The 133467-nt window shown below is 58.3% G+C and overlaps 7 protein-coding genes and 1 long non-coding RNA gene across 31 annotated transcripts in view; 4 read left to right on the top strand and 4 right to left on the bottom strand.

Moving 5' to 3' along the window:
- The window catches only part of KLHL21 (kelch like family member 21), a 12289-nt gene extending 8141 nt beyond the window's left edge, over positions 1–4148 (top strand). The window contains exon 4 of the mRNA XM_027060543.2: positions 769–4148. Within this exon, the coding sequence (XP_026916344.1) occupies positions 769–1062 (294 nt within the window). The 3' untranslated portion in view covers positions 1063–4148. The remainder of the gene's footprint in view (positions 1–768) is intronic.
- Positions 4149–6063: 1915 nt separating this feature from the next.
- On the bottom strand, positions 6064–13477 carry ZBTB48 (zinc finger and BTB domain containing 48). Of its 3 annotated transcripts, none has more exons than XM_027060555.2 (11): positions 13332–13477; positions 12082–12778; positions 11363–11604; positions 9241–9352; positions 8545–8637; positions 8094–8180; positions 7787–7941; positions 7225–7361; positions 6989–7153; positions 6510–6598; positions 6064–6423 (listed from the first exon to the last, which is right to left on the bottom strand). In XM_027060555.2, the coding sequence occupies exons 2-11, from the start codon at positions 12769–12771 to the stop codon at positions 6127–6129; spliced, it is 2067 nt and encodes a 688-aa protein (XP_026916356.1). In that variant the 5' UTR covers positions 12772–12778; positions 13332–13477; the 3' UTR covers positions 6064–6126. The 3 variants fall into 3 exon arrangements, with proteins under 3 accessions (XP_026916356.1, XP_026916357.1, XP_026916358.1); XM_027060556.2 differs by having other exon boundaries at positions 12082–12774; XM_027060557.2 differs by having other exon boundaries at positions 13399–13474.
- A 476-nt stretch (positions 13478–13953) lies between these two features.
- Positions 13954–23110, bottom strand: TAS1R1 (taste 1 receptor member 1). Of its 2 annotated transcripts, XM_027060551.2 has the most exons (6): positions 22126–23110; positions 20031–20337; positions 16914–17675; positions 16289–16501; positions 15911–16031; positions 13954–14920 (listed from the first exon to the last, which is right to left on the bottom strand). In XM_027060551.2, the coding sequence occupies exons 1-6, from the start codon at positions 22314–22316 to the stop codon at positions 13989–13991; spliced, it is 2526 nt and encodes an 841-aa protein (XP_026916352.2). In that variant the 5' UTR covers positions 22317–23110; the 3' UTR covers positions 13954–13988. The 2 variants fall into 2 exon arrangements, with proteins under 2 accessions (XP_026916352.2, XP_026916353.2); XM_027060552.2 differs by lacking the exon at positions 16289–16501 and having other exon boundaries at positions 22126–23102.
- A 98-nt stretch (positions 23111–23208) lies between these two features.
- On the top strand, positions 23209–45438 carry NOL9 (nucleolar protein 9). 2 transcript variants are annotated; one of them, XM_027060554.2, is made up of 12 exons: positions 23209–23619; positions 25258–25477; positions 27502–27629; positions 30882–31017; positions 31143–31236; positions 31793–31890; positions 36476–36637; positions 36838–37135; positions 38123–38234; positions 39583–39760; positions 41250–41383; positions 42070–45438. In XM_027060554.2, the coding sequence occupies exons 1-12, from the start codon at positions 23263–23265 to the stop codon at positions 42217–42219; spliced, it is 2067 nt and encodes a 688-aa protein (XP_026916355.1). In that variant the 5' UTR covers positions 23209–23262; the 3' UTR covers positions 42220–45438. The 2 variants fall into 2 exon arrangements, with proteins under 2 accessions (XP_026916355.1, XP_026916354.1); XM_027060553.2 differs by having other exon boundaries at positions 23216–23619; positions 31140–31236.
- A 20811-nt stretch (positions 45439–66249) lies between these two features.
- PLEKHG5 (pleckstrin homology and RhoGEF domain containing G5) lies at positions 66250–94069 on the top strand. Of its 8 annotated transcripts, none has more exons than XM_027060572.2 (22): positions 66250–66340; positions 67210–67286; positions 82682–82811; positions 84000–84102; positions 84483–84540; positions 84907–84998; positions 85421–85557; positions 85839–85984; positions 86468–86662; positions 86740–86937; positions 87226–87321; positions 87936–87986; positions 88112–88261; positions 88583–88693; positions 88809–88958; positions 89049–89186; positions 89359–89478; positions 91128–91260; positions 91360–91475; positions 91558–91745; positions 92519–93295; positions 93581–94069. In XM_027060572.2, exons 1-22 carry the CDS (start codon positions 66337–66339, stop codon positions 93588–93590), a joined length of 3180 nt encoding a protein of 1059 aa, XP_026916373.2. In that variant the 5' UTR covers positions 66250–66336; the 3' UTR covers positions 93591–94069. The 8 variants fall into 8 exon arrangements, with proteins under 8 accessions (XP_026916373.2, XP_026916374.2, XP_026916369.2 ...); XM_027060573.2 differs by lacking the exon at positions 66250–66340 and adding an exon at positions 66493–66508; XM_027060576.2 differs by lacking the exons at positions 66250–66340; positions 67210–67286 and adding an exon at positions 71209–71581.
- LOC113599568 (uncharacterized) lies at positions 69354–77154 on the bottom strand. 3 transcript variants are annotated; one of them, XR_003420482.2, is made up of 4 exons: positions 77084–77154; positions 71528–74848; positions 70863–71040; positions 69354–69712 (listed from the first exon to the last, which is right to left on the bottom strand). It is a non-coding gene; the product is annotated as an uncharacterized LOC113599568 (long non-coding RNA). The 3 variants fall into 3 exon arrangements; XR_003420483.2 differs by having other exon boundaries at positions 72269–74848; XR_003420484.2 differs by having other exon boundaries at positions 74730–74848.
- A 66-nt stretch (positions 94070–94135) lies between the features above and the next one.
- TNFRSF25 (TNF receptor superfamily member 25) lies at positions 94136–99569 on the top strand. 3 transcript variants are annotated; one of them, XM_027060579.2, is made up of 10 exons: positions 94140–94868; positions 95411–95531; positions 95725–95859; positions 96227–96394; positions 96494–96572; positions 97321–97376; positions 97472–97579; positions 97789–97826; positions 98319–98493; positions 98685–99563. In XM_027060579.2, exons 1-10 carry the CDS (start codon positions 94827–94829, stop codon positions 99014–99016), a joined length of 1254 nt encoding a protein of 417 aa, XP_026916380.1. In that variant the 5' UTR covers positions 94140–94826; the 3' UTR covers positions 99017–99563. The 3 variants fall into 3 exon arrangements, with proteins under 3 accessions (XP_026916379.1, XP_026916378.1, XP_026916380.1); XM_027060578.2 differs by having other exon boundaries at positions 94136–95531; positions 97792–97826; positions 98685–99569; XM_027060577.2 differs by having other exon boundaries at positions 94139–95531; positions 98685–99565.
- On the bottom strand, positions 99534–131868 carry ESPN (espin). 9 transcript variants are annotated; one of them, XM_053206265.1, is made up of 15 exons: positions 131422–131843; positions 128309–128502; positions 116958–117144; positions 116640–116822; positions 116358–116489; positions 113650–113851; positions 112484–112752; positions 109700–109861; positions 109411–109609; positions 108043–108069; positions 106715–106860; positions 106376–106639; positions 101827–101906; positions 101718–101729; positions 99534–100444 (listed from the first exon to the last, which is right to left on the bottom strand). In XM_053206265.1, exons 1-15 carry the CDS (start codon positions 131713–131715, stop codon positions 100297–100299), a joined length of 2499 nt encoding a protein of 832 aa, XP_053062240.1. In that variant the 5' UTR covers positions 131716–131843; the 3' UTR covers positions 99534–100296. The 9 variants fall into 9 exon arrangements, with proteins under 9 accessions (XP_053062240.1, XP_053062234.1, XP_053062241.1 ...); XM_053206259.1 differs by having other exon boundaries at positions 109411–109861; positions 131422–131846; XM_053206266.1 differs by lacking the exon at positions 108043–108069 and having other exon boundaries at positions 131422–131840.
- Between the last annotated feature and the right edge of the window lie 1599 nt (positions 131869–133467).

Raw genomic sequence — 133467 nt, 5'->3', positions numbered from 1 at the left:
ATACAGTTATTTATTGAGTGCCTACTGTGTGCTCTGAACAAGGCACTGCTACCACTATCTGATCAGGGTGTCTCCCCTCTGCTTGTCGAGAAGAGAGGTGCTGAGTCTGACCCTGTGATGGAGCTGGGAAGGCTCGGTGGCATTTGGCCATGTGAGCAATCTCCTTAGTCCTAGTAGTTGTATATCTCCTCAACATCTTTTTTCTTCCTGAAAGTTCCCAAACCTGCTCCCATGATACCTCTGCATGGCAATTGTCACAACTTACAACATCCCAGTTTAACATTTGCACTTAGCAGGTGGGACTTCTCTTCTCCCCGTGATGACCTACACGTTACAGCAAACTTGGGCAAGAGGGGAAAGTCCAGGGGTGTGGTTCAGAGCCCGGATGTGAGGCAAGTCCTGGCTCGGCCACCGTCAGCCACGTGAGGCACTGCTTTCCCACCTGTACGATGGGAGGACAGCCTGGCCCGCCCCAGGGCTGGTGCTGCTCACGGGGAGAGTCACTGCTTCAGCAGTCTCCCGGCCACCGTAGGAACCAGGCACGGCGTGTGGCGCGCACCACACCCCCCCCCCCCCCCCCCCCGGCCCTGGTTCTGGAGCCGGGGTGGAGGAGGGCATTGGCCTGGCCTGGGGAGCGTGCAGAGGGCCGCTCTCATTTCTCCAGGAAGTGGCGAGGGTCCCAGGCACCTTCTCCATGGAGAGAGGCCGTAGGGTTTCTGAGCTGGCCTGGCTGCCGGCCTCCACTTGCCTGTCTCCCTTGACCCGCAGGTGCACGTGGGGGGCAGCCTGGCCGTCCTTGGAGGGAAGCTCTACGTCTCAGGTGGTTACGACAATACGTTTGAACTCTCTGACGTGGTGGAGGCCTATGACCCAGAGACTCGGGCATGGAGCATAGTGGGACGGCTCCCGGAGCCCACCTTCTGGCACGGCAGCGTCAGCATCTTCCGCCAGTTCATGCCCCAGATGCCCTCTGGTGGGCGCGGCTTCGAGCTGGACAGTGGCAGCAGTGACATGGATGTGGCCCGACCCCGGCGGCCGCAGAACCCTGACGAGCTGCACTAGCCCTGGCCTGGCCCGGGGAGGGCCTCGGTGCAGGTAACACAGCATGTCTGGGGGCGGGGCAGTGAGCCCCTCCTTCGTGCACAAGGACGGGTTGGGTTCACCAGGTGGAGTTGGGCTCTTGGGGCGCCGAGTGAGCCTCAGGATGTGACCCCAGGAGAGCCTCTGTGCATTTAGAGCCGGACTCACAGCTGCTGGGAGCTGCCTCCCTGCCAGCACAGGGCTCTGGCTCTAGCAGGTGAACCCTCATGCTGCCTCTGCCTATGCCTACTTGCTCCCATGTCAGAGAGGACGGCCTCTGGTCGGGGACAAGTCCTCCCACGAGAGTCTGAGAGTGGTCCAGGCCTGCTTTCCTAGGCCCGCGGGCTCTGCTGGCCTGGAGCATCGGGAATCTGGCAGACGATGGCTGCAGTGGGGTCCCCAACTCCACGTCTGGTGCTGGACATCCCAGGGGCCAGCTCCCTGGATGGAGGCGGTCTGCCTGCCTGGCTCCTCACACCTGCTGGGATGTCCCACCAAAACGTGCCTCACAGGCGCAGGGCAGTGTGACTGGACGGGAGTGTGGCCTTGAAGTGGGCCCCAAGGGACGTGCTGAGTAAATCCTGTCTCCAGTGAACCTGGGTTGAGGCAAATGCTAGGTGCTCCATCCGCCTACCCCACCAGCTGGTGTTGCCACCTGACTTGGAGGCCTCCAGGACCGTCGTCCCAGGTGGATGCACGAGAGGGCAAAAGCCTGCAGGTGCAAGGTCGTGGCTCCTCCCTGGGAGGCCCTAGGAGTTTCTCATTGAAGCCCAGCCAGGCCGATGGTTGCGGACGCCCTTCTCTCCCCTAGGGACAAAGGATCCTGCTGCTTCCCAAGGAAGCCCTGGACGGGGTGGCCCCCGTGATTGGCTGCAAGGTAAACGCAGTCTGGCTCTTCCTTAGAAGAAGGGTAGGGTGGCCAGGGACGCAGCCAGAAAAGAGTCTCTTACGGTGCCATTGCTGAAGGTCTCTGCAGGGCAGGGGGACAGCCACGCTCCTCCCAAGCCTGGGGCATCCCCGGGAGGGTGGCGGGAGGAGTTCCCAGGAAACTGCGGCTCAGGGGTCCCCGGTTCCCTGTTTTCTCTGGGGAGTGAGTGGTCTGGTCTCCTCAAGGTCCCCGAGGATCCCTTGGCTGGATGTGTCTTTCTTCCAAAGAGGAGGATGCTTGCATTTCCCTCACTAGAAAGCTGGAAAGCAAATGTTTGTTGAGTTGCTTTTCCCAGTGAACCGCCTTGGAGATGTGTTCTTAGCAGGAGAAGAAAAGTTCTAGCTGTCGCTTCACAAACAACACTTTTTTAAACACTTTCTTTGGCCAGATGGCAAGGGTTGTTCTGGGGGAGGAAGTCTTGCGGCCTAAAGAGCTGTTGGCTGGGGCCCCCACCTTCTCTGCCATATGCCGTCACTGACTGGTTAGACCTGTTGCAGGAGCGGCTCCGGTCCACAGCCAGCCCTTCCCATCCCCTCAACTGTCACTCACCGGGTCACTCCCGCAAACCCACTGCGCCAGGCGCTGCCAGACAACCGGCCGGGTGGTGGTCCTGCCTGGGGCTCCCCCGCCAGGCGGGCCTGGCCATGGAATCCCTTGGAACCCGGGGGACTCCTTCATGCCCCAGGTCCCACCTTCGCCCCTCCTGGCGTGCGTGTTCCCCCTCAGTCGGGACTTGCTGCCCCTGTCCCCCAGCGATGGTCTGACCTCACCTCCTCGGGGCTGGTGCTGCCTCCTCCTGGCTCTGGTGCCTTCCCAGCAGGCTCACTCCGCAGGGGTTTTCCAATGCCCTTTGGTCTCTGTAGGTAGAGGGTGTCCTGCCACAGTGGCTTGTCTCCTGTCAGTGGCAGTGGGGAGGGCAGGGCAGCGCTGCACAGGACCGAGGGAGCCCTGATGTGCACCAGGCACGGAGCTCTGCGCCAGCAGCTGCGGCCTGCCCGCTCGGTGTGGGGACAAGCCACGCAGATAGGTGTCACGATGCCTGCTGACAGGTCACCTGCAGCCACCCCCCCCCCCCCCCCCCCCCAGAGCAAGAGTGCAGGCCTTGATCTCGTGGGGAAGGCTTTGGCGCCCTTCCTGAGGGCCGCCTCCGTGGAGGGTCCCTTTGGCAGCCGGAGAAGGTGGGGTGAGGAGGTGCCAAGGCTGCTGGAGCTCTCCCCACCTCCCTCCAGTGGGGCTGGGCTCTGTCAGGGTCAAGGACTTCCCGTGGTCAGCGACTTCCAGGGAGAGGTATTGTGTAACGTTTTTTTGTCGGGACGGGGCGCTGCAAACACGTTTTTCTGACAAAACCAGCCTCTGTGGACCGTACAGCAGGCCTGGTCCGGGCTGAGGGCTAGCGACCGCTCTGGCCTTCACCTGGCCTTCCCTGCAGACACTCCCTTGTGGCAGGGGGCCCCGTGTCCTGGGTTCCTGCCCTTGGTTCTTCACCGTGACCAGCTGGCACACCACTGGCAGCTGTTGGTTGGCTGGTTCAGTGTGCACCTGTGACGTCCTCCTCCACGCTCGCTCTCTAGAACTACGCGGGTCTCCTCCACCCGGACCCCATCCTCTGTCGGGAGCACCAGGGTGGGGAAGGGGAAGCAGCAGCCTCAGCAGCAGCGGGTTCCTGCAGACCGCAGCCGGGGGTCCACGGTCAGGGACGGCCCTTCGGCAGCACCTGCTCCCCTGCCCAGCCCTCCCCGCTTCCCCCGGCGGGGGCTCTCGCCTGGGGACACCCCCCTCCCCGCCCCCACCTTAGGAATGTCTATACACTGACCAGGGTCAGAGATGGGCCAGCTGGAGGTGGGACTGTGTTTGGATATACGGAACTTTTTAGTCTACGAGACAGTTTAAGTTATGAAAATTCAGTGACTCATATTTAATGCTGATTTGCTATAAAGTATTCTATATTTATATGACTTCAGAGACTCTTATGTGCTAAAGGACACGCCCCTTTCAGTGTCCCAGCTATCTAGTTCCAACCCCAGACGGTGGGGCAGATTTGCCTATTTATTTGTCCTATGGGCCTAGGTGTCCAGAATCCTGTTAAGAGATTTTAGGATGCCTTCGATGTATACTTTTTGAAATAAAACTATTTCCTATACACTTGGTGTCCTGGTCTTCATCCTGCCACTGCTGTCTTGGAGACTTCAGGCAGAGGCGAGGCGGGGCAGCAGAGGGCTGCCCCCGTGCCCACAGAGGAAGAGGACAGACGGGGGTGCCCAGGGCTTGTGCGAACAGTCTTGGAGCAAAGCTTCTGAGGCCCTTTCTTGTCTCCGATCGTTACGAGGTGGCAAGTAGTGGGAAGCGGAGGCTGAGCCCAGGGCATGAGGAGCGCGGGAGTCCTAGCCCCACGTGCTGCCCCACGGCCAGTTTGGCCTCCCTGCCTCTACCCCTTCACCCGGTCCCCTGCCTCGCTCCCCCCCACCTCCTGAAGGTGGGCTCTCTGGTGGTGAGGAGACCCCCGTCTACAGGGGGTAAGCCTCGGACCTGGGGTGGGGAGTGGGCCCTTAAAGGAGGATCCTGGAAGAGGCCATGAAGTTCAGAAAGGTTCCTCGTGTATAACCCAAGGCATGGGCCGGTTTCTTTGTGGGGAACGGAGCATTTTGAGGCCATAGTTTATTTTTTAATAACCTCACTGAAATAGAGCTGAGGCAGTTCGTAGTCTGGGCATTGGCTGTTGTGCCTGAATATGGGCCTTACCTCTGAGCACCCCAGTGGTCGAGGAATACAAGGAAAGACGGTTAGATGGGTTCTGGGTGTAAAACAGATCGTTTCCTTCCTCAGACTCCAGGAGGAATTGGGCAGTGTGGAGCTCGTGTTTCAGGAGTCTTCCAGTGATAAGATTTAGGTGGTGCCCGACTTGAGCACTTGCTCGTGACTGTCACTGCCCCAATTCAGAGTTCACTCTGTGCCAGGCACTAAGCAGAGCACCTCTGCTGTGTGTCAGGCGGTTGTAGAATGTGTGTGCAGAGCTGGACACCCATCAGTGGGTGGGGCCTATATCCCCTGCCCTTGAACCTGGGCAGTGAGGTTCCGGTGTCTGCCTGGACCAGCACCACGTGGCAAAGAGGACACTGTGACTGGAGGGCTAGGTCATAAGGCCTCACAGCTCTGGCTGGAACATGGGTCCTTGGCACACAGCCACCATGCTGTGAGGAAGCCTGGGCGGCCCGTGGAGAGGGACCCAGGCCCACAGCCAGCACCGCCTTCCCAGGCACAGACACCCTCCCTCCCCCCAACCGCGCCCTCGCCAGCCTCCAGGGAAATCCTGGGGCGGCTTGCCATCTGGCGGGAGGTAACTGCGGGCCCTCTCACTGAATCCTTGTCTACAAAGCGGGTGCTATTACTAATTCCGTTGAAGAGGAGGACACGAAGGAGTCGCCTGCCTCGGGCAACAGGGCTGTCAGTGAAGCAGCTGAGGGGGAACGTGGGCGCCGCCACCCACACGCTTTTCCTGCAGGATGCGCACCCGGCCCTGCCGTCCCTGCAGAACCCGGGGACCAGCAAGGCCTCTTGTCATTCTAAACTTGGCCTTGCCGGCACCCCAGGCCACCTGCACCGGCAAAGCAAATGAGGACCCTCCCGAGGGAAGGATCCTGTCGGCCGTCATCTGCCAGCCAGGGTCCAGAGCCTGCTGACCACGAGCCCTACCTCAGGCTCCCCGCTGGGATCCGCAGCAGGCTGGCGGGGTAAGGTCATCGTCGGGGGCCCTGAATCCCATCCCCACTAGCTGGCAGCACCACAGCTGTGAAACAGCAATGCCATGGCTCCCAGTCCTAGAACCCTGACAGTGAGACAAGAGCACCCGGGCCAGGGCCTGGCCCCTAAAGACACTCGCCCAGAGTCTGCCTCTGCTGAGGTCTCCCAACAAGGTGGGGAAGCGGCTGGCCGAGCAGCACCCTGAGGCGCAGAGATGGCTGGGTGAGGCACCGTTTCTCCTAGAAGATTCGACGGGAAAGCAGCACACCCCGGACACCAGGTTACTGGGGAACAGACCGCCAGATAGGCTGAAACGATGGAGTCCCAAACCGTGTGATTTATTGGGGGCTGGGGCCAAGTGGGCTGTGGTGGCAGGGGTGCTACGTGTCACAGTCCTCAGGGATGGCTGCCGTGATGATGAGCGAGGGCTCCATGACCCCCGAGCTCACCAGGCTCTCCTCCGCACAGAGTCTCTGGCTGGGCAGCTGGGAGGTCAGGCCGCCCTGCGCCAGGGATGCCACGATGACCTCGGCCGAGCCCACCTCCAGCTCGGCGGGTGGCTGAAGTGCCACCACCACCATCTTCTCATCCTCAATGACCAGGTTCCGGAGTTTGCGCTGCCGCGGGTTATAGTTCTCCACCCGGTCGTGGATCTCCATGTGCCTCCGGAGGTGGGCCTGGGGGGCGAGGGGACTCAGGGCTGGGCAGGGAGGGGCCCGGGGTGGGGGGCAGGAGGAGGGACCCCGGCCGGCCCCAGGCCTACCTGCCGGGTGAACTTGTAGCCGCACTCGGTGCATTCGAACTTCCTGACGCCCTTGTGCCTTCGGACGTGCACGCGCAGCTGCTCCACGGCTGTGGGAGGGAGGGGACCCCGGTGTTGAGGGGAGGCAGGAAGTGGGCACCACGGTGCCCAGATGAGGGTGGTCCGGGATCTGCAGCTGCTCCGAGGGCCCTGCCAGGCTCCAATGCCACCCTGAGGGTGCCACTGCATGAGACCCTCCAGGGCTCCCGCCCTGCCCTGTCACCGCAGCTCCAAGCTCCAGTCTTTAACGCACAGGGAGAAGAGATTCTCTGGTAGGAAGACTGGCACCAAGAAGGAGCGTGCGACAGCCACCGCCACGCCTGACCTCTCCCCGCGGACGCTCTCTGGCCCCGGTCAGCGGGATATGGCCCACCCTCCACCCCACGCAGGGCGTGCCTGGGGAAGGGTGAGCGCCAGGGGCCTCCCGCAGGCCCAGGTACCTTTGAAGGTCTTCCCACAGATCTGGCAGAAGTGGGGCCGGCCTTCCTGGTGGCGGCTGGCCACGTGCCTCAGCAGGGGCCCCTTCTCGGTGAAGCGCTGCTCGCAGAACTCACAGCCGAAGGGCCTCTCGCCGGTGTGAGTACGGTTGTGCTTGTCCAGGCTGGCTGTGGGGACAAGGCAGGGGTTCAGCCGCTGCGCCGCGGCCTGGGACGGGGAGAGGACAGGCCTGCCTCACCTTGGGTGCGGAATGTCTTGCCGCAGAGGTGGCACTGGAAGGGCTTCTCGCCCGTGTGCGTACGCAGGTGCATGTTGAGATTAGCTTTCTGGGTGAAGGCGTGGCTGCAGAACTCACACACGTACGGCCTCTCATTCCTGTCCGGGGCAGGAGCATCACCACGGGAAGCAGCCCCCTTCACCCCGCGACAGCTGGGAGCACGGCTGGCCCCGGAGCCAGGGAAACCGGCCAGGCCGAGGCAAACCCGCCTGAGCCGTGGGACCGGGCGCAGGCCGAGACCACCCGTGCGGCACAAGGGCTCGGGCAGTGACAGGAGGGGCACCGGCGCCATCCCGGGAACCACAAAACTAAGAATCTGCCATCATGTTACCCTGAGATCCTCTCCCTCAGCCTTTCTGCCCGGCAAGCCTACTGCCCCCTCAGGCGCCCCCACCAAAGAGGCTACAGGCACCGGACTCGGGGTGGAGAACGCTCTGTCCCACGAGAGCAAAACCTAGCTGCCTTCTGGACCCTCCAGGCGGGCAGTAGGACCAGGCCCCGGGGAAGCCCGGCCAGCCCGCACCTGTGCTTGGCCTTGATGTGCATCTGCAGGCCGTTTCGGCTTGAGGCCCTGTGCCCACACTCCTCACACACGAACAGTTTCTCCCCTCGGTGCTTGAAGGCCTCGTGCAGCTGCAGTTCTGTTCGGGACAGGAAGCACTTGGCACAGGTGGGACACTGTGGGGCAGAGGGAGTGAGACCAGGCTGAGAACGGGGAGGGGTTCCCTGGCCCCCCGCACGACAGGAACCACACAGCCTGCCGGGTCTGACGCGGCTGTGGCCACCTCTCTACGGCCAGCTCCCAGTTCTCAGCACAGCCTGGCACTTACAGCGTGGGGCTTGGGGGCTCCGTGGAGTTTGATCAGGTGGCTCTGCAAGTCCTTCTTCTGCATGAACTGCTGGGAGCAGGAGGAGCACTGGAAAACAGGCCCAAGGTCACCTCGGAGGCCACCCCTAGGCTCTCAGGGCAGCAACCCACAGGCAGGGCCCAGCCCGAGACGACAGGAGGCTCCTTGGTGTGAAGGACGCTCCAGAGAGGAACCCCCGCCCCGTGCTGTGCCCACGGAGATGCCGAGCCTGCCCTCCACAGAAAGAGAAAGGACCCAGAGAGGGCCAGGGGCACTGCCTGAAGGGAGGGGACGCTGGATGGGTCCAGAAGGCTGGGCGTCTTGACAGCTGGCAAGAGGGAGGTGCCTAGCATCACCCCACGTACAGGGCTTGGCAAGAGGGATCTAGGGGCTGTCCCTCCACCCACGGCCCCGGGGACAGGCCGAGCCTGACCTTGTAGGGCATCTCCCCCGTGTGGGACACCATGTGCACCCGCAGCTCCATCCTCCGGCGGAAGGTCTCCTGGCACACGGAGCACGTGAAGACCTGGCAGTGTGAGGGGCAAGCAGGGCCGGCATCAGGGGGGGGCGTCTGCCTACGACGGCAGCCTCTGCCCGGGCTTCCACTCGCTGCTGGGAGGAGTCTGCCCGAGGGGGGGATCGCTAGGGTGGGAGAGGGCAACACGTGACCTGCCTGCCCTGACCCTGACCGTGGCTGAGCACTGCAAACCCACCCCACAAGCTGGGGACAGGAGCCGGGAGACCTCACCCGCAGACCCCACACTGGCGACAGGCCTCTAGGAGGAGAGGGTGGGGTTCAGCCGGCCACGTCACGTGGGCCGGCCAGCAGGGTGGGGGCAGCAGCCCGTCCCCACCAAGGCGCCCCTTCTCCAGAGTCGAGGGACCCAAGCAGGCAAACTCAAAATGCTTTCCAAAAAGTCCCTCTGGGGCCGGTCCCTTCCGCCCTCGGGACCAGTGTCCCCACCTGTAATACCAGGAAGCGGACTCGATGGCATCCGCTGGAGCGGACACGCCAGCTCTCTTGAGTTTACAGTCCTAAGACGGCTTCCTGAGGGCCCCTCTCAGATGGCAGGAAGACGAAGGCCAGCGTCCCCTGCCCACAGAGTCCTGGGCCAGTGCCCGCAAGTACCTGTTCCGAGCGGTTCATGCAGTTCCGGGCTTCGTGCTCCAGGAGGTTCTCCTTCCGAAAGTAGCACTTTCCACACTTGGGACATTCAAAGGGTTTCTCCCCAGTGTGTTTCCTGCCAGGAAAAGCCACGGCGGGCGCGGGAGACTGAGTAACTGCCCGCCTCCCCCTCACCCGGTGTCCCTCTGGCTCCCCCACCGACAGCGCCGTGCTCCACAGTGCAGCGCAAGAGCGGTCCTGAGGCCGGCCACGGCTCACCACGAGGCTTGTTCAGGCCTGGCCGATGCACCTGCACGGGGGAACCCAGAAACCCTCCTCTTGTGGGAGCCCGCACAGCTCCCTACAGCGGGGCCACCGCAGGGCCACACAGGCCCAGCTGGCTAGCATCTCTGCAAAGACAGAAATGATCCCTGGGTCCTGACTTCCTCGAGAAAGCACCCGATCTGCCTGGAAGTTCTGCGGGCTTTACCTTCAACACCGTAGCCAGAATCTGAGCATTTCACCTCACCTCCACTGCTATCACCGAGCGCAGCCATGCCACCCCTCAGGTCCCGCCAAGCCTGCCTCCCGACAGACGTGAAATGCAGCGGCCAGAGGCGCCCTCAGATATAGTCAGACCTCATCGCCTCTTTGCTCCCAACCCCGCGATGCTGCCTGTTTCACCGAGAGAAGGCTGGGGGCCTAGCCGGTCTGCCCCTGACCGCGGGGCTTCGCTCCCCAGGTCTGGTCTCCCTGACACTCACCGGCCCCTGGCTCACCCCAAGCTCTCTGCTCTGGCTCTCCTGGACCCACAACCCCCCTCCCCTTCGCCCCCACCCCCGCCATGCGCTTGGTGGAAGTCCTCATCTCCTTGGAGTCTGCTCAAAATTCCTTCCTTTAAAACTGCAACCCCACCCCACCCCTAGGTGGGACTCTCCTCCCTTCTTCCGTGGCACTTCCCACCTTCCAGCACCCTGTCAAGTTGCTGTCAGTTCCAGTCTGCTCTGCCCCGCTGAGAGGAAGGCCCCATGAGGCTCCTGCTCTATCTGCTAAGGTACACCAAGCGCCCAGAACAGTCTTGTCAGCCACGCAGCAGAAGACCGGAAGAGCTCTTACGACTTGGCAGAGGCCATCCTCCGCCACTCAATTAACTGTCCTTGTCCCCATCCCAATGACCTCACGAGAGCACTATCCCCTCGCAGTTCTCAAGGCCAGTCCAGCGGCCTGCACCGGAGTCTTCTGCTGGGGGAGCATCCAGGCTGATGTGGGTCACTCCAGGGTGCCTCCCACACGGGTCTTCCCCAGACCCCATTGGCCGCAGGTGCCTCACAGCAAGGCGAGCAAACAGGCATCCCCCAGCTCCCGTCACTACTAGCTTCCCAGAGCGTCGCACTGAGAACACGTGTGTGGCCCAACCTGGCCTGGCGAGAAATCAGACTGGTGACATCTTGGACTATGAAGTGGCAGGGCTGGAAGGCATGTCACCTGGCTGCCACCCCCGGAGGCCTTGCAGAGACCTGGAGCGGCACTGTTAAGAGAACTCTCTGTAACCAGGGAAGTGTCCTGTCTGTGCCGAGTCAGCTGCCGGGGCCCACGGGTGACTACCGAGCACTTACAACGTGACTACTAATCTGAAAAGCCAACTGTACTTTTATTTTAAGTTAACGTAGCTTCATACGGCACCTGGTTACCTTTCCGGACAACGCGGTTTTAAACAAATAGTCCTTTAGGCTCCACTGACACCATGGGGCTAACGTTTCCGCCAGAATCACAGGAGGCACCGACCCTAAAGACTGACACCTTGGCCCAAAGCCCACCTTGCTGGGCTTTAGAAATACCTAAGGTGGCGCCTCAGCCACAGCACAGAGCCATGGGTTTCTCTCATCCCCTTGGCAACAGGCAGCTAGCGGTCAAGGTCCACAGTGGGTGGAACTTATTGACAAGGTGTCTACAGACCCACTCCAGAAGCTCAGAGTAAGAGAGAGACGAAGAAAGAATCTGTTCCACCACTAGATCGGGCACTACGAGTGTGAGACAAAGCCCTCAGCCCCCACGTGGCCCAGAAGCAGGGAGTGCAGGCCCCCTCCCCCAACAAGGGAATAGCAGACAGGAAAAAAAAAAAAAAATAGAAAAACAGAACGTTTACCTGTTGTGGACTTTTAGATAATATTTGCTGAGGAACTTTTTATGACATGTGGGGCATTCAACCGGCACCGCTGTACCTTTTCTGCTCTCAGCCGGCTCGGCTGCCGGGGAACCTGTGCTCAGGGCTGGCTCTGCAGCACAGGGCTTTCTGATCATGTTTGATTTCCTCCTGGTTGGCAAGGCCTCACTCTCAGAAACATAATCACCATCCCCGTCGTCCTCAACTTGAACCACCACTTCCCACTAGAGCAGAAAAGGCAGCAGGAGGCAAGGTCACCAAATGAACCATTAGGAGTTCTGGGGGCAGATCTACAGGGCAGTCGGCTCATTCCAGTTCCATCCCAAGATGACTCCCTTTATCGGTGGCTGTTCCCATCAAGGTCCTAGGGCAGGCCTCCTCGGAATCTTGGATTTGGAGGGCAGTGACTCTGTGGTGAACTGGAAGTTTGGCTGGACTTCACTACCCTGCGGAAACACCTGTAACCCCGAAGCCAGCTACCCAACCCCAAGAAGCTGCCAACCCTGGACAGCTGTGACTCACAGGAAGGTTAGCCGGAGGCTGCAGGATGGAGCCGGATTCCTACGTTTGGAGGAAACCTATTCCAGCCCCACCTAACAAAGATTCTATCTTGGGGTCCAGACTATCCCAGAAAAGTGTCAGTGTCTCCACCACCACCCCCAACTCCTACCTCCCCATTCCCAGCACCCTGCGCACAGTACCTCATTATTCCCGCCCTGCAGCTGGACACCTTCAGCCTCAAAGGGTCTTGGAGGTGCTTTGCAATCCTCAGGCTCCTTGTCTTCTGGGGGACAAAGCTTCAAGGCTTGCTTGAGTTTCCCACGGTGGAAGGAGGGGCCCTCACTTGGGGCCGGGAGACCAAGCTGGGGCCTTTCGGGGCTGTGGCTGCCACTGATCTCCTGGTCTCTGGGGACTTGACCCAGTGTCTTCGAAACTTCCTCTTCCTCCAAGCCTGCCGGCTCCTTGAGGTGGCTGTTTACATTCCGGGGGGTAGGTTTCCCCAGCCCACTCTGGCCACTTGATGCCTGCCCCCCTGAGGTTTTGGGCTTGAAACTCTGGCAAAGCTCCACAGCCTCTGGCACTCGCAACTCCCTTGCTGCCAAAAGCACCTGGTCCCGGTTTCCGGAGGTGAGAGCAAGGTGACCAGTATAGAAAAAGTCCAACAGGAGACCAAAGATCTCAGCAAAGCCGGCAGGGAGGACAACACTGCCCCCTGAGCCATCCCCATAGAGGCTCTGGAAGAAGTGGCTGCAGCAGGCAAGGACACTCCAGTGTGCCTTGAACACCAGGCCTCCCACGTCCAGGGTGGCATCGCAGTACTGGCCCTTCTCTCGCTGCTTGTTGAGCTCCTGCAGAACCCTCACACTGTGCTGGATGAAGGAGCCGTCCATGGTCTGTCTGGAGGAGAGGAAGGTAGAAGTGACATCCTGGCAAGCCCAACCCAGGAGTAGCAAGGGGAAGCCCCTGGACTGGGGAGAACAAAAGGGGAGGTGGACGGTACTCGGTCATGTTTATCTCAACGAGGGCTTAGGTCAACGTTAGAGGAAGTCAGCTCAAGACAGGAATGGACTGAACACCTCCCTGGGAGTGGGAGCCAGGTGAGCAGGCCATACTGGGTGGGCCAGAGACAGTGTGTGGCGGGGGCACAGACGAACTAGGTTGGGGACGGAAGCATGGCTTGGCGGAGAACAGGACAGGGTCGTGAAGAGGTGCGGGTGGAAGGAATCAGTGTGGGGGAAAGAGACGGAGAATCAGAGCGAACTGATCGGCCTGGCAGAGCGAGGGGACCCGTGGCAGGGAAGCTGCGGGTGCGGACAGGTGAGCAGAACCCACGCCGTGCCCACACGTCCGGGGCGGCCGGGCGGAAGGCGGTCGCAGTCACACTCCAGTTGGCGGCCACGGCGGCCCGCAGCCCTTCCCTCCCACACCCTGCTGCCTCCGAACTCCTCACCCGGGCCTGTCCTCCCTGCGACGGCCCTACAGACCCCGGACCTCGTCGCCTCCAGAGCCCCACTGACCAACTGCCCGGGCGGTACGTGCCCGGCCGACCGTACGGAGACGCCGCCGTCGCCGCCGCCGCCGCCGCCGCCGCCGGACGTGACGTCAGGGAGCGCCGGACGCGCTGGGAAACCAGGAGGTACAGGGCTTCTAGCTCCGCCCCTGGGGCGGGACCAGGCAGAGAACGGCCAATGGTATGGGGAGAGGGGGCTTGGCCCAGATCGCTCTGCCAGGGCTGACGTCCCCGAGTTGCTTAGCAACGTCAAGCTGCGCCCTCGGGGCTGGGGCCGAGTGCCTGGGTTCCGGCTGCGGTCGGCTCCCGCGGCGACCGCAGTGGAGGAGGCAGCGCTCCACCCTCGCTTCAGACAGCTAGAGCAGCCAGGACGCATGTTTCACCGCTTTATTGGCAGCTCGGAGCCTGGACTGGACTCCCGTGAGCGTACACTACCCGAGCCAAGACAGGAGTCCAAAAGGCCTCCCGGAGGGCGCGGGGCCCGCTCGCCTCGCTCGACCTTCGACCCTCAGGGCAGGGGAAGCGCCCCTACCCCACCTTCTACCCCTTCACCCCCCACCCCCCACCTCCCCGGCTAGGCCCTGCCCGCCCCACTGGTCAGGTGGAGCCGCAGCGCCTCGTGTACTCCTGGATGGAGGCCTGGAAGTGCTCTGTGCTGTTGAGATCTGGGCGGCACAGGATCACGTAGCACTTGGGGAGGAAATAACCGCTGAAGCCGCCACTCAGGCTGCTCAGCGCCGCCAGCACGTTGACCGCGGGCAAGTACTTGCCCTGGTAGACGCTGGCCGTGGTGAAGAAGGCAATCCAGGACACGAAGTTGAGCAGCAGACTAAAAGTGACACATTTGGCCTCGTTGTAGTTCTCTGGCAGGTCCTTGCCCAGGTAGCTGCAGGCAAAGGCGCTGACGGACAGGAGGCCATTGTAGGCAAAAGCCAACATGAAGCCTGGTGAGTTGGCCTCTGTGCAATCAAGCACCACCAGCTGAGGGAAGCGCTGGTACTCCCTGGTGGGCAGTGGGGTCCACACCGCCAGCCAAGTTAGACAGATGAGCAGCTGGGCCATTGAGCTGATCACCACAAATAGGCCAGGACCGTGGTTTTGGACCCAGGCACGGTAGAAGGTGGGTACCTTGGCAGAAAACTTGAAGATGAAGACCAGTTGGAAGGAGCGGATGGTCAGGCAGGACAGGAAGATGGCAAAACCCAGGGCAAGGAGGCTTTGGCGCAACAAGCATGTGGGCAGCGTGGGCTCCCCAAAAAAGCCATAGAGCCCACAGCTGCCCCCTGCCAGGGAGCCCAGCATGAAGAAGCACAGTCGGCCCCCAGCAGACTTCACCACAGGGGTGTCTAAGTGCCAGGCAAACAGGCCAGCAGTCCCAGTCACCAGCAGCAGCAGCAACGTATTAGCTGCCAGCAGCACCCAAGAGATGGTCTCGTGCCAAGTCAAAAACACCACGGTGCGTGGAAAGCAGGTTTCACTTCCTGCAGGTGCCCACTCTTCTTTCCCACAAGGCTGGCAGCTGTGGAGGTCTGGAAGAAAAGGGGGAGGGGGCTCCTGAGAGCTAGATGAGCAGAGCAGTAATGAGGAAGGGAAGCCATGTAGGCCTGCAAGGTGCTGGGAGCGCTGTACCACAGAAGCCGGGCTCCTACTACACACAGTGAGATAGGGGGTAGCCCTGAGTGGGGCCCCGCGGCCAAGTGTTTCCTCCAGATGCCTGTGTTAATTGCAGATTCTGGAGACCCTTGGGTAGGTTCTGTATGGCTTATGATCCCAGAAAGGGCTTGCAAACCAAGAGATCCTTAGAGAGGGCCTTACTCTGGTAGCTCTGCCCACATGCCAGTGAGGCTATGATCCAATAGGAGCAACCAGCCCCAAAGGAAGGGCATTTTCATCTCCCCAGCACTTCCATTACCCAAAGCCACCTATCTGTGCTGCCATTCTGTGGTTTTTTCTCTGACTCTCTGAGAACAGAAGAGATGTGTTCTCACGCCCACAGAGATAGTAAAAGGAAAGAACGTGGCTCACAGAGTCCAGCTCTGGGCTGAGCCCTTAGCTACCTGAGTTTGCTCTCTGATCTTGACCTTGCATCATCACTGGGTGGAGTATGCTATGTTTCTTGTCTGCGGATACAATAGTATCTGCATCAAGGCCAAGCTGTCCAAGGTGCTGGCTGTCTTTGGCAGGGGCAATGGAAGGGACTTCACACAGACAGCATGGGAGGGGACAAGGGAACATAACTACATCTGTTCACATAAAAAGGTTGAATTTAGGATAAGATTGCATCTGCATCAGGAGCCCTCTAGTGAAAGACATAGGGGACCTGAGGATTTCAACTGGTTGTTGGTTTCTGCTTCATCAGAACTCAGTCTGGTGACAAATATTCTACAACCTGTACCTCAACTGGCAACAGAGGGAGCAAGGCTCTGGTTCTGCACATGCGTGGCCCAAGGGAGATCCCCTCATCTGCCATACAGACCCTGGGAGTGCCCAGTCATTCTCCCACTCATTTGGACACTCACCGCTCTTGTTGAGGAAGCTCCCGGCCTCACAGGGCACACACTGAAAGCAACAGTGGTAGAAACCCGAAATCACTCGCTGGTGCCCTTCGAGGCAGTCGCTGGAGCACACAGACTTTGGCACCTGCAAGAAGCCACAGGTGTTCTGGAACCACATGGAGTGGCCCAAGTCAAGGGATGCTCACATGGCGAATGGGAATCTCCGTGCATCTGCCCTCACAACTCACTCCCAGGACACAGCCCCTGGTTGTGTATACCAGCTGCAGCCGGCCATCTGTGTGCGGTCTGTGGGGCTTCCCTGGCAGGGCTGGATAGACAGTGACTTCAGGCTCCAGGCTGCCCGTAAGGCGGTGACTTGGTGAGTGACCATGGCTCCATTACCTGGTTGTCCTTCCCGTGCCACCGGATTTTGGTTTTATTTATGTCCAGCTGAACTGGAGGCCACGTGGAGGAGCCAATGACCCTGAAGTTCCACTTGGGGCCACTCCAGTCCCAGGCAATTATGTCGTAGCCACTGAGAGGGTCGCCGTTGTCATTAAACCTCACGGTGTCCTTGTGTAGGAGGAAATTCACCTTGCGGATCTGCTCCAGAAGCTGAGATAAACGGGGATCATGGAGCAGCCACAGATGACGCAGGCTGCTCCTCCTCAACTCTCCCAGACCCGGAAGGCTTAGGAAGCAAATGCTTCCATTTGGGTGGTTTCAGTCTGTCTGGAAATTCAGAGGCCCCTCCCTTCCAAGGAAGCCCCTCGACCCTCCCAACTGGCCTCCTGAGTGAGAGGAAGCTTCTAAAAAGGCCCCCTTTCCAGAGATTTTTAGCCCCGGGTCTGGAGCATGGTGGTGGGAGGGGCCGAGGTCAGAGAAGTGAAGCCCAAGAGAAGGAATTAGCCTTCTGATGGGTGGCCTTTGTCCCCCACCCCCGGCACTCAGTTGGCCAGAGAAGGATCACTCTGTTTGCCTTAGGAAAGCACCCCGTTTCAGGGTGCCGGGGTCTGGGCTACCTTACCTGCCAGGGGTAGACTCGGTCCCTAGAACAGGCTCCAGAGGCACAGCCCAGGAGCTGGTGGAGGCCATGGGCCACTGCGTAGACTGCCCGGTAGGCGTTATAAGCAGAGCTCATGGAGAATGCCCCGAGCGTGGGCATCTGCTCTGCCGTGAAAGCCCGACACTCTCTACAGAGCTGGTTGCTGCTGCACTCGGAAGTCCTGGAGCAAGGCCCAGGGGCCCCCTTATCTGCCTGGACATAGGCCTCTTCAAACTCCTTCAGGCCAGGGACAAGCCTCTGCTGGATGGCCACACCCAGCACCGTGCCAATGCCCTGGATCCCGGGCACATTGCTGATGTGTCTAGAGATGGCCCAGTCTTCTGAGGCGATCCACACCTTGGCAGTCAGGTTGGCCAGCACCACCGACTCAAAGAACACTCTGGCCAGCTGTCTGCTGGAGAAAATGACCACAACGGTGGTCCTCGCTCGGGCCAGGTGGTGCATGATGCCCTGCATCCTCTCGTCGCCCGGCCGGGCAGAGAAGGGGATGATGTCCTTGAAGGCAACGCAGATGCCCTGCTGGGTGGCCTGCTCCTCCAGCGCCTGCACCCCCAGCTGCCCGTAGTCGCCGTCGCTGCCGACCACCGAGATCCAGACCCACCCGAAGCTCTGCAGCAGCAGCACCATGGTCTCCACCTGGTGCTTGTCGCTGGGGATGGTGCGCAGAAATGAGGGGTAATGCCGCTTCACTCCGAGCGTCACGCTGCTGGCCTCGTAGCTGATCTGCGGAGGGGGGCCGGGGGGGGGGGTTCAGTTCAGCGACTTCAGTGGTCTTGGCCTCAACTCAGGGCCTCCAAGTGCTGGCCCTGTGCTGGGCGCGGGGACCCGAGGAGGAGGGAGACATGGTCCCAGCCCTGGCTCTCAAGGAGAGCTCTGGTGGACTAGGAGGCCGACCAGCTATATCTAAAGAAGAGGCAGAAACCCAGGGGGAGGTTTGTGGGAGAAGAAGGGGAAGAGAACAAAAGCTACACCCAGTGAGAGAACTGACCCAGGAGGTTGGAAGCCGGAAGAAGGAGCACAAAAGTAGGCGTGTCTGGTCAGGGCAGGAGGCCTTACTCCTGGCAGTAAGGTAGCTAAGATACTTGGTCTTTATCTGCAGGCCCTGGGGAGCCCTTTAAATGTCTAGGCAGAGAGGTAATCTGCCCAGACTTGTGTTTCAGGGGTGTATCTGATTTCAGTGAAGAATGTGTTAGAAAAGGCTCAAGACCAGAGTCAGGAAGAACTCCCTAGGAGACTGCTGGAATCATCCCGAAGAGAGAGCTTGGCAGCCTGAGTTTGAGCCGTGGCAGCGGTGACGGAGAAGAGGGATGGGCCCGGCAGCTCATAGAAGGTAAAAGCAGAGGCCGTGGTGGTGGGCTAACTGTGGGGGTGGGGGAAGGAGGGATGTAGGTGGTGCACCGGGTTCCTGGCTTGAGTGGAGGTGGTCACTCTTAAGGCAAGTGGGCAGGAAGCAGAGAGGCTTGAGTTGTATAGGGAGGTAGGTTCAGCTGGGGGGGTCCGCTGCTGGATGCATGAAGTGGAGACCCCGGAAGAGCAGCCAGAAATGAGGCTCAGTGCTTAGAACTCAGGACAGAAGCTAGGGAACGGGCGATGGAGCCGTGGGGCCACGGCCTGTGGAGAGGTTCTGAATGAACTGCCCCAAGATCTGCCACCTTGGCATGTGGGTTAATTTCCAGTTGAAAATCATTAAAGCGCAAAAGACCCAGGGGGAAACTTTGTCCTTTCCCCTAACTGCCCAAAAGAATTTAGAGAGCTAAGCTGCCCCAGGTTCAGGAGCTTCACCATAGAGAATTACATTACAATAGGAACTAGGCGAGGTAAGGAGGGGTGGGGGTGGGGGGAACCTAGCAAAGTCCGATTTGTTAAAATTCCTCTCCATGTCCCATTGTTTCTGGATGGCCCAGCAAACATTGTGTAATACACATTCACTCTCTCTTCTCCTATGAATTGTCTTCCTTTCCTTTGAAGTCTGACCCCTACCCACTTCTCCATAGTTCAGGATAGCAGATAAGCCTCACTTTGCCTGTCTTTGAACCTCTCGTGTTTATGTAGATTCCCTGTACATACGTGATTTTGACTTTCTCCTGTTCATCTGTGTCACATCAACTTAATCTTTAGACCAGCCAGAAGAATCTTGAAGAGTAGGGAAAATTGTTTGCTCCCAGCACCTGCCTGGGAAAGGGAGCGGTCCTGCACTCTGGGAATCATCCACTTTTTCAGAAGAGGTGGGGAGGAGATTCTCCAAAGGAGACTGAGAAGGAGGAGGAGGAGAAGGAGGTGCCACAAGTGAGAGGGAGGTGGCAGGTCATAAATGCCGAGGCAAGAGCGTCACTGAAGGACTGGTCAAATTTGTCACAAAGTCGTCATGTCAAGCAAAGAAGGGCTGAAAAGCATTTGCTGGACCTGGAGATCTAGAAAGCCCTGGAGATCACAAGAGCAGGAGTGGTGGTACAGCAGTCAGGGCAGGGGCCCGGGAAGCAAGTGATGAGAGGGAGAAGCAAACAAGAAGAGAGAGCTCAGTGCACAAGTTTCCACGGAACGAGGTTCAGAGAGAGGGCAGCGCTAAGACCACAGGTGCCTGGAAGACGGAGAGGGGTAAAGCCAGCTTATAGGCGGAGGAGGAAGCCTAGGACAGGCCTACAAGAAGAGGAGAGGGTGAGGCCCAGGAGGACAGCACTGGAGGGGGAGGGGGACCACACCTCTGAGCCTGAGCTGGGAGGGAGGGAAAGAAGACCGGAAGGAGGAGGGCGGGGAGAAGTGGACAAGTGTGTGAGGTGGGAAACAAAGGGTGTTCCATTCTTCACAGAGGAGATGGAATGGAGGGGGCAGAGCAAAGGGCAGCAGTTTCAAAGGAGGCGGTTTTTCTCAGGACATTGAGGCAGGGAGGTCTGGATGCAGCACTTGGGGAGGAAGGGATGCTGGGGCGGGGATTGTGAAGGGGGCAGGGCCCCCTGCAATGTGACCACCCAGGAGACCTAGGGGGCCAGAGTGGGCATGGCAGCTCTTGCCCACTCCCCCCCCAGCCCACGCTGGACCTGCCGGCAGGGGAGATGGACAGGCCCCCGGGCTCCAGCTCACCAGGGGCACCAGGAAGTGGCTCAGCAGGGCTGCAGTGGTGGCTGCGTGGTTGGTGGTGTCAGGCCCAATGACAGCCAGGGCGGCAGGCGAATAGTGGGAAGGGTCTGCTCGGATCTCTATGTGATGTGTCCCCAGCAGGGAGAGCACGTTTAGTGTGGCATACACGTTGGCAGACTCCGAGCACACGTCGTACAGCTGGTATCCCAGGGTGACGTTTGGCAGGAGGGCCGTGGAGTTGTTTATCTCCTCGATGCCAAACCGCATGGCCTGGAAGAGGTGGTAGCCGTGACCGTTGAAGCTGTCGGGCCTGTAGAGAAAGCCAAGCTGAGAGCTCAGAAGAGCAAGGCCTTGCCGAGACCCTCTTGGCGTCGGGGGTGGGGGGAAGTGTAGAAAGGAAACTCTGAGGGCATCTGTCCCGTCCCCTACCACCATGACCTCACTGTGGGCCCTGTACCATACACTCAGCTGTGTTAACAGGCCTTTGGGTGGGCGGGGAGGGGCGGTTACAACTTGGAGAAACCACAAACCATTCCTCCCTGGATGAGCATATTAGTGTTGAAAGGCTGATGAAGTCCTGTAGCAGGGAAACCTGCTGCGTGAGTCAGGGTTCTGCAGAGAAACAGAACCAGTTGGATAGAGAGAGAGAAAGAGAAGTTTATTTTAAGGAATTGGTTCACATGATTGTGGGGCTGGCAAGTCTGGCGTTTGCAGGGCAGGCTGGAAATGCCCTCAATGGTCAAAGCTGCAGTGTTGAGTTCGAAGGCAGAATTTCTTCCTTTTTGGGGGAACCTCAATCTTTTCTTTTAAGGTCTTCAACTGATTGGATGAGGCCCACCCACACAATGGAAAGCGATCTGCTTTACTCACCCTGTTGGTTTAAATGTTAACCATCACAGCCCCATCTAGACTGGTGTTTGGCCAAACAACTGGGCACCATACCCTAGCCAGGTTGATGTATAAAATTAACCACACACCTGTCGAACCTTGTTTACCTAGTATCTCTCTCATCAGGACACTTGTGAACGTGGTGAGGGCCTGTGTTCCTCAGTGCCTCTCGGGAGCTGCTGACCGGATCCCAACAGGAACACGGTTCAGCTCTGCTTGAAGAGTGTGCTAGCACGTTTCACTTTCCAGCCCTTCTGCTTGTTAGAAGGGTCTTCTATCATTTCTATCACTTGTGTCTATGAGTCCCTCAGAGGGTGCTCATTGCCTCCCACGGTGACACCTTCAGAAGCGGACATCCATGTGTCTCCTCTTCCCCAAGTCTCCTCTACCTGGGCTCCTATCTGTAGCTCTTTGGGCCAGTCCTCATGCGCCAGACTCTCCAGAACCTTCTTCCTCGAACCCTGGCTGTTTGCCTTGGCCTTCCGGGCCTGCGGTCCTACTCAGGAACCGGGCAGGGTGAAGGCACAGGTGCAAGCCAGGTGGCGGCCGCTGCCCCTCCCTCTGGATGGTTGTGGCTTCTGCTCTCGCTCTGGTGCCTGCGGCTTCACCTGGCTCAGAAAGGGAGCCCAGGCGTCTTGAGGGTAGAGGTGACTGTCAGATGTGCGTCACGTTTAAGGCATCCTGCCACTGAGTCCCAATGCATCCTCGAGCCTCCCAAGCCTGTGACTTGCACAGATGGCAAAGAACTATCTTCTTTAGGAGGGAAACATATTTTTCTCTATTAGGCTGTCAGCTTCCCAAAGGCAAGGCACCAATCTCAGGTATCTTTGCTAGGTTCCCAAAGCATATACTCCCAGTGCCTTCCCTCTCCTCCTCACTTGCCATCGGGGAGACACAGGAGTTTGAACCTGGAGAGGAGTGGGGAGGACACGAAAGCAGGGGAAAACCTAACTGCCTACTTACATCCCAAAGCCCAGAAATGACCGGAATGGGATTATAATACAAAGCACTCGAACAGCCAGGACAAAATCACGTATTACAAAGCAGAACCTGGGCAGAAGTGCCAGGGAAGGCCCAGCCAAGGCTTGAAGGTGGTGACCATAGGATGGGGAGGGATGGGAGGCGGGTCGGGAGGCAGAAAGGGCAAGATCCTCACTGAGGAGGACAGAGGATGGGCAGAGGTCCTAGAGGCACAGGACCCCTCACTCACCTGTCACAGAGGGTCACCGTGGGCCAGTGCCTCACGCCCGGACAGTCAGAATGCAGAGGGAACAGACCTGCGAGGAGGTAATCCCCAGGGAGGCTGAAGTCGGCAGACGTCTCTGTGCTGTGGCAGCTGAGAGCCCAGCAGCAGGAGAGGGAGAGCTGCAGGCCGACCAGGTGAGCCGCCGGGAGTGACATGCTGGCCAGTCCGTCCTGTGCCTGGCATGGCCAGCCAGCACCCTCTGACCAGCTAGGCCGTTTAAATAGAATAGACAGCGGCTGCCCAGATGCTTCCCAACTTCACGCCTGTGTCAGGGGTGGGGCTGGAACCCAGTCGTAGGAACCAGGCTGTTTGCCTTGGCCTTCCGGGCCTGCGGTCCTACTCAGGAACTGGGCAGGGTGAAGGCACAGGTGCAAGCCAGGTGGCGGCCGCTGCCCCTCCCTCTGGATGGTTGTGGCTTCTGCTCTCGCTCTGGTGCCTGCCGCTTCACCTGGCTCAGAAAGGGAGCCCAGGCGTCTTGAGGGGTAGGGGTCAGAGGAAGGCAGGGACACTGCTTCTCTGGGGGACAGAATGTGGAGGGAGCTGTGGGTTTTAGAACTTTTTACCTGGGCCTCAGTTTACCAAATGAGACTGACTTTAAGTTGACCTCCTCCCAGTCCTCAGTTTTCTGACACTGAAATTTTGGGTGAATCATCCTGGGTTCGCCTTCTTTTCCAGGGTGTCCCCCTTCAGCCCAAAGACAACTGCATGCAAACACGGTATGCAAATAGACTGGTTTTGTTTAAACTGCCAATCCTGGTTCTTTTTCTGCCAGAAAAAAAAAAAAAAAACAATTCCAAGTGGATTTCCGGAGATGTGGCCCTGGACTCCGAGTGGGCTATCTGGCCGGGGTGGGGCTTTTGCATAATGTAAATAGGGTCCTCGGTGGGACGGCCCCACGAGGTGTGACCTAGGCTGCCGCCCCTGCCGCTCCAGGCCGGCAGGAGCCTCCGGGGGGCCTGCGGGAGCCCACGTGCGCTGCCGCGGGCGGCCGGCAGAGGGCGCACCCCCCCCCCCGGCCTCTACTTTCCGCCGCACGACGGGCCGAGGGGCGGAGCGACCGGATCTCGGGAGATTCTCGCGCGGCAGGCGTCCGTGGCCAACATGGCGGACGCCCAGTTGCTTCTCAAGCGGGGTCCTTCCCGCTCCACGTGGCTGCGGGCCCGCAAGGCTCGGCCCCAGCTCGTCCTCAGCCGCCGGCCCCGCCGCCGGCTCGGGACCCTGCGCTGGTGCGGCCGGAGGCGCCTGCGGCGGCGGCTGCTACAAGCCCAGGCGGCCGGCGCGGACTGGCGGGAGAGCGGCTGCCTGGTGTCGCGCTCGGCCGCCCGGAGGCCCAAGACCGCGGCCCCCAGCCCGGCCCCGGCCGCGGCCCCCGCCCCGAGTTGCCCCACGACCCTCCCCATCCCGCCGGTGCGGCCGGCCGGCCCGGGCCGCGCCTTGCTGCTGCTGCCGCGGGACCAGGTGGGTCGCGCCGGTGGGGGGAGGCTGGCCGGCCGAGATCGGGGGGGGGGGGGTGGCGGGGGGGGGAATGGGGAGCAGCTCCGGGACTCGCGGGCTGGGAGAAGACCGTGCGGGCTCTGCGGCCCCGGGTCGAGAGCGTTCCTCCTGGCGGCGGTGCTGAGCAGGGGGTGACTAGGGACCTGTTGTGGAGCTCTAGGCTTTGAGAGCCGAAGGGAATCTAATAGCAGGAAATAAGGACCAGCTCACGTTTACGGGGTGCTTAGAGATGCCGGGCTCTCCGTTCTAAGTGTTTTAGGGTTATGAACCCTTTTAATACTCTCAGCTCTATGGAGTCATTACCTTCATTTCCGTAAATGTTTACGGACGAAGAAACTGAGGTATAGTTTGGGTAACTTGCTGAAAGGCGTAGAGTAGGGGCAGAGCTAAGACTCAAACCGAGGCAGCTTAATTTCAGGACCTGGGCTCTTCATTTGGATGCTGGTGTGGGAGGTCTTCCTGCAGTGCCGGGGGGATGTGAAAACCCAGGAACAGGAGAAACTTGGCAGGCAGTGGGCCTTGGTAGAGATAGGTCTGTGACAGCTGCAGAGCCCAGTTCATGGGACCCGCTTGTTTTTCATGTGTCTGTATACACCAGCCATCTCTGTAGCTGTGGTGGGATATGAAATTAGGTTAAGGATAATCAGTACCCGATGGCCACCTAGTACAACGTGTTGTTACTTAGAAGTTACTTGTTATGTGAATAGCAACTAAGAGTTTAGAATTTTATTTTGGAGAGAGTGAGTGAGCACGAGCAGGGGAGAGGGGCAGAGGTAGAAAGAGAGAGAATCCCAACCCAAGCAGGCTCTACACGAAGTACAGAGCCTGATGCTGGGCTCGATCTCCCGAATTGTGAGATCATGACCTGACCCAAAATCAAGAGTCAGAGGCTGAAACCAACTGAGACACCCAGGCTGAAACCAACTGAGACACCCAGGCACCTCTAGACATATTTTTTATTTTTTATGTTTTTCAAATTTTTTTTTTAATGTTTATTTTTGAAAGAGAGAGCCCGTGCGCAGGGAAGGGGCAGAGAGAGGGAGACCCAAAATGCAAAACAGGCTCCAGGCTCTGAGGTGTCAGCACAGAGCCCGACGCGGGGCTTGCTTTTACAAACCGTGAGATCATGACCTGAGCTGAAGTCTGATGCTTAACCAACTGAGCCACTCAGGTGCCCCAACACATTTTTTTTTTTTTTAAAGAGGAAGGGGATGCCTTCCTCAGTGGCTGGTGCATGCTACTCTTGGTCTCAGGGTCATCAGTTTGAGGCCCATGTTCAGCACAGAGTTTAGTTAAAAAAAAAAAAAAAGTTTTGAAAATTTCAGTCATGGGGACACCTGGATGGCTCAGTTGGTTCAGCGTCCAACTCTTGATTTAGGCTCAGGTCATAACCTCACGGTTCATGGGATCAAGCCCTGCGTGGGGCTCAGCACTGACAGGGTAGAGCCTGCTTGGGATTCTCTCTCCCTCTCTCTGTACCCTTCCCCTGCTCATGCTCTTATGAGTATGCTCTCAAAATTAATTAAAAAATTTTTTTCAGTCATTAGTAACAGGATTTGTCATGTTATTTCTTCTTTTTTGCCCACCCCCCTTTCCTTGTAGGGTTTTACTTTTAGCGGGATCTGTCGTGTGACGTGCCTCTATGGCCAGGTGCAGGTGTTAGGTTATACCATCAGCCAAGGCCACCCTGCCCAAGATGTCTTCTCTACCTACACTCATTCTCGCCTTACTATCAACGCAGTTCATTATTCTGTGCCTGAGAAAAGCAAGAAGGAGGTGAAAAGGGAAGCCCGAGCTTTGCTCAGATCTCATCTTAACCGGGGTAAGGAAAATAAATGGATAATTTACTGAGGGTATACTATAATAAGGCTAGTGTTATTATTTTTATCTTTTTGTAATGTTTATTTTTGAGAGAGAGACAGAGCGCAGGCGGGGAAGGGGCAGAGAGAGAGGGAGACACAGAATCGGAAGCAGGCTCCAGGCTCTGAGTCATCAGCACAGAGCCCGACGCGGGGCTCAAACCCATGAAGCATGAGATCATGACCTGAGCTGAAGTCAGACTCCCAACCGACTGAGCCATCCATGCGCCCCAGTAATATTTGTATTTTTGTTTTTACTTTTGTTTATTTTGAGAGACAGCACAAGTGGGGGAGGGGCAGAGAGAGAGGGAAAGAAAGAGAGAGAATCCCAAGCAGGCTCCACATTGCTGGCCCAGAGCCCAGCACGGGGCTCAAACTCACAAAACTGTGAGATCATGACCTGGACCTAAACGCTTAACCAACTGCAACACCCAGGTGCCCCCAAGGCTAATATTTTTAGATGCTTCCTATTGCCTAGATATTGTACACTTTTCTGTGTCTATTTAAACCTTCACATGGGTCCTGTGAGTGAAACTTATTTTCACCATTTTTCAGATGAGAAAAGTTACCCAAGGCCACACAGCTAGAGTGTGGCCAAAGCAATCCTGGATTGACTTCTCTCTCCATCCAGGTGTGTTCTTATTATGCAGTATGGTTTCTTGAAGAAGGCCCTTAACATAATTACTGCTCTCAGAAAGTTGACAATTCAGCTGAGGAGAAGGTGGTCCTAAACAGTGTAGAATTTAACGAAGTTACTATTTTTTCTTTTCTTTTTCTTTCTTTCTCTCTTTCTTTTCTTTTTTCTTTTTATTTTATTATTTTCATTTATTTATTTTAATTTATTTTTAAAATTTTCATCCAAGTTAGTTAGCATATAGTGCAACAGTGATTTCAGGAGTAGATTCCTTAATGCCCCTTACCCATTTAGCCCATCCCCCCCCCACATCCCCTCCAGTAACCCTCTGTTTGTTCTCCATATTTAAGAGTCTCTTATGTTTTGATCCCTTCCTGTTTTTATATTCTTTTTGCTTCCCTTCCCTTACGTTCATCTGTTTTGTATTTTAAAGCCTTCATATGAGTAAAGTCATATGATGTTTGTCTTTCTCTGACCGACTAATTTCGCTTAGCATAATACCCTCCAGTTCCATCCACGTAGTTGCAAATGGCAAGATTTCATTCTTTTTGACTGCCGAGTAATATCCCATTGTATATTTATATACCACATCTTCCTTTTTTTTTTTTTTTATTTTTTAAAATTTATTTTTGAGAGAGAGAGAGAGAGAGAGCACATGCAAGCATGAGTGGTAGAGGGGCAGAAAGAGGAGACACAGAATCTGAAGCATGCTCCAGGCTCTGAGCTGTCAGCACAAAGCCTGATGATACGGGGTTTGAACTCACCAACCGTGAGACCATGACCTGAGTCAAAGTCGAACGCTTAACCCACAAAGCCACCAGGCACCCCAATATACCACGTCTTCTTTATCTGTTCATCCATCGATGGACATTTGGGCTCTTTCCATACTTTGGCTATTGTTGATAGTGCTGCTATAAACATGGGGGTGCACGTGCCCCTTCGAAACAGCATACCTGTATCCCTTGGATAGATACCTAGTAGTGCGGTTGCTGGGCCCTTGAGTAGTCCTGTTTTTAGTTTTTTAAGGAACCTCCATACTGTTTTCCAGAGTGGCTACACCAGTTTGCATTCCCATCTTTTTTTTTTTTTTTTTTATCCTAATGTTTGTTTATTTTTGGGAGAGAGAGAGAGTGCATGCCTGCTTGCACAGGGGAAAGGCACAGAGAGAAGGAGCCAGAATCCCAAGCAGGGTCTGTGCTGTGAGCGCAGAGTCCAACTCAGGGCTCGATCCCATGAACTGAACCATGAGATTGTGACCTGAGCTGAAATCGAGAGCCAGTCGCTTAACCAACTGAGCCCCCCAGGCACCCCTGGAGTTACTATTTCTAAGGTACTTAATTTTTCTTTTTGCAGATGACAGATGCTGGTTGATGAAGAATTTTTCTCCTCTGTGTTCCATTGTGATGTTGGAACAGCTGAGAACCTCCACTGTAAACTTCTTAGTCAGCCACCCGGGTTTATCTTATGTCTTTGTACAAGAGGTATGACCAGTTTTTTTTTTTTTTTTTTTTTTTAAATTTTTTTAATGTTTATTTATTTTGGGGACAGAGAGAGACAGAGCATGAATGGGGGAGGGGCAGAGAGAGAGGGAGACACAGAATCGGAAGCAGGCTCCAGGCTCTGAGCCATCAGTCCAGAGCCTGACGCGGGGCTCGAACTCATGGACCGCGAGATCGTGACCTGAGCTGAAGTCGGACCCTTAACCGACTGCGCCACCCAGGTGCCCCACGACCAGTTTTCATTCAGTTGTGCTCGTTAGTTTCACCAGAACAGTCCTATCAGATGACTGTAGGATGCTCGATTAGAGAGCAGCGTGGCTGTTGTGCTGTGGTGCAGGTTGTACAAAATGTCATACGTGTGTATGGTGAAAAGGTTTGTGTAGAACAGTCTGTCATGAAAAATGTCTCCCCTTCCCCGTGTTGTTCCCTAGCGAAAGCCGTTCTTTCATATTGTAAGTGGTTAAATGCCTTTTGGAGTTGTTATTTATTTTTTCGAAGTTTTGTTTTAACCTCCCTCTCAACGTGGGGCTCAAACACAGAACCTGAGGGTCAGGAGTTGCATGCTTTACCGACTGAGCCAGCCAGGTGCCCGACTTTTGGAATTTTTTAAATGGTTTTCTTTTTTTTTTTTCCTTTTTAAATGATTATTTTTGAGGGGGTGGAGAGAGAGAGAAAGGGAGACAAAGCACATGCCGGGAGGGGTGGCAGAGACAGAGAGAGAGACAGAATCCGAAGCAGGGTCCAGGCTCCGAGCTGTCAGCACAGAGCCCGACGTAGGGCTCAGACTCACGAACCGTGAGATCGTGACCTGAGCTGAAGTTGGAAGCTTAACCGACTGAGCCCCCCAGGCACCTCAGGATGGTTATCTTTTTATATTAATTCATTCACTTGAGACAGTGAATAAATTTTTCTCTGTGCATGTATGTTGATGCACTTATACTTTCTGTCATCTCTCTGTCGTCTCCAAAGTTTTGCTGGTCACGTTCTTAATTTCTTAACAGTCAGGCTCTGTTTCTATAATTGTTTCCCATGAGCCATAAATTGAGCCTAACCTGCAGGATTTTTATCAGGCTGACTGGGTGTGAGGCATGGGGAAGAATCAGGGATGACATCAAGCTCAAGCTTGTTAGCCTAACCACCTGGGTGCGTGGAGTTACTGACGGGGGGGGGGGGGGTGGCGTAGGGGTTGCAGATTGAGATGTTAGCTTTGAGGTGTCTGTTAGACCATTGGAGATGTCAAGTGGCCAGTTGCATGTGTGATTCTGGAGTTGGGAGCTTTCAGCAGAATGGTCTCTGGGCCGTGAGATGGGATAATAACACCAAGGGAGTGGATACAGAGAGGCAGAGAGGTTCGAAGTCTGAGCCCTTAGGCGCTGAGACCAGAAGAGGTGTGGATGAGGGAACAGCAGAGGCTGAGACAGAGTGGTCACTGATGGTAGAGAAAAACCAGAGTGTGGTCAAGAGGTGTTCAGAGGAGCTGGACGTGGGCAGTTGTGGCAGATGCTGATGGTAGGTGAGGCCTGAGAAGGGAGCTTGCGTGTAGGCGTGTGGTCTGGACTAGCGTGTCCGCAGTAGACTGCTGGGGCGGGTGGGGCAGACTGATTGGAATAAGGTCGGGAGCCTGGGCAGAGAGCAACTCTCAGGTTTAATATAAGAGATTTTGCCTTTGTAGAGTTAAGTGGTACGGGGAAGGAGAGAAATGACACAGTATTTGGAGGAGTGTGGTCAGAGTTTTGTTTTTTGTTAAGATGGATGAAAAAGCCCCAACAGGTTTGGACACAGCAGGTGCGAATGATCTAGAGTGGGGAGGGTGCCGAGGATGCGGCAGAGAGAGGTGAGGACACTCGAAGCGAGGCGTCCCAAAGGAAGGCTTCTGGTTCTGGTGTCTGCAGGCCTGGGGCAGTGGCCTTGGGAGCACAGGCAGCTGACCTAGAGTGGGAGTAGCAGGAGGAAATGGCGGGATGGGCTGCAGGGGTGTGTGTGTGTGGGGGGGGGGCGCCAAGTAGAAGTTCTCTTCTGAGTGGTTCGTTTTGCTCCAGGAAGCGGATCAGGATCATCACTGAGTGGGAGCAGAGCTAGTAAGTAGGTGTTGGAGGTTTGAGTGACAGAAGGTATGAAATGGGGGCAGGACAGTGAATGCACTGTTGTGGTTGCATCAGTTTAATCTAGTGCAGAAGCCAGTAGCTTAGTGAGGACCGTGGAGAAGGAGGTGGAGGCCCCGTGTTACCGAGCTTTGCTTCTTGTGAGCGAAGATTCTAAACGCCTTGATTTTTTTTTTTCCATTTATTTTTAACTTTATTTATTTATTTTTTTCTGGGACTTCACCACCGCCGTTTATATTCCTCATGCTCTTTCTTGGGTAACTTTCCTCCCCCAATGTGTGTTACTACATTCTAGCCTTATTTCTTCATATCCGGCAGATGGTGAACTTTATATGATCTCATAAGATGTTCTTTTTTTTTTCTCTCCAGGAGTTACTCTTATTTTGCTCTCCGTGACTGATAGTTGAGCAGAGTATAGAGTCTTTTCCTCAAAACCTTGAAGGCCTTGCTCCATTGTTCTCTAGAATTCAGAGTTGCTGATAGGAAGTCACACACCAGACTGATTCTCGTGTCTTCTACGATGTCTTTATCTTGGGGGTGATGAATTGCACGAGGATATGATCATTCATGGGGGGCTCTTCCTGGATCTTCTTCACCTTCACCCCAGAGGCCTTATTCCCTCCGAACCCCACCTGCGTCCGCGAGGGTCTGCTCTTGATGCTGTGGGTTGCTTCCGTGGTTTCCTGTTGCTTCCGCTGGAGCGCCAGTGGGTTAGCGGGCCTGTCTTCCGCGTGCTCTCAGCTCTGTGCATGTTCTTTGTCTTTTTACTTTATGTTTTTGGAGACTGCCTTGATGTTACTCTAAATCACCAACCTGTTGGACAGCTGTGGTCTTCTGTTGAATTGTTCTTGGGGCAATCACTTTTATATTTGCACAGGTTTTCCTTTCCTGGGGGGGCCTCCTGCAGAGGTGACGGCAGCCTGGAAGTATGTGTGAGCTAGGAGGACAGGTAGGGGTGACTGCAGGGACAGCTGACGAGCATTACGGAAGAGCTGGCTTTGGGCGTGAGAGAAAGGAGGGGCCAGGTTTATCTTTTGTAGCTCACAGCTGTTTGAGGTTTACTAGCCTAGAGCTAGACGAAGAAATGTGCACTGTGTTCATCTTTTCTTAAAGCTTGCATTGTTAATTTCAGAGCCCAACCTTCCAGATTAACTCTGAACATTTAGCCCTGAGGTCTGTTGGCATCAAAAGAGAGAAGAAGAAGAATGGCCTTCGTTTAACTGAGAGTGCCCTGTCTGCCATGGAAGAGCTAGTCACTGTGTCCTGTGGTGAGTGGCGCGTAGTGATAAACGGAGTGTTCGTCCACCAGAGCCTCAGAGGGTTATGATTTGCGATTAGAGCCCTAAAGAAGGTGGCTAATCCTAGGCGTCAATGTTTCTTTTGCCTCCAGAAGAAGTAGACGGCTGCCCTGTCATTCTGGTTTGTGGCTCTCAGGACGTTGGAAAGTCAACATTTAATAGATACCTGATTAACCAGTTGCTAAATAGGTAAGAGTGGGGGGTGTTTTTTGTTTTTATTTTTTGTTTGTTTCTTAATTTTTTTTTGTTTAGACATGTTATTAGATTTGGGGCATGAAATAGGATTTTTGACTTAAGAAACTAGACAGGAACGCATCTTGACGTCTAAGTAGAGATTGTCTACAAGTCTGTGCAAAGCCGTTCAGCTGAGCGATGACCGTCTCTGTTCTGTTGTGTTTGGGAGCGAGACAATGACTGACCTCGCTTATCAGTGAGGGGGCAAGAGGGGCTGCCTGTCTTAGATTCTGTCTTTGTCCATACCCAGAGGCTCAGAGTAGGGGAAATTCCGTTGTATTTCGAAAGTAAAATTTTAGGTAGTACCAAGTTGTATCCGTATTGTGAGTGGACACTGTGACCGTGCCTGCACATTTTCTTTTCGTTGATTGTCATGTTTGGAGCATCCAACCTAAAAGACTCTAAAAGGGTGGATTATGCCTGTGTGTTGCATAAAATCTATGAGATCTTATGTATTCATTTGACATAGTAAAGCTAGCTAAGGTTTTCTTTATTCCTTTCAAATTTTCAGTATTTCCTGTGTTGACTATTTGGAATGTGATCTGGGACAGACAGAATTTACGCCTCCAGGTTGCATTTCCTTACTTAATATTACAGAACCAATTCTAGGTATGTATTACACGTTTCTTTTTTTTTTTTTTTTTTTAATGTTTATTTACATTTGAGAGAGAGACTGAACACAAACAGGGGAGGGGCAGAGAGAGAGGGAGACACAGAATCTGAAGCAGGCTCCAGGCTTTGAGCTGTCGGCACGAACCCAACAAAGGGCTTGAACTCACGAGCTATGAGATAATGACCTGAAGCTAACGTAGGATGCTTCACCGACTGAGCCACCCAGCCTCCCCCCCCCCCTTTTTAATCTTTGTTTATATTAGCGAGAAAGTGTGTTGTATATTTCTTAAGTGTCTTGGTTTTATAAAACTCAAACATAATGATAGAAAAAACTAAAAAAATAAAAAGTATAAATATGAAAAAAAGAAAGTGTAAAAGTGGATATTCCCCCTTCCGCCCAAACTCCCGGTCTTCTTAGAATGGTTCTCCTAGCTTCCAAAAGACAAAACTATGGTAATTTTCTAGGGTTCCATTTTGGTAAATGGAACTAATACCCACTTTGTTGTGTGTAAATCAGAGACATACCTTCCTATAGTATTTACATTTTATGTAACCATATATAATGATTTAAACCTAGAAATTACATTGACACAGTACTGTTAACTACAGATTTTAATCAAAATCCATCAGTTATCCTACTAGCATCCTTTTTATGGTTCAGAATCCAACCCAGAATCCCACGTTGCTTTTTTTTAATGGTAAAATATACAAAATGTGATACTATTTACTGTTTTAACTACTGATAAGCGTACAGTTCAGTGACATTCAGTACATTCACAGTGTTCTGTAGCCATCACCACCTACATCCAGAATTTTTTCGTCATCCCAAACTGAAATGCTGTCCCTGTTAAATAGCACCTCTTTCCTGCTCCTGGTGACCTCTATTTTGCTTTCTGTCCCTGTGAGTTCACCTACTCCAAGCCCCTCCTGTAGGCGAGACCTTAACAATATCTGTCCTTGGGTGACTGTTTTTTTCACAAAGCATAATTTTTTTTTTCTTTTTGCTGATTTTAAAAGATTTATTCACTTATTTGGGGGGGAGGGGGTGGAGAGAATATAAGTGGGGAAGGGGCAGAGAGAAAGGGAGACACAGAATCTGAAGCAGGCTCCAGGCTCTGAGCTGTCGGTGCAAAGCCCAACACGGGGCTCAGAACTACAAACTGTGAGATTATGACCTGAGCCGAAGTCGGACGCTTAACTGACTGAGCCACCCAGAGGCCCCAGTGATCAGTCTTCTTACGAACACAGGGTGCCTTTCCAGTTTTTTAGCTCTTTAATTTCTTTCAGCAAAACTTTGTGATTTTCAGTGTGGAAGTGTTTCACTTCCTTGGTTAGATTTGTTCCTAAGGATTCGATTCTTCTAGCTAATACTGTAAGTGGAATTGCTTTCCTAACTTCCTTTCCAGATTCTTCACTACTGGTATATTGAAACACACGTGATTTTTGTGTGTTGACCACATACCCTGCAACTTTGCTGAATTCCCATATTACCTCCAGTAGGTTTCCTACGGATTTCTTTGGATTTTCTAGATAGAAGATCGTCATCTGCGGATAGAAATAGTTTTACGTCTTCCTTCCAGTTTGGATGCCTTCAATTCCTTTTTCCTGTCTAAGAAAAGGCTAGGACCTCCAGTACAGTGTTGAATAGGAGGAAACATTTCTTATTCCTCATCTTAGAGGGAATGCGCTTCACCATGCTGTCCATGCTGTCAGCTGTGGGTTTTCATTGTCAGTTGCGTTCCTTCTTCAGGGTGAAGAAGCTGCCTTCTTTTCCTAGTGTGTGGAATGTTCGTTGTCGTGAAAGGGCGTTAGGTTTTCATCAAGCGCTTTTTCTGTGTCTGTCAAGATAGTTGTGTGATTTTTGTTTGGTTGACTTTTAAGTTTTATTTATTTATTTAAAAAATGTTTTTTTAAGTTTATTTATTTTGAGAGAGAGAGAGAGAGAGTGAGCACGCACATGAGCAGGGGAGGAGGCAGAGAGAGAGAGAATCCCAAGCAGTCTCCAAGCATGGAGCCCGACATGGAGCTTGATCCCATGAACTTGGACATCATGACCTGAGCTGAAATCAAAAGTCAGACGCTTAACTGTCTGAGACACCCAGGCATCCCTGTTTAGTTGACTTTTAACAGGTTTAAGATTTGAGTTTTAAAGTAATCTCTGTACCCCGTGTGGGGTTTGAACTGGTAACCCTGAGATCAAGAGTTTCACGCTCTATTGACTGAGCCAGCCAGGCATCCCTGTTCAGTTGACTTTTAAGAGAAGCAGATGATATATCAGGTTGCTGGATATGTTCTGGATTTAACAGACTTTTTGACAATGAGAATAAGTAGAGCATTCACGTTGCTTTTACAGTTTTACCAAAACTAATTGTTTGGACTTTGCTCTTTAGCTGGTTTCATTGTTCCTTTGTTTCTTTTATGTTTTCCCCAGTGCATTTACTTTTCTTTTTTACCCCTTAATATTTCAGTAGGTGTTTCCCCAAACAGGGACACTCCGCTGTATAATCCTAATGCAGCCACCACATCAGAGCAGCTCAACTGCTGGAGTACTGTCCCTCGTCCATCATCCAGCTGCCTGCCCCGGCCCAGCGTATATTTGCAAATCTTTAGTCCTCAGTCTGGAGCAGGTCCTCCAGCTTTCCTTATTGTTCATGACCTTGGCAATTTGGAAGAGTACCTGTCGAGTGCCCCTCATGGCTTGATTGAGGTGCGGTGCTGTGTTCTCAGTGCATCATGTCAGCAAGCTGTCAGTTGGCCCTGTCACCAGAGAGGTTGCCTCTGATCATTTGGTTAAGATAAGTGTTTGCCAGGGTTTTCCACTCTGTCTGTAACTAGGTGTATTATTTGTTACTTCTTCTGGGGTGTCACTGCTTGCAGATCCCCTCTGTGGACAGAGCTAGGAAATACACGCACATTTAAGCCCATACGTGTATATTACATGCGTACGTATTCGTACATACATTTACACTACGTTTACACTTCTGTGTACATATTTTCTATTTATTAAGAGCCACAAGTTTACTGCAGTCATTCTGATTCTGGTCTGACACCCTGGGTTTATTCTAGTTAGCCTTCCTCCTCCCGTATTTATAAGTTCCGTATCTGATGATAAGAACTCTGGCTGTGATTGTTGTCAGTGTATTTACATATTTACTCAGTCTCTTTGTATTTGTTCAATCCCTCTGCTATGCAGGCCACTTCCTCAGCTGTGGGCTGCCCCAAGTCCCCTTACTCCACCTTTGAGGGGAGCCTTGCCAGCCCTGTCCCAGGTGGCCTGGCACCAACCACATTAACCAAGGCCCTCACCCTGCTGACCGTGGTGCCGTGTGGTCCTGGTCACCAGCCAGATAAGGGAAGTAGGACAGTTTTGACGGACTGGTGCTACAGTTAGGAATGTTTGCTCTGGGGGCACCTGGGTGGCTCAGTTGGTTAAGCAAGCATCCAACTCTTGATTTCAGCTCAGGTCATGATCTCGCAGTTCATAGGTTCTAGCCCTGTGTGGGGCTGTGTTGACAGCACGGAGACTTGTTGGGTTTCTCTGTCTTCTCTCTATCTCTGCCCGTCCCCCATTCACGTTCTCCCTCCCCCTCCCCCTCCCCCTCCCCCTCTTTCTCAAAAAATAAATAAATAAACATTAAAAAAAAAAGAAAAAAGGAACGTTTTCTCTGGAGCTGAATCATCTGAGTTCAAGTGCAGTTGGTATCTACTAGCTGTATGACCTTGGTCAGTTAATCTGTGTCCTCCTCTATAAAAATGGGTGTAGTAATACTACCTACCTCATAGGATTTTTATGAAAATTAGAGACTACTTGTGAAATACATGGGGCATAGGAAGTGCTACATGCTAGTGAGTGATTGCTGCTTACTTGCCCGAGGATGGGGACATGGTTTTGTTCACACGTGTATCCTGAGTATCTAGAAAGATACTGACTTGGCTCACTGAGCATCAGTGTCTTGTCGGTGCTCAGTAAATGAATGGCCATATTAGGACATAATAAGAATTGGGATTAATTATATGTGACAATGAGGGGGCGTGCCTGGGTGGCTCCTTTGGGTAAGTATCCAACTTCAGCTCAGGTCATGATCTCACAGTTCGTGAGTTCGAGCCCCTGTCGGGCTCTGTGCTGACAGCTGGGAGCCTGGAGCCTGCTTCGGATTCTGTGTCTCCCTCTCGCTCTTCCCCTCCCCCACTTCCACTCTGTCTCTGTCTCTCTCAAAAATAAACATTAAAAGAACACGAAGATGTCTTTGTATTAAATTTAAAGCTAAGATTTTTTTTTTTTTTTTTTTTTTTGAGAGAGAAGGCACAAGTGAGCGAGGGGCAGAGAGGGAGAGAAAGAGAAGTGGGGCTCGCGTTCACCTGATGTGGGACTTGAACTCACTAACCCTGAGATCATGACCTTAATGACTGAGCCCCCCAGACGCCCTGAAAGCTTAGAATTCTGAAAACGAGATACAGCTATTCCCAGTGGTAGGATAGATAATCTTGAACTTCTTGCGAATCTTTGTCACTGGCAACGGCCGACACGGAGCCCTCGCCTCTTTTTAAATAGTCCTGCAAACTCTCACCTTTATCTTCCTAGGACCACCTTTTACTCACCAGAGGACACCGCAGAAAATGGTATATTATGGGAAACCTTCTTGTAAAAACAACTATGAGAATTATATTGAGATAATACAGTACGTATTCAGCTCCTACAAGAGAGAGGCCCCTCTCATCGTCAACACGATGGGCTGGGTGTCAGGTAAGCCTGCGGAGGCGCATCTCGCAGCAGAGGGTGGGCGGTACGAGTAAGCTTTTGGCTTCAGGCAGTAACGCTGAAGCCCCGTTCTTAGGAAATTGTTCTTACTGATCTTTCTGTATCGCAGACAGATGTACCGTTTTCTCGTAGAAACGTGTCCTTGCATTTTAGTGTGCCAACTGCTCGTGTCACCTTCCTCACAGACAAGGGGCTTCTGCTTCTCATCGATCTTATCCGGCTGCTGTCTCCCAGCCACGTGGTCCAATTCAGTTCCGGGCGGAGTAAGTACATGCCAAACCTCACTCCTGACTATGTAGACGACATGGACGGCCTGTACACAAAGAGCAAGTCCAGAATCCGGAACAGAGGTTTCCAGCTGGCGGAGTTTACAGAGAGTTTGGAATTTGCCGATGAAGAAAAGGAGAGTCCCGTTGTGTTCACTGGACATAAGCTGATTTGCGTCCAGTCAGACTTTGCATTTAGAAAAACGCCAAGAAATAGGTGAGTCAGCCACCGTGGATGGAGGATGGAGTTCTCTTCAGTGTAACAAGCCTCTCTGTTCTCATTTCCTTAAAGGGAAGAATTTCTGTACAAATGTTCAAATCTCTGCCACAGCTACATGTTTATGAAGGAGAATCGGCTATTTTCTGAGCCATTATTTTCCCAATGGAAATACAGACAGTCCCTGATTTAAGATGGTTTGATTTCCAAAAAAAATTTTTAGGGGTGCCTGGGCGGCTCAGTCGGTTAAGTGTCCAACTTCGGCTCAGGTCATGATCTCACGGTTCGTGGGTTCAAGCCCCGCGTCGGGCTCTGTGCTGACAGCTCGGAGCCTGGAACCTGCTTCAGATTCTGTGTCTCCCTCTTTCTCTGACCCTCCCCTACTCGTGCTCTGTTTCTCCTTCTCTCAAAAATAAACATTTAAAAATTTTAAAAAACTTTTTTTAATTTTTTTTTTTTAAAGTTTATTTATTTATTTTTGAGAGAGACAGAGTACAAGCAGGGGAGGGGCAGAAAGGTACGGAGACACACAATCTGAAGCAGGCTCTGGGGTCTGACCTGTCAGTACAGAGCCCGATGCGGAGCTTGGACCCATGAATCCTGAGATCATGACCTGAGCCAAGTCAGATGCTCAACTGACTGAGCCCCTCAGTCGCCCCAGTGTGCGAGGTGTCTTAAAGGCGTTTTCATCCTTCCATATTTTCAGCTTCCGGTGGGTGTATGAGGATGAAACCACATCATAGGTTGAGGAAGACCCATAGCCAGAAGCGGCCTCCAGCTCTGGTTGCCAAGAGCCTTTATTTAAAGGCGAGTCTTTAGGCGTCATGTTTTTCCAGTGGGTTTACAGAAAGGCAGGGTGTGCCAATGTCAAGGTGGGAGTGTGTGCTCGTGTATGTATAATCTGTGTAATGACCAACGTACTGTGTCGCTGAGCGCGAGGTGGATGTGTAAGGTTAAATCTCTACTTCGTTCTGATTTGCTTTTCAGAGAGTCGCATAACAAAGTTCTTCGTGATCTGGCAGTACTGGGTTACCTCGGCCAGCTGCAGCCCCCGGTGCCAAAACCACTTTATCCTTTACATGGTCTGACACCCTATCAGGTAACCTGAACTTGTACGAGGAATTGTCTTTGTTTACTTCGCCAACACTTGTATGGCTTCCTGTGAGCTGGGTGTTCTTCTGGCCTCTTACCCCCAGAACAGCCCTGTTCTGTGGCTTCTGTAACTGCCTCACTTTACAGATGGGAGGTTGAAAGCTCTGGCTTGAGAGTCCATGCTCTTAGCTGCTGCCCTGTGTTGGGCATGACTGTGCTTCCTGCTGGTTAAGAACGTTCTTCCTGGGGGTGCCTGGGTGGCTCAGTCATTTAAGTGACTCTGGATTTCGACTCAGGTCATGATCTCAAGGTTCATGAGTTCGAGCCCTTCATCAGGCTCTGCACTGACAGTACAGAGCCTGCTTGGGATATTCTCTCTCTCTCTCTCTCTGCCTCTCCCCTGCACACACTTGTGCGCGCGCGCGCTCTCTCTCTCTCTCTCTCTCTCTCTCTCAAGAATAAACATAAAAAAAAAAAGAACGTTCTGCCTCATCCCAGAGGTGGCGCCGGGGAGCCCGGCTCTAGCATTTCTACTTTTGAGCTGCGTGTTTTGGTATCTTACGCGGAAAACCGAGGCTGGGCCGGACCTCCCAAGACGGTCATGTGGAAGCAGTGAGTCTTCACAGTGGTCAGAAGGGGAGGCTCACCCCGCTTGCATTTGCGTCTTGGAATCCCCCTAGACTTCACCCCATTCAGGTTATCTTGAGACTTGCTTGAGTCTTGTGTGTCTGTTCAGACAAGAAAGTTCTAGACATCAATTTAGGTGTCTAGCAAGTGTTGGCTGGCAAAGAACTTTTTTTGAATTTCTCTGTGTTAAATATTTAGCCAATGTTTGTTAGTGTTTCCATTCTGTTTAGATACTTTTTGGTAAGCACTTTGGCCAACATAACTAATTTACTAATCTCTCTCCCTCCCTCCTTTTCTTTCCTTTCCTTTCCTTTCCTTTCCTTTCCTTTCCTTCCCTTCCTTTCCTTCCCTTCCCTTCCCTTCCCTTCCCTTCCCTTCCCTTCCCTTCCCTTTCCCTTTCCCTTTCCCTTTCCCTTTCCCTTTCCCTTTCCCTTTCCTTTTCTTTTCTTTCTAATATTTATTTTTGAGAAAGTAAGAGAAGGGAGAGACAGAGAGAGGGCGGACAGAGGATCCAAAGCGGGCTCTGTGCTGATAGCAGCGAGCCTGATGTGAGACTTGAACTCACGAACCGCAAGATCATGACCTGGGCCAAAGTCAGATGCTCAACCGACTGAGCCACCCAGGTGCCTCTGGCCAACGTAACTAGATAGCTGGTTAGTCAACTTTTAAAAATTAAAAGTAATCTTTCCAGTTGAATTAATTGAGGGAGATGCACATTTATTTTCCAGGTCCCTTTCAATGCAGTTGCTCTCCGAATTACTCACGCTGACGTCGCTCCTACCCATATATTGTATGCTGTGAATGCCAGCTGGGTTGGTCTTTGCAAGATCCTAGATGATGTTAGAGGGTACGCAAATGGACCAATCCTGCTCGCCCAGACTCCAATCTGTGATTGTTTGGGATTTGGTGAGTGAGAGTAAACCATGTCTATATATCAACTGAAATTGATCCCCTTCTCCGCCTGTAAATGGCTGGTCTTGACCTTGTATCAGTCTCCCAGCTGGAGTGATCAGAGAGTGTCTCTGGCTTCTATACAGTGGGCCTGGGTGCTGGTGGGCAGGAAGGAAGCAGCATTTTCTCTGCTTCTCCTGCCAGCTCTACATCTAGGATTCTTGAGGGCCCGGTCATGACCTTCTTCTCACTTGACACATTTTCCCTAGGCCACCTGTCCCCATGCTGGGACCCTAGATCTACCTTTAGGCTGATTTCACTGGATCTCTGTAGCCTGACTGCGTGTCTGAGTTCCAAGCCCACGTTAGCAGTGTGTGTCTTCACTTGGGTATCTCACTGGCATCTGAGTCCTAGGTCCATGACTGAGGTCCTAATGTTCTCCCCAGAACCCCTCCCACCCGGCATCCTCTCCTGTTCCCAGGCCTGTGAAGAATCCTTGGAAGATTCACCCTGCCCTGGGTCCACCTCTGCTCACCACATTCAACCTGCTAGCAGGTTTTGGTAGCTCGTTTCCCAGGGACGTCTGATTCCTCCGTCCGTCTCATTTCTTCTTACTCTGCCAAGAGTCTGGGCCACCGTTTCCGTGCCGGACTTCACGGTCGGGTGGTCTGAGGACAGACATGATCATGTCACATCCTGGTGGTCCCCATCACATGGGCCCAGGACCATTGGCCTCGTACTGCTTCGGGGCCCTTCCTCCTTCACCAGGCCTACCTCATGTGATTGTCCCCCTGGCTCACTGAGGTCAATAAATGTCAGGGTATGATTCTAGAAGGGTGCTGGACTTATGTAACCCGAAATTAGCAAAACCCTTAAATAATCACAAATTTTTGCTTCATATACTACCACTCCGCAGAAGTGTTTCCACAGAAACTGTGTCACCTGGTACCGACCCTGAAGGAGGAATTGGTGATGGGAAAAGATTGTGTCGTCTGTCTGTTCCTCATGGTGGCTTTTCTCCCTCTGGTCTGTGTGCACCTTATTGAAGACAGTCCGGGACTCTGGCATATGGACCACTTTGGTTCCTCACAGCTAAACAAGGAGAAGGGGACTGAGAGTCGTCAGATACTCCTGTCTCTTGGAACTTTGTATTTTCAAAGCAAAACACAGTTGAAATGGAAATTAATTTTATTTTTTTTTATTAAAAAAATTTTTTTAAATGTTTATTTTTGAGGGAGAGACAGAACATGAGTGGGGGAGGGGCAGAGAGAGGGAGACACAGACTCTGAGGCAAGATCCAGGTTCTGAGCTGTCAGCACAGAGCCCGACGTGGGGCTCGAACCCACGAACTGTGAGATCGTGACCTGAGGTCAGATGCTCAACCGATTGAGCCACCCAGGCCCCCCCTGAAATTCTTATTTTAAAAGCCATTCTTTGATTCTCAGTGGTAGGGAGATTTAATATTTTCCAGAAAGGATATCTTAGTGTTTTGTGTGTCTTCAAGGAATTTGTAGAGGGATCGACATGGAGAAGCGGCTGTACCACATCCTCACTCCTGTGCCCCCAGAAGAGCTAAGAAATGTGAATTGCCTATTGGTCGGAGCCATTTCCATTCCGCAGTGTGTCTTCAAGAGCCAGGTGAGCACTCACACTCCCAGGGGCAGCCCTGAAAGTTGCTGGTCGTGTCCATGGCGAAGAGAGTCATGGAAACACGTTATTGTGTGGGAAACTCACACTTGGTTGTAGAAGCTGGATGAGGCAGATAGAGTGTCAGGGTGGCCTCATGGTCCAAGACCGTGAATTGCCGCCATTTGTGGTCAGGGGTCCAGTGGTAGAGCCATCATCCCAGGAGTAGCTTATGGGAAAAGAGAGCAGAGGTGATCTCTCCAGGATTACCCCATCCTGAGGACAGTCTTTGGGCACATTGATGGGAAAGTCATGTTGGCCAAGGACATCTGTGTGGTGGCCTGAAAGCCAGACTGCAAGGCCTTCTGGCGGCCTGGGGAGGCCCTGGACGTCCCACCCCTCCTAGCTGCTTGTCCTAACTTGTGTGAGAGAGAAACACACCCACGCCCACTTACTCTCGGTTAATGTGTTTGTGGAGTTGAATTGGACAGAAAGAAGACAGCGACCTTTGTGACTGGGCCAGTTGCATCAAGTGAGCTGTCTGGGGGGAGGGGGACCAGAGGCCTTAGGAGTGTGAGGGCCTTTCTCAGACTCTCACTTTTAACAGGATTTTCTGGGGAAGAAAAGAAACACTACAAACTCTGACGGGCAGGACTTGGGACTTTCCCTCATCCTCCTTGTGTCTGTTTCTGTTTCAGCGTGGGCTTGAAGGGACAATACCTTACGTCACAACAGATTATAATTCTAAACTTCCTGGAGCATCAGAGAAAATTGGAGCAAGAGAAACCGAGGAGACACGTGAAGAGAAAGTACACCCAAAACCTAAGCTCTATCGAAAAATAAACTGATACTGATGTGGTCCATAGGGGCAGGAGCTTTTCTACCAGAAAACTCGTCTCGGTCTGCAGCCTGACGTCAGACTGACGGCGATGGTGGGAATTGTGCAGTGACGCAGCAAGCAGAGCTCCCTGGGTAACTCGTGGATCTGTTGAGAGTAAATTTAACTCTTTTTTTTTTTTTTCCTTATGTTTTTCTTATTTATTTTTGAGACAGAGAGAGACAGAGCGTGAGCTGGGGAGGGGCAGAGAGAGAGGAAGACACAGAATCAGAAGCAGGCTCCAGGCTCCCAGCTGTCAGCACAGAGCCTGATCTGGGGCTCGAACTCGCAAACCGTGAGGTCATGACCTGAGCCAAAGTCAGACACCCAACCAACTGAGCCACCCAGGCACCTCTAAATTTAACTCTTTTCCAAGCTACGTGATCTAGAGTTCTGCCCTAGTGTACTGTACGGTTCATCGTACTTTTTTATTTTCTAAAGGGTTAAAGCAACAGGAAAAAGTTTGGACATCATTAGAACAAAAAGAATACAGTTGATGCCTCAAAAAACTCTTTAACATCCTGGTTTTGGGAATCTGAATAAAGATAGGGAAACTGGGGCCACAGAAATCTACCAAAGAGGAAGGAAGGCCAGCCAGCGGGGTCGCAAGCAATACAGGATGTAGGGGCTCCCCTCGTCCTCGAGCAGCGATGGCAGACGGGCAGGAGGTCAGCAGTGGGCTCCACTTGTGGACGGTCAGGGCCAGGCGGTCGTTCTCAGCCCGTCATTTGGTGCTGTCCGTGTTCTCTTCCATTCCTGTGGCCTGGTGTGTCCGGTGTTAAAAGATCATGTTTGGTCTGCTCAATTTAATCAAGGCTTAATAGTTAACAAAGTTTGGACTCAAAAACCCTTTGTATTTTGGGGTTTTTTTTTTTGTTTTATCTGATGACTGTAAGCTGAAAAAGTTGCTTTGAAATCCAGGAAACCTTTCCTGTGGCCTCTTTACAACCCTCTCTGTCCTAATTGACTTCTCATCTGAGGTTGAAGACCCACTGTGCACAGAGCTGCACACCAGGCTGTTGGAAGGACGGACAGGGCACCTGTGGGAAGCCCCGCCTTGCCTTTGACAGCTGGACCTGAACTCGTATATAAGGACGGACAACTCTGTGTCACGAGCGCTTTCTCCTAGGGGCACTGGAGGCCGGCGATGACGCCATTCTCCCAGATGGCTTTGGGGAAGATGACGGGAATCCATCCTTTGCTTTCTTCCCGGTTATCCCAGTTCCTGATCCCCCAGGGTTGGAAGTGGTTTCAGTAAACAAGGGTGTCAGGTGGGATCATGTCATTTGTGCACTTAGATCAGTGAGAATCTGATGGAGGTAGCATTTCAAAGTAGTCTTGTGAATTCTAGCTTCCTACGGCTCGTGTGGAAGGCTGGTCGTTCCGATGTGAGTTTTAACATCTGTGTTCATCTGTGTTCATCGGTTATCACCATCCTGGTGGCCCCTCACATCTCGGAGACCCGCACTCACAAATTCTCACTGGAACTCTGCCACCCTCCAGGATTGGTTTTGATTCCCTAGACTGTTTAAGGTCTAACTTAGTTGCCTCTTACTTGATTCTAAATTTATCTTGTGTGTGTTTTTCTGTCTTGGCCTTGCCAAGAATTTTAACAGTCTGCCATCATCAGCTTCCTGCCTCCCTCCCTACTTCCTTGTGTCTTCACGGTGGTCCCCACTGTAGGTCATTGGCAGCAGGTGTCCAGAGGAAGGAAAGTGGTGCCCTGGCACTTGAGTTTTCATTCCATCTAGGCCTGCCTTTGGCCCGATTTCCCTTCTGCTCTTCAGGGCTGTCCACGAATGACATAAACAAGCGTTGCCGCTAGAGGGAGCTGCCAGCCACCGGTCAGATGGCCATTGGGCTAGCACGGGCCCAGGAACCTGCCTGGGACATTCTGGAGGCTGAGACCCTGGGGACTTGGCTCTCTGGCCAGCTCAGTGGGCCTGCTCAGACTGGCAGTGGTGCCATCCGCCCCGGATGTCAGTCCCTTTGTCAGTGTCAGCAGTATGGTAGAAAGTTCTATACTGGAGTTATTCTCAACAAAAACTCCGTGTGTGTGTGTGTGTGTGTGTGTGTGTATGATTCCATGCTTATTTAAGAAAAAGAAATAATGTGACTCAGAACTTGAAACCCCTAGTTGCTCCTTTTGTGGTTGTTTTAATGAGATTCCTCTACAGGAAAGATAGATGTGAAAATAGATAACAAGATTCTTGGATCCTGGGATTTTATTTTGTAAACAAAGTTCAGCTCCCAGCTGTCCTCTGTTAGGCCTGGGGGCGGAAGCGGTGACCCCCCCGGAGCGCTGGCCATGGAAACGAGGTCTGAGAAAGGGGAGAGGGCCAGTTGAGCTGGCCCTTCAGGTGCCTTGAACGTTTGCGAAATCGGTCTGGAAGAGACTTGCGGGGGTGGGGGTCCCTGGGCTGGGTGGACGGAGCCCAGCCCTCTGCTGGGACCCCTGTGACAGGTGGCTGCTTACCTGCTGGACTCGGGTTTCTGCCCAGCCGCGTGAGCACCAGAGGACACGGGAGCAGGTTCCTTCCGTTGTGCCAGATGGTGATTTTTTTGTTTTTAATTGTCCGATTGCTAGCTTCCTTCCTTAGGCTTCTATGTGGCCGTATAGTGGGTAAGGCGGCAGGCTTTGATGTCCGAGCTGAGTTGGAATCCCAAGGGGCCACGGGCCAGCCAAGGAACTTTGCAAGAGACATTTGACCTCAGCCTGTTTACTTCTGAGATGGGTTGGTGGCTGTTCCCTCGAGTGCCTGTGCGTGGGGTGCATGAGACTTGTGTATACGTGGCGGGGCAGTGTAGACGGGGACCAAGATCGTGTTCCTTACGGTCACATTGGGTCGAAGAAACTAAATGTTTAAATCCACAGCTGTCTTCCCTTTCTAGCCAAGTGTACTGTTGTCACAACCAGGGGCATGGGTTCCATACCCTCCACTGAGTCCCCGTTCCTAGAAGTTTTTCATAGACTTCCACTGAACTGCTTTTCAAGTTGTATGAACACGTCACACATGTGGAACGTGGCTTTAGCCACACCATGTGGGTGATCACTGTCTCGTCTGGTGTTTTTCTAAACGGCACGTGTGTTCTACAGAATTGGGGGTCCTGCCATATGTATGGTGTTCTATGCAGCTCTTTTCAGTTAACACGTGAACTTCTGTATCATTAAAGATTTTTGAGAACATGAGTTTAATTGTGTACTTTTATTACGTATGCACAGATAGACCATTTTACTCCAGGGAGTTATTTGAACGCAGGAGACGTTGTGACGAACACTGGGGAGAATAAAGCATTGGGACGTGGGATCTGGATGCCAGAGCAGGGAAGACAGGAAATCCTAGCAGATGCCGGTGCCCTTTTCCGGCACAATATTGAGTGCAGTGGGAGTTTAAGTTTTGTTTGGGCCCGAGGATGTAAGTTAAGAGAAAACGCTATGTCCTTTCCGCCCCATCTCCGAGAGTGTGTTGCTGCCGGAGAGGTTCGAATTAAAGAGGAAAACCAGTCTGGGGTCTGTGCCTGAGCGCAGTGATGCGAGCCCAGCAACTCCCAACTCTGTCCTCGCTGTCCCCACGCTGGCCTGGCGGAGGGGAGGAGCCTGGGCCGACCAGCGGAGCCCGAACCAGGGAGCCAACTGCTGTAAGGGGGAAGGAGTCCTTTTCAGAAAGGCTTTGCCCGGGAAAGTGGGGCAGGGGGTAGCTGCGGGCGGCATTCTGCAAGACCCACTTGGAGGCGAGGGGCGCCAGGTCCGATCTGGGAATGCCGGGAGCTGAGGAAGCAAAGTCTTGGGAGTCAGCAGATAGAGCTGAGCCGGCAGACAATGTGTTGGGCTGGGAAGCCAAGGGTTGCCATGGCGACGGGCCCTGATGCCACTGTGGTGCTCATCGGACCGTGGTGTGGGTTTTCCCGAGGCTTTGGAAGGTGTCTGGGCTGTGAACGTCTGTCGGGCGGGGAGAGGCCACCAAACAGAACTTCCTCTCGAGGAGGCCGGCCAGCTGCTGGCTGTTGGGATTGCAGAGATGAGGGTCTTCGTGGAGTTGCTTTCCAGGAAAGGAGGGAAGGCACCCGCCGAGGCAGCCGGCACCACGAGAGCCCTTTTCCAGGGAGCAGATGTGTACTTGGGAATGGGAAGGGAGAAAACCAGCAAGGAGCCGGTGTGAACCATGGCCACAAAGTCCATACCATCAAAATATGCAGCACCCAGGGGGCCTGCGTCCAAGGGGAAGCAGGTTGGCGGGGCTGAAAGCTCTGGTTTTCTGTGCAGATGATTCAGTTGGACAGATTCAGCCTGGGGCTGAGTCTGGGAGAAGCCCTCTGGTGTTGGGTCTAGGTGGGCAGAGACGTGTGTGTGTGTGTGTGTGTGTGTGTGTGTGTGCGCGCGCGCGCGCGCATGTGTCTGACACATGGCTCGAGGGCCAGGCAAGGTGCCACCAGAGGGCAAGTGTGAATCCAGTCCTGCCAGAACGTGGGTTCTGGCTCAGCCTCCGCCCAGGAAGTGGTGAGTGTTTTCTGCCTCTTCGTCCAACAAGGAGGGTTGACGACCCAGAGCAAGAAGAGGAGGCTTTGAGGCTTTGCGGGTCTCAGAGGGGCCACCACCCCCACGCTTGCAGAATTAGTCTGAGCCCTGGAAGAAGTTCTCGGGGCTGGGCACTTCTGTCCTTGTTAATTGGTGAGATGATGAACTGAGAACATGGAAGGCAGGGGTTGTCTAGCCAGTTTTAGCCGCCAGCTTTGATTTATGGCTGCAGGTAACGTCCTGTCTTCTGAGAAGGCGGGAAGGGGAGGCTTTCTGTCTCAGCCATCCAACTCCTGGCAGGGCGCCTGGGTGGCTCAGTCGGTCAAGCATCCGACTTTGGCTCAGGTCATGATCTCATGGTTCGTGGGTTTGAGACCCCCGTCTGACTCTGTGCTGACAGCTCAGAGCCTGGAGCCTGCTTCGGATTCTGTGCCTCCCTCTCTCTTTCTCTCTTTCTGCCCCTCCCCTGATCACACTATGTCTCTCTCTCTCAAAAATAAATAAACATTAAAAAAAAAATTAGTAGTGGGGCGCCTGGGTGGCTCAGTCGGTTAAGTGTCCAGACTCTTGGTTTTGGCTCAGGTCATGATCTCACGGTTTGTGAGTTTGAGCCCCACATCTGGCTCTGTGCTGACAGTGTAGAGCCTGGTTGGGATTCTCTCCTCTCTCTCTGCCCCTCCCCTGCTTGCTCGGTCTCTCTCTCTTTCTCAAAAATAAGTAAACATGAAAAAAAAAAATGCTCTTGTGGCAGAACTGACAAGTTGCCTCTGAAGGGCCAACGGTGACGGATGGTTATCCAGCTTCCTCTGTGCGAGATGGAAGGTGGGGGGTAAATGTGCTCCAAGACCCTCCAAACTGCCACGTTTTGTGCATTACAGTTGTGTCTCCACTGCTAGAATGGTCTGGCCCAGGTTCCTGGGCCTGGTCTTTGAAGCTCTCAAGAAAGGCCTTGAAAGTCCTCTTAAACCATCAATATTTTTAAGTACTCTTTTGATACACGCCGTGACACATTTTGGCAGCGGGGGTCAGGAATGTGAGCGTGGAATCAAATAGCATTCCAGCACCCCAGAGCCGGAGCCCTGGCCCGGGAAACACCCCGTTCCTGGCCAAAGAGAAATGGCCCGGGGATGCGTTGGCCACTGACTTCTGCATGCTCAGATGAGAGCACCCATTCTGGCCCCCGACCCCTGTCACACCCTTGGCTGGCCCGAGGCAGGTTTATGAAGCAGGCAGTCGTGGAGAATTGCCCCTAATACCTACGTAGGCCCTTCATCGCAGGTTATCCCCTAATAGGAAGGGGTCTGCACTGCTGGCGTTTCCTTCCTCCGGCTCAACCCCGCAGCAAAACTCCCCTATCGTGGCTGGTGTCTCTGCTGGGGGGGCAGCCAGAGAATAAAATACAAGTGTGCCGGCCACGTTAGCAGGTCTATCATACTGATATACGAGTCCCCGTGACTGATGTCCAGTGAGCTCAAGGTCCATCACCGCTTTCTCATGAAGGAGATTATCTCCAGGCATGAGTGAAATGTAGGCTACAGGCCATATGCGGTGTCCCCCAGATCATACCTGCCACACATGGGCGGCAGAGAACGGCCCCCTTTTCTGCCTCAGAGTACTCTTGATCGTGCCTTTAAACCCTTTAAAATGTTTTTCCCTTTGGGGAAACCCTTTGGGTCGCCCAGTCAGTTAAGCATCTGACTCTTGATGTCGGCTCAGGTCATGAGCTCGTGGTTTGTGGGTTTGAGCCCCACGTCACACTCTGTGCTGACAGTGCAGAGCCTGCTTGGGATTCTCCCTGGCCCTCTGTCTCTCTCTCTACACCTCCCCTCCTCGAAATAAATAAACTTAAAAAAATGCTGATACATAAAAATCCTACCGCGTTCTTTTTAGTGGCGTCCTGATATGTACTGGCTACACCTTAATTTTTAAACTGGCCTTTTGTGAGAGGACATTTGGGGTGGTTTCCAATGTTTCACCCTTGTAACTGACACCATAGCGGACGTCCTTACACCTGTATCTCTGTGCGCTTGTGAAAGACTATGGCAGCTCCTGGAAGGGAATTGCTGGGTGGTAGGGTGTGAGCATTGGCACTGTAATGCCTGTTTCCAGACTGTCACCCAGAAAGCTACTTGTTCTCTCCTTGGTGGACTATTTTGGTTCTTCATCTGCTCCCATGTGCGTTCATCATCCTCCAAGAACCTGTCCCTGACACGTGAGGGCAGGTGGCTGGGCAGGTGTTCCTTTGTGTGGTCCCGGGCACGTCTGTTCTTTGTTCCCTCCCATGATGGAGATGCTGTGGCTCTTAGCTGTGGCACAAGGTCAGCTTTAGGCTCTGTTCTTGTGCCTCTAGGACTCTCTGAGGAGAGCACAGAAGGCACATCAGGCATGATTCCTTTCTCCTCATTAGTTTTCCTTTCTTTTTTTTAAGATTTTGTTAAAAAAATTTTTTTAATGGTTATTTGTTTTTGAGAGAGAGAGAGACTGTGAGCAGGGGTGGGGGAGGGGTAGAGAGGAAAACAGAATCCAAAGCAGCTCCAGGCTCTGAGCTGTCAGCACAGAGCCCGATGGCGGGCTCGAACTCACGAACCCTGAGATCGTGACCTGAACCAAAGTCGGACGCTTAACAGACTGTGCCACCCAGGTGCCCCTAAGATTTTATTTTAAAATGATCTCTGCACCCAATGTGGGGCTTGAACCTACAACCCCAAGATCAAGAGTTGCAGACTCCACCGACTGAGGCAGCCAGGCGCCCCTCATTAGTTTTCCCTTCTAAGGACCCTCTCACGTGGTGAGTTTTTAGGGACACAGTTGAGAGGCAACTGACCCGTGCTGAACTACACCCCTCTAGTGGGGTGATGACCTTCGGCAAGTCCCTAGCCTCCACACCTCCATTTCATGATCTTCAAAGTGGGGGTAATGGTTGTGTCTACCACCCAGAGCTATTGTGGAGATCAGATAAGGAGGTATTTGAGTCAGTGTCTGATAATTCCAGTATTTCGAGTTTTTGTGGGTTTCTGGTGGTTTTCAACCATGGAGCCTTTTTTCCTTCTGTGCCTCGTTATCCTTGATTCTGTGTTGGACATTGTATTTTTAAAATTATTTGTAGGAAAAATTTGAGGTCTAGGCAGATAGAGGATTTTCGTGCAATTCTGCTATATGCCTGCGGACAACACCAGTCTGGGATGCCCTTACTCTAAATTCAAGTTGAAGATTCTCTTCAACTTTGTTCCCCAGACCCCATATGGCCATTAAAAGTGAAGCGCAGTTCCCCAGCTTTTTTTTTTTTTTTTTCATAAATAACCTGAGGGTAAGACCATCTGATTTGACTTCCCTAGATCCTTCCTTCTCTTCTGAGTTTTAGCTGGGTTGATGTTTTTAAGATTAAAATATCTTAAAAAAATTTTTTTTAATGTTTATTTTATTTGAGAGAGAGAGAGAGAAACAGAGACAGAGCACGAGCAGGGGAGGGGCAGAGAGACAGGGAGACACAGAATCTGAAGCAGGCTCCGGGATCTGAGCTGTCAGCACAGAGCCTGACGTGGGGCTCAAACTCACGAATGGCGAGATCATAACCTGGGCCGAAGTCAGTTGCTTAACCGACTGCGCCACACAGGCGCCCCTAAAATGTCTTTGTTTTAATTCACCTTTTTCTTTGTCCCGAGTGGGAAGGATGATCTAATTTATCTAATCCACTGTTGTAGGAAGCAGAGTCCCCCCTGTACCCCCTAGGGTCCCCACAATTACTTCTGTGACAACAGCTTTTTAACTAAGTCAGATCACATCCCTCCTCTGTTAAAGAACAAAAACAACAACACAACTCTTAGGGCTTTTGTCTCATAATAAAAGACAAAGTCCTCACGGGTCTTCATGGGACCTGATGCCCCGTCACGTGTCTGACTTTATCTCCTCCCCCCTCCCCTGCTCCAGCCACACTGGCCTCCCTGAGGCTCCCTAGCTAGGGTGACCAACTCATCCTGCTTTTAATACTCAAAGTGCAGGGAATCCTCTCCGCCTGGGGCAAACTGGAGGAGTTGGTCATTTTAGCTTGAACCCAGGATACGTCCCTACCTGGGGGCCTTTGGCTTGCTGTTTTCTCAGCCTGAGATGCTCCTTCCTCAATATCTGCATGGCTAGCTTGCTCATATCCTTCCAATCTCTGCTCAAAGTCACCTTCCTCAGAGAGGGAGACTGTAAAATCATGTGCATGTACCCCCCCCCCCCCAACACTCTCTCCATTACCTGCTTTGTATTTCTTAGATACCAGTGAACAGGACCCAGGCAGAACCTCGCCAGCTCCATATGGAAGGCTCTTGAACACCAGCATCTGCTACAGAGCCAAGACAGCCTAAGACCCAGCAGCTGCCCTGCCCAGAAATTGCCTGTGTAGGCTGGCCTCGTATCCTGGGCTCGGAGGAAGGAGGGGTCCTTAGCCTCCATGGGCCAAAAAGGAGACAAGGCCTGTCCGAGGCAGCCTGAGTCACTGCTGGGGATGTGCAAGGGGGCAGTAATGATAGTTTCCAACCATCAGGATCGGTGTTTCAACGATGGACTAGATATTTTGAAATCCCAGCTGTCCTGGAAGTCTGGCCGGTCTTTTCTGTGGTTGGGAACCTGGCCCAGAAGCCTTTGTTCCTTGGACAGACTTGGCCCTTGAGAGGGCCCAGCCTCTCAGTCTGTCTGGCCAGGTTTAGCAGTCTGCAGTGGCCAGCGGCCGGCAGTGAGACTGGAATGTGGCCATCCTGCCAGGGCCACAGACAGCCCTGGCAATTCAGGCCCCCAGCTCCTCCTCTTCCCCCTTCCCAAGCCGGGAAAACCCTGGCACCCCAGCTGCCCGAGCTCCTGGGTCCAGCAGGGTCTCAGCTCCTCCCAGGGGGTAGCCGGATCTGACCCCAGGCTGGGTGTCCCAAGCCTGCAGGCTGCCCTCTGAGCTGGGGTCTTCCTGTGAGGAGCCCTGCCGCCTTAACCTTGGAAGATGAGCTGGAGCCCAGCTGGACCAAACTTTGAGGAATTCAGATGTTGGCCCCAGAGAGAGATGGTTGACTGTGAATCGATCCAAGTCCCAATCAATAAGCATTTCCCTGGCACCTTTTCTGGGCCAGGCTGGGCCTGGGCCCTGCATTTGGGGGAGAAGGAAGCCAGTGGTTGCTTCAAGGGGGTCCCAGTCTAGATGGAGCCTGGTTTCCACCATTCTGGTGTGGTCACGTGCTACGGGGACAGGGGTAGGAGCCAGCCCGGCAGCCATCGGCTCAACAGGGAGCAGTGGGTGGGGTGGGTCTGGAGGGTCAGAGTGGCCATGTCAGGGAGGGTGGCCTCGCCCCACAGGTGAGAGGAGCAGGCTTTTCATCAAAGCAGTGACATTTTCAGATCTGCGGCGTGTTCTCATCGTGACTGAAAGTCAGTGTCCACAGAGCCCATACCAGGAATGGAGCCTGAGTGTGAAGGCCGCTCCCCTGGATGAACTCACTTAATGCCCACAGCAACCCCACGAGATAGTGCTATGAATACCCCTGCTATCTGGGTGAGGGAACTGAGGCCCAGAGAGGCTAAGCAACTTTCCCAACGTTCCACAGCTGCAGGAGCTGGGATCTGGAAGCCAACTAGGAGGGGGTAGAGTGAGGCAGGGAACCAACACTGGATGGGGGGGGGGGCCTGAGGGGGGCCAGGGCATTCCAGGGGCAGAGCTTAGAGTGGTGTGGGCACCTGGTCCATGACCAGCCCGGACTGGGCTCGACGCCAGGCTACAGTGGGCGGACAAGTGGGTGGTGACGGTTGGGCCAGATGCTGGACAGTGACTGGACCTCCCCTCCCATCACCTCCGGGGAGCGGCCCGGGTCAGAGAAGCCTGTTGTCTGCCTGTCTCCCCCACACTTGGGAGCCGAGTGAGGGACCCGCCTCCGTTCAGGCCTGTGGCCAGTGGGCTCAAAGGTCAGGGAGGCTTGTCCCAGCCTGAGGTCCTCCCAGAGTCCCGAGGCAGGGCGCATCCGGGGCAGGAAGGGCCTCAGGACTCAAGTCACCCAGGACAGGTCCACCGGAGTCCCCGTGGCTTGGGGCTTGGCCTAGGGCGCTGAGCAGCAGTGGGCAGGAGGGGCCGTTAACTAGACCCTGGCAGCATGTGGAAATTGAATGTCTTGGCCGTGGAGGGAGCAGCAGGTGACATGGAAGGTCGTAGGGAAATGGGTGGCATCCCCGATCCAGCCCCTGGCTGACCTGGGCGTGATGTTGGCACAATGACAGGATCCTTAGGCAGATTGAGGGGCACCCAGCCCCCGTGGCTCTCGTCCAGAGAGCCTAGCACACAGGTGTTCGCCAGGTGTTCGTGTCCCTGTGTGAGCCGGGCCCGGAGCTGGAGACAGAGGGACTGAAAGAGGGGCTCCAGCTGAGCAGGAGCCTCTGCCTCTGAGGGAGCACCTGAGCGAGAGCAGCACAGGCTTCCCTGGCCCTGGCCACTCGGGTCCAGCCTCTCCCGTGCCTGGCACGGGGCTCCCTGACAGCAGAATCTGTCCCCAGGCCGTGGCGATGGGTCACGCCCATTCACATCCCTGAATGTCAGGGCCGCCCAGCTCAGGGGGTAGTGTTGACCATCAGCAGCCTGCCGTGCCCACCCTGGGGATGGAGTGGAGACCCCCTGCATTGTTCTGCCCGTCTCGGTGCTGGGCTCTGCAAACCCTCCTGGGCCTGGACAGCATCTCACGTGTCACAGTCCCAGCCGCTGGGTTCCCCGGGGATTGGAGAAAGGGGTGTGTGGGCAGCAAAAGAGGGTGGTGGTCACCTCTTAGAGCCCTCCTGTCATGGCGAGGGCAGCGTGCCCTGGTGGGCAGTGTCCCACAGAGGCTGTGGGCCACGAGAAGGTGTTCTGGGAGAGGGCATGGGGCTGGGGCTGGGTCAAGGCTCAAGGGCAGGATTGGCTTGTGGCCAGGTGGCTGTGCCCCAGCTTTCCACCAGAACCTCCCACATCGACGGGACGTGGACGACTGAAGCTTCAGGCACACGTGTCCAGGCTTTGGAATGGTTTACTCTGCAGGGGAGAGTGTATGCCGTTCATGCCAGAGACCCCACTGTTTCACCCCTCCTGCAGCTGCCAGACTGGATGACGGGGGTGGGGCACTGCCTCCTGGCCAGGGGTTGGCTTCCATCATACCCGGGGGCCACCCCACCAGGGAGTGGTCCTGAAGGGTCCTTGGCCTGGGCCACCGGCAAGCGTGGACAGATTCTTGTCTTTACCTGGAGCTGGAGGTCGAGTGTGTGGGGGGGTGGTCATGCGAACCATCTCCTCTCAGAGCTGGCTGATGGGGCAGAAACAGAATGGCGGAGGGCCGGGAGGTGGCCAGCGCCAGCCCCCCACTGGGTTATGTAATGGGCCTCCGGCTGGCTGGCCTGACTTAATTCCTAACAGGCTCTGCAGCCCGAACTGAGAGCACTTATGCAGGACACGGCCCACGAGGCTACTTCTCACGAGAGCCGGGTGGCTGGCCCTGGCACGGCCCCGGAGCACTAGCTCTATTCCCGGCCACCTCCACCAGCCCACACATCTGGCACTCACTCCTGGGCTGCCCTGGGGGTCCAGAGAGGCCTCCCCAAATGCCAGGGGAGGAGGAAGGGATGTGACCCCCTGCTTCTGGGGGGGCTTAAGGGACTACAGAGTGTCATAATGGATCTTGCCTGGGAAGGGGGAGAGGCAGGGCCCGTCGGCAGGATGCAGGGACCCTCCGTCCCTGTGGGGCTCTGTGCCATACTCCTTGCTTAGTCCTATGCGGGCAGGATGCCATGGAGACAACACTGTGGGGGCCTCTTTCCTTAACCCATTTCACAGATGTGGAATCTCAGGAAGTGTGTCTGGGGCTGCCTGGCTCTTGAGGCAGAGGTGGGACCTCGAGCCAGTCCTACCTCTTAGGGAGCTGCCCTCAGGGAGCTGCAGGGCCTAGCACAGCGGGGAAAGGGATCAGCCAGGGTGGCTGAGGGGGGAGGGGACATCTAGGGCCCAGGGACCACCCCCCCGCCCCCCCCCCCCCATCTGCTAGCTGAGGCAGGGAAGATAACTCCAAGGCCAAGGTCTCTGTTTGGCCAGGGCCTGCTGGGAGGTGGCCAGGGTGGGAGCTGATGGCTGGTTTGGGCCACCTGCCCCTTTTCCTCTTTCACTCCCTTACTCAGCGGGCCTGCGGGCCACTCAGGGTTCCTGCTTGGATCCTCATGTGGCACTTCTGCTCTCAAGGGAACAGCTGCAGTTTGCAGAGGGCTTAACCCTTTCCCACATCCAAGGCCATTGCCAGGCACTGGATGGAGCAGCCGCCAAACCAGCAACTTGTCCCTCTGTCTGTCCTGGCCCCCGCCCCTGGCCACGGAGCCTCCCAGTGGTGGGGACAAGAGGCACACCTCTAGGTTCTCCCTGCCTGGGGCTGAGGCTCCAACCCCAACGGGGCATCTTGAGAGAAGAGCATGAACCATTGGTCTCCTGGCTCTCCTTGGACTGTCCTGCCCAGAGGTCGTGAGGTTCCCGCAGGGTGGGCCTGGAGAGGTGGGCCTGGGACTTCGGGAGGACAGGCTTCCAGCTTAGGACTCTCCTGCCTCCCTCCGGGCCTCGGGCTGCCTGCCTATAACGTGCGGTAACCGTGTTGCCAAGGACCAGGCCGAGCAGCCCAGGGGTGAGATGACAGCTCTGGGGTTCGTCCCCCTCCCACTTGACCTCTTCCAGCACCGTGTGACCCCTGGGCAAGTTACTGGCCCCTGGCCTCAGCTTCTCCAGCACCATTGTGGGGACAATGGCACCTGCCTCATGGGCGGCCGGGAGACCTAGGGGAGAGAGCATATGAGGGATGCTCAGCTCGGCATCTGGCCTACGCTCAGTGTGGCCGTCCTCACTCCTGACCTTCCTCGGGCTGGAACACAGCAGCATGCGAGACAGACGTGCTGTACCCCAGCTGTTTCGGAAGCCACAGAAAACCCCCCCACATTTATAAGTAGTGTCACCAGCCATCTATTGTCCTGGCTGCCCCCAGACTGAGTAAAAGGCCCAGGTGTGTTGGTCCACCGCTGCCACTGACACCGACTGCCCTTGGAGGTGGGGGCTGGTGCGGCGCCTGGAACACTGTGGGGGCTGTCTCCCCAGCCTGGGGCTCCCTCGTGCCCTCCTGCTTGGGGAGGATGGACGCAAGGCTGGGGATGCGGGCCTCTCGCCTGGACAGAAAGGGTGTCGATGGGGCGATGCTCCATGGGAGCCAGAGAGGACATCCAGGTGGAGAGGTGGGAAGCATGGACACATCTGGGGACAGAGAGAACCTGGAGAATGACGTTGAATGTGCCCTGGACAGCGGGAGAGGGAGGCCCAATCTCTCTGCAGCATCAGAGGCCTGAACACAAACAGCCGCCCAGTGGGGCCTCTGCAGGGAGTGGGGACTCCTTGAGCTGAGGGTGGGAAGAAATCCCCCCGCCCTGCCGGGTAGGGCCACTTTGAGGCTGCCTGTTCTGAAACCAGAACCAAGTGTGGCCCCCGCCAGGCCCGAAAGCAGAGGGATCTGGACCGGGTAACTGCTCCGTGACCATCCCCACTCTGTAGCCCTGGCCTCTGTCGGGTGGTCCCTGAGACCCGCCATGGCTGCTGGGGACAGGTTGTTTCACTCCCCTGAGCTTGACCTGATACCCCACACCAGCCACCTGCTCGTCAACACGAGCTGGGGCGGGCGCCCCCAACCTCCTGTGCACCCAGGCCTTGTGGGTGCCAGTGATAGAGGACCAAGGGGACCCAGATTTGTCTGTCCCTGGCCCTTTGCCAGAGAAGGAGGGGGGGCTGGGCAGGCAGGCAGGCAAGCGTATGGTTTGGATTACTGGAACTGCCTCTTGGCACCTCAGCCCTCAGCTGGGGGCGTGCAGGCTGCTCGGACGGCCACCCCTACCACCCTCTCACCAGACACAGCCCTGGAGTGACACCCCCCACCCTCGAAAGCAGAGCCTTCTGCTGACAGCTGTGTTCCAGCTCTGCAGCCCCCCGGGGCTAGCTCCTTCTCCGTCCTGGCGGCCTGGGGAGCCAGGGGAGGCTCAGAAAGGGAGGCTCGGCAACACGGCAGAGGCAGGCCGGGGGGCCCAGCACCGTGTCCTACCCCCTCCCGTCGGGATTTCCGAAGGGCTGCCCCCCCCCCCCCCAGGTGGCCGTCCAGGTCCCTAAGCTGGCTCTGAAGCCATACAGTCCTGGGTTCAAATCCAAGTTCTGCACCTTGTTAGCTGAGTCCCAGTCTCCTCATCTGGACCACGGGGTTTAATCCCACCTCCACGGGGAGAGCCGAAATGACCAGACAGGCATGGCTTTCCTGGATACGAAGGCAGAGGACTCTCCCCAGGAGGGCGACCATAGGTTTTGGTTTTGATTTTCTAACTAGATAAAAATGTACAAGTTTCACGGGGCTCCAGAATAACTGGGCCGGGGACCTTCATCTTCTGCGTAGCTGGTTTTTTCTCCTTCTCATGGTTCTCCTTGCCGGTGGCTCGGTGCCCCCAGCTCCTCCATCCCCCCCACACCCCCACCCTTCCAACCTCCTCGATGCACCCACCCCGGAGCCCACCTGTGCCGGGGGCAGTGAAGCTCCGTGATGACAGCAAAGCCTCTTTGGGTTTGGCCCGCCCAGGGCTCCATGCGTGGTGCTGCCATTAGTGTGGGTGACCGACACATAGTCCAAGAAGGGAGACAGGGTGGGTAAGCAGCCTGGTGAAGTGTGGCCAGCCCAAGGAGGGGAGGGGCCCTTGGGGAGAGCCCAGAGGGCAGAGTTTGGGCCTCACCGGCACCCTGGGGCTCAGGCTTGCCCAGCGGCTCCTGCCCTCTGGCCCCTGGATGCCCCCTTCAGGCCTTTGCTTGGTGGAGCTGGGAGACAGGCCTGGAGCTTCCTGGGGGAGGGGACCCAGTCGGGCAGCTGAAGCAGCTCTGGGAGCCGTCCCATAGCACCCCCATGGGTGCTTGCACTCCTCATTGAGAGATCCTACGGGCCCCAGCTAGGGCTGGGGGCTGGGGTCAGAAGTCAGGGGTGGGGGTGCTGGAATTGCTTCTGGGGCAGCACATTTTTCTCCTCTGAAAATGTATCTTCGCAAAGAGACCACGGAACAATTGCAGTCTTTTCCGGGCTTCTGCCGTCCCCAGACGGCCTGCCCATCCCCTTGGTGGGGGCTCCGAGGGGGCCGGGAAGTTGAAATTTGTAAAATGTCTGTAGGAGGGGAAGAAAGGCGCTTTGTGTGGGGCCGGGGCCCTGGCCATTGGTCAGCTCCAAGGCCCCCAGATGCTCCCAGCATGCTCCCTTCCCAGGGGAGGGCCGTGCTTGCCGGCCCAAGGCCAGCCCAGGGTCCCTGCAGCCCCTCCACAGCCCCTGTACTCGCTGTGTCCAGGCCTCGGGGACCTGGGTCCCCGGGGCCACCCAGCCTCTGAGGGCACGGGCCTGGTGGGGGAGCCCCCTCGGGCCTCAGCATGTTTCTCTACTGGAAGAAGCGGGGCACCTACGAGCTGGAGGCCCTGCCTGGTGCCCTGGCCGAGCTGGAGCTGGGGGCCGTGGAGCGTTTCTCCTGGAGCTCCACCCTGGACATCATTGAAGACCTCGGGGGTAGGTACGGGCCCACTTTCCCGGGAGGGCTTTCGGGAGCCTCTGACACCCGATCCCTCTGGTCAGGGCCTGTGGCCCGCTTACCACGTACATGTCACTCTTGGTCACGTACTCGGCAGTGGTGTGGAGGCCAGAGCCCCTCCTGAGAGCCGCTGCTGGTGGAGGAGAGGGGCCCGAGGACCCTGGGAGCCATAGGAGAGGTGAGGGCGGGCCAAGGAGCTTCTCCTTCCTGGGGGCTTGCCTGACAGGCATGTGGGCCCCACGCCTGGGCCTGGAGCAGGGCAGCTAGAGCGGAGGACAGCGGCGACCAGTGCCGGCCTTCGAGCCTGGGTTCTGCTTCTGTCCTCTGCCTCCGAGATCAAGGCCATGTGGTAGGATGAATCCTTCTGGAATTTGTATGGTCAAGGCCCCGGGACATGTGTCCACGCAGACGAGGAAAAGAAGCATAGAGAGATTAAGCTTCCCAAGAGACAGGACAGGTAGTGGGGGTGCTGGGCCCCACAGCCTGCGCTTGGCTGCCCACATGGCCACTTCCTTTCTCAGAAGTGAGATGTCAAGAAAGCCCTATGAGTGGGATGATGATGCCAGTGGCACCGTGGAGTGGCCGACAGGTGGTACGCACGGAGCACTTCAAAGCTCCACGTGGCCCAGGTCAAGGGCACCGTTACCTGCTGTTATTACTGCCATTATTTCATCAGAGCTCAACTAATCAGAGGTCCAGAAGAATATTCAGCTTCCGGGTGGCGACTCCAGTTCTGTGGGGTCTGGCCTACAAAAGCCGGGCCTCATCTCGGGCCCCAGGTGGTGACCTCCCCAGGTCACGGGCCCAGAGGAGCATGGGGAGTGATGGGCAGGCCTGTGGTCCACCGCAGAAGACCACGTGGGGCGTGGGTTCCACAAAGCTCGCTGAGAAATGCTCCTCCCAGAGAACGGATGTCTGGCGGGTATACATGACAGGTGTCCCGTGTGTTATCAGCCCCCTCACTGCTTCCAGCCCCACCAGCCGAAATGGATAGGAGCATGTGGCTGCTTGGAGGGGAGGGGCAAGGACTGCCCACCCAGACCCCGGGAGCACCGGGTACCTTCGGGGCATGTGCAGGAGACCGAGGGGGCAGGACAGTGTGAGGGAGAGCCTGTGCCACGAGGCAGGGTGTGGAGCAGGAGTTGGGGCAGGCAGTGTGTGGTTGTGGGCCAGCCTAGAGGCAAGCCCCCCTTTTCCTTCAGTCAGGCACTGTTCTGGAGCCAGAGGGTAGGCTGGGTGGAGCGGCGGGGGGGGGGGGGGGGGGGGGAGTGAGCCTGGGGCGTGGGCTGTGGGAGTCCTGTCTGCTTGTACTGACTCACCTGGCAAGTTCCCATCCACCTGAGGCAGGTAAAGTGGCCGAGGTCCCAACAAGGGCTGGAGATGTGCCTGAGCTCATCCCGCCTGTCCCAGCCACAAGCCAGGCAGACCCAGCAGGGACTGTGTCCCCCACTCCTATTTGTTCTCTCTGTCCCCGTCTTCGAGAGGAGCCCAGACTTTGCTGCTGCCGGGGACCTCTGCCTGGGATGCCCTCGCCACTCAGCGTGGCTCCGGGGCACCGTCTGCGAAGCCCGCCCTCCCCGTGCCCGCCCCAGGCAGACCACCCCTCCCGCCTCTGGGATTCCATAGCCCATCGCAGCGCCCATCTGCTTCCAGCTCTGAGCCCCAGCAGCTAACACTTCGAGGGGACCTGCTCCTGGCATCTTCATGAGTACCCTTTGGGGCAGGGATGATTCTTTTTCTTTTTTTTTTTTTAACATTTATTTTTGAGAGACAGAGAGAGGCAGAGCATGAGCAGGGGAGGGAGAGAGAGACACACACAGAGAATCCGAAGGAGGCTCCAGGCTCTGAGCTGTTTGTTAGCACAGAGCCCGACGAGGGTCCCGGACTCACGAACCGAACCGCAAGATCATGACCTGAGCCAAAGTCGGACGCTCAACCACCCAGGCGCCCCAGGGCAGGGATGATTCTTGATGTCCCCTTTACTCTGGAAGCAGGGTCCTGAGTGGCAGGGGGTGGGGAGGGTGGGGGGTGGGCGGGCACACAAGTCCCGCCCTCACACAAGGCCTGCTCACAGCTGGGAGGGCGGCCCTGGCACACAGTGGGTGGTTCCAGGCGCGTGAGCAGACGTCGGGAGTGAGCCGAGGCAGGCTGGGTGGGTGAGCGGGCACACAGCTGTCTGTGTGGGCTCTGTCCTCTGTAGCCAGCTGGCCCCTGGCCTGGGCCCATCAGGGTGGGTGGTGAGCCGGGCGCCAGCACGGCCCCGTGATGGGGGTGGGGCTCAGGCACGGAGTGTGACCGTCCTGAATTGGACCCTCAAACGGGGTTCTGCAGCCCCGCTCCGATTTCTCCTCGGTCGCTCTCGGTTCCTCCAAGTCCGTGGTGGGCAAATGGGCAGGTGCCCACAGCAGCCTCAGCCGGAGGAAGTGGCTGGTGGCTCCAGGCCTGCGTGTTCTGTCCACATGGTTTCTCTGGCCCCAGAAAGGAATTCTGAGTGGGTCTTCCCACCCCTTCTCACTGAGCCTGAGGAGCGTGGGCGCGCCCGGCAATGGTTGGGGTCTCCGGACTCCGGGAGATGAGGCCATCGATGGTTCTGGGCTTCAGGCAGGGGCAGCGTCGGAGGCCACGGTCCATGCTCCTTCCTCCAGCTGGGTCCCCTCTTGACCGCCCGACACCAAAATGCTCCACGGGGCTTTGGGGAGGGCACCACATGTCTTTCATGGGCCACCTGTGATGCTCTGACCAGGGTAGGGAGTGACAGATGGTTTCTGGGGCCAGAAGCCAGGTGCCCGGGACATGCCCTCTGGCTCTAAGCCAGCTTTGGGCCAGATCAGGCCCTTCCACAGGCTGCCTGGTGAGGGGGCTTTATGCAGCCTATGGCGGCTGCCCCAGCAAGGACAGGCTCCCAAGAGGGCTGGGTCTGCGTGGGAGCGGGCATTTAAGGTCACAGCTGCTTCCTGGGAGGGGCAGCCTCTGCAGGGCCAGGCCTGGGTTTGGGAGGTGGTGGGCAGGAAAGGCATGGCCTCCTGGGGGCCGAAGGGTTCATTGAAGTGGGAGCTCACAGTGAGGGGTGTCTCTGAGGAATGAAAAAAAGGTGGTTTCTTATATCTTCAGGCCAGCCTGGGGCCAGCTGGGAAAGGGGGCACTTATGTGACAATGGGGGCATGAATTCATGTGTGCCAGGTGCCATGGGGGCACCCTGGGTCAGTGCTGCCTAATGGTTAGGAGCCGAGACTTTGAGTCTTCAGCCTTAGCACCCACACAGCTGTGTGACCTTGGGCGAGTCCCCTGATCCTCTGAGCCTCAGTTGCCCCGTCTGTAAAACAGGCAAATGATCGTACCTCCCTCTCCATTGTTTAGAACGGTGCTCTCCAGGGGCGCCTGGGTGGCTCAGTCCGTTAAGCGTCCAACTTCGGCTCAGGTCATGATCCCGCAGTTTGTGAGTTCAAGCCCCGTGTTGGGCTCTGTGCTGACAGCCGGGAGGAGCCTGGAGCCTGCTTCCGATTCTGTGTCTCCCTCCCTCTCTGGCCCTCCCGCACTCGTGCTCTGTCTCCCTCTCTCTCTCTCTCTCTCTCAAAAATAAATGAACATTAAAAAATTAAAAAAAAAAGAGCAGTGCTCTCCAATAGAACTTCCATTGTTGCAATTTTTTTTTTATTAAAAAAATCTCTTTTAACGTTTATTTATTTTTGAGAGAGAAAGAGAGACAGAGTGCGAGTAAGGGAGGGTCAGAGAGAGAGGGAGACACAGAACCCAAAGCAGGCTCCAGGCTCTGAGCTGTCCGCACAGAGCCCGACGTGGGACTCGAACCCACAAACCGCGAGATCATGACCTCAGCCAAAGTCAGACACTTAACAGAGTGAGCCACAGAGGCGCCCCGTCATTACAGTTTTCTAATAGCCACGCTAAAAAACAAAACAAAGACTAAAAACCAACAACCAAAATTAATTTTAATGATCTTTTCACTTAACCCGGTGCATTCCAAACATTACCATCACAACTTGTAATCAACGTAAAAAATCATCAATGAGATTTTACACTCTTTTTTCTCCCCCCGTGGAGTCTTCCAAGTCTGGTGTGTTTCACATGTCCAGCTCATCTCAACCTGGACTGGCCTCGTTGCAGGTGCCCGGGAGGCACAGACTGTGTGGCTGCCATTTGGGGTTAGATCACACCGCAGAGGGTTGGACAGTGAAAGGAGACCAGGTCTGGAAAGCCAAGAGCGCTGAGCAAGTCAGAGAGCCCTGTGTGGGCAGTTGCTCCTAAAGCCATTGGGTGGGGAGGAGAGGTCAAAAGTAATAGGTCATTTCAGAAGCCCATCCCAGGATAGTAGGATCTAGCAGGCAGAGAGTCATCTGGAATTTGGATATGTTGAGACACAGAGGCCTTGGAGAGTGGGGGGGACATCAGTAGACAGTGATGTGAAGGACGTGGCAGGGGGCAGAGGGAAAGAACCAGGAAGGGCAGGGCTGGGGTCAAAGCTCAGTTCCCTTGGGGTGGGGGGTGGGGGGCGCTGCTGTGAGGTCATAGGGAGTGGTAGCGATGGGGGTGGGGGGTGGAAGGGTGGGTGCCTGTTTAAGGCACACGCAGCTCGGGCCCTGGAGCCGTCAGGGATATGGGTCCAGAGCTGCCAGGCTCCTCTGGTTTGTCCATAGAAGCCAGAAATCCGGATTTTTATGTGAAATCTGACTTTTCAAAGCTGGCAACCAATTCAAATTCTTTTGAGGCACCGTGCTTGGCCAAACAAAACATGTCTGCCGGCCGGCTTCTGCCCAGGCGCCCTGTCGGCCAGTTGTGGTAGAGATCATGTTGGGAGAGACGCAAAGGCGGCATCCCATGACTAAGATAGGAGGTGGGGGGAGGGCTGGAGGGTGGGCCTGTCTGCCTGGCCGAGGGGGCCCCTGGCTTTCCAGGACGGAGGGAGCTGGAGGGGCCAGGAGGGCTGCTGGGCTGTCTCACACCCAGGGGGGCAGCCTCTGGCACCCTGGGTGCGGGGGGCAAGTTCAGGGCTCCACGTCTGCCTGAGGTTTGGCTCAGGAGTCGCAGCCAGACACCCACTCAGGTTGACTCAAATCAGAGGGGGTCCTACAGGAGCAGGCGGTGGAGACAGGCCCCTGGGAGCTGTCCCACGGTCACGGGGCTGTCTTCTCCCCTCCTTCTCTGCTCTAGGGTCCTCCCCACTGACCAGCTGCTTCTATGGGTCCCCTCATTCTTGCTCTTCAACAATCACAGGGCTCTGCACCCACGCACACTGACTTCCCATGATCGCAGGGCTGCAGGGCTGCAGGGCCCCATGGGTATTGCCCGTCTCAATTCAGATTCTCAAGAGAGCAAATCCAATTGAATGGGCTAGGCCAGGTGGCCACCTCTGGCCTGATCTATGTCCAGGGTATGATGTTACCTGGTACAGTGTCCCCCTTACCAGGCCCACCCTTCCTCCAGGTTGTAAGTGGGCTGGCTTGCTGGGAGAGGAGCTCCCGGCAAGCCTGTGGTGGGGATGGCCTATGCCTGTGCTGAGCCCTCTCCAGGCCCCAGAAGCCCCTCTTACCGGGACCTTCACTGATTTTCCTGTGTTTGGGGTCTCTGGGAGAGAGAAGCACACCCACAGACCCCAGGAGGTTGCAGCTTTAGCACAGAGAAAGCTAGCCCCCAGGGGGGTGAAGATCAAGCAGTCCAGAGAGGGGGTCTAGAAAACAGATGGAGCATCTCGAGAGAGCTGAAACTGGGGGCTCAGAGGCTAGAGAGTTCAGCCAGGTAGAGCCCCAGCGCCTGGAAGAACCAGGACAAAGAACTCCAGAACCACAAGTCAACAACTCAGCGGCAGCTGCGGGCGGATCAGGCTGTGCAGGGGCTGTGGCCCGACCCAGTCATGGCAGGACATAGAGAGCTGGGAAAGCAGTTCCAGAACGTTGTGGTGGAGGAAATAGCCAAGAGCCCCCAGAATTTAGAGCCAGAACCCAGAAGTCTTGGGGCAAAAGGTGTTAGAGCCTGACCCCAGGCCTGGAGTTATGACCCAGGGGACCTGAATTTGAGAACTCCCTTACAGGGCACAGGGGAAATACCCCCCAGTCCCCAATATGGCTGAGGGCCCCAGGTCCCCATGGAAACCCAGAGGGCAGAGGGGGGTGGGCAGGGCCCTCGGGACCCCTGACCCCCAGGGACCCTGTCAGGACAGGCCTTACTGGCCCTTTGTACAGCTGAAGCCACAGAGCTTCTGATGGGGAAACCAGAACTGTGTGCTTCTGTGAACCGAGTGAGCAGCACAGGCCTCAGCGCCCTGAGAATTACGGCAGGCGGGCCTGGCCCTCCTCAGAAGCCCCAGCTTCAACTGCACCAAGAGGAGACTGAGGCCCGTGTGTCATTGGCGCCCTCATCCAAAAGCCTCAGGGCACCATTTAAGCCCTCAGGATAGATGCTTCCCGTAATCCCTCAGCCTCTTCCGGGAGAGCCCCCTCCCCACTGCATGCAGATGTACTATCCCTCAAAGGGCCCACGGGAGATCCCCAAGGCTTGTCAGGGTCACTGATGGGTCCCCAGTGCCCAGCCTGGGGCTTGGCACGTGGTGGCCCCTCAGGGGACTCTCGATGTGTATTTGCTGAGTGAATCTAGAGAACCCAGAAGACCTGGACCAATGACACTTCCCTCTGCCAGGAGTCCTCGAGGGCAGGGGCTGGGTTCTGGTCACCTGTGAGTCCCCAGGGCTGGCCCACGTAAGGGATACATGCAGGAAGGCAGTACCCCACTCTGGCTGAGATGAGATGAGATGAGATGAGATGAGATGAGACGAGACGAGACGAGACGAGAGGCCAGGGGAGCCTTTGGGAGAGGGAATCCCAGCCCCACCAGAAACCGGATCTTCCACTCCTGGGTCGCAACCACGGAGGGCCTCCTGGCACTATCTAGCCCATGGGGTGGGGTCTAGACAGGCTTGGGAGCACCTTCAGTCCCTCGGGGCAGTGCTGGCCACCTCCCGAGGCTCCATTTCTGTAGTGCAAAGTGTTTTGTAACCATTAAAGTGCTGTCCAGGTATCGAGTGATGCCATTTACATAAAGTACAAGACCAGGCAAAACTAACCGATGCAGTTAGAAGTCAGGACAGTGTCCTCCCCTTGTGGGGAGTTCCTGGCAGCCCCGCGGGGTGGGGGGTTGGGGAAGGGATGGGACGTCTGGGGGGCTGGTGATGCTCTGCTTCTTGAGCTGGGTATTGGTTATTTTGTGAAAATACATTTTGTGAACATTTATTGAGTTGTGCACTCCTGCACTTTTCTGTACATGTTCATACTTCCCAAAAGTTTTTAAAATGTTAACCAACAAAACAACAGTAGCCACCAAGCCCACTCCATTTGCGGAGTCCTACCCCTATCCGTGACAGCATTTCCCAATGCGGGTACTCTGCTGGGGGTGGGAGATGAAGGGCCAGAGAGCTGTTCCGACCTGCGTTCCTACCTACAGGAAGGTCCCATTTCCACTTAGATGGTAGCTTTCGGGCCAGGGGAAATGGCAAAGTTGTCTAAAATGCCTTCATTCCCACCTGCCAAGAGATTGAGAAAATGTCTCCTGAGCACCAGAGGTGTTTTCATGTGAGGTGTCTGGGAGGCTGAGGGTGTTTGGGAACGGGGGTGGGGGGGATCGCCTCGCACCCTTCCGGCGGACACCCCGCGTGGCAGGGTGCAGGCGCCGCTCAGCCAGGCGCGGAGTAAGCATCGCAGGGCGGGAGACGCGGGAGGCGGGGCGCGGCGCAGAGGGGCGGGGCGGCCCGCGGAGCCACGCCCCACGTAGGCGGGGTCTTCCGTCGGGCTCCTCCTGCCGCCCACCTGCCCCGCCCCGCCTCCCGCCGCCGAGGGTCCCGCGGCGGCGGCGCTCCGGCCTTTCCCCCGGCACCCGGCTGGCGCCCGTCCCCCGCCGCCGTCGCCCGCCCCGCCGGCCGGCCCGTGGCGCCCCCCGCCCCGCCCGCCTCCCCGGCCGCTCGGCGCCTCCTCCATGGGTGAGTGCGGGGCCCCGGCCCGGCCCCGCCGATCAGGCCTGCCGGTCGGCTGCCTCCGCGCCGGCTCGAGGAGGGGCGCGGGCGGGGGGCGCCGCGCGCAGGCGGGCCGGGCGGGGGGGGCGGGGGGAGCGGGGGGGGGGGCAGGGCGCGCTCCTTCCCCTGCTCTGGGTAAGGCCTGCCCCCGGTGGGAGGTGGACGTCGGCCTCGGAATCAGGGCGGTGGGGTTCCAAACTCTGTCCCCTTGTTGGGGCCCGCTTTAGCAGCACCGCTTCCCCTGGCCCTGCACGCTGGCTGGCGCGGGCAGCCTGTCTGCCCCTTCCCTGCCCCCTCCGCTGCTGCACCCCAGCCCCTAGGAAGAGAGGCAGCTTGGAGGGGGCCAAATTCTGGGTCAAAGATGGACCGCGGGGTAAAGGGGACACCCCGGGCCTTTGAAGAGGAGTCCATCCACAGAGGCAGTGATGTGGAGGTCAGGGGGTCAGAAGGGACCGCGGACCCGGCAGCCCTCTGGGGATCCCCCAGGAAAGCTGGAGCCCCGCAAGGTCACTGAGCTACCCCGCCCCCCACTAGTGGGACAGAGGGAGGGAGCAGCTCATTTCCAAAGACGTTTTCTCCCCGTGGAATCTGGATAATTTCCCTGGGGAACTGCAACAAGAAAAGGGCTCTGCAAACAGATTCCCGTGCAGATAAGTTGGCATTTAAAAGAGAAAGGGACGCTGACCTCCTTTGAAGGGAGGATTGAGGAGACCGCGCCACCCATCCTCTAGTCTGGAGGCCACTGGGGCCCCAGGGCCCTCCTGGGTGCCCTGGCCTGGGGCGCAGCCTCCCTGGACCCCACCCGACTGATAACCCTCTGCTTCTCTCCTCTGCAGGTGACCAGAGCCTGGCGGAGGAAAAGGGACTGCGCTGTCAGAACCCCAACTGCATGGACAAGGGGCGGGCAGCCAAGGTAGGGAGGCTGGAGGGCCTGGGTTGCCGGGGGCAGAGAGGACAGGGCTCCAACCGTCTCTCTATTCAGGCATGGATACCCACCGTGTCCTCTGGGTTCAAGGGTGGGCAGGGCCGCAGGGCGGCTTGTTTAAGAGGCCAAGGGGCCGCCCTTGGCTCAGAAGCAGCAAAATGGAGGGGACTTCTGTAAGAACAGGGGGCAGGGGTACACCAAAGCCCTTTCCTGCACTGCAGTCCTTGTGGCCACCCTGAGGTGACAGGAGCTGTGGCCCCATGTCACAGATGAGGAAGCTGAGACCCAGGAAGAGAAAGGATGCCCCGCCCCCTCCCCCCCCCCCCCCCCCCCAGCTCAGGCTGTGCTCCAGTGCCCAGCTGGCCCCCTTCCTGGAGCACTGGATCACTCTTCAGGCCTGGGCATGGGTCAGGGACACTTTGGGACTTGGTGAGAGTGAGGGTGCCATGGGAATGACAGAGGGAAGAAGGGACAAATTGGTCCTGAAGCGCCAGGCCTTGGGAGCCAGCAGCAGGGCAGAACAAGAGGGAGAATGATAAATATCGTCGCCGGGCACCTCTGTCCATTATGCGCCAGGCTTTGTGCCACATGCTCTCTGTGCCTTATGAGCTGTTTGTGGCAGCTCTGTTGGGTCGGCCTGCGTGCCCCCTTTTCCAGATGAAGATACCAAGGTTCAGAGAGGTCCTGTGACTTGGCTCAGGCCCCACAGCTCATGAGAGACCAAGCCAGGGCTCAAACCCAAGCGTGGCCCCTTCCAGCACGCATTTGAGTGACCATGGTAATGACTGCCAGCTCTTACTGTGTCAAGCTGGGGAGCTGAGGACTTGCTGTCTCCTCCTTCTGGCCTTCTGAGATCTGTCCTGTCGTTATTATTTATAGATGAGGAAACTGAGGCTCAGGGAGCTAATGGCTCACCCAAGGACACATGGCCAGGATATAGTAGAGCTGGGATTCGAACCCAGAGCCCAGCTCTGTGTAATGTCAGAACCTGTGTTCCTAACCACCGTGTAGCTCAGCTCTGCCAGCTGCAGGAAATTAAAAATGCCACCCTCCCACCCCCCCCAGCTCCCTCTCCCACCCCCCTCCGCCCAGACACATGCTCATACATTCTGCACAGGAAGACCAGGTTAGAAGGAACACGGAGGACTGTTCTGGGGGCGGAGACAGGAGGGGGAGGCTTTCAGTTGCCGTGGTCACCGGGCAGGGGGGTGGCTGTGATGTCAGACACAATCTGCTGGCACGGATGGTGCCTGGCATTGGGGCTCTGGTGTTGGCTGGTTGCCTCTTTCCCAGATGGGGGCTCCTGGCAACAAACTGGCCTCAGCTACCCCCAACATACATCCTGCCAGGGGCCTGCAGAGCCCTGGGGCCCCTCCTTGGGTAGTTGCTCCTGGGGCAAGTCCCCAAGCTGCTGCAGGCAGGGGCAAGGGTAGGAGGGCTCGGACCACGTAGAGGTGAGGCCTGTGAGTTGAGAGCTGGTCTCAGCAAGTGGGGGCCCTCTGTAGCCTCCCGGTACTAGCTCCAGCCCAGCCCCAGCCTGCCTGGAACTCGGCATGACTGCCATGGGCCAGAGGGTCACCCAGACTGCCGTGGGAGACACGAGGCCCTGGCACTCGTAGGACCCACTTTAGGACAAATGGCACAGACTCACTTTGGGGCCAGGGATGCCTGAGTGATCAGAGAGGCAGGGGGGCCAGTCTTGCCAAGGGGTCGAGCAGGCTGAAGCAGAGAGGGAGAGAAGAGGCAAATGACATCCTGCTTTGCTGAGGAAGAGGAACAAAGAATGTCCTTGATGGTGACAATCACCACCACCGACCAAACGCACTTGTGCCCTAGGTGGGGTGTCGGGCCCTGATGCTTGTGTCACTGAACCCTTGAGAGCTCAGGAGGAAAGTGTTATTCTCGCATGACGTGAGGGAAATGAGGCTCAGAGAGGAAAGAGCTTTTGCCCACCTTGCACAGCATGGCCGGCAGAGCTGTTTCTGGAGGGGGATCAAGGGCCTCATTCTTGTTCTTCCCCAGCCACGCTCAGAAGGCTAGCAGGATAGGACTAGCTTTTTATTTATTTATTTATTTTATTTTATTTTTAAATTTTTTTGATGTTTTTATTTATTTCTGAGACAGAGAGAGACAGAGCATGAGCAGGGGAGGGGCAGAGAGAGAGGGAGACACAGAATCCGAAGCAGGCTCCAGGCTCTGAGTTATTGGCACAGAGCCCGACGTGGGGCTCGAACTCATGAGCTGTGAGATCATGACCTGAGCTGAAGTCGGACGCCCAACCAACTGAGCCACCCAGGTGCCCCAGGACTAGCTTTTTAAAGGAGATGATGTCATTCATTCGTTCACCAAATGAGCTTGTAGCGTCTGCTGTGCAGGGCCCACTTCTAGGCCCAGGACCTCCTGGAGCGGACATCCTAGGAGGGGAGAAGTCAGCACTTGGGTTTGACAAGCCTGTCTCCAGGCTTTTTAAATTTCAGCCTGTCGTGGGTGCTGGGGCTTCTGAGATGAAGCAGCTGCCCTGCGCCTACCTCCTGCCCTGGAGGTTCCGGGGCACAGGCTCCTGGAGGAGGCTGCTGGCGTCCTGAGGAACGAGGAGGTGTGGAGATGGAGGCAAGCTGAGTGAGCAGAGGGGCAGGAGCCCCCCGAAGTCAGGGCCTCGGAGATCACAGGAGAGAAGTTGTACCCCTGCCCCTGCTCTGGATGAGGATGTGTAGAGTGGCTCCAAGGTCAAAGCCTACTCCTTTCCAGCTGTGTGACCCTGGGCAAGTCACTATACCTCTCTGATCTCCGTTTCTTCATCTGCAGACTGAGGCTTCTTGAGTTGTAGGTAGGATTAAACGGGGCTCAGATGTGAAGTGCTTGGCGTGGAGTGTGGCATGATGTAGGTTCAAGAGAATGCTAGCTGTTCATCTGCCATGGAAGGGGAGAGAAACCCCTAGGCTTTGGGCGTGACCTCCTTCCCCTCCCTGAGATCTGAGACCTCCCCAGATTCCAGCCCAGACCCCAGCCAACCCCACCCAGCATGGCAAATGTTTATGGCACATCTGTCCTGTCCCCGGGGCAGGTGGAGCTTGGAGTCTTGGGAGGGGTGGAGATGAAGGGAGTGTTTGTTCCCTCTCTCCAGGGGGGCCTGGTGATGATATAGTGACTATCCAGCCCTCCTGCAGAGTAACCACAGGACAGATGGTGTCCGGACTCCCCAACTCCTCGCTGGGCCCCCTTGAGCTGGGTGATCTGGTCAAAGTCTGCAGGGCACTCCAGGTCACAAGGGGACATGGTGGAGGGCTTTCGCTGGCCCAGGGGACATTGGACCATCACTTCAGAGGGAACTGAAGACTCAAGGGTATTTATCCTGGAGATGGGACCCTCAGGGCATCATTCTCAAAGGTGATGCTTCTAGCAGCCACCACTCATGTATTCAGCACCTACTGTGTGCCAGGCCCTGCTTTCTATGCCTCCCCAAAGGGACCTCCTCTTGTCCTCACACCCTCCCTATGCCATAGGGACCACCCCATCTCCACATGAGCGATAGGATCCCATGAAGCAGGGGGGTAAGTGACTCACCAAGGCAAGGCCAGGACTTAAACCAGATCTGTCTGTCCTCAGAGCCTCCCATTTCTAAGGAGCTATCAGGAGGAAAGGGAGGTGACTTTTTCTGCTTGGCTCCAAGGGCCCAGGCAGGATGGGAAGTTTCCAACAGCTGAAGCTGCTCCCCAGTGTGCAGGTTGTGAGCACCCCATTCCTAGAAGTATTCAAGCAGAGTGGACGTTGGATTTGATGACCTTAGAGTTCCCTGCCGGTTTAACAACAGGTTGTGAGGTGGCAGGGATGAGTCAGGGGGAGGTGTGTCTAGGGGAGTGGTGGCCAGCTGAAGACCAGCGGACACAGGGCAGAGGAAGGGGCGGATTTGAGATCCTTGTGGGGAAAGAATGGGCAGGATGTAGTGAATAATGGGAGAGGGAGTCACCTATTCTCCAGGGTGGTGCTCTGGGAGCGAGAGGTGGGAGGCCAGGGTGCCCTTGAGAATGGCCAGATTCTGGGGATTTCTGGGGGTGACTCTTAGATGCTGGTCAGCTGTAGGCAGGTGGCAGTCCAGTCTGCAGCTGGAGGAAGCAGCAGAACCAGAGTAGCAGGGCAAAGGGAAGTCCTGGGCTTTGGCTAAGTCATTCTGGGGGCATCGGGTGACGGCATGGGGCGCCAGGCCCAAGAGGCAGGGACAGAGGATCCACCATGTGTGATGTGGCCAAGATGAGCCGTCCTGGAGTGGACCCAGCCCCAGTGAGGTCAGTGCTGCCAAAGAGGGCAGAGCCTGACAGGAAAGAGAACCCGCAGCCTAGAGGCCTTGGCCTGGTGACGGGCTTGTGGGAGGGGGTTCCAGGTTTGGAAAAACGCTGGTGGGCCTGAGCCCAAGATCGGCCCCAGGCCCACCCCGTAGTGATAATTAGGGAAGAGGGTTGGTGTGCTGGGGCCAGTTCCTCTCGCAATACTCCTGTATCCTCGCCGGTATCCTCGTGCACTCCCCGCAACGCCCGTGCCCAGCGCGGAGTTATTCTGAACTTAGGCAGCCGGGAGAGGGAAGCTGGGAAGCACCAAAGGGCCGAATGGCCCCCTTTTCAGCCATGCCAGGCACGGGCTAGGGAAAAGGAGGGGGCACAGAGATAGGCGGGCCCGTTTCTCAGGCGCCGTGGACGGCACAGTTCAGAATCCAGCGGAAGCGAGCCTGGCTTGGGGCGATGCCCGGCCGGGCTCGGCCTGCGGGTCTCTGCGCCTGGACCCCCCGGGGCCTCCCTCTCTCAGGCCGGGACTGCTTCCCGCCGCGGGCCCTCGCCGGGGACCGGCGACCTCCCGTCTTCAAGCCCAGGTTAAAAGCCTAGGGACTTGGAACTTCCCGCACATTTGTGAAGAGCCAGCCCCCTCGGGGACAGTGACGACCCCTCCCTCCCGGCCCCGCAGCCCGGCCCCTAGATTACCCCCCAGCGCCGGCCGCGCTTCCTTCCCGGGCTCCCCGCGCTCCCCCTCGCCAGCCGGGCGCGCCGTTGGTACGTCCCGGCCCGCCCAGGTGGTAGCGCCCGCGCCGGCCTACCGTAATTCCCCTACGTCCCGCGCCCCACGCCGGCTCAGAGCCGACTGAGCCCGCCCCGCGGCTCCGGTCCCCCTGGCTCTGCGCGCCCCTCGGGGCTTTGGCAGCCTTGGCCCGAGCCCCAGCCACAGGGGAGGAGACCCATGTCCCTAAGGTGAGTCTCAAGGGGAAGCTGGGGACGAGACGGGGCTGGGATCGGGACGGCTGTGGTTCCGGCGTCCAGGACTCCCCCCGAATTAATGGACCGAACCGGGAGTAAAGGGACCGACGCAGTCCCAGGGCTGCGGGGGGCGGGGGTGGGTATCGATGGGCTCCACTGGCTCTACCTCCATTTACCTGAGGGTGGAATGGGCTCAAGCTCCCGCCCCCACCCCAGTGATTCTAGGGTGGGGTTGGCTCGGCGCTAGGGCAGTGTGGAGCCAATGGGGACCCCTCTCCGGTGTGAGGATTGTTGACTGGGCGAGAGGATCCTGGAGTGGGGCTTGGCGCGGGGTGGCTGGGAGGCTCGGGCGACCCTGCCCAATCTGGGCGTCCGAGAGTTGGTCCGAGGCGGAAAGTCGTTTCGAGGCCGGCAGGGGGCGCGCGAGTCTGAGTCTCAGGCAGTCTGGGCCGGCCGGGACCCGATTGGGGGAGGGGAGAGGGAGAAGACCCATGAACCTGGAGAGGCCTTGGCTTGCCTTGATGAAAGACGAAGAAATGGAGACCGAGGGGGTCCTGGGCCCTACAAATTCCCCAGTAACCTTCCCCAGGTTTGTGGGGCTGTAGGAGGATTTTACTGTTCTTCTGCCCCTTGGCCAGGGTCCAGGCACATATTAAGGCCCAGGAGCCATCCCTAGGTAGAATATTCTAGAGAACTGGCCAGTGCCCTCTTTGCACAGATGGGCAAGGGCAGGGGTAGGTGGGACCCAGAAGCAGGTCTTCTGTAGCCCAGGCATGTGCCTTCTTCCTCATTCCCTCCCAGGGAGACTTTTATACAGTGCTGGAGAGAGAGGTATCAGGAGAAGGCACTGGCTTCGATGCTGGCATCTGGGGCTCCAGGACCTGGCACATTCGTGCAGGGACTGGGCAGGAGGTGAGGTTCACTGACCACAGCCTCTGCCTCTGTCCCTAAAACTGGGTCCCAGCTGGACTGCTCCCTGGGGTGGTAGGGGCCTTGCTGACTTCTGGGGCCCACGTGGTTAGCCGGGCCTGCAGAGAGGTTCCCTGCATCCATCCAGCACAGGGCAGGGCCTCAGGGCAGGCTCTGCCTCCAGGTGGGCCCCAGAATCCAAGGACAAGGGGTGAGGCCCAGGCCTAGGGGAAGGGAGGGGCTGGGTGGGCTGTTTGGAGAGCAGCCTGGCAGAGTTGGCCCCACCCTGGCCGACCTGCTCAAACATGCAGCCTCCGCCCTTGGATTTCCAAGGAGCTAGATGGGGCCTTGGGGCCAGTAGGCTCCCAGGGGAGCTCAGCCCGGATGGGGAGCCCCTGGGCAGTGGTGTCCCTCTAGCCAAGGTGCTCCAGGCTGGTTGTTGTGGGCAGAACATGGAGCTGGCCCCAGATCTATGGTCTCTCCTCCTAGACAGGGAGCTCCTCTGTCTCACCAAAGACCAGGCCGGGTCCCCCACCTGCTGTGGGGGTGGACTGCCCACAGTCCCCTGCTTTTCTGGGTTTGGGAGATGGTGCTGCGGCGGGGGAGCGGAAGGGGGGCTTCTGCCTTGGAGACTCCATTATTCATCAGCCCCAGCATCTGGTTTCTGGGTATCAGTTTCAACAAGCCAGTCCTGACTCATGAGCCTGGAGCTGGGGCTGGGCTGGAGAGGGGCCCCCTCCCCAGGGAACCAGGGCCGAGGACTTCTTTGTCCTGGGCATGGGCTATTTCAGCTCCCTCCTCTAGAGGAAGTGGGGACCCAGGAGTCTGCTGAGGCCTTCTCCCTCTCCTGGCGCGAGGGCCAGGGGCTCCTTTCCTCCCCTGACTCTGCAGCTTCCTTGACCCTCCTTCCCTCTCGGCCCTGGGGCACCAGGGCCCTGGCCTTCTGAGGAGCAGGCCCTCTGCCGTGGCTGGAGGAAGCAAGCAGCAGCATGACTGGGGAATGGCCAGGGCCTGGTCACTCAGGTGACCTCCGGTGACCTACCTGGCCCAGCCCCCGAGGTTTCTGCTTGATGTGACCTGCTAACCCCAGGCCAGTAGGATCCCCCTGAACTGGCTTTGGGACCTGCCCTGTTCCCAAGCCGGTAGAACTCAAGGCCCTGCTGTTAAACCACCACTTAGCTGATCTCCATGCCCCCCACCCTGCCTGAGGCCCCTGGATAGTGGTCCAAAGCACAGGCATTCTTCCATTTCCCCACTTTGCACCCGGGGCAAGCCACTTAACTTTTCCAAGCCTCAGTGTCCCCATCTGTTAAGTGGAGATGGTAACCATGCCTCTTCCTTTGAGAGTAGTGAACAGGATACTGGCACAGGCCTGGCATTTGGGAGCGCTCAGCTGTCAGCCTGTAGGGCAGCAAGAACAGAGAATTTGTGGTAGAAACCACCGCCCAGGCCAGCAGGCCCGAGGTCATGTTTGCTAGCAAAAAGAAGCAATCCTACGGTCAGGCAGTGGGGAGGGTTTTGTCGACCACTGGCAGCAGGAAGGGAACCCTGGCAGAGATCTTCCCTGCCCTCGTGGCCTTCTCTGGCATGAAGACCCTTCCTCTGCTTTCATCCATTTGTTCTCCTAGTCTACACTGAGCACCTGCTGGGTGGAGGGCGCCGTGTGGGCCAGACAGCTAAGGACCCTGGCCTCTGGAGAGGATATTCAAGTGGGGAGGGGTGGTCATCAAGAAGTGAACAAGGAAGTCAAACAATTTCAGGTAGTTTTAAATGCTTAGGAGGAAAGAGTTTAGTTTAAGAGGATTGGAAGTGAGACATGTAAGGGGCTACTTATTTTGAGAGGAGGTTAAAGCCTTGTTGAGGAGGTGGCATTGAAGCCGGGATCCAGTGCCAGCCGTGGCAAGATCAGGGGCACAGGGTTCCAGACAGAGAACACAGAGGTGCGGGTGCTGAGCTTGGTGAGTTGTGGGGATGGACGAGGCAGGCTAGCATGGAGACCACCATGAGGGACCTGCCGGGAGGTGAGGTCGGGGCTAGCCATATTGGGATTTTATTCTAAATTCCTGGAAGGTTTTAAGGGAGGAGCGAGGTGTCCAGGTTTTAGTTTTCAAAAGATCTATCTGCCTGTGCTGTGGACAGTGGATGGCTTGGGCTTTGGGAGTGGAGGTGGTCCTTGAAACTTCCTGATTGGAGTAAACTGCTGCCTCCTCAGAGCCATCTTCAGAGACCCTGCCCTGTTCCCCCCCCCCCCCATGGAGGAGGAGCTGTGTAGGGGATGGGTAGGGTGATGACATCATGTCCCCCCTGCAGCACCAGAGGTACTGAGATGGGGTCCCAAGGAGGCCATTCCAGAACAACAGAGTCAGGACTGGGTTTCAGTCCTGCCTGTAGACTTTTGAGTCACTCCATAGTAGTACCCGCCCCCCACCTCTTGGGAGTGAGTGTAATCTACAGCGGGGACCCCACCATCACCCACCCACCCCACCCCCCCCCCAATCCTGGTCCCTCTAATCTAGTGCTCTGAAGAGCGCCTCCCTGGCCGTGGGGCTGGTGGAAGGGACTCAGACCCAGCCTGGAGCAGCAGAGATCTGGGGGGAAAGCCGAGTTGGGCTCCCAGGTTTTCCCGATGCTCCGTCTCACCCAACTCCTGGGGGCTCCGGAAGATGTACCATCACTGCCCTTTGCACCCACGTGCCTGCCTATCGCCTGCCGCCTCCACCAGTGGTCGCCTGGAGCCCTCCGCTCCTCTGCCTTCACCGCTGGCCTGGGCAGTGGGAGCAGGGTCCCCCAGGCCCAGGCTCTGAGGCTGGGGTCTCCAGGACTGTGCGCGGGCGCCAGGGTGACGCTCCGGAGGGGCTCTGAGCGCTGGATGTGTGGCCCGGCCAGTTGGAGGTCAGAGCAGAGACAGGTGTCCCCGTTCTGCCCCCCACCCCCTTCTGCCACCAGCTTTCGGAGGGCTCCCTTGGGAGAGGGAGAAAGGGTCCCGGAGCTGAGGTTCTGAGGCGGGGTCTCCAGGACTGAAGGGAGGGGCCTTTGGGCCCCAGACGTCGGCGTTGGGGGTGGGGTGGAGGGCCGGGCGGAGCGGGGCGCCCGCGGGGCTGGGCGGGGGGTCGGGGCTCCGCAGCCGGGGCGGGCCCGGCCCGGGCGCCCTCGTCCTGGGAGCTCCCCGAGGCCCAGAGCAGGTCCGACGGGGACGCCCGAGCCCCGAACCTTTGCGCCGGGGGCGGGGCTGGGGTCGCAGCGGAGCCGCCCCGGGATGGCCGAGGCGGGCGGGGGCCCCGGGGTCCCGGCGCGCTCGGCCGGGGGCGGGCGCGGCCGCACAATGGCAGGAAGCGGAGCCCCGCGCTTTGTCCGGCGGGCGGCGCAGACCGCCGCTTCCTCCGGCCGCCATGGGGACGGGCCCCGGCGTCTCCGGGCGCCGCGCGGCCTCCAGGCCGGGCCCCGGGCTGCCCTGTCCGGCGGAGGGTCGCGCCCGCGACGGCGAAGGCCAGGTACGGGGTGTGGGCGGCGGGGCGGGGGTGCGCGCGACCGCCCGCCCCTGGGGATGTTTCCCCACCCTGCGACCGAAGGGCCCCGGGCGGCGAGGTGGCCCGCCAGCCCTTAGCCTTTTGTGTCTGGGGCTGCCTCCCGACTTACCTGTGGGTGCCAGGCCCTGCGCTGGGGCTCCAGCTCCCTGCCCTTCCTCCGTCCAGGCCCTGCCCACCCTCCCCCCATCCCCGCTCCAGCCTGTGGCTGGTGTGTGAGTGGGGAAGTCTGACTTCGGGTGCCCCATCCCCACCGTGCTCCCCAACGGGCCCCCTCTGTTATTCGTAAAGCTGGGGTCCATTCGCTGCCTTTGGAGGTGCTGGGTGATCCGGCTGTTCCATCCGGTGGGCTCTCCTCTCGGTGGGTTGAGTCCCTGGAACTTTTTTCCTTGGACCCTGCTGCCCCTCCCCCACTGGCAGGGGTGGTGCCGCTCTCAGAGGGTGGCCGTGGTGGGCAACAAGGAGGTGGAGAATAGGCACCTCGGTCTGAGAGAAGGTCCAAGAGTCTGGCTTTGGGAAGGGGCTGCCCTGTTTTAGCACGGGGGAGACCCTCGCTCCCAGAGGGAGCTGCAGACATCCAGCAGTTTGGGGATGGAGGTACGAGAAGGGGTGGGGGAGCAGAGTCAGAGCAAGGGGCCTCTGCCCACCCCAGTCTGAGCCTCCCAGTTGGGCTTGTGGTTCTCTCTGGGGGCTCCTGGAAGCCGTCATCAACCAGACTCGTTGAATTAAGTAAAGAAACACCCACCTGGTTCAGATCCTGGGCCTGACCTTCACACGCCCCTGCTGTCCCTGAGCCTGGGGGCTGCTGGGGGGATGGAAGCAGAAGAGGTCACCACGGTGGAGGGGCACTGGCTCCCGTCACCATTAGTAGTGGTAGTAGTTACGGGTAGTAATGGGAGGAGGAGCGGTGGTGGTGTTCACCAGAGCCCAGCACAGAGCTGGGAAGTGAGTCCTCCTGAGCGCCTCAGGGAGACCTCCACAGGGCGGGCGCCTAGTAGGTGCTCAATAAATGTTTGTGGAATGCTGAATCTGCTATCGGGAGTGACTCTGTGTACAATCTGCCGCCCGTACGTTAGATTGGTTTAAAAACAGGATTGTGGCAGAGAGCCAGGGACTTGGGCTGGAGGGGTCCCGGAGGCCCTCCGCAGGACCCTTCGAACCTAGCATGGCCCCTGCCATGTCACCTCCCACCCACTATGAGACTAGGGCCTGGGTAACCCGCAGGTCCGCAGTCCCACAGCTCTGTGCCTGGGCGCCAGCAAAATGAAGCCAGCGGGGAAATCACAAGAGGCCTGGAAGGGGTGGGAGGGGCCATCTGTGCCAGGCCGGCTGCCAGGCTGGATGCAGAGGCGGGGGATGGCCGCCTGGCTGGCAGACTGCGGGGCTCCTCGGGAGGAAGGGGCTGAAGTGGGGTGGGTGCCTTGCCCAGAGTCATTGTCAAGAGGAGATGCTTGCAGCTGGTGGGGGGAGGGGTGGGGGGAGGGGGGGTCCAGAATCTGCAAAGCCAGGGCTGATGTCTGTCAGCCGGGCAGGCAGAGCCATGGTGGAGGATAGCGGTTTTCACACTGTTTGGGAGTAGGTGAAGTGAAGGTAGAAGCAGCTGCGCTGGCTGAGGAGCGCCCCTCACCCCTGCCCAAAGCCCCACGGACACACTTGAAGACCGCTGAGAAGGGTGTGGGAGTTGGGCGCATGTGGCGCTCAGGCTGCCTTCGGGAGTCTGGGCCATCATGTCCACGCCCCGCCGCTCACCCAGGGCCCAGCCCTCCAAACGTTAAGACCCCCTGGAGCCAGAGGAGTCCCCAGTCTGCCCCCTGCTGGCTGTTGTTTCTCTGCCCACGTTTTTGGGTGTTCTTGTTTTGTTTTGTTTTCTTTTCTCTCTGATGGAGGCCTAGGAGGACACAGGAGCCCAAACAGGCAGCATCAAACTATGACTGCTTCCCTCTTCTCTCTATAGCACTCCCCCACCGGCCGCCCGACTGCTGCCCCCGGGCCGGCTTCCCCCGCTCCTCTCTCTCTTCTTAGCCACCCAAGAGATAAACGGTATGAATATGCTGGACATCTAGGCGCTGGAGCTACACACGCTGGGTTCAAGTCCCGGCTCCGCTGGCTGTGTGACGCCCAGCAAGTTACTCGAAACCTCCCTGAGTCCCACTTTCCTCCTCTGTAAAATAGGGGCAGTCGTAGCTCCTGCCTCCTCGGGTGAGGGGCCCTCTGTGCGGCCCCAGGCACACGGTGACCCCGAGTTACAGCGATCAGACTTGTTCTTCCTCCCTTTGATTACTTTCTCTGCTGTCTGTCCTCACCCTGTCTGTCACCTTGAAAATCTCTGATGGGGCTCTCCCCAGACAAAACTCTTCAGTGACCCTGCATCACCCTGATTAGTAGACCGAACAAGTATTCCACTGAGCGGCTAGGACCTGAGCTAGGGCAGTGAGTCGGGCAGACTAAAATCACTGTCCTTGCAGGGCTGGCGAGCTGGAGAGGCACCAAAGTGAAACAGGCTGGTCCACCGCGGAAAGGACGCCGAGGGGACAGAGAGTGTGGAGGGGCATTGACTTTAAAGCGTTGTTGTTGTTTCTTAAGTTTATTTATTTATTTTTGAGAGAGAGAGAGCGTGCAAGAGCATTCCAGCCGAGGGAGTGGCAGATGGTCAGGGCTCAGAGGCAGCGAGTCAGGGTTACCAGGGGGCGGTGGGTGGAGCAGGGTGAGCTAGGACAGGAGGGCAGGGCAGGAGGGCCCCTGCAGTCACCATACGGGACTCTGCCCTTTCCTGGAGTGAGATGGGAAGCCGTCGAGGGTTCTGAGGAGGTGAATGTGACTCCTGGTTGAACAGGGGCCACTCTGGCTGCTCACGGAGATGATGCTCAGGGCAGGTGGAAGCAGGGAGACCGGTTATGAGGTCACTGTTGGAATCCCACTGGGAGGTGACCGGGATGGCCACCAGGGGGCAGCAGTGGGCTAATGAGCCTGGCCGGGTTGAAGCCACAGCTATTGAAGGGAGAGCCACAAGCGTCGTCCCATCGTCCCATCGACTGGATGGGGGTGTAACAGAATGGTCAGAGGTGACCCCAGGGATGTGGGCCTAATGTATTCATTCCCTGGAGCTGCGGTGACAGTGAACCCCGATTGCGTGGGAAGTTTATTCTCCACATACGGAGAGCCACACAGTGTAGTCTAAGCCGGTTGCCTCGTTCCCACGTGTCCCTGTTTCTGTCTCTCCTCTTCTTGTGTGAGGACCCCAGTCACAGGATTACCCCATACGCCACTTGGTGACAGACTCCAGCATGACCTCATCTTAACTAAAGGCATCTGCAATAACCCTATTTCTAAATAAGGTCACATCCTGAGGGACCCGGGGTTAGGCCTTGACCTGTCTGAGGGACGCAATTCAGCCCACACTCCCACACAGCTGGAAGGCACTGCCATTGACTGAGGTGCAGGGAGCTGCAGGGGGCAGTCCGGCAGCACACCAGAGGACGTGGGCAGTGGGAGGTGCTTCTCGGAACCCAAGGGGGGCATGGAGAGGGTTGGTCTGGTGTCCTGGGTGAGGACCTGACTGAAGATTTACCTCCGGGAGCCCTCGGCACGTAGATGGCTTTTTGGGTCACGAGACTGGCTGAGTCCCCAGGGGTATGGGATGCGGATAAATGTGAGCAGGAGGCAGGCAAGGGAGCCAAAAGCTGCGGGGGAAGCCGCAGAACATGGGGTCCTGGGGCCCACGGAGGAGGCGGTGTGCAAGAGACCACCTGTGGCAGTGCTGGGTCCTACGTGTGGACCTAGAAACATGGTCGGGGGGAGGGAGTGCTCTTGGGTGTTGGTTAAGTGTTCAACTTCAGCTCAGGTCATGATCTCACGGTGTGTGGGTTTGAGCCCCGCGTCAGGCTCTGCGCCTACTTGGGATTCTCTCTCAATCTCTCTCTCTCTCCCCCCACCCCAAATAAATAAATAAACTAGAAAAACAAAACAAAACAAAACAGTTATTAAAAAAAAGAAAACATGGTGGGGGCCCGAGATGGGAGAGGGTCTGAGAGAGAAGGGAAGAATTAGAAAATCTTCAGTTGCAACCGTCGTAGTCATGTTTGATTTAGGCAGACGTCACCAGTGGATGTGAAAACCCTGGAGTGTGAGATTGCCGGGAACAGGATGTCTCGAAGTTATCTCCCCACGGGCTACTTACTCATTACAAAGAGAAAAAGAGTCTTTACGCAGTACCGCGAGGCCCCCAAGGGATCCAGCCGCACTGACGGGCGCACTGAGGAGGGCACAGTCCACTCTCTCGTGTCGTTGCCCCAAATGCTCAGCCTGAAACCATCCAAGGACCTCCAGAAAGATCCCCGTGGAGGGGCTTTCTCCCAGACTGCTGGCTTGAATGCTTCAAAAACGTCAGTGTGATGAAAGAAAAAACAAAAAGGACAGAGAACTCTTTCTTAAAGGGATAAACAGATACAAACGAACGCATGCGCGAATCTTGAATTGGCTCCCGTATGGGGAAGAAAGCTATAAAGGCCATTGTTCAGACAGCGGACCTTAGACGGATCATATACCAGCGTTCAGTTTCCCGAGGGTGCCCATTGTTTTGGGGGTTTGTAGGAGAACGCCCACGCCCTTCTGTGCCAGGGGAGAGGTAGGTGATAGAGAAGGCCAGTGTGACAAAATGTTCGTGACGGGGGAAGGTAGAAGGGTGTGTGGATGTCATTGTACCGTTCTTACAGTTTTCTGTAGGTTTGAAACATTTAAAAATGGAAAGCCAGGGAAAATAAGGTAACGAGTACTGGGAGGGAAAAGTAGGAAGTGGTCAGGATGGAGACCTGTTTCACCGGGCTTCGCAGAAAGGGAACGGGGAAAAGGGAGCCGCAGATGGGAAAGAACCTGTCTTGAGCCAATAGACGGGGAGCCTGACACTATAGGGGAGGGGAGGGCTCGCTGGGAGGTGGCTGGGACCGGAGCACGGTGACGCCCCCAGTGTGGGGCAGGCGGGTGGACGTGTTGGGCTGGGGTGGGGGCAGGGGACAAGGAAAGTAGGAAGCAGAGGGGTCAGAGGTAGGCTGTGGGAGCCGGAGGGCAGAGGAGAAAATGGGACAGTTATCCACAGGGATGGGGGAGAACGTGTACAGGGTGATACGGTAAATACAAATACAGTAAATACTGGTGTGTGCGGGGGGGGGGGGGGGAAGGGTACTGCCTGATCACCCAGACTGCCAGCACCTGTCCCTAACTCCCCCAGAACCCCCTTCATCCCATGCGAGTTTGGCCATGCAGGGGCCAGACAGGTCACAGAACTTAGAGCAGAGGGTCTGGAGGGGAGGATAGGAAGGGCTTGCCAGTTCCAACACTGAGCTGGCAGAAGCAAATGGCAGCCTTGAGCATTTTGGGGTGCCCTTCCTGCCTGCACCCCAGGAAGAGACCCTGGTAGCAACAGCCTCGTGGTTCCTTACAGGAAGTCTCCCCTCCACGATCTGTTCCTCGAGGGCAGGGATCTGCTTTTCTCTGCACCCCTCAGAATGGAACCACGGTGGAGTTTGGGAAAGGTCTGCAGAGTGAATTCATCAGCACAGGGCACCCTGTGGGGAATGGACGGTTGGAAAATGAAGAGCAGCCCTCGGACGGACCACAACCCCACTTGTGCACTGCAGTGGTCGGGCCACAGGCCCGCCTGCCTGACCCTCTATGGGGGCCCGGCCCGACCCACCTTTCCCTCCTTCCCCACAAGGTATGCCACCACGCTGACTGCCAGCAGCTGCACCGCCGGGGGCCCCTCAACCTCTGCGAGGCCTGTGACAGCAAGTTCCACAGCGCCATGCATTATGATGGGCACGTCCGCTTCGACCTGCCTCCCCAAGGTGAGCGTGGGTAGGGACTCCAGCTGGGCACGTAGGGTTCCCAGAGCAGCTCTGAACTCCCTGTTTTGGGGCACGGTGTCTTGGTAGTTGTTGGAGCTGTGACGGGCCATCAGAAGGACAAGAGTTGGGGCACCTGGGTGGCTCAGTTGGTTAAGCGGCCGACTTGACTCAGGTCATGACCTCACGGCCCGCGAGTTCGAGCCCCGCGTCGGGCTCTGTGCTGATGGCTCAGAGCCTGGCGCCTGCTTCGGATTCTGTGCCTGCCTCTGTCTCCACACCTCCCCTGCTCGCACTCTCTCTCTCTCTCTCTAAAATAAATAAACATAAGAAGAAGAAGAACAAGAGTTAACTGTAAATCATAAAACCCAAGTATACTGTGGCTCCTTTTGTGCTACCAGTTTTTAAACAAGAGAAAAGGTTGGGGGACTGTGCCCCATGTTGAGAGCAGGCCTGTCTCTTGCGGGTTCTGGGTCCTTGTTGTTGGGTCTGCACATCCCGTACCTGCTCCTGCCTTTCGCCCCGGGCCAGCATGGAAAAGGCCCCTTTCTTTTCCTCAGGGTAGGGGACTGCTGGGCAAATCCTCTAGCCAGGCTGCTGGCGAGCAGGGGCCGTGGGGGTGGGTGTGGGCAGGTCAGGAGGAGCTTGTGGAAAGGAACCAGAAACCCTCCTGCTGAGTGGGGACCTGGCCCAGGCCCAGCACCAATGGGCTGTGCTGGGGTGGCTTACAGGCATCTGAGCCTGGCCAGAAATGCCAGCCCTGTGTCTCCATTTTTAGCTGCTCAGATGGACAGAAGGACTCTCCCCCTCTGCCAAGGCCCCCTGGGACTCCGGGTGTGTTCACAGTGGTGGGGGGGTTGTGTGGAGAGGAGGCCTGAGAGAAGGAGCCATAGACTTTGGTTCCTTCCTGCAACAATCCCAGAGGCAGAGCTTCCTTATCCCCATTTTATAGAAGGGTAAACTGAGGCCACAGGTTTGGGGGCAAGGCATCACCTGGGGTGTCATCCCAGGGTGCTTGTGTCTTTTTGAGTCTAGGGATGGATGGGTGATCCGCAGTGACTGAGCCCCTCTCTGCACAGACCTGAAGGGCCCTAGTTTGTTGGGGGTGGGGAGTTCTCAGGACTGGTAGCAGGCTAAGAAGGCAGCCAGGGAGGGAATAGGCATGACCTTTCCTCCCACTTTACCCCAAAGGCTCTGTTCTGGCCAGAAACGTGTCTACCCGGTCATGCCCCCCACGCACCAGCCCTGCAGCGGACTTGGAGGAGGAAGAGGAAAGCTCTCTGGATGGCAAAGGGTAGGTGGGCAAAGCGGACACCTGAGGGATCCCAAGGCTGGATCTCAGATCAGAGATCCAGGGACGAGAGGCTTCAGAACACCCGACTGGAGACCCCTCCATGTCCCTGTGGACGCCCTGATTCCTGGAGGAAGCTGCCCAGCCTGGGCCAGCCTCCAGCCTGGCGCAGGCAGACTCCTGTCTAGGTACCACTGGGTGTGGCTCCTGGGTTGGCCACCAGAGGGCACTCAGCCCCTTGTGGGCCCTGGCCTGCCTGAGCTGCACCTGAGTTAGTTATCTGAGCCCCTGGGGTGAGCAAAGAATGGGCAGCCGGGGCCTGTTCACATCCCGCCCTGGTGAGGGCCTACCCGTGCCTCCAGCCTCTGCCCTCTGTCCTGCAGGGACCGGAAGAGCACAGGCCTGAAACTCTCCAAGAAGGCAAGGAGGAGACACACAGATGTAAGGAGCCCCTGGGCTGTCAGGGGGCTCCTGTCAGCCCCTGCCCTTCCTGGGCCCTTTCCTTTCCATCCCCAAGACTGGGCCTGTCTGCTCTGAGCTCCAGGACCAGGAACGGGGCCTGGAGTGAGTGGGTCCCTCCCTGCCCACCCTGCCCTGCCGCCCCCACTACTATCCACCTTAGCTGGATGGGAGATACCACAGGAACACCTCCCTTGGGCAAGAGGGACACTGGGCACCTCCTTGGGACCGAGGCAGGCTGGGGAGATCCCTGGGTTCATTCCCATGCTGGGGTTCCCATCCTGCACCCTGGTAGGCGGGGAGGCGCTGAGACAAGGGGTGCAGAAGCTGAGACTCACACCCTTTCAGGACCCCAGCAAGGAGTGCTTCACCCTGAAGTTTGACCTGAATGTAGACATTGAGACAGAGATCGTACCAGCCATGAAGAAGAAGTCGCTGGGGTAGGGCTTGGTGGGGCCGAGGCAGGGGGAGTGGGGCCGGGGGTGTGGGTGGCTCCTTGCAGGCATAACTGTGTGTGTCTGTGTGGTGGCCGGTGAGTGAGCGGACCCACCCATGGATTCCAACACGTCTGCGCATGGCCCGGTTCCTGGATGTGGACCAGCATGTGACAGTGTCCACCCTGGTGGCAGACACGGAAGCGGGAGGGCATGGGAGCACTGGCTTGTGTGTCGACCCATGTGGGAGCGTGCAAACCTCTGTAGGCAGCTGTGTGTGCACGCACACCTGTATGTCCTCGTACCTGTGTGTGATCCTGCGGGTGGCTCCCTTTCCCACTGGTAAGGTGGGGTGGAACTGGGGCTGGGCATAGGGTGGGGGTTCGTGTGCCTGCCCCCTAACAGCCATCCCTCCCATCCTGGGGCAGGGAGGTGCTGCTGCCGGTATTTGAAAGGAAGGGCATCACGCTGGGCAAGGTGGATATCTACCTGGACCAATCCAACACGCCCCTGTCCCTCACCTTTGAGGCCTACAGGTTCGGGGGACACTACCTGCGGGTCAAAGGTGAGCAGTTAACCTGGCAGGTGGGGTGGCTGGGGCCTGACTGGGCCTCCCGGAGATGGCTGCTTCTTCCCAGGCTCAGATTCCCATTGGCCATGGCCCTGAGCTGGCTCATTACCATACAGGTGTCTCTGCTGGGCCCTGGCAATGGGTGCTGGCAGGGCGGGGCCTCACGGGAGGGCAGCTAGGCCTTGGTTGGGATCCAGGAGAGAGAGGTCTTGGGTTCCCTTCTCCACCGGGCCTGGATGCTGAGGACCTCTCCTTGCCCCCTACTGCTGCCCCAGCCAAACCGGGGGACGAGGGGAAGGTGGAACAGGGAGTGAAGGACTCCAAATCCCTGAGTCTGCCAATCCTGCGGCCAGCCAGGGCCGGGCCCCCCTCCTTGGAGCGCGTGGAACCCCAGAGCCGCCGGGAGAGCCTGGATATCCTGGTGAGGGGCTGTGTCAGGGCTGGGGGCGGGGAGGGACCTTAGAGGGGAGGTCAGCTGGGTCCCTCACCTCTTGGGATTTAATTTCCCCTTCTGGAAAATAGGGGTGGCTCTGAGGATAGGGAGCCCCAAGATAATGGGTCTTGTCTCTGAGAGTCTGCTAATGCCTGAGGAGTGTGTGTGTGTGTGTGTGTGTGTGTGTGTGTGTGTGTATCCATTTGGAGCTGTGCTTATAAGCTGTGCATCTAAGTGTGCCTGTGACTGTGTGGTGCTTGGGCCTGGGGGCTGGGCGGTGGTCCAGCTACACCTGTGCCTGGATCTTCAGCCCCCAGAGCATCTACGGGTCTTAGAAGAGGTGGCATCCCAAGGCGGGGGTGCAGAGACCCTCCCACGTCTCAGCTTCCCTGAGGTCCAGGAAACCCACCGTGGGGTAGGGGGGTGTGAGGGTCAGGGGGGCCCTGGCCTTGATCGCCCTCTCCCGGCCAGGCCCCTGGCCGCCGCCGAAAGAACATGTCGGAGTTCCTGGGGGAGACGAGCATCCCTGGGCAGGAGGCCCCCACGCCTTCCAGCTGCTCTCTGCCCAGTGGTAGCAGTGGTGGCAGCGACAGCTGGAAGAACCGGGCGGCCAGTCGCTTCAGTGGCTTCTTCAGCTCGGGCCCCAGCACCAGCGCTTTGGGCCGGGTATGTGGTCCCGTGGGCCCTGGGGCAGGGTGGCTGGCGGGCCCGTCCCCTGACACCAGCCGTGGGTCTCCTTCCAGGAGGTAGACAGGATGGAGCAGCTGGAGGGCAAGCTGCACGCCTACAGCCTCTTCGGGCTGCCGCGGCTGCCCCGCAGGCTGCGCTTCGACCACGACTCGTGGGAGGAGGAGGGGGACGAGGAGGAGGAGGAGGAGGAGGAGGAGGACGCCTGTCTGCGGCTAGAAGACAGCTGGCGGGAGCTCATTGATGGGCCTGAGGTGGGTACAGCCGCGGCCCTTCCTCCCTTCCCTTCAGGGAAAGGGGACACTTCCAAGGACCCAGTGACAAGGTGCTCTACAAGATGTTCCCCACCAGGCTGTGGGGAAACTGAGGCAAGGAACATGCGGTGTGCCGCTTGGCTGTTTTAGTGGTGGAGGAGGGTGCAGAACTTGGGGGACCTCATGTTTCCACGGGGAAAAGGAGGTTGCCTGCAAGGTGGCTCACCCTCTCCCGGGTCATCCGGGCACACTCTGGGACTCCTGGCCAACCTCCTGTACTTCCCGCAGAAGCTGTCCCGGAGGCAGTGCCACCAACAGGAGGCGGTGTGGGAGCTCCTGCACACAGAAGCCTCCTACATTAAGAAACTGAGGGTGATCACCAACGTGAGTGTGGGTCCGCACCCTGCCTCCCTGTCCCCCAGGGCCTCCCTCTGGGGGCCCCTGAACAGAGTTTGGGGCTTTGCAGAAGAACAGGGGAAAGAAAGCTTTGGGCAAGTTTGCCAAGTTAGCTGAGCACTAGGCTCACTCTTGCACTCGTTCATTCAGCCACTGTCTCTGAACACCTGCTGTGTGCCAGGTGCCCAGCAGCCCACACCCGGCCTGTGGAAGTGGAGTGTGAGTGTGTGTGTGTGTGTGTGTGTGTGTGTGTACTTCACCCTGGGGAGAGCACCTATCTTTGGCTTGGGGTTCAGGAAGAACTCCTTAGCTGAAACTTGGGGCCGAGCCAGGACAGAGCTGGAGGAGAGAGTTCCAGGTGTCACTGCAAGGCCAGTCTCCCTGAGCTTTCCCTCCAGGTGGGGACGAGGCAGGATGAACCCCCGGTGGGCCGTGGAGGTCGGGCCTTTTCTGAAGGGGTGAACCGTCTCTGTCCCAAGCTGCTTCAGGGCTTCCTGGGAGGGGTAAGGGGTAGAGGGGAGCCTAACAGCCTGGGGGCGGGGGGTGGGGGGGGCGTCGGGACTGGGACGCCCCCCCAGCTGCAGCGCCCCCTGCCCCCACAGCTGTTCCTCTGCTGCCTCCTGAACCTGCAAGAATCGGGGCTGCTGTGTGAGGTGAGGTGTGGCCCCGGGGGGCGGGGCCTGCCTCTGGGGGCGGGGCGAGGGCGGGACACAAGGATGGAGCCGGAGGGGCGGGGCCCGGCCGGGGGCGGGGCCGAGCGCACCTCCCGCCCCTTCAGGTGGAGGCCGAGCGCTTGTTCAGCAACATCCCCGAGATCGTGCGGCTGCACCGCGGACTGTGGGGCAGCGTGATGGTGCCGGTGCTGGAGAAGGCGCGGCGCACGCGGGCGTTGCTGCAGCCCGGGGACTTCCTCAGAGGCTTCAAGATGGTACGGGCCGGGCCGGGCCGGACACGGGGTGGGGGACACCGCGGCAGGGCTAGGGCGCCGATCCCGTCTGCCCACCACCCCGGCCTCCCCCCCCCCCCCCCCCGACCCTGGCGCCACGTGACCCCTTAGTGGTCGGAGGCAAGGAATTCCGAGTCGGTCGCCCGGGTTTGAACCCCACCTGGCCATCTGCCCTTTCTGTCTGGCGGAAGTTCAGCCTGGGGTGGTCGCGAAAGTGCGGTGAGGGAGGGCTCGTGAGGCTCCAGGCGCAGGGCCTGGCCGCGGAGAGCGCGCAGTAACCGTGCCTGTTCCGTCCCGGGCCAGTTCGGCTCCCTCTTCAAGCCCTACATCCGATACTGCATGGAGGAGGAGGGCTGCATGGAGTACATGCGTGGCCTGCTGCGCGACAACGACCTCTTCCGGGCATACGTCACGGTGAGGAAGGGCCGGGGCGCAGGACAGTTGGGCCCACCCGGGCAGCAGGTGCACGGGGCGGGGCGTGGCCCGGGGGTGGGGCGCGCCCTGAGCCGTGTCCCCGCTTGCGCCGCAGTGGGCTGAGAAGCATCAGCAGTGCCAGCGGCTGAAGCTGAGCGACATGCTGGCCAAGCCCCACCAGCGGCTCACCAAGTACCCGCTGCTGCTCAAGTCAGTGTTGAGGAAGACCGACGAGCCGCGCGCCAAGGAGGCCGTCGTCACCATGGTAACCGGGGAGGCGCGCGGGGTCCCTCCGCAGCTCGCGGCCGCCCCCAGACCCTGGCCCTGAACCTGCCATCGCCTGCCCGTCCTGCAGATAGACTCGGTGGAGCGCTTCATCCACCACGTGAACGCGTGCATGCGGCAGCGGCAAGAGCGGCAGCGGCTGGCGGCCGTGGTGAGCCGCATCGACGCCTACGAGGTGGTGGAGGGCAGCAACGACGAGGTGGACAAGGTGGGAGGCTGCCTGTGCGGGGGACCCTGGCCCCGCGGGAATGGAGGAGGGGCCACCCTGGCAGACAGGCGCCTAGGCCGGGAATCTTTCACGCGGACTTCCAGCGGAGAAGGGGAGTCAGACCGTGACCTCCCTACACATGCCCCCCCCCCGCCCCGCCCCCAATCACCAGCTCCTGAAGGAATTTCTGCATCTGGACCTGACAGCACCCATCCCTGGCGCCTCCCCCGAGGAGACACGACAGCTGCTGCTGGAGGGGAGCCTGAGGATGAAGGAGGGGAAGGACAGCAAGGTGAGTCTAAGGACCACCTCACACCCGGAGCCCCTTCCGCACCCCCTCTTCCCCTGTGCGTTTGGACCACCCTTTCCTGGGGACCTTCTGGGCCCTATTTAGTGGTTCTCAGCTGCCCTGGCAGTTGGGTGGCAATTCAAGAAGGGATGACTTTGTGGTCACACGAGGGCTGATGATCTGCCTGCCGTTTACTCTTTACAGATATGGCAGCAACCACACAGCCCATGGGGTGCTGGTCTTGCCCACTTGCTGGTGCCATGTGGGTTCCTGGTGGGAGGGAGGGGGCCCATTCTAAGAGCAGGCCGGGAACAACCCGGAGCCTCGCTCCTGAGCTATTAATCCCAGGTGCTTAACCCAGAGCCTGCAAATTGTGGTTTTAAAATCACTTCCCTCTTTCTCTTTAATGTAAACCTTTTTTTTTTTTTATAACTAAGGTACAGTTTATTGTAATAACACCTATAAACAAAAATAACAGACACATAGTATTGTTTTTGAGAACAAAGTGAACTAATCTCTGAAAATACTTACAATCTAAACTACTACCATAGGAAATTCTAGAAAGTATAAAAATACACAAGCAGAAGTCCATTAGCCATCACAATGATATCATCACATGTCCTGTAGCCTCTGGAAAGCTCTGCTTTTTCACTTCTGAGGGGATCAAAGTGAAAATACAAATAATATCTTAATATTATCATAAACATACTTTTTTTAAAGGAATTATTTGGTACACCTGAGTGGCTCAGTCGGTTGAGCGTCTGACTCTTGATTTCAGCTCAGATCTTGATCCCTGAGTTGTGAGATCGAGCCCTGCACGAGACTCTGTGCTGACCCTAGAGCCTGCTTGGGATCCTCTCTCTTACTCTGCCCCTCCCTGTTTTCTCTCACACAGGCACACACTTTTTCTCTAAAATAATAATTAATATAAAAAAATAATTTGTTTTTATTACATTTCTTTATTTTTGAGAGGCAGAGAGAAATGGAGCGTGAGCGGGAGAGGGGCAGAGAGAGAGGGAGACATAGAATCCGAAGCAGGTTCCAGGCTCCGACCTGTTGGCACAGAGCCCGATGCGGGGCTCGAACCCACAGACCACGAGATCATGACCTGAGCTGAAGTCGGACACTCAACCGACTGAGCCACCCAGGCACCCCTTGAAAAGAATAATTTTTATATTGTGGACTATCTAAAAGTGAACACTTTCAGCACTGCTGCCCTGGACCCCTTAATTGTTGGCTGACAGTCACTTAAGCCTCAAAATCTTCAGACATGCTTTGAACCACCCAAATGGAAGCAGTCTTTGAGCCTCGTTCAGTTATTCTCTATCATTTGAGAATATTATAATTTCTTGTGGTTTACCAATTTCTGGAATTATTTTTAAATTATAATGTAAACCTTTAATTGAAAGAAATGACAAGTATGTTAGCTCCACCTTGCTCTTCATCTTAATTGTATTCCCAGATTCATGGGGGGCAGGGAGCAGGGAAGGCGTTTGACCAAACCCGGGTGCCCCCAGCAACATCACCAAAGTGCAGGCAGGAAGGGGCCCAGCCCAGGAGAGGGCGTCGCGGCAGATAGGCTGAGGTCCCAAGACCCTGGCCCTGATCCCGGGCCTGGCCTGCTCCCCTTGCTCCCCCCACCCCCACTCCAGATGGACGTGTACTGCTTCCTCTTCACGGACCTACTCTTGGTGACCAAGGCGGTGAAGAAGGCCGAGAGGACCAAGGTCATCCGGCCGCCGCTGCTGGTGGACAAGATTGTGTGCCGGGAGCTTCGAGACCCCGGTGAGGAGGCCGGCCCTGCTCCCGGTGGGGTGGGGAGGGGGCCGTGATGGGCAGGGGCTGTGGTCCTAGCTGGCACTGATGGGAGCCCCTCCTCACCAGGCTCCTTTCTCCTCATCTACCTGAACGAGTTCCACAGCGCTGTGGGGGCCTACACGTTCCAGGCCAGCGGCCAGGCTCTGTGCCGTGGCTGGGTGGACGCCATTTACAACGCCCAGGTGAGAGCCGAGTGGTGGGCGGGTGGGTGGCCAGGGTGGCCCGGTGGGGGGAGCCGCTCACCACCCCCTCCCCCACCTGCAGAACCAACTGCAGCAGCTGCGCACCCAGGAGCAGCCAGGCAGCCAGCCGCACCTGCAGAGCCTGGAAGAGGAGGAGGACGAAGAGGACGAGGACGAGGACGAGGAGGAAGCGGGGGAGAGTAGTGCTTCTGCCGCCAGCTCCCCCACCATCCTGCGCAGGAGCAGCAACAGTCTCAACTCCCAGCACTGGTATGCTCGCCCGGGGCCGCTCAGCGGGCCAGAGCAGGGCAAGTGCTGCGGCCCAGCCTTCCTGACCCCGAGCAGGGCCCTCCTGACCCCAGGGCCGCTGACCCCGAGCGGGGCCCTCCTGACCCCAGGGCTGCTGACACCGGGTAGGGCCCAGACTCCCCACCTTCCTCCGAATGGCTTCGTGCTGTGACCACAACATGAGGGAGAGGGCTCTGTCTCCCACCAGAGTCCCGGCGGGGATGGCAAAAGGTTTTGAACTTGAGCGCTGACTCTGATCCCCCAGTGCCAGTGGGGTGGAGCTGAGCAGAAGATTCTTTTTTTTTTTTAATTGTTTATTCTTGAGAGAGAGCGCGTGAGCGAGCAAGTGGGGGAGAGGCAGAGAGAGATGAAGACAGAGAATCCCAAGCAGGCTCCGCACTGCCAGTGCAGAGCCCGACACGGGGCTCAGACTCACGAGCCATGAGATCATGACCTCAGCCGAGATCAAGAGTCAGACGCTCAACCAACTGACCCACCCGGGCGCCCCTGAGCTGAGGATTGTTGCACTGTGTCCAGCTGGAGGGAGGAGTGTGATGGTGACAGACATCATCATGGGTATCTGTGTTGTGGGCCCAGGGTTGGGAGCTCTGGCTCACGGGCCACATGCTTTTGCCATCTCTGAGCCTCAAGTCGGGAGGGCGGAGGCTGTGGACCTCTGCGTTGCCAAGCACTGGCTATACCAGGCCATCTGGGCTTCCTGAGGCTGGGCTGACTGTCCTCTCCCGGCCCCACAGTGCCTCAGATGGCTCCACGGAGACCCTGGCCATGGTTGTGGTGGAGCCTGGGGAGCTGCTGTCCTCTCCCGAGTTCGAGGGTGGCCCCTTCAGCTCCCAGTCGGACGAGACCTCTCTCAGCACCACTGCCTCATCTGTCACGCCCACCAGCGAGCTGCTGCCCCTGGGGCCCGTGGACGGCCGCTCCTGCTCCATGGACTCTGCCTACGGCACCCTCTCCCCCACCTCCCTGCAAGACTTTGTGGCCCCAGCCCCTGTGGTGGAGCCAGCGCCCCGGCCCCCAGAGTTACCACAGGCCCCTTCACCCCCACCCTCACCCCATCTCCGCCGCCGCACCCCTGTCCAGCTGCTGCCCCGCCCGCCCCACCTGCTCAAGTCCAAATCTGAGGCTAGCCTCCTCCAGCTGCTATCAGGGGCCACTGCCCGTGGAGCGCCCCCGGCCCCCAGCCGCAGTCTGTCAGAACTCTGCTTGGCCGTTACGGTCTCTGGCACGAGGACTCAGGGCTCCCCTCAGGAAGCCGGGCCCAGCTGGGTTCACCAGGGGGCACCTAGCCCTGGCAGTGGCCCCAAGCTATCAGAGCTGGAGGGCAGAACCAGCTGCCCAGCTGGGGCGCCCGAAAGACCCACCAGGAGGAGCAGAGAGCTGTCCTTGGGGGCCTCACCCAGGGTGCAGCCCGAGCCCCACCCAGGGATCTCTGCCCAGCACCGGAAGCTGACGCTGGCCCAACTGTACCGAATCAGGACCACCCTGCTGCTTAACTCCACGCTCACTGCCTCGTGAGTGGCCTGGGGTAGAGGGCTTGTGGCCCAGTGTGTTGGCCTTGGGGGCACTGAGCCCCGGGATGGGTAGGGGCACTGTCATGGCTGGGAGCAGATGGCATTAGGAGGTGGGGATGGGAGAAGGGAGCCTGAGACCTGCTTCAGAGCTTGAATGGCAGTGTCTACAGTGGGTGGTGGGGAAGGGGCCTAAGGAGTCTGGTGGGGCAGGGAGGGTGACCAGAGCCCCCTCTGGAAGTGGCATCAGCCAAGGAAGGACTGTCTGTCCCTTCCCTTCTCTTGCAGGGAGGTCTGAGCAGAGGGAGGCCCCCGAGGGTGCCACTGACCGAGAGACAGCAAACAGCATGCCTCCTGGGGCATCCGGGTCCCTGCTCCGGCTGCTGCCCGCACAGTAGCCAGAGCGCCGGGCAGGACCCCTGATTTGCACTTTGCCAGACTGGATGGAAGTGGAGGAGGGCTCAGCAGAGCTCCAGGCCCAGGCCGCAGTACTTCCTCAGGACTCCCCCCAAGGCCACCCCCACTAACCTGTCCAGCCGACCCCCGCAGGGTCCCTTGTTCGCTGCTCCCTGAAGTCACCAGCTCCAATCCTGGGGTGGGCTCCAGGGCGGCCTTTCCCACCTCCACCCTCATCCGGCCCCAAACGGGATGTTTGCTCTCCTGTCCTTGCCTCCCTCTCTCCCAGGCCCACTGGCCACCCCAGGCTCGGGTTGGGCTCTGTGTAAAGTTGCATATTTATTGAGCTTTTGATTCTTTTATAAAGACTTGTATATACTACCAGAAGAAGTTCTTTGCTTTTGGAACCAGCCCCTTTCCTGACTCAGGTGCACTTGAGCCGGGGGGCAGGGGCCTCTCACTCCTGTCGCCCTCTGTCTGTGGTAGGGCACCCCCGGAGGAGACTGTGGAGAAGCATTAGTGAATTAACAGGGCAGAGGTGACCAGACCAGCATCCCCAAGATCACCCCCCATCCCCTGCCTCAGCCACGAGGGCTACCCAGGAGCCCCCCATGAAGTTCTCCCTCCCACGAGGTGCCTCACGGGCCCTGCCCTGGGTGGTCCCTGTAAACTTATGCCAGGGCGGGCGATGCGTCTCAGGCTCTACTGAGAATGCCTGCTGGGACTCCCCTGCAGGGGCGGGGCCCCTGTACCCACACCCAGGCAGTATTGGGGAGGCTGGGTCTCCCAGCTGCGTCGCTGTCGCTGTGGCCCAACCTCTCATGGCTGAGGGAGGGCTCTGAGGCCCGAAGGAGGGAAGTCACTTCACCTGGAAGTTGTAGTCTCAGGGCCGGGGCCAGAACCCAGGCAGGGGGGACCTGGATGCTGCCCTGTCCTGTGTACGCCTTGCTGCCCCCAGGCCACCTCAGGTGAGCTCAGGTGCGCAGGGGCAGGCTGCGTGGGCTGGGGGCCCCGCCCTGGCCCCCACCCCTGAGGCGGGCTCCCCCGGGGCTGGCTTGGGGCAGAGCGGGCGGAGCGGGGGAAGCCCCCGGGCTGGCGCACGCCTGTCATCCGAGGGCCCAGCAAGGCGCCAGGAGCCATGGAGTTGCGGCTGGGGGGCTGCACGGCAGCGGTGGCTGCGGTGAGTGGGAGCACGGTGGAGGGGGGCGGGCAGCCTGGAGCCTGACCTCAGGCCTGGGTCGCTGCGCTAAGAATGATGGGGCCCCACTTCGTGGGGAAGTGTGCCAGCACCACCACCAACCCCTCTCCACTTAGAGACTCCGCTAGTTAGAGCCTCAGCCGGGCGGGGCCCTTCCGCTGAGAGGAAACCCCCGCCCCGGGGGCCAGAAGGGTCTAGGGGCCCCAGGCAGAGAAGGATCCGGGTCCTCCACCTTACACAAACCAGGAGTGGGGACGGGGCCCCCCGGTGCCTGCCCTGGTGCCCTGGCAGAGGGAAACGTGTGGGGGGAGCCGGCTGGAGACCTCGCTCTGCCTCTCCCGAGCCTGCTCTGTGCACGGGGGGAGGGAAGCTCATCTTACCCCACATCCATGGCACCTCCCGCCCAAGAACCTGAGAAGAGGGCCTCTCTGAGGGCAAACGCGGTGGGGGGCTCGGAAGGGGGGGAGGCCGGGGAGGGCCCGCATGGCCAGCCCTGTCACAACCAACAGCCACCTGTCTTCCAGGTCCTGCTCCTTGCGCTGCTGGGCGCCCAGGGCCAGGGCGGCACACCCAGTCCAAAGTGTGACTGTGCCTCCAACTTCCAGAAGAGGAGTGGTCTGTTCTGTTGCAAGGGCTGTCCAGCCGGTGAGCAGCCGAAGGGGTGGGAGGGATGTGGAGGGGAAGTGAGGGCAGACAGAGGGAGATGGGGTTCAGGCGGGGTCAGGAGACAGGGGAGGTGGGCAGGGGTGGGGAGGAAGTAGGGAGCCAGAGATAGGAGAGGAGGGAGGGGAAAGAGGGAACCCCCTTTGACTGTCTGACCCGGGTCTGGTTTCCACAGGGCACTACCTGAAGGCCCCCTGCCCAAAGCCTTGCGGTGCCTCCACCTGCCTCCCGTGCCCCCACGGCACTTTCCTGGCCCGGGAGAACCACCATGAGACCCGCTGTACCCGCTGCCAGGCCTGTGATGAAGAGGGTGAGGGGCCTAGTGCTCAGTGGGGGACTCCTGAGGACAGGCCATGGCCAGGCTGTTTCTGAAGGAGGTGGCTGGCTTGGGCTTAACCTCTGGTGTGACAGCCCTGTGTCCACCCATCCCAGGCCCCTCCCCCCTCGATCCCACCCTAGGATTCCCTTGCCCCCTCACTTCCTGATGACCCTCCCATCTCCATATATGCCTCAACCTCTGATCTGGGGCGATCTCCATGCTCCTCTCCCTTTGGGGGTGGCCCCCGTCTTGGGCTGCCCCCATCTCCATTCTCCAGGGGATCTGCCTGGGGTCCCCGCGGGGGGTCTCCGGCCCTGATGGCCTCCACTCTCCCCATCTCCCTGAACACTCTTGCCAGTTTCCCAGGTGGCCCTGACGAACTGTTCAGCAGTGGCAGATGCCCACTGTGGCTGTGACCCGGGCTGGTTCCCCGAGTGCTTGGTCAAGTCCTGCAGGGACGGCTCCCCCTTCCGCTGCCACCCATGCTCAGACTGCAGGGCCCTGCACCGCCACACACGGGTGCCCTGTGAGTACTCCCGCTCTGGGCTGTCTACCCCTCCACACCCCCCCTCTCCCTAACTCCCGCTCTCCCTTCCTGACACACAAGCCATCTCCTGGACTGCAGGTTCCGTCAGAGACACCGACTGTGGGACCTGCCTGCCTGGCTTCTATGAATATGGCAACAGCTGTGTGTCCTGCCCCACGTAATGTCCTGGCTGCCCTGGGACAGGGAGGGGGTTCTGGGAGCAGAGTGGGGATCCCGGGAAGGTGGAGGGAGCTCGGTCCTGTGGTGGGTGGGTGCCATTTCAGGCAGACATTGGATACTGAAGGGAAATCTGCATTCACCTTATGCCAGATAAATAAGGGGTTGTGTCCTTTAGTAATCTTTCCAGCTGTAGGTTAAGGAAGCATAGGATTTGGCCGTTTATAGAGAGTCAAGTTGATACAATTTCAAAACTATGATCTGCCACTCATTCTCTGGGAGATCTTGGGCAAGTGACGTCACCACTCCGATCTGTGGCTTCTCCATGTGACGATGTTAGCAGGTTCTGCCCCCCCCCACCCCCGGGGCACAGGTTAAGGGGTAAAGCACTTTATCCATTCATTTGCTTTGCAAGTGTTTATTAAGCATCTACTATTTTCCAGAGATGTTCTAGGTGCTGGGGATCCAACAGGGAACAATGTAGGCAAATCCTGGTCCTCATGGAGCTGACATTCTAGTAACCCTCAAGCTAGTCTAGAAAAAGCTCCATAAATAGCGGTTGCTGCTCTTGTTTCTGGGGACACCAGTGAAGTTTCAGCAGTCCTTTGGGAACATTCCAGGGTACTGTGGCGCCCAGGGAAGAGACCTGGGGAGGGCAGGGCCTCCAGGATGGAGAGGACGGGTAACCTCTCCTGGTGTCTACTCCCTCACGCCCCCCACCCACCCCACCCCACCCCCTCTTCTTGCAGGAGCACCCTTGGGAGCTGTCCTGAGCCCTGTGTGACTGTCTGTGGCTGGAGGCAGAGTAGGTGGTGTGCTGGGAATTTGGGCAGGATTATTGGGATGGTTGGGGAGGCTGGGGTGTGGCTCCTATCCACCACTCACCCGCTGTTCTTTCAGTGTTCTGGGTGCAGGTGCTCCTGGCTGGCCTGGTGGTCCCGCTCCTGCTTGGTGCCACCCTGACCTACACATACCACCGCTGCCAGCCTTGCAAGCCCACGGTTCCTAGTAAGTACACGCACGCACTCTCACGCACATTTCTAGCGGCATCGGGTCAGCGTGGGTAGCCCAGAGCCCACTCACCCCTGATGCAGAGGGGGGAAACTGAGGGAGAGAGTGCTGGGGGCAGGGGTGGCACAGGAACCCAAGAGGAGCTGGACCAGCACCCAGGTCTAGGAGTCTTGCCTGGTTGCTGATGAGATGCTCTTGTCTCTCAGCAGATGAAGCTGGGTTGGAGGCCCTGACTCCCCTGCAGGTAAGAATATTAGTAATATTCAGGGAAGAGAGTGAGCAAGAACCCAGGCCTCAGCCTTCTGGAGCTGAGAGGCTGGGCTGTATTATAACTCTTGGTCCCCCACACGGGGCACGGTGGCTGGCAGGCACAGAGTAGGCCTAATGAACGCATGTGAATTCCCTGAGTAGTTGGTGAATGAGAGTAGCAAGGCACCTGTCTCTAAGTGGCTTTCAGTCTGGTGGGATCCAGACAGGTAAACAGAAGACAGTTCAGTGGGATGAGTGTCACCATAGGGAGGCCTCCGTCAGGGTTGGGGCCATAGGGGAGGGCAGCCAGGATAGGGTTATTTCAGGCAGAAGAAATAGTTCTTCTGGGCCACCCAGTGAGAGATGAGGGGGGACTTCGGGAGGCAGCCTTGAAGAATGCTGACTGATCCAGGGAATGGCCACTCCCGGCCAGAGACCCCAGGAAGGGGTGACCCCAGGCTGACCTGGGGCCTCTCTTGGCTTCCAGGCCACCCACCTCTCACCCAGGGACAGCACCCTTCTAGCTCCAGCCAGCAGTATCGAGAAGGTCCGTGCCACGCATTTGGTAGGCAATGGCTGGGCCCTTGGCTCCCCTCAGATCCAGGAGGCGCCCTGCGCGGAGGTGACGTGGTCCTGGGACCAGCTGCGCAGCAGAGCCCTCGGTAAGAGACCTCACTGGCCTTGACCCCATTCTCCTGAGCCTGAGATGAGAAGTAATGGTTTCCTGAGGCACCACCTGCCCACTTCCCGTCCCAGGCGGACGGGTGCACCCCCCTGGTCCCCCGCTCTGCCCGTGGTCCCGCCTCTGGCCTCCGTTCTTGTTCCCCACCGACTCTCTCTGGCCCGTCCCCAGACCCGCCGCCGCCCATGCCCACGCCTTCGCCAGCGCCCCCTGCAGGCTCCGCGGCAGCCACGCTCCAGCCGGGCCCGCAGCTCTACGACGTGATGGACGCGGTACCCGCGCGACGCTGGAAGGAGTTCGTGCGCACACTGGGGCTGCGCGAAGCGGAGATCGAGGCCGTGGAGGTGGAGGTCGGCCGCTTCCGCGACCAGCAGTACGAGATGCTCAAGCGCTGGCGTCAGCAACAGCCCGCCGGCTTGGGCGCCGTCTATGCGGCGCTGGAGCGCATGGGGCTGGACGGCTGCGCCGAGGACCTGCGCAGCCGCCTGCAGCGCGGCCCGTGACGCGGGGGCCGGGAGGGGGTGGGGGGGAGGCCCACACCGGGCGCCTCTGGGCTCTGGCGGCCCTTGCAGAAGCCCTAAGTACGGTTACTTATGCGTGTAGACATCTTATGTCACTTAAGCTCCTGGCACGGCCCTGCGTAGCAGCGCCAGCCGCCCTCCCTGCCGCGCGCCCCCTGGGGTTCTGGTTGAGGCCAAGCGGCATCGACGGATATCGGGAGGGGGCAGGAGATGGCTCAGCAGTGTCTCGGCCCGACTTTGGCCGAGGCCTGGGTATTAAATCTGTGAAGAAAAGCTACTGCTTGGTGCTTCCGAGGGGCTGTGGTGTTAAGTGGCCCCGGCTTCGTTTCCTGGGGGGCGTCGTCGAAAGGCCCGGAAGTCCTAGCGCCCCAGGGTCGGGGACCCACGGTGGAACCCAGTGTGGCCCCTGGCGCCCAGGCCGCCCCCGCGCCCCGCTCCCGCCCGGCCGTGGCCTAGTTACCCGACGGAGAGAGGAAGTCGTGGCGACAGCGCGAGAGAGTGCACGTCAGCCGCGGCGGCTGAGAGAGCTTTAATGGGGGTGCGGGGACGGGGAGGAAGCAGGTGGAGACACAAGCGCAGGGACCCTTGCCTCGCACTCACGCCACCAGCGTCGTGAAAGGGTCTGGGAATCGTGGGACCCGGGGGGAGGGGGCGCGGACTTCACCAGGGGGAGGGGGAGGGGGGAGGCAGAGGTTGGGCCCCCGGAGCGGCAACTCGGTCCCGACGGGCAGGTTGCCGGTTACATCGTTTCTGGTAAACAAATGACTGAGAGGAAACCCTCGGCGGGGATGGGAAATGCGGGGCGGGTGCAGATCTGGGTCACGACGGGAGGAAAACCCCTTCCCCGAGCGCGGGGCCTGCCTCCGCCCAGGATGCGCCCGCCGCGTGGGTTCCGGGGTGCGGGGGAGGGGGCTGCGGCCGGGCGCGCGCCCCGCAGGAAAACAAGGTCGCCACCCACGGGGCTGGGGAGCGCTCTGCGCGACCTCCACCGAACATGCAAATATATGTAAATAGGCATGCAAATAAGCAGCATCTTTTTGCGTCAACAGCTTGCTTGGGCACTTTTCCTGGGCGACGGCGGCGGGCGCGTTCCAGCGGCGCCCCGGGCTGGGCATGCGGGGGCCGGAGCGGGGTCAGGGAGAGGTTCCAGCGCGGGAGGGGAAAGGCAGCGCGGCTCCCAGCCCTTTCGGCCGGAGCCGGGCAGGCCGGGGCGGAGACTGGGGCCCCCAGAGCTCACGAGGCTGCGAGCAGCAGGGCGGCACCTAGTACTTAGCGATGTCCCCCTTCTTCAGGATGATCTGTCGCTGCCAGGGCGCCAGCTTGCTCTCGTCGTAGCCCAGCGTCCGCAGCTTCTCCGACTGCTCTTTCTCTCGCTGCAACTCCTCCTGCTTCTGTCTCTCCTCCTCTTTCCTAGGCATGGGGTGGGGGGCAGAGCCGCGGGCAAGCGTGAGACGGTGGGCCAGGCACCGTAAGGGGCAAGTAAGGCGTTACTGGGGGCAGGGGCTGGGTGGCCAGGGCAATGGGTTCTAGGGGCAGAAGGGCTGGGGGACTGGGGACTGGGGTCGGGTCAGGAGCCACAAGGATAGGGTGGGAACAGGGAGGGGCTTGATTGGGGGTAGACTAGAGTCACGGGGGCACACATAGGAGCTGGGTGAGGGAGAGGCTGTGGCTGAGTTATTTCTGGCTGGGGTATTACTGGAAACAGGGGTGCTGGGTCAGGAGTGTGGCAGAGGGTGATCGGGGAGTGTCCTGGGGGCAGGACCCAAGTAGGAGGGACCACATTAGTGGGAGGCAGTGGTGGCTAATTAGGGACGGTTATTATAAAATAGGGGCTAGAGGGGCGCCTGGGTGGCTCAGTCGGTTAAGCGTCCGACTTCGGCTCAGGTCATGATCTCGCGGTCCGTGAGTTCGAGCCCCGCGTCGGGCTCTGTGCTGACAGCTCAGAGCCTGGAGCCTGTTTCAGACTCTGTGTCTCCCTCTCTCTCTGACCCTCCCCCGTTCATGCTCTGTCTCTGTCTCAAAAATAAATAAAAACGTTAAAAAAAATAAAAAATAAATAAAATAGGGGCTAGAGCTATGCTGCTGACAAGGCAGCCACTAAACTCAGGTGGTTACTAAGCATCTGAAGTGTCAGAACTGAGATGCAGGATACGTGTAAAATGCGCACGGCATCACGAAGACTGCTTTTTAAAAGACTGTAACACATCTCGCTAATGACTTTTACACTGCTTACGTATTGAAATAATATTTGGATATTTTGGGCTAAGTAAAATGTAAATGTTAAATTCACCTTTACCTTTTTATTTTTTCAAAGTGCCTACTAGAAAACTTTACACAGTGGCTCGTGTTATATTTCTGTAAGCACTGGGCTAGATTACTGGGCAGAAACCACGCTTTGAGGGACAGAGGTCAAGGTTATTGATACTGAAGTTTGGTTATAACTGAAGGCTAGGTTAGTGGGAGACAAGGGGCTCGGTAATCCAGGCCGAGGTTATCAGAGCATAAGATCTAGACTTTGGGGCAGGGGCTAAGTTGCTGGGGGAGAAGAGTCTGGTGGCATTAGTGGGAGCAGAGAGATTGTGCTACAAACCAGACAAGGGGGTGTGCTCAAGATGGGGCTGGAAGAAGGGGCAAAAGGACTGTGCCTAAGCCAGGGAGGGGCAGCAGGTCGGCCCACACTCACCGCTTCTGCTCCCTAGAGGAAAAAGAGACAGCATTATTTGGTGCCACCACCTCAGGGGCATGATCAAGACACCCTACCAGGCCCTGAAGCTTCCTGTCCCCCGGCTCACCTCTCCTCTTCTAGCTTCTTCCGCAGGAGGTCTCGCCTCCAGGCAGGCATGCTGGCCAGCCGGGCCTCCTCCTCTTCCTCCTGAAACACAAGCACAGAACTTCAGGACCAGCATGCGCTGGGAGGTGGGGTTTGGGGGAGGTGCACCCCCAACCCCGGGGGACCCGCACTAGTCAGGGACAATGGGATACAGACGTCCTTCTACAGAGCAAATAGATGAAGGTGCCTGGCCACAACCCCCTTAGAGGGGGCCTCCTGTGCTCTACCCCCTCATAACTCAGGCCCCCTGTGTTCTAGAGGTGGTGCCAGACAGGTCAGAGCTAAGGTGCAGGAGAGGAGCAGAGAATGAGATTTCCCACCAGGGCAGGCTGATGGATGGCTCCAGGGCCCTGACCTCGACTCTCTGGGCAGACCCATACTTGGGCCCCCACAGATCCAGCCAGCTCGGAGGGGCTCAAGCTGGCCTCCACTGCGAAGGACCTTCTGGCCTATGCACGTCCTGTTCCCAAGTGGAGTAGACACTACCTCTACAACTGTGTGGCTGCATCGACTTGGCAGGGGCGGAGGCAGGCATCCAACACAGGCAGCTTACAGCAAAGAGTTTTATTACGTGGATGTTACACAGGAGAACACGTCACACGGAACACTACACACGTGGCTCCCTTGACCTCAAAGAAGTAGCTGTGAATTCCAGTGCAAAACCAAAGAGAGGAGAGCCACACTGCCCCAGGGGGGACCCACGGTCCCTCACTCAGAGGGCGGCTTCTTTTACCTGCCTACCATGCAGAGCCGGGCGAGACTGTAGGCCCAGAGGGGAACACCTGGTTTGCCCTGTGCCCTGCCCACTGCAGCCACTGCCCCACATCTGGTCATAGTGGGCTTCAAAGGCTCTGGCAGCCTGGTCCTGGATACTCCGGGTTTTCCAAGGCCACCCTGCTGGCTTCTGGGTTTTTCCTGTGGGCTTCTGGCCTCCAGAGGGCATCAGACGGGCATCCAAGCCTGGGTTAAGATGCTTGAGGGGGAAACTCTGATTTCTGCTGCTCAGATGTCAAAAAGCTCTGCCTCCTTCTCCTTCCAGAAGGAGAAGCTGCGGTCGATGTAGCGGCAGATGTCCTCGTTGCTGAACTCGCCCATCTCAGACACCAGCTCCAGGGGGTCTTCGACAGGGGCTTCGGAACCAGGAGGGTCCCACGTCGGGGGAGGCGCGGCTGGCGGAGGGGGGCTGGGGGGCTGCGGCGCAGGAGCTGGGGCCTCGGGCTGCCCCTCTGGCCAGTCCACCGTTTGACCCGGAGGGACCTTTTCTGCCGGCTCTCCCTCCGCCGCCGCCGCCGCCGCCTCCCCCTCCTCCTCTTCTTTTTTCTCTTCTTGCTCCTTCTCCGCTTCTTCTTCCCGGGCTGGCTCAGCCTCCGGGCTGTCTCCAAAGAACTGGCGCCTGAGGTCCTCGAAGCCGTCGCTCCAGGTTCGTCGGCCAGCCTCCACCTCCTCGAGCACCACGCGGTGGAAGAGGCGGATGAGCTCCCACGGGTGGCTGCCCAGCCGGTCGAACATCTCGTAGCACAGCAGGTGGCGGAACTTGCGCTCCTCGCGGCTCAGGCCCATCTCCAGCAGCTGGAAGTAGCCTAGCATGAAGAGGTCGAGCGTGAGGCTGTCGTAGCGCGGGGGCGCGCCGCCGTCCAGGGGCGGCAGAAAGTGTTCGGGCCAGTACAGGCCGTGAGCCAGGCCCGAGCCACACGAAGGGCGTACCGGCACCTGCCGCAGCAGGCTCCGCCAGTGGCCCAGCAGCTTGCCCACCACCTGCCGCTGCTTCAGCAGGCGCAGCAGCCGCGCATCCGGGCCGTCGCCGGCCGGCGGCTGGAGAGCGTCGGCGGCCTCGGGGCCCGGGCCCGTGCCGGCGGCCACCACGCGGGGCAGCAGTCTGCGCAGGCGCGCCTGGGCGTGGCGCCGGGGGCCGCGGAAGGTCCACTTGCGCCAGTGCTCCAGGAAGAGGTAGACGATGCGCTCCTTGCGCATATCTATGTAGTCCTGGACGCCGCGCAGCTCGGTGGAGAGCGACGGCTGGCGCGCCAGCTGCTGGGGCTCGGGCAGCGCCGCCTGGTGGTCCGGCGCGTCGGGCGGGCCCAGCGCGCCCACGGAGTCCCAGGGGGCCGGCAAGCCGTTGGCGACCGGGGCGCTTGGCTCCCCGGCGCCGGCAGCCACGTAGTCCTCCTCGAGGATGGGCTCTCGGCCCGAGGCGGCGGCGGGAAGCGAGAGCTTGCGGCGCGAGCCGCGCGCGGGCGCCGAGCCCTGGGCGCGTAGCTCGTAGACCGCGCGGAGATGCTGCACGGAGACGCCGCACTCGAGGATCTCGCGCGCCACGGCCTCGCGACACCAGCTGAGCGAGTGCGAGCGGCCGAGGCAGAGCGGACCCGGCCGCCAGGGCGCGTCGGGCAGCGGTGCCAGCGGCTGGCCGGTGTCGGCGGCCAGCAGCTCGGCCAGGTGCGCGGGCCGGCCGCCCAGCGCGGCCAGCAGCGTGGCCATGCTCTTGAGCAGCGTGGAGATCTTGCTGCACCAGGCAGGCAGACTGGCTGCGCGGCCGTGCATGCGGCGCGGATCGACGGTGAAGCGCGGCGCGGAAAGGGCGGCCGAAATCGGCAGCAGCTGCTCCAACTCCAGCTCCAGCTGCTCCAGGCGCGCCTCCAGCTTCTGCGCCTTGTGCAACACCTGCAGGTTCTCGATTTGCTGCTCGATGCGGAGGATGTCGGCTTCGGTCATGAGCTCGCCGAAGGGCCCGAGGATGGCGTTGTGCGCGCTGGAGTACCTCCAGCCCTCGCGGGGGTAGCAGCATGAGCTGGCGGACGTCAGCTAAGGCGGGGAAGACAAGAGAGGGGAGGGAGGCGCGTCTCCCTCTGGCCCGGCTCCCGCAGCGGCCGCCGGGGGGCGCCCTTTGCATGTCCTGGGTGGTGTAATGGCTCCGCGGGGCTCTGTTGGCAGGGATGGGCCACGCCCGGCCGGCGGGTGATTACACTGGGGCGAGACTTCGGCCCAGGCCGCTACTCCGGGCGCTGGGCAGTGTCCACTTTGGTCGCTGGCGGGGTCGTTGGGCGCTGTTGCAGAGACTGAGCGGGCAGAGGGAGTCTCCACACCTGGCTTGGTTGCTCATTACACCACCGAAGGAACATGCAAAAGGCGTTGAAGCTGCGACGCCAGGCTGCCCTTTCCCACCCCATCTCAGGGCTGCTGTTTGGAGGCCACATCCCAGAGGGACCTCGCGCATACTGATGACCTCTTGTCAGCTGTCCCCGCAGCCCGAGCCCTCCCTGTGCACGCTGTCAGTGTTTTACTGCTGAACCAGCTTGAAGCCTCAGCTCTCACCCCTTGTCCCCGGCACCAGGGATGATAATCAATTTTATGAGCTAGGTGTGCCAGGAACTTCTGAGAGTTTCATTCATTCCTCACTTTAGTGCTGGGCTTCTGCAGCCTGGGCTGGGGGGGGGGGGTCGTCCTCACATCCTCCCGGTTCATCTTGACCCACTACAATCAATCCGTTCCCTCACAGACACACAGGATGATGCTAATTCCCTCACTTAACCCCTCTCCCAGGCTCCCTACTGCTGCAGGAGAAAGTCCATTTTCTTCAAGGCCAGGACTTGGTGATCTGCCCCCACTGATCTCTCCAGCTCCGCCCCTGTACTGACAGGACAGTCACTGAGCCTGCTCTTTGCCCCACTCTGTTCCCAGCCCACCTCTTGCTCATCTTCCAAGTCCACCTTGGACTTCACTTCCTCCTTCATAACACTGGCCCCACCCCAAATAGGACGGTGGGTGCAGGGCAGCCCCAGGCCTCTGCATGCCCCATCCCAGTGAGGGCAGTGTTGTTAACAGCCCCGTCCCTGGCTTCCCTGCTCACTCAGGCTCTCATGTTACCTTGTTTTGTATTCTTGGGGGCACTTATCTCTCTACTAAGATGCTGTGTTTGCTTGTTGGTTGACCCCCTCCCGCCCCACTCCCCAAAGCCACCTTTGAAAAGGCCTTGAGATATTCATCGCGAATCCCTAGAGGCTACAACAGCGCACAGAACACAGCACCCAGGAAACACGTGCTGAGCCGGTCAGTGGCAAACCACCCTGCCAGCCAAAGACGGTCAATCATCTGACAGATAAGAAAACTGAGGCTGGATGAGGCTCGGTCTCGAAGGCTGGAAAGTGGCGGTGCAGGAAAGGGCCCAGGCCAGTCTGACTGCAGCCCAAAGCCTGTTGGCCACGCAGAGGGCGGTCCCTGGACCAGCAGGTCAGTCTCACCAGGAGCTTCCCAGACACGCAGAGTCTCAGCCCCACCCACAGCTCCTGAATCAGAATCGGCATTTTTACAAGATCCCGGGCGACGTGAAGCACATTCGCGTTTGATGAGCTTTGCCCGTCTCACGGAAGGACAGTCCCCAGGGCAGGGGAGGTCCTCCAACCCTGCTTCCCGCCCCCCAAGGACAACGGGAGCCGCCTGAGGTGGAAAGGCCCCCGCAGGCCGAGCGGCGATGTGGGGGATGGGCCCGGGCGCAGAAGCCCCGCCCCACCCACCTTCCGTCTCTGCTCCTCCTCCTCCTGCATCTTCAGCTGCAGCTTCCGCACCATCACCTGGCGCTTCCACTCGGGGATGGGCCGGCCCTGCTCATCGTGCGTGGGGATGAGCGCCTCCACGTCGAGCTGCACGCCTGGCGCCGGGGTGGCGGGCGGCGCCGGCGCCACGCTGCCGTTGAGCAGTGGCTGGGGCCCCACGGCCGGCGGGGTGGGGCTGCGGGCCCGGGACAGCGCGGGCGACGCCTGCGGCAGCGGCGCTTCGGGCTGCGGGGAGAAGCGGCGAGGCTGAGTGACCGGCCGGCCCCGGGGGCGGGGCGGGGTACCTGTCGAGCCGCCTACCTGGGAGATCGGCTGCCCGCTGCCCGAGAACACCGTGGTCAGCCCCTTGCTCTGCGGCGTCGGCTTCAGACTCTTGCCGGCCTTGATCTCCGCCAGTAGCTCCGAGTTGTCACCCGTCGGGGACATCATGTTGAAAGACTTGGTGCCTGCACGGAGGCAGGAGAGGAGGTGCTGGCCAAGCGGGGGGGGGGGGGGGGGGGTGGGGGTGCGAGGTCTGCATCCCCGCCGCCCCTAGCCTGCCCCTCTGCCTCCCCCTCCCCAAGTCGGTTGGGGCCGGGCCCCAAATGACAGCTCTCCAGATCCCAGGCCCTGGGGGCGGCTCTTGGGTACCCCAGAGGCGGGGTCCCCGCTGACAGCTCACAGAGCCCCACCATCTTCCCGGCCCTACTCACGGGGCATGGGGGCCCTACCTGGAGGCCCCTGGGAGTTCATGCTGGCTCTTGGGCCGGCCCTGGGGACTCCAGCGAATGTCTCCACCCAGGACACTGACTGACCAGCTCTAAGACACTACCTGTCTAAGGCCAGCCACCCGACCTTTGTCCTGGGTTCCCTGGCTCTGCCAGCCAGGGTGGAGTCTCCCTCCAGCCCTCTCTGCATCAGCAAAGCTCAGTGACCCTTGGACTGAGTTGCCTGGGGCCTCCGTGGCTATATGGGCTCAGGACCCTGGATACCAGAACCAAGCCAGTCCCCTCCCCACCTCCCACACAGACAGACAGACATGGACGCAGACACACTGGTTGCATGCCCGTCGTGTAGCAAAGCGCTGCTCAGCTCTGGGGGACCTAGGAAAGCGGAGCCTTTACTAAGGATACGGGGTGAAGTCACCCAGGAAGAAGGGCCAGGTGAAAAGCATGCAAATAGGCAGGTGCACGGAGTTTGCATTTTCTGACAAGGCCTGCGGAGGCAGCTGGGGTTTGGGAAGGGCTGTCTTTAGAGACCCAGGGAGGGGTGAGGGCTGGGTGAGGGGAACAAAACAGGCCAACAGCTCTTGGGTTCCCCAGGTTGGGGATCCCTGAGCGAGCAGCAGGAGGGGTAAAAGGGAAAGCTGCCAGGCAGGCACTGGCAACAGGCTCATTTATTTGGGCAAAACTGAAAGCCATGGGTAGAATTTGTGGGTGTGTGTGTGGGTGTGGTGGAGGTAGGAAGGTAGCTGTGGGGCCAGTGGCCCCACCTGTAGTGTGGAGGACCCCTGGCCTGCCGGCCCCTGGCCCTGCCCCCTCCTTTTTTTTTTTTTTTTTAAAGCCCCAGGTCCTTGGCCTTGCTTCCCCTGAGCGTGCCTTGTTCCCCGCCCCGCACCTCAGCCAGGAGCCCCGCACGCAGCTACTCACTCTTCCTGTGTCTCAGGACTCTCACTTCTAGAGATTGAGAGGAGAGAAGTGACAGCAAAGTTAGGACAAGGAGGAGGCCGGGGTGAGGCTAGGACGGTGGGGGGGGGGGTGTGGATAGAGAAGGGAGGGCAGGAAGAGGGGAGGGAGACATGCAGAGGAGGGGAGACAGGAGAGGAGGAATTTTCCAGCTCATCTGACCCTGGCTCAGGCTGCTCTGGGGCTCCACAAGGGTGGTCCACCCAGTTCCAGGCTTTACTGCTGTCCCTGAGGACTGGGTAGGGCTGCCACTGGCCCTGGTTCCCCCAGCAAGGGCCTCAAACTTGGCATTGGGTTGGGATAGGGCACCCAGCCCAGGCTCTGCTGAGAAGGGGTTTCTGGAGAAGCCCAAAGTCTATTTTTCTTCCGTTCCTAGCATCAGCCTTGCTCCAGAAAGAAAAAGCTAACCCCAGAGCTAGGGCCCTTTCTGGAGGCTCAGCTGGTGGTGGACAGGCTACGATGGGCCCTGGTCAGCAGGGGCTGAGGCTCCATAGGGATCTGAAGGGAACCCAGGCTGGCCCTACCCTGGACCCGGTTATACCCTTGCACTCCTAGTGAGGGACATGAAGCTTTGGATGTCACTAAACATGGTCCCTGCACTGAGTGGCTGGGTGAAGAAGGCAGGCGTGTGTGTGCACGCACACACACACACACACACACACACACACACGCACACACGAGGCACCACCTCCTGGGCCTTGCAGGAGCCCTGGCATGCAAGAGACTGCCCCACCTCACAGAAGAGAAGCCAGGAATCTTGTTCACCAGCCTAGACCTTAAAAGGATGCCCATGGGGGTCATCAGGAGGGAAAGGGCAGAGCATGATGGGTCACTGGCCTCGTCCCCATAGCCGGGTGGTAGCTGGCCTGGGGCCTCTGGGGTATCTGGCCAGGAAGAGCCCCTGAAGCATCTGAGAAAAGCTAGCTAGCTTGGAGGAACAAGAGATAGGGGTGAGGAGCAGAAGAGAAGCTCAGGATAGAGAAGGGGCAGGACGAAGGTTGGCCCCTGCCTCTTTGAATCCAGTTCTACTTAGAGCTGCCCAGTTAGCACCAGCCCATTAGAAACACCAGCCGCCAGAGCTGGGAGGCCTTCCCTGCTGCATGGGACGTGGGCCCAGAGAGGTCACTGAGGTGCGCTGAGATCACACTGAGGCAACCCAGAGCCTCCTCTTAGGGTTAGGTCCTCACTGGGGTAGGGGCTTGCCGCAGGAAGAACGAGTCGGAAAAGAGGGAGCACCGGGGCGGCAGCAGCAGCTGGGGAACGAGCGATGTCTAGGCTTCCTTCCCCTTCAGGGCTGGCACCGCCCCCACCCCTCAACCCGCCCCTACTCACTGCCAGTGGACGAGGAGGAGCGACGCTGCCCGCAGCCAGGGCCAGCGCCCTCGAAGGGCAGAGGTGGAGCCGGCGGCGGCGAGCTATGGGCCTCCGGCAGGGGCGGCGGCGGCGGCGGGGGCGGCGGGGGCAGCTCCCTTGACGCCTTGGGGTCCGCGGCGCAGCCGTTATGCACGTGGTTCCCGGGGAGCAGCGCCGCCTGCGGGGGAGCGGAGGGGCTGGCGAGTGAGAAGCGGGCGGCCGGGCCGGGTCCCGGGCGGCCGGCGGGCGCGGGCTGGCAGGCACGCACCTCCTCGCTGTGCGCCATGCCCGGGCGTGTGGCCAGCGGCTCCCCGGGACAGCGGCCCAGCTGGCGGTAGTAGTCCCCCGTGCTGGGCTGCTTGCTGAAAGCGCGGGGCTTGCGGCTGGAGTCCTGCCTCCGCAGCCCGTTGTGGCCGTCGCGGGAGCTCAGCTGCGGGAAGACAGCGGCGGAGGGGCTTCAGGCGCTGGTCCCCAGGGCCTCCCACGCCCCGCCCCCCCAGCGCTTCACTTTCCCGGGGCTCATGGCCAGCGGCCGTCGAGGGGTGCAGGCAGCCGGGTTCCCAGGCCCTCCGGTCCTCCGGGCGGGGATGGGGCGAGGGTCCCGGGGAAGGGCAGGCTCGGTCGCCCCCCCAGGGAGGGGTTCTGGGCGCAGGCCAAGGGCCACAAGGGCCCCCAGTGAGGCTAGAAGGGGCGGGACCAGGGGCGGGTTGACCCAGCCCAGTCGCCAGGGGGAGCCGGAGAAGGGGCAGCTCGCAGTTTAAGCCAGCGCGAAGGCCTCTGCCTCACCCCACGCCTGGCTACCCGGCCGTCCCGCGCGTCCCCAAGGCTCTGCCGAACCCTCTCTTTCAGGGACCCCGACCCCGAGGGAGCCCTCTCAGAGCCCTTGTCCTGTTAGGCTCCTGGTTGCCCAAGGCTCTGAGCCGCGCGGTCCCGGGGCTGCTCCTACCTGCGCCAGTGCCGGTGGCCCCCGCTGTGCACCTGGCGGCGGGGGCGGCATGGACCCGACACCTGCGCCACCTGATCCTTCCTCTCGGGTTACAGCCCAGCCCTTGCCCGCCCGCGCCCAAGAGCGCCTATGAGCTCTGTCGCCCTGACATCACCCAGGGCCAGCCAATCCCGCGCCGACCCACTCCCAGCAAGGGGGGATGCCACGGGGGCTCCACCTGCGTCGCCACGACCGGCCGCAGCGCCTCGCCTGCCCCGTAAGCCAGATGTGGCCCCGCCCCTGCTCCGCTCTCCCTCCGCTAGGTGTCGAGCACCCCAGCCCTCACCCCCCTCCTCCAACTTGTCCCCTCCATACCCCGTGGACGGAGTGCGGGTGCCACCCGAGCAGTGGAGCCCCGGGTGTTTGGTACCCCCGGGTTCCGGGTCACGCCCCCGCCCTTCCCCTCCCGCATCTGGAAACCATCGACATCCGCGTAAGCGACACCGACACCCGCGCCTAAGCCTCGGGTTTCAGGGGCGGCAAGGCGGGCTCGGATGACAGCGCGGTGGCCCGCCCCATCGCAGCTGCCCCCTGCTAAGCCTAGCCCAGGGAAAAGGACATGGGGCGGCGGGGCCAAAGGCCGAGTCCCTGTGCGGGGGCTGTCCCCTGATCCACCCCCCCGCCCGTGCGTCCCCGCGGTGGCCCCGGACCTCCAAGCCCCACCCGAACCGGCTCTCGTTGCAGGAAACCCGACACCACAGGATTTGTTTTCTGGGCCAGCCCGCCCCTCGGCGCCCCCTGCAGCCCCAAGGCGCGGTTGCCGCGACCCTGCTCCCGCTGCGGTCAAGCAACGGCCAGGCCCAGGGGGCGGAGGCGGGGGCGCCAGGCGCAGTGGGCACACAAAGGGCCCTTTGTGGAGCTGCCTGTCGCCTGCGGCCCTGCACGCACACAGCGGGTAGGGGCACGGGACCTCAAGATCCCGGGGCTCAGGGGAGTGGAGGGGGCACCGGCTGTGCTTTGGCCAGAGCCCGCACGGCGGGCCAGGAAAGTCCGCCCGCCCTTGGCCCTCTGCAGTCCTCTCCTGGGCCCTCTCCACCTCACAGAGATGAAAGGGGAACCCGACTGACAGCCTGGCCGCAGATGGCATGAGGGGAGGGTGGAGTCGCTGTGGAAATTGCCCCTCCCCTCCCCCACCCAGTGGCCTTGTGACCTGGGACACCTGTGGGCAAATTGGTCACTCAGCTTGGCTCTGGAGCGGTTTGCCTTGGGCTTGAGGGAGAACTACAGGTCAGGGCTCCCACAGGACGCTCCGGAGCCTAGACCCCATACTCAGCCACCTGTGGTCTCAGGCTGCCCTCCATGTCCCAGACCAGCGGGCTCTGCCCTGTTGGCCAGCACCCCGGGGGACCCCTGGGGGGCTCCCCGACTAGCATTCTCAGCCACCGAGACTAGCCCTCTGGCTCCAGAGCCTCAGCCAGGACCCCAGAGGCCCTGACATCCTGGGCACCTCACACTCAATGTGCCCACACTGGACACAGCCCCCCTCCCCACAGGCTGGCTTCTCCCCAACACCTCGCATCTCAGGACTGCCCCTTCCATCAGCCTGGGCACTCAAGCCTCAGACTGGGTAGCCAAGCTCAGCTTTACCCTCCCTCAGCCCCCACTGAGTGCGGAGTCCCTCTCTCCCTTCCTCCACCCTCTTCCTGGCCCTCACCTTCCCTGCCCCCTCATCTCCCACCTGGAAGACAGCCCCTTGGGAGCCATTCCCCACCTGAGCCTGGGGCTCTGGGCACAGGTAGGTCTACGGAGGGGGCAGTCTCTGCCAATTCCGTGACCGCCCCACCACGCTGTGCAAGAGGTCGGGGAGGACCCAGCTCCCTGAGAGGCCCGGCTGTCTGATTATGTGTTCCTTCACCCATCACCAGTTCCCGAGAGGGTAGTGGCTTCGTCTGACTCATCTCCCTGTCCCCAGTGCCCAGCCCTGAGTCCCCCACGGGGCTAGCCAGGAGTTTATACTCTTGAATAGGCCACTGGCTGGGGCCCCCCCTGCCCTGTGTCCATGAGCCAGGCAGTCTCTTGGCCTCAGCCCAGCGCTGGGAGGCAGGCAGCTGGGAGAAGGTTCACTACCTCCTTCTTGAAGGCCTCCTTCTCCACACGGCGGAGTTTGCTCTTGGTCTGCACGTAGATGTCCGCGGCATGTGGCTCCACAGGGGGCTTGGGAGCCGGGTAGCCTGGTGGGGGTGGGGGCAGTTGGGTGCTTGGGGGTGGGGGCGGCGGAGGGAAGCTGGGTGGTGGTGGTGGTGTGGTTCTCCCCATCTTGCCCTGGGGTCGGCCCAGCTCCGGGCTCAGCATGTCCATGTAGCTTTGTATGTCTGCAGCTCTGGAGCTGGCAAGGCCTGGGGAGGGAGGGAAGGCGGGGTGTGGGAGTTTGCAGAGTCCCCAAGACTGAGACCCCCTTCCACCCAGAAGCAACGCGCCAAGGGGTGAGGTGGGCTTAGGGATACGGCTTCTACGGCTCACTGGGAGCCCCAGCAGCGCAGGGCCCAACCGGAGGGTGAAGGCGTAGCTCCTGAGCTCAGACCTGACAGGGCCGGACGGCAGGAGTCCGCATGGCCATGCCCCAAACTGCAGGGCCACCCCACCATCTCTGCGGCCACCACCTGGCAGCAGGAAGCAGGTATCACAGGTGGATGGCCACCTAGGCTCAGCGTGTGGTCAGCGCGTGAATACTCGCGTGCCCGCCTCTGCCTAACATTTGCGCGTTGGTGTGTGCAGGTGTGCAAGCATCTGCGCATTTCTTTGTATTTACAAATGTGTTTGCATCGGTCTGTGGACGTGGGGTGTGCGTGTGTTAACGTGCACACGTGCCCGGATATGGGGACGGAGGGTTGTGTGTCTGTGCTGTAGTGTAGGTGCGTGCGTGCATCTGCACGGTGTGTGTGTGCGCGTCCCTGTGTGCTGTGCAGACACGTGTGCCCTCTTGAGGGCGCACAGGTGTGTGTCACGTCTGGGGAACATCTGTGTGTGTGAGCGAGTGAGTCATCTGCAGGGGGCGCGTGGGGTTTGTCCCAGGGAGAGTACATGTGGGGGCACAGATGTGCTTGCGAGCAGCACACACCAGGACAAGTGTCACCGGCCTCTCACCAGGACCAGCAGCCCTTCCTGGTGACCTGGGCAGCCTCCGGCGTCAGCGGTGGGCAGAGTGGGCCTGGGGCTGGCCCTCAGGGCCCGGTGGTCTGTCCCGGTCTGCACCCCCTCCTCCCTCCTCCCTCCTCCCGGCCTGGCCCGCTCACCACGTGGGGGGCGCCGGCCCTTGATGCTGGAGTGGCTGGAGGAGCAGGAGTCGTAGTTGGAGAGGGTGCTGGTGGGTGAGCTGAGGTCAAAGTTCAGCGGCTGGACCGACACGGTGGTATCGGGTGAAGACATGCCCGAGTCGGGCTGTTTGGTCTCCAGCTCAGCAGATGGATCCCGGGACAGCACGCGGTGCTCCACACTCTGAACAGGAGGGAAGGCAATGAGGTCGACAATGAAGACTGGTGCGCTCGGGCCAGGGTCCTGCTCCTGCATGTCCTTGCTGTGTGGCCCGGGCCGAGCCGCTTCCCTTTCTGGGTTCCCACCCCATAATGAGAATGTCTGTCGGGTTCTTCCCAGGCTAAGATTCAAGCCCAGCCCCCTCGCAGCAGGACCCGGGGTTCTTGGGAAACTCCCACCCCAGCCCCTCTTTGCTCAAGGGGGTGGAGAGATGGCCGGAAGAGGGGGCCCTGGTCTGGACCCCAAGGGCAAGACTGCCATGGCACCAGCCAGAGGGGTGGGCTCCAGTGTATCTGCGGGGAGGGGCTCAGGAGCTGCAGCTGATGGGAACACCTGGGGCAGGTGGGTTAGGGGAGGAGGGTGGGGCCCCACAACTTGCAGGGAAGACTGATTCCCCATTACCCGGCCAGCAGCCCTGGTCTCTCCCTGCCCTACTGGGGCAAATCCCAATACCAGCCCAGCCTGTCTCCTGATGGGGCCCTTGGAGAAAGGGCAGGGCCTGGGGTGGCCCGGCTGAGTCTGGAGGGCAGCCGGGCTCAGGCCACAGGCATGCTGTCCCCACCACTGTCTATGCCCCGCCCATGGGCCTGACCCTCCCATGGGACGGGAGCGGGCTGGGGTGGGGGCTCGCTTACATTGCCCATGCTGGCCTTGCTGCTGGCAAGCCCGCTGGCTGGCTCCGTCTGCTGCCTCCTGCCCAGGCCTGCTCCTCCCTGCCCCGCGCCCCCTCCCCTGCCTGAGAAGTGTCACAGGCCCCCTGGGAGCGGGAGGCAAGGCTCGCACCAGGTAACAGCTCAGCAGCCCTGCTCATTGGCCCTGTAATTAGGGGCTCTGTGGGAGTGTTTGCCTTTTCTGGGCCAGCATTCTGCATGGCTTGGATCTGTCTCTGCTGCAGCTGGGCCTGTCTGGGTGAGGGGGCCGAGGGGCCCACAGCCCACCCAGTTCAGCGGGGCCGGGCCGGGCCCTGCTGCCTCTTCCATGAGCCAAGGGGAAGCATAGGGGCTGGGCTTCTGGTAGGGGGAAGATGAAAATGCTCTTTTCTTGGCCATCAGCAGTGGGCAATGGGGGTGCCCAGTCCTGACCCCACGGATAGCAGAGGTTAAGGGCCCAGGCTCTGCAGCCCAGAACGCTGGCTTCAATTTTCACCTCTCCCACCTACTAGCCAAGTAACTTCGGGCAAGTCACTTATCCTTCCTGTCGGTGGGGATAACAGTATCTCCTGCCCCATTAAGGTATGAGGAAGATTTTAACAGTTAGTGAAGGGCCAGGGTATGGTAGCCAGTACATGCTACACAATGTCAGCTGTTAGCATTAATTTACTGTGGAGGCTGAGATTATACTAGAAAGTGCTGGCAGGCTGCGTGCCAGAGTGAGGATTCAAGGGATGGTGTTTATTGCTTATTTATTGCTTACTTAGAGACAGAAGGGCTGGGGCTTTGTGCCTCCTCCCACCCCACCCTCCAAACAGAACCGTACCCTCTCTCAGTGGGAAAGAGCCACCTGTGGTGCAGAAATGCCCCTCACAGCATCCACCCCTGTTTGTATACCCTGGTGACAGACCGTTACGCTCTCTGGGCGGCCCTTTTGGGGGGACATTCTTCCTTGGGTCCAGCTGCAGTTTCCGACCGCTGGGCCTAGCTGTGCTCTGGAGTACCCAGCACCAGGGTGTCCCTGTGTGCTTGCAGACAGGGCAGACGGTGCTGTGGGCAAAAGGCCATCCCACCTTCTCCCCTCCAGACCTCATTTCCTAGTCCCTCTTCTGGCCAGGCTGCCCCCTGGAGCTGAAAGGCACCTGGGAGGCCCACCCTCTGTCTTCCCTCCTGTCCCAAAGGCATTACACCAGATGAGGCAGTGCCCTGAACTTGGAACCAACCACACCTGAGCTCAAGTCCCAGTAGGTTACTTCCCAGCTGCACAACCATAATAAAATAATTTAAACAGAGTAACAGAAGTTTCGTTATGAGCAGCCGTGAAGTGAGCAAACATACACTGTCGTGGTCGAGAGCAGTGGCTCCAGGCCATGCCTCTCAGGCTCAGGCTCCACCACTTAACAGCTGTGTGACCTTGGGTGAGATGGGGACATTAACACCACCCACCTTAGAGGTGGTGGAGAGTTAAATGAGCTACTACTTGTGGGCTGTGGGCAGGTGAATGGACTTGACCATTCCCATTGGTATGTAAGTGTCTTGCGATTTCTCCAAGCCTTCCTTCTTACCAGGAGGACGCTGGTCCTCTTCCCCTTGACCCTTTTCCTTCACCCCGTCCCTCCTCAATGGTCAGTGGCTCTGGGCTGGGAAGGGTAATGGTCTAGGACACTTCCTCATTGTGTGGCCTCGGACAAGGGACAAGGGGCTTCATGTCTGCGAACCTCAGCTTCCTCCACGGTAAAGGGGTAACAACACCTACCTCTGGGGCAGGGAGAGGCGGGGTGGGGGACGAGATTAAGCAGGGGGCAGCGCCAAGGTCGTACCAGGTTCTCCACGGTGCGCAGGTAGCGGGTGCAGTGGCTGTGGCCATTATAGTCCGAGAGGTCGGCCGCCGTGTATCCGTCACGGTCGCGGACGTCCAGCTCCGCGCCGTTCACTACCAGGATCTGGCAGCACTGCGGGGGTCGAGTACTGAGGACCCCGGTCGCCAGCCCGGACCCCCCGCACCCCCCTCACCGCCCCGCGCCGGGGCAGGGTTGTGCTGAGAGCTCGGCGCCAGCAGAGGGCGCCCGTCCCACCCCCGTCCGCTCCGGCCCCGTCCCCACCTCCAGCTCCCCGTTTTCAGCGGCGTCGTGCAGAGGGGTCCCGCCCCACAGGTCGGCCGTGATCTCGCCGCCGTGCAGCAGGAGCCAGCTGAGCACTTTGGCGTGGCCGCGGCTGGCCGCGAAGTGCATGGCCGTGGCGCCGTCATTGTCCTGCTCCGAGAGGCTCACGTCGGTGCAGCTCACCTGGGCCGGAGGGGGCGGTGGAAAGACGGGCGGGGGCTGGGCGCCGGGCCCCTCCAGGCCCCGCCCCCGTCGGTGCCGGCGGCTGGGCGTGCAGACCCCGCCCTTCCCCGGGCCCCGCCCCGCCCCGGAGCTCACCAGCCACACGATGACGGGGCAGTGGCCCATCTGCGCCGCGGCATGCAGCGGGGTCATGCCGTCTTGGGCTCTCACGTGCGGGTCCGCGCCGCACTCCTGCACCAGGTACTGCGTCACCTCCAGGTGGCCCTCCTGGCACGCCAGGTACAGGGGCGTGGCACCGTTCTTGGTTTGCGCATTCACTCCCCTGTGGAGACACAGCACCCACCTCGGGCTCTCAGCGCCCACCTGCCTCCAGAGCTTCTTAACGCCCCTCGCCCTCTTTTGGGGAGCTCTGGAGGGCCGGGGGCGTGGGTTGGAGGAGGTTTAGTTACCGGGTCGCGCTGTACCTGACTCCCTCTGGACTCGGTCCTGTGCCAGCCTCCCTCAGGGGGGCCCCTCTGGCCTGGCCACTCCCCTCCAGCAGCCTCCCTGCTTCCGTGTACATCTGACCGAGTTAGTCCCTGTCCTCAGTAAATAGCTCAACCTCTTCACCAAGGTCTACAAGGATGTGGTGAGCTGGCCTCTTCTTACCTTTTCAGCCACACTGAACCACTGTCACCGTGAGCCTCCAAGTCCCCAAACCTTCTGTCTTACCTTTATGCCTTTGATCAGGTCCCTCTCTATCTGGAATGCACTTCCTTCCTTCTCCCTAGGACTCAGTCCAGATCCCTCCTCAGTGATGCCTGCCCTGATTTCCCCAGGCAGAGCCTGCCTTTCCTACCTCTGTGCCCTGTACGGCCCTGGGCTCACTCCACGGACTGCCTATCATGCTTGATTGAACGTAACTGATTTTGGCCTCTGCCTCCCCTGGAAGACTTAATTCCCAGAGGGCAGAGTAGTAGGGTTGCCAGATAAAACACAAGATGCCCTGTTAATTCTGAGTTGCGAAACAAGAAATCATCTTCTAGCATAAGTATATCCCAAACAAAGCATGGGGCATACTTATACTAACACATTATTTGCCATGTATCTAAAGTTAAACTGGATATCCTGTTGTTAATCTGGCAACTGTACAGGAGGCCACCATTCACCAAGCACCTCTGGTGTGCTATATATTGGTGGGCGGGCTGGACTTCAAGCTGTATGACAAAGCTGTCATCATCAAGACAGTATGGGACTGGCACAATAACAGACACTCAGATCAATGGAACAGAATAGAGAACCCAGAAATGGATCCACAGACGTATGGTCAACTAACCTTTGACAAAGGAGGAAAGACTATTCAATGGAATAAAGAGTCTCTTCAGCAAGGAAGAGGGAAAGCCTGACAGCTACATGCAGAAGAATGAACCTGGACCACCTTCTTACACCATACACAAAAATAAACTCAAAATGGATGAAGGACCTAAATGTACGACAGGAAGCCATCAAAATCCTCGAGGAGACAGCAGGTCAACCTCTTTGACCTTGGCCGCAGCAACTTCTTACTCAACACGATATTGGTGGGCAGGTTCTCATCGAATGCCCCAGCTTAGGTCCTATTGTCATTCCCGTTTTGCAGAGGGGCAATTGAGGCTCAGGGGCTTTGACTTGCCAAAGGTCACATAACTGGTAAATGGCATTGGAGCGTATGTTTGTGATGCAGAGCCTGATGCATGCAGTAGGTACACAGGGAGTGAAGAGGCCGCTCCCTGTGCTCACTCCTGGGCTTCCCTGAGGCTCAGCTTGCGGGTGTCATTGCTCCTCGTGCCCGTTCCCCCAGCTGCTGAAGAAGAGTCCTAACCGGGGAACTGGGAGTCAACCCCATGAGGTGGAGTGCTGCTGGGAAACAGGGAAGCTGGCCCTGCCACTGACAGGGGCAGCCCAGAGCACAGTTACCACAGTTGGGCACTAGGTGGAGCCACAACCCAGGACCAGACACAGGAGCTGTGTGCCCACCGCCCTCCCCAGCGAGTCTCAGAAGCTCCCTAGGGGCTGAGCCCCCCTGTGCTGGGTCAGCCCTCTGTGCCCCAGGAAATGCAGTTCTTACCTGACTTCACATCTTCCCGCCCATCTGCCTCCCCAATCTATCTGCTGGCGACATCAGTCACACACTCCGCCAGTGTCTGTCCACGCCCTCCCTCCCTCATCCAAGTGCTCGCCCAGCTGTCCGTCAACATGGGCACCAGGCCACCCAGTCCTCTTCTCTCTGCCCTCTCACCCACCCTGTCATGACATGACTTGGTCCCTTTCCCAGCTGACTTCTCCCTGTCCCTAAAACCCTGGTCCCTGTCCACTTCCCGGATCCCTGACCCCAGGCCACCTGCAGCCCCACACTGGGCGCCTCCCTGCTCTCTCCTCACTCCTGACACGGGCACCTCCTCCCTAGACACAGAGCTGCCATTTTCTAGGGCTGATGCGGAGTGTGGCACTTCACACATCTGGGGTGGGACAGAGACCATGCCTGGCTGCCCTCCGTGACCCAACCCGTGCCAGGGCAACGGTGCTCACGAGCCGACAGGGCACACGGTGACAGAGACTCACCCACACGCCTCTCCCCAGGAACAGTCTGGCTTGCGGCCACCAGCCTCCACGCCCCAGTGCCATCGTCACCCCCCACACATGCATTCACATACTGATGTGACAGTAACAGCCTGTTTAATATTTCATGACCGACACTCAGTGACCTGAATTATTCACCCCGTAACCAAGGCACAGTGAGTGCTGGGGTCCTGGGGACCAGAGGCTGAGGGGGCCACCACCCAGGACCCACTGAGGCCTCTCTGGGGAGGTCTGAGGCAACGGCGACACCATGGGGCGCCAGATACGCCAGGAGCCCTGCCCTCCCAGCACCCACCTGCTTGGTGCAGGTGTCCACCATCCAGGGGTGGCCAGCCAGCCTGGGAAGGTCTGAGAAGGTCTGAGAAGCTGGCACAGGGCAGGACCTGAGCAGGAGGGGGCAGTCCTGCGCACAACCTCCTGCCAGGCCAGTGGCTGACACTCCCCGCTGGAGTCCCTGGGCCAGAGTAAACACTCAATAAACGTTCCTGCCTACCAGCCTTCCAATTAGCATTTCAGCCTCTCCCGTCCTGGAGCCACAGCCTCCAGCCCAGGAGGCCCCAGCACATGAGGCAGATATGCTGATGGGCGAGGGTGAGGGCGAGGGCGGGGAAAGGGGGTCCCTGGCCTTGTCACCTTCTACTTTGGCCTGGAGGCAAGAAGGGCGGGGGCACCCTCATGCTCACTGGGGGAAGTCAGAAAAATATGGAGGAGCACAAGGAGCAAACTTAATTAATTTCAGTGGAATATATCATAGTAGCGACGATAATCGGTACCAGTGAAAGCAGGTCTGTTTCAGGCACCGTGATGAGCACAGAGCTTTCTCACCACGTCCTCTCAGCGACGGATGGGGGAGGTGCTGGCTTTGTTCCCATTTTCCAGATACTGCGCAAAGAAGCCTAGGACCACTCGATGAGAGACAGGCAGAGAAAGACCTGGGCACAAGAGGGACTTAGGGGGACGCCTGGGTGGCTCAGTCGATTAAGCGTGTGACTTCGGCCCCCCCATCAGGCACGGAGCCTGATTGGGATTCTCTCTCCCCCTCTCTCTGCCCCTCCCCCACTCACACTGTCTCTTTTTCAAAATAAATAAATAAACTTTAAAAAATTAAAAAAAAAAAAGAGGAACTGGGATATGAACCCCCCCAAGCTGTGTCAGCGTCTTGCCTCTTGTCTCTTTGATCTCAAAGCTGTCTGCAGAGGGGCAGTAATTGCCCAGGAAACATGCTTGGAGACCCCTCAGCACAGGCCTGTCACCTGGCATGAGCCTGAAACCGTTGTTATATTTTGGGATCCCTCCTCCCTGTACCTCTGTGGGGACACGGCTGGGCTGGGGTGTCCGGGCTCAGCCCAGCACAGGTCAGGCCAGGCATTGTTTCTGTTGTGGAGGGTCACCCAGAGGACAGGGCTAGGGTCTCGCGGGGGTACTTCTGGCCTCAGGATCCCACCTGCTCTAACCCATCGGGTTCTAGCCAAAGTGACATGAAGGGTAACCATTCCAGTCCCGGCCCCTGCCCTTGGCCCTGGCCTCCAGCCACCACCCTGACTCTGTAGCTCACTGGGTAGGACCCTAGTGGGTCATTAAGCTCCTGAGCCTCAGTTTCCAAATACGGCAAATGGGCATCATAATTGTCCGGCATCTCCTTGCCTCTTATGAGGGAATGGAAGAGGAAGCTTTGGAAGGTTGCACATATCCTTGGAGGGAAGGCGGCTCTTTGCCTCCTGGTGTGGCAGCTGTATCCTGACCAGCCAACCCCCTCCCCCACCCACTGGGTCTCAACTGTCACTCCCTGTGACCAACCCCAGGGGTTTCCCCATGCTCCTCTGACTTGGCCATTCCCTAGCACGTGCCCCTCCTCCCTCTCCGGAACACCTGCTCCTCCTGGCTTCCTGTACCAGCAGCCGACTCCCACGCCAAGCCTCCTAAGTCTTCTTTGCTGGGCCCTGGCCTTCACCTGACCTCCAAATGTGGGGATGCCCCAGGGCCCCCTTTCTGAACACAGTCTTCCCCTCCCCCCCGTAAGGTCATCCACTTCCCAGGGTCAAAGGCCACCTGCACCCCCATGCTGTTCCTCTCTCTAGCTTGGACCTGGAGTCTCTCTATCCGGCCCTCACCTCCGCCCACCGGTCCTTGTGTGCATTGCCCAGGCCTCTGGAACTTTACGTGCCTAGAGCAGATCTCTTGCCTTTCTCCCTCAAACCCTCCCCGACCTGCCAACCCCATTTTGGCAAAGGACACCACACTACCCTCCCTTGAGCCCAAGCTCTAGGAGTCTTTGGAGACCCCCAACCCTTGACCTCTTTATACGCCTGAAACTCCCTAGCAACAATCACACGAACCATATTTTTCTCCCTCTTTGGAAAAAAGAGGACACGAGTGAACTGCGACAACACAGAAAACGTGGAATGCTTGCTGGAAATCTCCGACCAGGACCGGTGCCGGCTTGCTGTTGCCACTGCTGTGGGCAGCAAGGAGCGACCCGCCCACAGAACCAGATTCAGGTCAAAGAACAGCATTTCCGGTGGCCAACAATTTCTGCTCCAAGGGAGGTCGGGAAGGAGCTGATCCTATGAGGATCAGGGGTAAGGCCGCCTTGGATAAAATCATGGATCCTTTGGTGGCTCTACGTCTCTTAGCCTCCACTCACGCCTCCTGGCTCATTTGAAAAGATCCCAAATTAGGCTTGATGCAGGGAAGAAATGCAGTGATGATTTCAGGGAGGTTCTAGGACAGCTTTACGCCCAATCCATCCGGGCTGAATACCCTTCCCTGCAACTCCCCCAGCCTCCCAGGCCTTCCTTCTGGTCCTCAGCAAAGCCAAACTTGATCCCACCTCAACACCTGCCTCTGCTGGTTCTTCTCCCTGTGATGCTGCCACGCCAGGTTTCTGCAGGGCCGGCCCTTCTTTTTATCCAGGTCTCCGATGAGCTCTCACCTGCTCTAGGAGGGCTTCCTTGACTCCCTCAATTTAAAAAAAAATTTTTTTTTCAACGTTTATTTATTTTTGGGACAGAGAGAGACAGAGCATGAACGGGGGAGGAGCAGAGAGAGAGGGAGACACAGAATCGGAAACAGGCTCCAGGCTCTGAGCCATCAGCCCAGAGCCTGACGCGGGGCTCCAACTCACGGACCGCGAGATCGTGACTTGGCTGAAGTCGGACGCTTAACCGACTGCGCCACCCAGGCGCCCTTGACTCCCTCAATTTATTTCTTGTGTGTGTGTGTGTGTGTGTGTGTGTGTGTATGTGTGTGTGTTTTGAGATTTTTGTCTTTAAGTAATCTCTATTCCCAACGTGGGGGCTCAAACTCACAACCGAGATCAAGAGTCACACACTCCACCGACTGAACCAGCCAGGTGCCCCTTGACCCCTGAATTTAAAGAAAACCCCATTGGTTTCTACCAAACGACCCTGTTTTGCTTCATGGCACTGGTCACTGGAGACGTCTTGTGTGCCTATTTGGTTCACTCCAGGGACACATGTCACCAGGCTGCCACATGCCAGGATGGGGCAGCGCCACGCAAAGAGCAGACCCCTGCCGTCAGAGTTTGGTTCCCCTGCAGCTCCCAGATGGCAAGCCAACACACATGCAAATAAATTTCTGTGAATGAGGCACGTGCTGTCCACCTGTCCCCTTGTTTGCCCTGGAGCCTCCCGGAAAGTCGGCTCCAAGAAGCTGCGAGGGCTCATGACACCCCAAGCTCTGACGGCGTGCCTAGTTGCTCGTTGTTGAGTAACTGTGGGGGTGAGTGAGACGGGCAGTCAGACGGGGAGCTCTGTGATGTCCCCTCGCACAGGGCCTCAGCTGGTCTGTTTGCCAGGTGGGCCCAGGGAGGCCCAGCTCGGGGTGCCATCTGAGGTCACTCAGTGAGCTGCACGCGGGGCCGGACAAGCCCCAGGGCTTCCGGCCTCCTCATGCTTTCGACCAATGTTTAGTGCGCATCAGGCACTGGGCCTCCAGGATGGGGAAGACAAGGTCCGCTCTCCCTGGCTAGGGAGCTGCGGCAAGAGAATGCCCCAAGATGCACAGAACGTAATGTCAGGTGGTTACGAGGGTGCGAGGGAAAATAAAGCAGGCGAGGAATGTGCTGCTGGTCAAGTGACAACCTAAAGGAGGCCATGGGCAGGCCTTGCGGAGGAGTGGGGGTGGAGGAGAGACTCCAAGTTAGGGAGAGGGTTCCAGGCGGCAGGAACAGACGGTGCAAGGCTGGAGCGTACCAGCCTGGTGGAGGAGCAGCAAGGAGGCCCGGGAGGTGGAACGGGTTGTGGAGGGGGGAGCGGCTGGCGGTGGGGCGTGCGGGCTGGGCCAGGGTGAGGAGGGCCCCTGGGCCGTTGTGGGGAAATGGCCTTCTCTATCAGTGATCAGGGAGACTGTGGCCAGTCCGGGCATCTGACTTGCATTCCCAAAGGCAGAAGAGCTGGACAGCAAGAGGGCCAGGGTGGGGAGACCTGAGAGATTAGGGACTGGACCAGGAGTGGGAGACAGACCTGGAAAGGGGATGTGGTTTGATCAAGGCCATACAGGGAACCGGGGAACTGGTGGGGCCTCGGCTGCTCAATTAGCCTCTCATGACTAACACCATGTCTGATTCTGTCAACACTGTGTAGCAGGGACATTTGTTTAATTCACTGATGTATCCCTGGCACGTTAAAATATTACCTCGCATGGGGGCCCTGGGTGGCTCAGTCGGTTGAGCATCCAACTCTTGATTTAGGCTTAGGTCATGACCTCATGGTTCGTGGGATCGAGCCCTGTGTTGGGCTCCATGCTGAACATGGACTTTGCTTAGGATCCTCTGTCTCTCTCTCTCTCTCTCTCTTTCTCCGTCTGCCCCTCTCCTCCACTTGCATTCCCTCTCACTCTAGAAAGAAAGAGAGAGAGGGAGAGAGAGGGAGAGGGAGAGGGGGAAAGGGAGGGAGAAAGAAGGAAGGAAGGAAGGAAGGAAGGAAGGAAGGAAGGAAAGAAAGAAAGAAAGAAAGAAAGAAAGAAAGAAAGAAAGAAGTAAGGAGGGAAGGAAGTAAGGAGGGAAGGAGAAAGAAAGAAAGAAAGAAAGAAAGAAAGAAAGAAAGAAAGAAAGAAAGAGAAAGAGGAATGAAGGGAGGGAGGAAAGAAGGAAGGAAGGAAGGAAGAAAGAAAGAAAGAAAGAAAGAAAAGAAAGGAGGAGAGAAGGGAGGAAGGAGAAAGAGGAATGAAGGGAGGGAGGAAGGAAGGAAGAAAAGAAAAGAAAAGAAAAGAAAAGAAAAGAAAGAAAGAAAGAAAGAAAGGAAGGAAGGAAGGAAGGAAGGAAGAAAGAAAGAAAAAGAAAGAGAGAAAGAGAGGGAGGGAGGGAGGAAGGAAGGAAGGAAGGAAGGAAGGAAAGAAAGAAAGAAAGAAAGAAAGAAAGAAAGAAAGAAAGAAAGAAGTAAGGAGGGAAGGAAGTAAGGAGGGAAGGAGAAAGAAAGAAAGAAAGAAAGAAAGAAAGAAAGAAAGAGAAAGAGGAATGAAGGGAGGGAGGAAAGAAGGAAGGAAGGAAGGAAGGAAGGAAGGAAGGAAGGAAGGAAGAAAGAAAAGAAAGGAGGAGAGAAGGGAGGAAGGAGAAAGAGGAATGAAGGGAGGGAGGAAGGAAGGAAAAAAAGAAAAGAAAAGAAAAGAAAGAAAGAAAGAAAGAAAGGAAGGAAGAAAGAAAGAAAAAGAAAGAGAGAAAGAGAGGGAGGGAGGAAGGAAGGAAGGAAGGAAAGAAGAAAGGAAAGAAGGAAGGAAGGAAAGGATATTGCACAGAGTAGATACTCAATGAACATTTAGCTGAATAACTCAATCTGCAGTCAAATGCTCTGCCACTGAGCTCAATCTGAATCTCAATCTACCCCTGAATAACTCAATCTGTAAACTGGGCTGCTTATAGAGCTATTGCCTGGGGTGGTTATAAGGCTCAGACTACCTTTGGGGGGGGGGGGGGCGGTGCTAGGCACTTAGTAAGCACTCGGCAGGCCAGAGCTCATCCGGGTTTATCCTGACCCCTGGCCAGGGCACTTCCAGTCTCTGCCCCGGGGCAGGGGAGGCCTCAGGCAAAGGAGATACGTGCAAGGAGGTGGAATTGATGCAAATCTTTGGACAGACTGACTTTCCCATTTGCTACGTCTGGCAGAGCACGGGGCCCCAAAGGAAGGAAGAGCCCAGAGCCCCGCCACCCTCCACTATTCTCCCCAGCCTCAAAACTCAAGCCCAAGGGTCCGAGCTGAGCCTGGGGCTCCCCTCCAGCTGCACAGACCCCAGGTGAGCAGATGGTTGAGGCCAAGCAAGCACGAGGTAGTTCCTGGGCCCCAGCACCCCGCTGGCAAGGTGGTCAGGAGCTCTGAGGCGATATATTGTCTGCCCCGACCGGAGGCCTGGATAGCTGGTTCCCCTCTACCAACCACTAGTGCTCCTGGCCAGGAGGGTCGGTGCTCCTGGCCATCGCCCTCAGACCCAGTTCCTGCCAGCCTCCATGCTGCCAGCTTAGGGACCCTCCTTCTGCGGGGAGGATCCCCACGGGAAAACAGCCCCAGAGGCCACTGTAGCAATTCCTCCACCTCTGGAAGAATTCGCCCAATGGATTGGGGATACCCTGGAGGAGAGGCAGGTGGGCGCGGGGTGTCCCTGCAATCTGAAGCCTTTTCTAACACCCTAAGGTGCAGCCTGGCTCTAGCAAGGCCTCCCCTGAGGCTGTCCAGCCCGCCCGCTTCCCCGCAGCTCGGCACGGCCATGGCCCGCTGCTGCTGCCCACAGCCTCCTTGGGCGGGATCGAGTTTCTCACTGGTAGGTCTGGGAGCCCTTCCTCCCTCACCAACCGCCAGGGAGAGCTGAGCCCTTGTGAATAATTCACTGTGCTTCACAGCAGGCCCGGGAGGCTCACGAGAGTGAAAAGCGTGGAGTCACAGCCTCCACAGCCAGGATGCCCCGGTCCCAGGTTAAGCCCTGTGGCTTGGGGGACAGCCTGGGCCTCTGCCCTCTCCATGCCCCGCCTTGGAGAGCAGGAGTCTCTACCCCCGAGATAGGAGTCTAAATGGGCACTGACCTCCAACCCCCAGCAGGCCTCCCAATTCCCAGCCGCCCCCTCCTGCCTGAGGCAAGCACATAAAAGCATTTTCTTATCAGCCAGGTCACACGCTGCGGTGGGGAACGGACCCAAGTCCTCTGAACGCCTCTGTGAGATTCGTAGAGGCCTCTGAGGGGCTGACGGCTCATCAGCCCAGGCCACCTGGCCTCCGAGTTGGCCCCAGGACCCAATCACAGCCAGCATCTGGCATGGCCTGGGACAGGTCAGCGTTCCCAAGGCCCGGAGCCCGCGATGGTGCTCCATGGCCCGGCCAGTCTTCCCGAGGCTGGGATCGCAGCCCATGGAGGGCTCCAGCTCATCCCAGGCCCCAGGCTTTTCGGGGAGGAGGGGTTCAGGGGCCAGCCTGGGGCTCCACCCCTACCCCTCCCGCCCACGTTCCTCACCAGCGCTGCCAGGGCTGGGCTTGGAGCCCTCTCTCAGTTTACATCATTTGGGCTAAGTTGGCATTGCCATTAGCCTGGCTTTTGGGGGCCCATTACGTGTGCCGAGGGAGGCTTATGGGTGCAGAAGGGTGGCCACGGCCCACTCGTCCCCTTCTAGGGCCTCAGTGTCCTCTGTGTCACGTGACAGGGTGGAACAGAAGTGTCGGGACCAGGTCCCCCAGGGGTATTGCTGATGGTGCCAGGTGGGGAGCACTCAAGGGTCTCTGGGGCCCTCCCCTAAATCCCAAGGACTCTGATGTGACCCAAGCCTTAGCTTGTCCAGAGCAGAGAATTCATGCCGAAGTGACACCAAGCGGCCTCTGGCAGGGACGGCGGTGGGAAGTCCCGGCCCGTGCACCTGCTGGGCTCCCACCCACCAAACCAGGCCATGCCTGCTTAGCAAGGCAACTGCAGGCTGAGCTGGGGGTCTTAGGACTGCCCAACGTCGCTCTGATGGGGCCATGGGGCCGGGCAGCCCTCCTGCCTCCTCTCTGGCAGCCAGCCGCCCTGCAGGCTCCCTCGGGTGTGGAACCAGTGGTAAGGATTGGCCCTCTGACTTCAGGGCTGCTCTCCTCCTGAGACTCGGTCCTCTGTCAGTGCTTAAGCCCCAGGCACCCACTTGGACTGACAGAGGTCACTGAGCAGAGCCCCCATTTGTCAGGTCCCTGGGGCCACTGTTGTCCCACTCCCCTGAGACAATCCTCTAGGACCCTTGCTTCCCTCCAGATCCACCTAATACTGGCTCCCTCCCTTCCCCCAGGGACCTCCCAGGACTCCCCTGCTCTGCGCTGAGCCCCGTTCTTCCTCATGCTCCCACCCCACCCTGGGGAGCAGCAGCTCTCTCAGACCCTCCACTCAGGCTGAGGACCCTGGGAGGATTGGGGGCCCCACCTCCCGTGGTGGTGGGAATGGGCCGAGGGGCCACAGGAAGTGACAGGTTGCTCTGTGGACAGCCTAATCAGGGCGCAGGAGGAGGCTCCTCCTCCTTCTTGAGTAGCGGTCTAGGAAGCTCTCCCATAGCTTCACCCCTGCCCCCCATCCCCCCATTAGCATAGTCTCGCAAACTGGCACAGGCCAGAGCTCAAGAGAGCCACACGCGTAGGCTCCCTGGAGAGGAGCCTGTGACCTTGGCCCACGTGCCCAGCCCCCCAGGGGCAGCTGTGCTGGGGGACACCTGCTTGCAAAGCTCTGGGGCAAGTGGCTGTGGGCGGCCCCGCCAGGAAAGGAAACATTGCAGCCTGGGTAGGAGCTGTCTCCCGCCTGGCCCTCTGGCCACTGGAGTGGCCCAGAAGCGGTCACTCCCCTGGAACGCTGGAGGGGCGGATTCCAGGCAGTCCCTGGAGGCCTCGCCCACCCGCAGCACCCAGAAGACGGGCGGGGAGGGTTGTCCTTACTCAGGATAGTGCCCGATGAGGAGCCTCAGGGAGGGGAAGTCTCCTTTGGCGGCAGCATAGTGGATGGCCAGGGCACCCGTGTCTGTGGTCGCGGTGGCCTCCCCACCGCCATGGCGCAGGAGCCATTCCACCAACTCGGGGTGGCCGAAGCGGGCAGCCAGGTGCAGGACTGTGGCACCAGAATTGTCTCTGTCCTGTGGGAGAAGAGCGCATTAGTCCCGACGCCTTGTCCTGCCCCACATCCCGCCGGCCACAGGGGCCCTTCTGTCCTCGGGCACCTAACCGGCCCCAGTTCATAAGTGGCACCCATACGGGCCGGGCTTCCTGAGGCTGCAGGTCACGGCTGGGAACTGCTTGCATATAGTAGACTTTCAGGACATAGCACTCTCATCCTCCCTGCAGGAGAAACTGTCCCCCAGATGCTCTGGGGACACCTGAAGGAATGAGCAAGGGTGGCTAGGGCAGGAAGGGTGGGCTGTTGGGGCTCTACCAAGCTAGCATCAGGACTGTGGGGGGCAGCCCCTGCATCTAACCCTTGGTCCCTCCCTCTCCCTCTCCCCAAGTGTCACATGAGAAAAGGCCTCCAGCTTGGTGTACCTTCAATACCCCAACATCAGTGCAGAGAACTGCCCCCCCCCCGGCCCCCCAGCAGACTCCCTGCTCCTGGCCCAGGGAAGAGGCTGCGTTCTTGCTCTGTGGAGGAGGAAGCTTCTGGGTACTGGTGGCAGGGCCTGGACAGTCAGCCAACAGTGGTAGGTGTGGGCTCGAGGCAGCCCCTGGGAGGGGCTTGGGTAGGACACCTTCCCGGGCACCCCCGAGGAGGCAGGCTGATGATCATGGCCCGGAAGTACTAAATGTGTCATCCATGAACACCCAGGTGTGTGCGTCTCTGTGGCAGGAGGGGGTTGGCAGGTGCCGCTGATGTTCACCTGGGCTGGGGGAGAATCACAGAGAACCCAGAAGTCTGGACTCAAAGGTCGGCGAGTTTGGGAGCGTGGGCACTGGTTCGAGAACAGCACGAGCTCCCGGCACCAAGCATGTGGGATGATGGAGAAGCAGGCAGGGAGGGGGTGCAGAAGCAGTGAGAGGTGGGCATGGTTTACTAGGATCAAGGAAGGGAAGCCCCTCTGCCCAGAGAGAGGCCCCGTGGGGACAGTTGTGGCCAAGGAGGCTTGAGGAAGGTATCTCAGAGGCTCTTATAAAACAGGCACAAGGAAAAGAGGGCACAGAGGGGACAGGGGCCACCACCAGTAAGTCACCAGCCAGCTTCTGGGGGTGGCTGTGGGGCTAGGAAGGAGGCAGGAGGAAGGTGAGGGGGACCAGGTGGCACAGAGGTGGCTGAGCACAACACTGAGAGCCCTCTGTGTACTGGACCACCCAGGCAGGGGCTGAAGATTGCTTCAGTCTGTCCCCCTGAGCCCGGACCTCTGCATGGGGAGGGGTGGGGTTGGACAGTAAGGAGAGAACTCGGGCCTATGGGCTCTGGCCTGTCCCCAAGCCTCCAACAGCTGCGTAGGCCCCAGGAGCCTCATGTGCTGCGGCCCACACCCTAAAGCTGCTTATCTCTCTGGGCTGAGGAGGGCCAGGGATCGAGGTCATCCTCCCCCCCCCCCCCCACTTCTGTCCCCAGCACCCAAGCTGGCTGGCGCTCGAGGGAGGGAGACTTGATAAGCCAGGCACAAGGCCACTTGTTCCTCTACCTCCTCTGCAGTGGCCAGGGAGGCTTCCGGCCAAGGCTGGACCCTGGGATGAGGGAGGCGTGCCACCTCCCAAAAAAGTGGGTGTGGACCATGTGCCAGGAAGTCCTGATAACAGAGCCAGCCAGCAGATAAGCAATCCGTCCATCTCCCAGGAAGGGTAGGAAGGGGGGTCTTGCCATCCTGAAGTGGGGGGGGGCGGGGGGTTTGGTCATCCTTAGGGCACAACCAGCCAGCTCTGGGTCACCCCTGCCTTCTCTCCTTCTACATTCAGTTAACCCAGTGGTCTTGCTAAGTGGGAAGTCAGTTCTGGGTCCTCTCTCCAGTGGCTTTTCCCCACAACTAGAATATCATCCAAATTCCTAGCCCCGGCCTATGGTGGCTTCTCCCAGCACCCTCCTCTGCCCCCCCTGCCCCAAACATGCCCTCCTCCTGGCTGTTTCTGCAACAGGATAAGAATGTGTGTGCCTGAGGGCTTTGCACTCCTTGTTCCTTGCACTTAGAACTCTCTGATGGGCACCTGGTCACCTCCTTCTCATCATCCAGGACTCCCTGCAGAGGCCACTCACTCCTAGCCACCTCGCCCAAGCAGCTAGCTCCCTGACACCCCACTGCATGGCCCATTGCCCCCATGGACTGACAGTTCCAGGAGATCAGGAGCGTGACTGAATCCCCAAGCCCGGTACCTGCTGGATGCTCTAATGCCAGCAGGAGCGAAATGCAGAGATACACTTAGGGCCCGGAGCTGCCTCCTCCTCCAGCCCAGGAGGGGCCAGGCTTATATCCGCCTGAGGGCCACTGAGTGAGACCAACCAGGTGGGGTCTTGGGGCAGGAAGACTCAGGCTGGGCTGGAGAAGCAACTCGAAGCTGGAAGGGAGGAAGGCGCTGGTGTCCCCGGGTCAGCTAAGGCCCTGGGGAGGCCCCATTTACCACGCCCATCACCCCTCCCCCACACCCTGGCCTTGGGGACACCTGCATCTCTGCCTGGGGTGGCCTGCCGGGGGGTGGCACTTTGCCCACCCTCTTCCAGACCTGCTCCCAGGAGACCCCGGCTTCTGATTCCGTGCCTCACCTACACTCCAGAACTCCCCTGGATCAGTGCTTTGCTCTCCTCCCCATCCTCCCCAGCCCTGTCCCAGATTATATACTGGCCCAGGTAAGCCCAATTCCCTCTGGCTCCCCATTACCCAGTGCTCTTCTAGGCAGTGGCCCTGGCTTACCGGGGCGTCTTCCCGGCGCGCTCTCCATCTGGGGAGCCCATCCCACCCCAAGCCCTCTGGAAGGAGCTCGGGAGCAAGCTCAGTCGGTAGGTGCCCAATCTCACCCACCCTGGAGCCAAGGCGGCTCTGGGCCAGAGCTCCCCCCCCTCCCGGGGAGGAAGCCCCCAGGGCGCCCAGGGAGCCGCGCGGACCCACCTGCACTCCGCAGCCGCCCTCCGAGAGCAGCCACTGCAGGCAGGCGAGGTGGCCGGTGGCGGCGGCGTCGTGGGCCGGCGTGGCTCCGTTGCGCGCGCGGGCCGTGGCGGGCAGGGCGGCCTCCTCCACCAGGAAGCGCAGACAGTGCAGCTTGCCCGCGCGGGCAGCGTGGTGCACCGGCAGCGCGTCCAGCGGGTCCCGCTGCGAGGGTCTCAGCTGGCCGGCGGCGTGCAGGGACCTCAGCACTTGCAGTTCACCCTGCCGCGCCGCCTGCAGCGCCAGCGCCAGGGCCATGGTGCCGCCCGCGGCGCCGCGACCCGCTCAGCGCGTTCCCCCGGACGCCATGCACCGGTCCTGCCCGCGGCGCGGCCGTCGGGGCCCTGCGGCTCCGGGGGGGGGGCGGAGCGGCTGCCGGCCGGGTCTCGGCTCGCACTGCCTCGCCCGCTCCGCTCCGCCTCCGCCGCCGCCGCGCTCTGGGGCTGCGGGGCCCCCCGCGGGCGCCCGGCGTAAGGCTGGGGCCCGCCCCCGCGCCGCCTCGCCCCGCCTCCGCCGCGCCGCCCCGCGGGCTGGCGACAAAGGCCAGTGCGCCCGGGGACTTCTCTCCTGATTTGGCTCACGTATAAATAGAGACCCCCGGAGGGCGGCCAAACTGGGTTCGAATCTGAGAGCCGTCCAGGCGCTGGCGAACGGAGCCCCCAAAGGAATTAATTCATCAACCCAGTGCACACTACCTGCTGTTCCAAGCGCTGGAGACACAAGCCAGCAAATAATTACCACCATTCCAGAGAGTGACGAGTGTCGCCAGCACGGAAATATGGGGTTAGAGAGCGAGTTGTAGGGGCTACGTGGGTGGTCAGGGAAAGGTCCGTCTGAAGAGGTATGGTGGGCTGGGTTTTGAATGATAAGAAGGGGCATTCCAGGCAGGGATGGCTGCCAGGGCAAAGATCCTGCAGCAGGAACAGGCCATACGAGTCCTTGGGGGGCTCTGGGTCTGTTTCAAAGCGGGTGCAACAGGTGCTGGGCCCTCCAGGCCCCAAGAATTGTCCTCAGAGCCTCCTGGAGGCAGAAGAAAGAAGAGGAAGGGGCACGAATGCCCGGTACATTCAGGTTTCTGGGTCTGGAGGCTGTGGGCTTAGAGAGCCCCCAGAGCCTCTGTCTGGGGTGTGTGTCGGGGGGTGGGGGCGGGTGGTCAACCGTGAGCTTGGGGGCCTGGGGTTGCCAAATAGGGAGAAAGGAAAGTAGGAATGCAAGGGCTGGGGGCAGTGGGGAGATCAGCAGAGCAGTCACCTGGGGAGCAGGGCCAGGACACTTCCCTGAGGGCTCAGGAAAGTTCCAGGAGGCAGGGGGCCAGAACAGACGTGTGCCAAACCAGCCTGCCTGCATAGCCGGAAGCCTTTCGTGGGAGCTGGAGGGAGGCGTAGCCCCCTGGACAGGAGGACAAGCTGCCAGAAGGCGGGGGCTGCATCGTTGTGGGAGCGCAGTCAGCACGTCTTGTGAAGTTGAAACAGCCTGTGCCCTTCTTTTCCCAGCCCTCACCCCCACCCCCTCCCCCTCCTCCACCCCCCACTGGAGCCCTGTGAGGGTTTGTTTCACCCAGCACCTAGCTAGGACCAGCTCAGGGATGCCCCGAGCTGTAGACATGCCGTAGAATGAACCTGCTTCCGGGAACAGTGGGAGTCCTCGTGTGGGACTCTGGGGCTGACACCTGGTGGCGCTGTGCACCATTACCTGCAGGGCTCCCAGGTGCCGCGGGAAACCAGAGCTGCTGGGGCCTGAGTGGCCTGGTGGGTTTCCACTCGTTTCCGAACGGCCAGGACGACCTCACTCCCTCCATGCGACCTGCGACAACTGGGGCCTGGGACCCCTACCCAGTGGTTTGCAGACAAGGGGAGGGAGGGAGGAGTCTTATCCTGCTTCAGCTGACTCGATGCCCACTAGAGCTGCCTTTCTCTAGCACACCCAGTGGCAGGCACAGCGTGGGGCCTGCGAGTGGCAGGGGGTGCTGTGAAGAGAGAGAGCTAAAACGGCTGGTCTTTGGGGCCCCCC

Source organism: Acinonyx jubatus, chromosome C1 (genome assembly GCF_027475565.1).
Source record: "Acinonyx jubatus isolate Ajub_Pintada_27869175 chromosome C1, VMU_Ajub_asm_v1.0, whole genome shotgun sequence".
NCBI lineage: Eukaryota > Metazoa > Chordata > Mammalia > Carnivora > Felidae > Acinonyx > Acinonyx jubatus.
The sequence above is the reverse complement of the archived record's forward strand: the minus strand, read 5'-3'. Positions and strand labels throughout refer to the sequence as shown.

Bases quoted from the DNA above. Each gene is read 5' to 3' on its own strand.
- ZBTB48 (XM_027060555.2), bottom strand. From the start codon at position 12,771: ATGGACGGCTCCTTCATCCAGCACAGTGTGAGGGTTCTGCAGGAGCTC. The intron at 11,605-12,081 runs GTACTGTGCGCA...TTTCTGCTCTAG, and splicing joins TGCAGGGCGGGAATAATGAG to TGGGAAGTGGTGGTTCAAGT. The intron at 9,353-11,362 runs GTAAACGTTCTG...TTTTCCTGGCAG, and splicing joins TATCTAAAAGTCCACAACAG to GAAACACACTGGGGAGAAAC.
- TAS1R1 (XM_027060551.2), bottom strand. From the start codon at position 22,316: ATGTCACTCCCGGCGGCTCACCTGGTCGGCCTGCAGCTCTCCCTCTCC. The intron at 20,338-22,125 runs GTGAGTGAGGGG...CTTTCTCTACAG, and splicing joins ACGGTGACCCTCTGTGACAG to GCCCGACAGCTTCAACGGTC. The intron at 14,921-15,910 runs GTGAGTGTCCAA...CTTTTCTTCCAG, and splicing joins GAGCTTCCTCAACAAGAGCG to ACCTCCACAGCTGCCAGCCT.
- NOL9 (XM_027060553.2), top strand. From the start codon at position 23,263: ATGGCGGACGCCCAGTTGCTTCTCAAGCGGGGTCCTTCCCGCTCCACG. The intron at 23,620-25,257 runs GTGGGTCGCGCC...CTTTCCTTGTAG, and splicing joins TGCTGCTGCCGCGGGACCAG to GGTTTTACTTTTAGCGGGAT. The intron at 31,237-31,792 runs GTAAGAGTGGGG...TCAAATTTTCAG, and splicing joins ATTAACCAGTTGCTAAATAG to TATTTCCTGTGTTGACTATT.
- PLEKHG5 (XM_027060570.2), top strand. From the start codon at position 76,837: ATGGGGACGGGCCCCGGCGTCTCCGGGCGCCGCGCGGCCTCCAGGCCG. The intron at 85,558-85,838 runs GTGAGCAGTTAA...CTGCTGCCCCAG, and splicing joins ACACTACCTGCGGGTCAAAG to CCAAACCGGGGGACGAGGGG. The intron at 87,322-87,935 runs GTGAGTGTGGGT...CTGCCCCCACAG, and splicing joins AACTGAGGGTGATCACCAAC to CTGTTCCTCTGCTGCCTCCT.
- TNFRSF25 (XM_027060577.2), top strand. From the start codon at position 95,276: ATGGCACCTCCCGCCCAAGAACCTGAGAAGAGGGCCTCTCTGAGGGCA. The intron at 95,532-95,724 runs GTGAGCAGCCGA...TGGTTTCCACAG, and splicing joins TTGCAAGGGCTGTCCAGCCG to GGCACTACCTGAAGGCCCCC. The intron at 97,580-97,788 runs GTAAGTACACGC...CTTGTCTCTCAG, and splicing joins TTGCAAGCCCACGGTTCCTA to CAGATGAAGCTGGGTTGGAG.
- ESPN (XM_053206247.1), bottom strand. From the start codon at position 131,715: ATGGCCCTGGCGCTGGCGCTGCAGGCGGCGCGGCAGGGTGAACTGCAA. The intron at 117,145-128,308 runs GTAAGGACAACC...GTGTCTCCACAG, and splicing joins CTCATCGGGCACTATCCTGA to GGGAGTGAATGCGCAAACCA. The intron at 116,490-116,639 runs GTGGGGACGGGG...CGACCCCCGCAG, and splicing joins CTGAAAACGGGGAGCTGGAG to TGCTGCCAGATCCTGGTAGT.